Source organism: Vigna radiata, chromosome 7, assembly GCF_000741045.1.
Source record: "Vigna radiata var. radiata cultivar VC1973A chromosome 7, Vradiata_ver6, whole genome shotgun sequence".
NCBI classification, from domain to species: domain Eukaryota; kingdom Viridiplantae; phylum Streptophyta; class Magnoliopsida; order Fabales; family Fabaceae; genus Vigna; species Vigna radiata.
Genome location: NC_028357.1, coordinates 51236089 through 51378424, shown reverse-complemented (window position 1 = coordinate 51378424; position 142336 = coordinate 51236089). Strand labels below are relative to the sequence as shown.

Genomic DNA, 142336 nt, shown 5'->3' with positions numbered 1-142336 from the left:
TCAGAAAACTGTATTTGTTTATTGTTTAAAAACAAAACTAATACTCAGATAGGTTCCATAATAAGTGGACAGTGAAATTGACTAATCTTCGCAATATAAGCTATGCTACTACCATACTGTGTCGGTTTTCAAGAATTGGCTTCCAATAATAATGGCACTTTGATGTTAAACCTTCATTTATGGCACCTCGTCATTATTGGAGTTTAGGTTTCATAAATTTTATATGAGAAAACGTAGTCAAACTTGACAATTTATGTAAATTTGTTGAAGTATTGTAAATTTAAATTATAAACTCCAATACTAAAGACTTTACTTTTTAAGAAAAACTAAAATATTTATAAATAATACAACAATTTGTTGTTATATAATGTTTTAAATAACTTTTTATATTTTATTATTGAATATTATTATTGTTATTATTATATTTTATGATCAGATGTAAAATGATAATTTTCATTTTCATTAATTAAAATATTTATTTTAATTTATCAAACTCATCACATTACATAATAACTTTCAAAATCTTTCATTTAAAATTCTTTCTCAAGATCATTACTTACTCTAAACAACTCTACTTTCACCTCTCTTCTCAAATTCACTCAAATCTAACCCATCAAATTCATCTTAAAAAACAAACACATTAAAGAAAAAAACATGAACAAAATAAAGGACTAAAACAAAACTATATGTTACAACCGTAGTAAATATTCAACAAATATTTTGAGGATGTCAAAATCTATGTATAGATATACAATTTTCTTTTGGGTGTCAAATATATACAATATATATTTAAATTATATATATATATATATATATATATATATATATATATATATATATATATATATATATATATATATATATATATATATATATCGGTATATTCATAATACTCGATATAACCGATGGTTTTTATGCTTTAATTCAAACTACTCATGACTATTCTAGATTGATCCCAATCAAAGCAATCAACATCAAATACATAGAGCAGCAAATAACATTAACCAAATTCACATGAAAAACCCTTTTAAACAAAATATAGAAATCACAAGTTGTTGGATTTTAGAAATCTTTCCTTAAACAAAACAAAGGAAGAACACTTAAAGCAAGGACAATAATGATGATGTCTTACTTCGAAGGGAGGCATTGGCCATCTTAAGATTATCATGATAGCATGAATGACATTACGCTACACCTAGTCCATGTTTGAGCAACAATATTTTCGACAAACATTAGCTTTCCTAAAGCATAATATTCTTAACTTATTTTTCATCTTCATTGTTTGCTGTTATTTGTGTTTTGATGGTTGCAAAAGTTGAAGCCATTTGTAATTTATAAATAAACTTTATTTTAATATATTATGAAAATTTCTTTTATAAAAATCTTGAAAACGTTATGTAGGTTTGAAGTAATTAATAATTCATATGTGGTAATTATAGGACCATAACTATTCTAGTCCATTTTAGGTCAGAATATAGGAACTAATAAATGCATACTTTGCTGTTATCTCTTAGTCTTAATTGTCTTGTTTCATATGTTATAAAGTCATGTATTCACTATAAAATTGAGGTAAAATTATCACTTACGAATACCATTTCACTAAAATTATTAACTTAAAGTCTTTTAGAAAAAAAAATACACGAACCCTAATGTGTTTATTTTAACATTTTCTTAAAATTAATTTAAAGACATAAAACTTATAGTATCATTGTAGAATATACTATCAATTAAAACACTAAATTGAATCAATTTTTCTATATATAACAAAAATTCAAAGTCTAATAACGGTGTATTCTTTAATTTATTAATGAGTATTAATACATTCATTTTAGTCATAGCCATTTAACTCTGTCCTATTCGTATGGATTTTATCATCGTATGTCGCTTTGTTATTGTATAATTAATTTGGGGATTTTATAAACAAGAACATGTTGACATCCCATACAACTTCCTACTAATTGTTATAAGTGATAAATGGAAAATATATTTATATTTTTAAATATTATATAGATTATATTTCCACTTTACCTTTTTTTTTTATAAATAAATAAGAAAATAAACAATAGCATGTTGTCTACAGTTATAGCATTGCTAAGTAAATAACTTTGCTATATGATTTAGGAACGCGAACACCAAATGATTAAAGAATTTTTTCATTATAATTTAAGAATGACTTGATAAATCCTTTCGTCTAAGGATTTGTATCAATTGCTTAATGGTTTTCTTCAAAATTTTAGTTTGATTTAATGTGTTTTCATAAAATACAGAGTTTTTCTTTAAATGGATTGACTCCTACATCCAAGTGACAGTGTTTGTTTTGGCAACGTAAAACTTAAATTTTGAAAGAGATAAATGCAAAAAAGATTGAGATTATATATTCCAATATAATAAAGCAAAAAAAGATGTGAATGGAGTGTAAGAGTTTGATGGCATGATTGAATGGTTGATGAAGACGCAAATTAGAAGCAGAAAGGAGAGTGACAGGTGCAGAGAGGGTTAAGAAAATTGTTTGGCATATCTCTTTTGTGAGTTTTGGAGTTAACTGAGATGAAAAGACTATAAGCAAATCTGCTTCCAAAATCGGAATGAGACAAAAAAATCACCAACATCCCACGTACCTATTTAACCACAAAAACCATACATAAAAACAAAGCTTCACGAGACCAACTCACTGTTACTATAATTTATTCAAATAATTTTTATTTATATGTCTCCATGCGCAAAGATAGTAGCCTCACGGATGTTTACAACACTCCTAATCACTCTCCCCAATCATCTCTTATCTTCCTTTTTTTAATCATTACACTTTCATTTCATTATTCACTTCAGTGTTTATTGCATAATCATATCATGTTCTATTATTTGGAAATATAAAATTTTGTATATTAAATCTGTATGTGTACTAGAGACTACCGCTCGATCGTGAGAAATAGACCGGACGGTCTGTTGGTCAAGATAAACTAATCCACTAAAGACCTGAAGAAAGACATTGGTTATCTCGCAGGACGGCCGGTCTAACTAAATGAGGAGATCCGGACGGTAAAGGGCAAACGGTCTTCATGACTAAGGTAAGGTTAAGATAATTAGGATAATCACATGCTTAATGTGATTGGGCTGTAATTGGGCCTTGATTAGGATAACCTTAATACCAGGCCCATATCCAATACTATAAATACATGTCAGAGATACTAGGTAAGTAGGTTCATTTATTGCGCATTTACTTCTAAATCCAGAAATCCGATCGGACAATCTAACTAACTTAAGCATCAGAGTACCTTTGGCAGGTATCCTCCGGGCGCATTGGATACGGAAGAGGACTGGTGGAGGACACATTTCGGGAGAAGAAATTGTGTAGGTTTGGTAACTCGGCTTCGCACCGGAACAGTATGGAAATTAAATATTTTATACACAACTTTTTTTTTTATATATTTTGAACGAAATAATTAATATTAATAGTTTAAATTGAGAAAACGGAAGCAGTGATGTACCATTATAATGTTTGTATTATTTGCGGCGCACGTTTCTCATTTGTACAAGATTTGCATCCCTGATCCAAACACAATATAAATTTCAAGCAACAAATGATGGAAGATGTCCGCAATATTTTATTTTAGGGTTCACAATACCTCAATATATATATATATATATATATATATATATATATATATATATATATTCCGTTTTAGTAATTACTTAGTAGTTATTATTTTAATGTAATTTCATTTAATTAAATTAAATCACTATTTATCATTTGGACTATCACACGTAGCTTGCTGAGGTCATATTCCACTTACATATTCAACATATAAAAATAGGATGAAAGTAAGACCAGAATAGTAAAGATGGTATATTAAATCCACGAAAAGAAAGATAGTAAACAGAAATAATTATTTATGAAGGTAATTATAAAATTAAAACCAGACTGCAAAAAATATTTTTCTTGCATTCTAGAAGGTAGGCTCAAACACATTCCTCATCCTAAATAACTCCAAAATACCTATTAGGCCCGTCTTATTTGGGCCCTTGTGTATATATTAAGGGAAATTGCTTCTTGCACCCCACATTAACTTTACTTTTCAAGTCAATTTATCAACACGGCCAAGCAACAACACTGAAATAAATTTATACAAATTATATTTTAAGAATTAATAATTATCTAATTAAAATAGAAGATAATTAATAATTATTTAATTAAAATGGAAGAGAAGAACAAATTCAAATGAATGGGATGTAATGAATGAAATGGGGTGTAGGATAGGGTTTTGTAATAATATATTTTCAAGACAAATGGAAGGTTTTCAACACTATGCACAGAATTCCTCAACAAACAGAAATTAATGTATAATTACCTTCGTTAATTACAGGGCATTTCTGGAATTTAGAGGTGCAACATGAAAGGTTGGAGGTGCAGGCTGAAACACCCTCTTGATATTGGGTCATTTAGGTGAAAGAATATCTCATCTGTTATCTCCCTCTCCTGGCAGTCTGCTTTGCTCTATTGTGTTCTACCGTACTTCATCTTTCTTTTTTCCTCATCTTCTGGTAATGGACATACGACAGTTATTCTTTTTCCTCCATTCACAGTCTCCACCCATTATGTTCTGCGGGAGTAACTATTCCTCTTAGCTCAAATTTGAGTGTTTTTCTTTTTTACAAATTCTCAATTTTTTATTTTTATTTTCCAATCTGTTTCCTCTAAAAGTCTGAATCTTTTGTTTGAATTCTGAACTTTCAACGGGTTCTCAAGGAAAATTCGTTACTGGGTATCCGTTATCTAATTTTTATTTTATAAACACAAAATCAGCAACCATGTCCCTGTTCCTTAAAGCTCTGCCTTTGATGACCTCCCGCACTAGACCATCTTTAGTTTTTCTATGCAGAGTTTCCAACACAGTTCTATTGCCACTTTCCAGAACCAGAACAGTGTTTTCCGTTTCTGCCTCCACAACCCCTTCAATACAGCCACTTCCTTCTGCTTCTGAAATACTCACTTCCAATGCTAAACCACCTTTGGCCCTCACCGAATCCCTTGAGTGGATCAACAGGACTGCATTATGTGGTGAATTGTCTTCAAATGATGTGGGAAAAAGGGTCCAGCTTTGTGGTTGGGTTGCTCTTCACAGGGTCCATGGTGGCCTCACATTTTTTAATCTCAGAGACCATAGTGGAATTGTTCAGGTACTTGCCTGTTTTCGAATAGTTGGTTTTCTTTATCAAGTTTTCCTTGGAGTTTTATTGGCACCGGAATGTTTACTCAGCCTCATTCATTTCAAAAATGTTTTTGTATTACCTATGCTTCTTTTGTACTTTTCTGTTATGCATTTACTCCTTTACTTTTGTTTGTAATTGTACTTGGTGTGTATTCTAAATAAGCTTGAATTTCAGGTAACAACCCTTCCAGATGAATTTCCAGATGCCCATTCTGCTATCAATGACCTGAGGCTTGAGTACGTGGTTGCCATTGACGGTGTTGTCAGGTCTAGGCCAAGCGAGTCAATCAACAAGAAGATGAAAACAGGTTCCATCGAGGTACATATTATTAATAAGGTTAAATTTCATTTTGGTATTGAATTGGCAACAATTTGTTTCCTGAAGATTTTATTTTATATATGAAAGCTCTTTACTTATTAACTTATTTATTTTCTCCAACACTTCTCCATGTTCCTTGCTTGTTATTCTGTGAATAAATGCTTTGTACAGAAGTGATTGGTTTCTGGACTCTGAAGATCTGTTTTTTTCTTTTTTGTTTGGAATGTTCTATTTATTTATATCAACCACTTTTGATTTATATATATGTGTGTGTATCAGGTTGCTGCTCGTAGAGTTCAAGTGCTAAACTCTGTAAATTCAAAGTTACCATTCTTGGTTACTACGGCAGATGATGCAAAAGATTCTCTTAAAGAAGAAATCCGTTTGAGGTAACTAGCTGTCAAGTTACATGATACTCACAATTGCTTATTTTATTTATATGTTGGTTGGTTTCTTGTAGAGTTTGGTAATGATTAGAATCTTATTATTTTTACTCGTCAATCTGATGGAAAATAACTTTTATTCTTTAATTTTCTCGAGTCACATTGTTGGTGCATTTACTTTTATGGGGTTTAGGTCTTCAAGGAATTCTCCTGTTAGTTTTATGGTCTAAATTTGCACGCTAGAAAGTCATTTATTTAGTTATCAAATATTTGATTTATCTTTAGCTTTTGTAGAAAGAATTTTTTGGTTGAACCATCCAAGTTTTTTTCATTATACCTATTCATCATTGTTTCTTGTATGTCTGTATGGGAGATCTATTGCTTATAAATCATTTTGCAGATACCGGTGTCTTGACCTGAGGCGGCAACAAATGAATTTCAACATATTGCTGCGACATAAAGTGGTTAAACTCATTCGAAGATATTTAGAAGATGTTCATGGTTTTGTGGAGGTACTATCCTATGAGTTCATCACTTAAGTTATTTTCTCTCTTCATTTTGTAATTGTATTTCTCGCCCCTGCTGTTCTTTGTGGTTTGGTGTTTGATATCTTGTGTTGATCTTGCTTTTTTTGGTCATAAGATAGATTGAAACTCCAATACTGTCTAGATCCACTCCAGAAGGTGCCCGGGATTATTTAGTTCCATCAAGAATCCAGGTATTTGTATCTTTTCAACTCGTGCATAATACTATTAGTTTATCCTTTTGTTGCTCGAGATTATGATCATAAAATTTGTCCAATACATTTCAAACTATTGATTTATATGTAATATTTTAAATTAGTTGGGTTTCTCCTGGTCAGCAATAAGGGTGCTCAGTTTGGACAATCTAGTGTTAGATTTCTCTAAAAATATTGGCTATCTAGTGTTGGGAAGTCCCTGCTCATCAGGTTCAAGTTTTGGAGTGCGGCATATATGCATATTGGACAACTTCACTCAATACCAATTGGTTTTAAGTTGAAATCTAACATGGTATTAGAGCCTATAGCTCAGAGTAAGTGCCTGGTTTGCCAGTGCTGGGCAACTTCACTTTAATGGCAATTGGTTTAAAGCTGAAATCTAACACCAGTTTGGAACTTAAAAGTATTGGTCCTGTCCTGTCAGTAGAGTGAGGCAGTCTCAATTTAGCTTCTGTCAGACCAAATCCAACCCCCTGCGACTTTTATCCTAGTCATGTAGACATAGCCGGTTCACCTCTCCTTTCATCCACAAAAATACTCTTTGCATATGCTCCAGCAACCCCATGAAGTGCATCATAACTACAATGAAGTTAAAGAAATTTTACTATAAAGTTTGGAATTAAATAAACTAATAAAAGTTCTATATCAAAGTTTAAACATCATCCCCAAAATATACCAGAAAGTGAACTTAGGAGAGGACAGCAGTTTCTTGATAGATTCAAAATAAAAAATTGACCTGCAAAATTTCAAGCATGGAGTAAGAAAGGATTGAATCAGCAGAAGCAAGTACAGATATAGAACATTTAATGATCTTATTAAACTAAGAAAATAAAAGAATTGCTTGTTGTAAGAACAACTGCCTCATGTGATACCAAACTGGATACTCAAAAAGGAAAAGGCAGGAAACTCTATTAAAAGAAACCTATACAGCTTGACAAATTTAAACATTTTCTTCTTTCAATGTTCTCCAGTTTCGCAGCTCAATTGGCAATTGTCATCACGATATGACATGAAAAAAGAAATCCAACTGCATAAAAATTATTTGTATTCATGCAGAGTGTACAATGAAGTTGTAAAATCTTACTTCATCAATTTTATATAATCACTTGCTGAATCAAAAACCTCAACGTCAAATGGTCCTTCAGGGCCTGTAAAGTTTGTAACACCTGTTGTGGTGATATCCACCTGGGTAGACAATCAGAGAATGGGAAATATGGGTTAGATTGATACAAAAAAGTACAGTCTTAATTAAAAACAAGATGATATAAATAAAGAAAAGGGGGAAGATTTGTAGCCAGGTCTTGAGCAGTACGTCTGGAAGATCTACAGCAATCAGGTACTCCTTAATTGTTGTAGTGAATTCATATATCTTGTTAGTAATTCCCTCTGGTGCAGGTTCACCGTTTTCCATATTATATTTAATACCAAAATCCTACAACATGGAAAAAAATGACAGTTAGAATCATTTGGAGTTAATTTTACAACCAATTAGATATCAGTATAATACTACCCAATAAACTCCCATCCACTCCTACAGTTATCTATGAAAATATTCACCTTGTTAACTTAATTATGTCTCGTTGATATCTAAGAAAAACTATAATTTTATAACCACAAGATTATTTTGGGGAAGGGACACTCTGGAATAAGTTCATGGTCACATAAACGCAATATGTTAAGGTTCACATAGATCAAGCTTGTCTCTGAACTCTTCCCTGCATTTTAAAAATAATATGGTGGCATCACTTGACAGTGATACCATGACTGCAAGTCACTTTCCTGTTTGCCAAGACATGACGCATTATATTAATGTGCAGATGTGCTCTTGCAGTCTTTCTGGCTGTGATCTGTGTTGTTTGCTCTCTGAATGCAAACAGGAAAACACTCAGTTCGAAGCATTCCTTGCCCTTCATAATTTCTGATGTTGTTTTATTGACTTTTTTTTTTTTAAATGTCACATGTCCTTGCAATTAAGTTTTTATGTTATGGTAGTGAAAAACATGATTGAAAGTTCTCAAACAATAGCTGTATTGGCTATTTGTCTGCATTGTGCTACTGAATAATTTTATTCTACTGGAGTAACATCTTAGAGCAAAACATTGCAAAGAGTAATTGGAAAATCAATATAAGTCTTTTTATGTATTTTTTGTGAGCCACTTGATATAGTTTTGTTGATTCACGATCACATGAATTATGAAGCCAGGAACATTCTATGCTTTGCCACAAAGTCCTCAGCTATTTAAGCAAATGTTGATGGTAGCTGGTTTTGATAAATATTATCAGGTTGCAAGGTAATATATTTTTCTTATGTTTGGCTTCCTTTATGAGAATGTGTTATTATCCCACATGTAGTGCCTTTTCACTATAAAAATAAGCATTTCTTTAAGTGACTATATAAACTAAGAATATACAATGTTTATTTCTGTAAGCCATACCAGATGTAAAATTGAAGCAACTATCATGCATGTGACTTTTCTGTTTGGATCAAATGCAATTTATGTTTTGCAGATGTTTTCGTGATGAAGATTTAAGAGCTGACAGACAACCTGAGTTCACACAGCTAGATATGGAAATGGCCTTTACTCCTTACGAGGATATGTTGAAACTTAATGAAGAACTCATTAGAAAGGTTAGATTATATTCTATTTGTAATGAGACCTCTATAACAACGGCTTATAAAATATTTTGAAACTTGGGAGTTATCGTTATTTGAGGTAGAAGTTTCGAGCAGAGCAATAAGGTATATAAATAGAAGGGATTCCGTTACTGAAGACAAATTTTAGTGGAAAAACATCACAATGTTCGTTGATCTAAAAATCTCATTAAATAGCTTTTCTAGCAAAATGATACCTTGTTCTTCAATATATTTCTAAACTTCAACAGGAACATTATCAATGGAAATTACTTTGTCATTATCCATCTTATTAAGAGCTTCTTTTATTTCTCCAACTAAAGTTCTGCTTTAGTAAGCCGATTTTTTAAAGGCAAATTCTGTCGCAGTGGTTAAGTTGTGCCTCGATGATCAGTTGGTCATGGGTTTGAATCCAAGAACAACCTCTTTGATTATGTAAGGGTAAGGCTGTGTTGAATGACCCTTTGTTATACATTTGTATGGCAAGGAACCTTCTTGTCCTTGGGTACATTAGTTTTTTAAGCTAAACTTTTTGGATATAGATATTTTATGTATGTGGTTTTACATAAAGATGGCTAAATTTTGGATCATATTGCTAATTGGTGAGTAACCCAGGATGATTTCGTGGAAGAGTGTGCCAATTGGCAGATTGATTGGGGAGAAAACGTGTTGTCTGTTTTAAAGTTATTCATCTCCAATATTAGCATATATACTTAGTACTTATGTACTATTTGATTTAGAAGAAAACAAGAAAGAAAAATATGAGAAAACGAAAAGCTCATTTTAGCTTATTAGGTTTATCATAGAAAAGTGAAAGAAAAGAAAATCTTAGGGTGAGTCCCGCCTCCTAAATTAAACCAGCATCTTCTAGTTTACAGTGAGGTGCTGGATGACCCAAATGAACTTTAAGTGGTGCAGTGTGAGTCACATAGGTAAAGTCTTTGATTGACATTCATAATTTATTATATAACTAACCTCATAGTAACCCTTTTTGTTGGTGTACCCGATGCGATCAGAAGTCCTTTACATCCAAAATTTGGTTATATCAGTTGATATATTTATTTTTTGTTAGTTTGATATAGATGGTATGATGATGGATTTTTAAATTTAACAATTGATGAATTTTTTTAACCAGCAGTAGTAAAGTTGCTGGAAAAGTAGCACTGATGTCATTTGTCAAATTGTAGTTTTCATCATTCTCTTATTTCTCTTAGAACAAACAACAAAAATGACAATTCCCATTTTCTTTCTCCACTTTTTCTTGCAAGCCAAACAACCTGATGAATTTTAGTATTTTCTCTTTTCTTCATTTTCTTTCTTTCCATTTTCTCTCATTTTCTAATCAATGTGCTAAGTGTAAATAGGGCACATTTGTTGCAGGTTTTCTTTGAAATTAAGGGGGTTGAGTTACCAAATCCTTTTCCTAGGCTTACATATGCTGAAGCAATGAGTAGATACGGTTCAGACCGGCCAGATACCAGATTTGATCTTGAGTTAAAAGATGTAATGATCTATCTTTTACCTCCTCCATTGCACTTCTGTAGTGTCTTGTGTACGTTGTTTGTTGACAATCCTCTATTTTGTGTCCCCATTCTCTTTGATTTGATAATTGTTATATCTTTCTGTTGTCCTGTATTGCAGAAGATACCTATGTTTGCTTCTTAAGGAATCTTTGTGTAATATGGTTTTTCCGGACCTGCAGGTATCTGACATTTTCTCAGGTTCTTCGTTCAAGGTTTTCTCTGATTCCTTAGAAAGTGGGGGAGTTATCAAAGTATTTTGTGTACCTTCTGGTACAAAAAAGTACTCAAATTCAGCTCTTAAAAAGGGTGACATTTACAGTGAAGCACTCAAATCTGGTGCAAAGGGTTTACCCTTTCTTAAGGTCTTGGATGATGGTAAAAGATAATTTTGCTATTAATAATTTATTTTTGTTTTTGAGAGATATTTATTATATTCCATCTTCTGTGGTGTTAACCTTTGATTTTAGGGAACATGGAGGGAATTTCTGCTTTAGTATCAAGTATGGACCCTACAACTAGAGAGAATTTAATAAGGCGATGCTCTGCTGGACCAAGTGACCTCATTCTATTTGCAGTGGGTCATCATGCCTCTGTAAATAAAACTTTAGACCGTCTTAGAGTTTATGTGGCCCATGATCTAGGTTTGATTGACCATGTAAGTTAGTGTTTTTTTAGAGAAAAAAGGTGCTCTTTCTCAGCTATTTCTTTCTCTAACATTATTTTGTTTGAGTTTCTAGGACAGGCATTCAATTTTGTGGATAACTGATTTTCCAATGTTTGAGTGGAATGATCCAGAGCAGAGGCTGGAGGTCTGTTCTTTAAATAGCAACTGACAGTGTATTATTCAACATTAGTAATGTTTATTTCTGAAATTGTGTGATTGTTCTTTCTCAATATAATCTTTGCTGATCCTCTCTCTTTGAAATTATGTCAATGTGTGAATTGGCAATTTTCTTCTCATCAACAAAGAATTGAATAATTGAATGATAATTCAGCAGGAGGGCCTGTACTCTGTGCTTGATATTTTGATATTGGGGAAAATATGCTATGTCCAAGTAAAGTGTCTGGCGGTACATAACATCATTTCTGTTTTTTGTTATTATTCTTAAATATGCTTTAATGCAGGCTCTTCATCATCCTTTTACTGCACCAAATCCTGAAGACATGAATGACCTTGCATCTGCTCGTGCTTTAGCTTATGACATGGTTTACAATGGGGTGGAGGTATTTGAGATTCATTTCTGTACTTTCCTCTCTATAAGCTGTGACAGTGATGGTTTGACCACTGAAATCTGTGTTAGTAACAGTATTATTAGTTTGAGCCTATTTTTTTTGTCAGATTGGTGGGGGAAGTCTGAGAATTTATAAACGTGACATACAACAAAAGGTTTTAGAAATTGTTGGCATCTCAATGGAGCAGGTTAGTGGACGTTAATCTGAAATAATAACTATGACTTTGTTATCTTCATTTATTTGGAAATTGTTGGCATCTCAATGCTATCTACAAATTTATGAGAACTGAAAGTATATTATTTCTCTGATAATTTGACAGCAGTACAACCATATAACTGGCATGTGATTTGTTTCAGGCTGAAGCAAAGTTTGGATATCTTCTGGAAGCACTTGACATGGGAGCTCCACCACATGGTATGGTAATTCTGAAATCAGTTTATAGAATGAGTTAATTAGTTAGTTAATTCATTAGTAATTGTTGTGTAGGTGGCATAGCTTATGGTTTGGACAGATTGGTTATGCTGTTGGCTGGTGCTAATTCCATCAGAGATGTCATTGCTTTTCCAAAAACAACCACTGCACAGTGTGCCCTAACCAGATCACCTTCTGAGGTCGATCCTCAACAGCTCAAAGATCTCTCAATTAAAACATAGTGTGTGTGTATATATATATGTATATATATACACACACACACACATTGAAGTTTTCTTTTATTTCACTGCACATCCATTTTTGTACTGCTATACGGAATAAATTATGTATATCATGGAAGACCAGATTTAGTTAAATCCTTTCTGTTACCCACTAACATACTGAGGGGGCTTCAGCACCACATACTCCTAAAACCCCACAAAACTTTGTATGAAAAGGGCAAATTTTGTAACAAATGCTCAGTGCTTAATCTAATGCTGTTGTTCCTGTCAGAATTATGTCACTGTATGATATTTGCTAAAACTATAAGGTATAATCAATAATTTGATTTGATATTTGAGTATTAAATTCATTTTATTGAATTTTCCATGTGATGGACTAGTTTCTTTAGTTGATTTTTCTTCCATGTTTAGTATTCATCAATTTTACAATGTTTATTGATGAATATTTTCTCACTTGAATTATTGTTCCCATGTTTATCCATATACATATAGAAGTTTAAAAAAAATTGATAAGAAAACATTAGGTTGAATTTTTGGGTCAAGTACATATGTCACCAAAAAACAAAACAAGAACTACATATGTCACCAAAAACACAATTACAACACTGAATCTAATATAAAAAGTACTACATAGATTTTATTTGATATTATCAATAAAAAAATATATCTTCTTTTTAAATAACACAATAAAACAAACTTAAGAGGCACAACATTCTCTCTCTCTCTCTCTCTCTCTCTCTCTCTCTCTCTCTTTTTGTTTTTTTCAAACCGAAGCAATAGAGAGAGGTTTGCATTTTCACATGAATTTCAAATAAGAGATTTAATTTTCATTTTGGAATATGTATACAAACTTAATAATTTATCCAACAACAGCAATAATCATAATTAATGAATTAGTTAGCATGAATTATGACTTATTATTGGATGGATGACAAACCGTTCAATATATTGTATAATTTATTTATTGCATAAAATATTGTATTTGGATGCAACTTGCGAGAAGGTACACAAATATTAATTTTTATTTTACAAAAAAAAAATGTTTTGGAAAGAAAATATAACATATTTTAAATTGATGAGTTGGATATCTATCTATAAAAAGAGGTTAATGAATGAGTTAGATGATCTTTCATGAAAGAGTCATAGAGTGATTACAATTTCTAATATATATTCTTTCTAAATCATAAATAGACCAATGAGTTATTTTTGGTTTATTAATTATAAATTTAGAATTGTATTAAAATGAAGGGACATGATTGGTGATTGCTTGGGCCCTCCCATTACCAAACACAAACTCTAATCCTTTTGCATGTCATTTTACAAAACTACTTTTCTTCAAATAAAAAGATTATCCATTTTGTCCGGGCTTTGAGGCCCAACAAAAATTGCATTACTTGTTATATATTATTCTTTTTCTGATTATTTAACTACTTATTGGATTGCCATTCATTTCTTATGGACTAAATGCAATAAATAAAAAATGAAAAAAAATACTGCCTGAATAAATACCAAGTAAAAAATAGACTATTTGTTCATTATTTAGAGAAATGAAAATGCATTAAATAAATTATTAAAAAATATTTATATTAATTACATTTTTTCAATTTTTATTAAATACTTTTTTTTCTTAATGTAAAATCATTTAGCATTTTATATAAGACTTTTTTTACAACACGACACATCTTCCTTTAATGTCAAAGAAATGGAAATATATATATATATATATATATATATATATATATATATATATATATATATATATATATATATATATATATATATTAAAAAAGTGTATTCCTTCTTGTTTTCATTTCAAATATTTGTGCTTATGATCTCTATTTTTTTGGGGGCTAAAACAGTTTAAAGCTCATTAAAATTTGATGAAGGAAATTTGAAGCTTTACACTGTAGTTTTTTAGAACAAAAAGGAATATGTAAGTGAAAAAAAATGATAAAATAGAGATTGGTGGATAAAAACAAATAAAACAGTGAAAAATATTTTTTATATTATGTGATTTGAAGAAGAAAGATATATTATTTATTTTCAATTTATATAAGCTAATATTAATTTATTGAGAAAGGATTTTTCCTAGAATTATTTTTTCTCAATAAATATTTATGGAGAAGTTCTACCATCTCATTATTCGTGCATTTGAGTGATATTTTTTTCTTTCGTAAAATTTGGTTATATGTGTTTGAAAGAATGAAAAAGGAATCTATATAGTTGGATTTTGGATCTTCACTTATTCCAGTTCTATCATTACCATTAATTCTAAGAGGCAGACATCAACAGAACCGTGTCATTTTCATCTGAAAAAAGGTCCACATAATGGCAACAATTTTCAATGTATCCATCTTCTCCACATAGTATAGTAATTATTAAGATATAGTTAATGGATTTGCAACTTTCTATATGGTCTGGCACCACCATCATGGCAAAGACCCCAAATTTTCATTCATACCATAAAACTGCTACTAAAGCTAAAAGAGAATCATTCGATTCATAAAAGAATACACAAGTTATGCCAAAACTATATGATTTTGATAATTTACAATATAAAGTCAATGCAGAGGCTTTGTTATCAAGCAATGATCTTCTTCACCACCCTCTTTTCCTACTTTTCTTCTTAAATAATTAAACGGATTGTTGTTTAGTGTAAACTTTGCTTGCTTATGAACGGCAATTATTTGATTTGATGGGTTGCATTAGAATAAGTTTATGAAAATAATTGACATTTATACATAATTGAATGGCTGAGAGTATTAAGAAATTCGTTTTCCACTTTATAAAAGTGCATGCAGTGTCTGTCAGTGGAAGACTTACTTATCACTGTTAGTTCAGATAAGCTTAATCCTAAGCTAAGTCCAGCAGAATATATAACATGCAGAAGAACACGACCATGAATTCTAATATATAGATGAATTGCGAAGTGTTGAATACGCTGTTGTTTTGGAACATGTTATACCCGTATGGTATCAAATCTGATAGATGTCAGAATTTTTTATTACATATTTAATAACTTAGCTTCAAAAGTCAAAAGTCTAAGATATTTATCTGTTGCTGATAAAAAACAGAAGTGCAAGATAAATATCTGAATTAAATGCTTTCACTGTGCTTTAGTTCTTGTGGACATCTTTTCATACTTACCATCACACAAATATCCTTCAAATCACTGTAAATATCTATTAGAGGCACTGAAAAACCTCCAAAAAAAAAAGGTTATATATAAGACGTTTCAATAGCTACTAAATATCAGTACTTTGACAATTTCCGCGTATATACAAAACTATCACTAAGCAAATATTAAAGCTATGAGCATGCTTGTTTAAATTATTAACAAATATACCCGATTTTATTTTTCATAAATTAAAATTAATTAATGCTTAGTAAATTTATTTTAAAGGAGATATTTCTTTTATAAATTTCTCGAAAAAAAAAATTCTTCAAACTAGATTTACAAATTAATCCATCAACCAAAAGAGTTTAGGAAGTATAGAGATTTAATGTTTTTTCGAATTAGAGAAGTCCACACATTCACCTCTAATCCCTTATAACAGTAAGCCAATATTTTTAAAGCAGAATTGTTCATTTAATTGGTGAAGGTGACGGTTTAAGGTTGATAATCTAACTATGGTTAAACCTTGATCTCACAACTATAGTTTAGACATATATATGGTTATATTCGTGAAATAAATATGGAAATAAACGAAAAATAATAAATAAATAAAATTAATTATTAAAAACTGATATTTAAATTTTCTTGGGGGCAAAAACTATGATATTAATAATAATTTTTATTTTAAAAATTCTTAAAATAGTGAATTTAATACTTTCTACGTAATGGGTGTCTCGTGATTATTATTATTATGCGGTGGATATACACATCGTTCAAAAAATTCACATGCACAGCATTAGATATAACTATAACTAATTATAGTATCAAATTAAATATAAGACATTAAAGAATTAAGAAAAAAAAACAATATTTGTAAACGAAAAATCTATTTCACCTAATTTTGAAACTTGATTTAAAGAAAATTGTTTTTTGATAAAATTTGTGGCCAATGTTAATCCAAAATTGGTTGACGAGCATGTCTTGGTATGGATCACTACTTTTGATTTTTGCATGCCTTGGTGGTTGGAGTAGTCTTTGTCCTAATGAAAGAGATTATGAAAAGGACTATATATTATTACTTGGAACTAATTACGTATTAAAGAACGACGTAGAAGCAAAACAAGGAGAAATTATCCAAACCGAATATGAAGAAAGTGAGGCCAGTAAGTTGACACGTGGACAATGCATTGTAAGTTTTATAAAGAAGGAAAATGATATTTTAACACAATTTTTTTGACATCATTTTGACACTGTACACGTGTCAAAATATGGTTTGACGATTTCAAATTAAAAAAAACTTTAATTTTTTCCTTCTAAATATGTCCTTGTCTCATTTTTTTTTTATTTGAAATCGTCCAACCACATTTTGACACGTGTACAGTGTCAAAATGATGTCAAAAATTAGTGTTGAAATATCATTTTCCTATAAAGAAAGTTTGGGGGGCCACGTGGTGCGACAAAAGTGTACAGTACGTATACACGAAAAATGTAGACGACTCACCAACAACCCTATCAATCTGCAATTTCCCTGTTGGGCTATGGGGGAGAGAGAACACTGTTTGACGGTCACCTAATTAATTACTCTGCTTTAGATAAGAATGAACAACCATAATAAACAAAACCCTAAAACCTAACCTTCACGTGTAATTTCATGTCTTAGGAAACTGCTTTCTTCTGTTCTCTTGTCTTACCATAGGACTCAAACTAATTAATGAAACCTTCTTTCTTCTTCCCCCTCTCTACTCTGGTTGGGTCTGAATGCAAAATAAATATAGGAAAGATATGGTATTACTTCTTTCAGTGATAGATTGAAAGGTTAATCTTTGAGTGAGTCTAGTAAAATGAATAAAATTTTGTAAAATTGAGTTAAACTTAAAGTCTACTTTTTAATATGATATGAAAATTGTATTTATAATCTATTTTAATAATATTTATTTTTTGTTGAATACGTTGTTTCCTCCTCTCTATTAAATGATCTAATAATACTTAGTATCATGTTCGAAAATGATATTTATATCCTGACATAAAAAAAAAAAAATTGTATTGGAAATAGTATGTCAGTTAAAAATAAGACTGATATATAATAAGCGAGTACAAATGTTATTTTATAAATAAGTTTTGTAAAATTAAATTAATATTAAAATTGAGTTGTAATTGTAAACTTTGAAATATTAACTTTGTAAAAAGCATTTCTTTCCCAAGACAACAACACGTCTTTTTCGTTAATCTTATATGTTTGTTTATTTACGAAAATAATTCATAATGATGAAAAGTCACCTAATATTATTGGAAGATGATGTGACAAAATGGAGGGAAGAATCATGAATATTATTAAGTCTGTATTGCCTTGTGTTTTACATATACGAACGATTTTATTAAATTTTATTAAATATATATATCCCTCTAGCTCTGGCACCTTCTAGTTTGTGCAAAGTCTACAGAAACACCTAACATGATTTCAAGTACGCTGAATATGTTATGATTACATTCCCATGTCTGATTGGTTGACAAATGGTAAATCATTGGTTTAAAGAAAAAAAAATGTTCTCCTTTACTGGTGGAGAAAAGAAAGAGTGATAAGAAACAGTTTATAATATAAAAAAAATACAAGAAAAATAAAAATAAAATGAGATGGGAGATAAAGTAGATGTTTGACAATAATTGAACAGAAAGGAATTGTTGTGAGGAAGTGATTTGGAAACAAACTTATTCGAAAAAGTTTCTCTGTAATTTTTATCAAAGTAAATTGAACGTAAAGAACTAAAGAGTTATAAATTTACTTTGTCCTTACCATACTTTCTTTCTAAAATCTTAACACAATCAATTAATAAGTTTTTTACTTTTATATAATATTTTACTTTCTTATTTTTATTTAATATAAAACTTAAAATTACACTTGTATTCCCAATACTAATATCATCTTATGAACCATTTATTTTTCAAAAGATATAAGAAAAAATTATACATTGCATGCTAACTTGTGCCTGAATTATTAAAGAACGTGACTCAAGATTAACTTTAAGGAACTACACCAAATTTAGTGGAAATAGTGTGATATCCCTGAGTTTGGTATTCATAAAGCTTGATGAAAAAGTCATAATAGGAAGATTCCAATAACTTAAATGTGAAAGAAGTTTCATCAATTTGCAAGAGAGGATACGTGGATATAATTACAGAGCCAAAACTAGTGGGATCCAATGGGGAAAGTGAAAGCTAAATGCTGCTATAGCTATTGTAGTTAGTTAGGCGACTAAACTCATACTATGAAATAGAAAAAGCATAACAATGCATGGACCATTATACAATTGTAATATTGCGTCTGTCACTTCCACTTTATGAAATCTACGTGGCAAAAAAGTTTCAAAAGTCCGAAAAAGTGAATTTACGTGGCAGAAAAATTGCATCACGCACTAAGTTGATTAAACTTGTGGCTTATCTTGGTCGCTTCAACTAATGTTATAGCACAGGTTTCTTTCCCTTAATTTAATTTGACTAATTTGTAACGCAATAACACTATCACGTAAACATCATGCATGCCCCCCCAAATGACATGTCCATGCACTTTTCAAATGGAAAACCCTAATGTGTGGGTTCCTCATGCACTTTTATACCCACATATATGTATACCAGCATGGCCTACCAATGCCAAGTTCGAGGCTATATATACCACCTTTCCCTTGCACTTTTCATTCACAAACATTTCTAAGAAAATCCTCTCTTTCCTAGAAACCTCACCGATTCAAAAGCCATTTTGATCATTGCATTTTCCATATGGAAAAGCTCTTTTTCAACTGTTTCATTGGATGCTGTCTTCTTTTTTCTCTCTTGCCTGTGCATGGCAAACCATTGTCATGCAATGAAACACCCTACCCACATGTGTGCAAACATTACGTTGACACTACCAACACATTATCAACCCTAGATGCTCCGTCCTCTTCCTTCCACGATGTGGCCCTTAAGGTCACCGTGGATCAAGCCATGGAGGTTTATAAACTTGTCTCAAACATGGACCTAAATAATTTCAAGGACAAGCGAGCCAAGTCGGCTTGGGAAGATTGTTTGGAGCTCTATGAGGACACACTTTATCAACTCAAACGCTCAGCGAACTCGAACAATCTAAATGACAGGTTGACTTGGCAAAGTGCATCCATTGCCAATCACCAAACATGCCAAAATGGTTTCACTGAACTCAACGTTCCCTCTCACCTAAACTACTTCCCCAACATGTTAAGCAATTTCTCCAAACTGCTTAGCAATTCCTTGTCCCTTAGCAAGGCTATGACTTTGACATCATTGTCATCGACTAAACAAAATGGTGGGCGAAAGTTGCTTTCCGATGGCTTCCCCTCTTGGATCTCACGTTCAGACAGAAGGCTTCTTCAGGAAACAACATCAAAAGCTGATGTTGTGGTGGCACAGGATGGCAGTGGGAACTATAAAACCATCTCAGAGGGTGTGGCTGCAGCTTCTAAGCTCAGTGGGAAAGGGCGTGTTGTGGTGCACGTCAAAGCTGGTGTTTACAAAGAGAATATTGATATCTCGAGAACTGTGAAAAACTTGATGATCGTCGGAGATGGCATGGGTGCTACTATTGTTACTGGTAGTAAAAACGCGCAAGATGGTTCCACTACTTTTCGTTCTGCTACTTTTGGTAAGTTCATCCTCGACTCTTGTATTCATATAAACCATGCATTCACATATATATGTTTGTGTATATATATATTAGAAAAACCTCGTGTATTTTATAAACCATGCATGGGTCTAGAACTACATATAAACAAAACCTAAATGAAAATTTTCCATCCAACCTAGCTCAAAAATTAAACAATGGCATTTGAATGACTAAAAGGCACCTACTCAGGATCATTGTTTAGTTTTTCTCTATTTTGATCAGAACATGTAAAATATGATAATACTGATAAAAAAATGTAAAAATAATAATTTAAATTTCTTTTCACTCTTATGAAAATTAAACCCTATTTCACCTGGGCCCGTCGGAACAGGGACATGAAAAGTACTCATTTCCGTACAACTTAGTGTTACGGACTATCATAATCAAAACTTCTTGTCATTTTACTTATGAAGAAATTTAAAGAAAAAACAATCTAAACTTTTCATTTTCCAAACAGTGAAAGTAACCTACAGGCTGGAATCAACCATAATAAACTCTGATATTATTATTATTATTTCAAAAGTGACACAAACAAAAATATTTTCACTTTAACTCGGTGAAAATATCTCTCCATGATAAAGACAAAAGAAAATAAAAAGCTTTTTTTTTATTTTATTTTGCATCTTTAACTTTTATGCGTACTCACTAGTAAAAAGTTAAAACCGTTGATGATTATTGCAGCGGTTTCTGGAGACGGCTTCATTGCTCGGGACATCACCTTCGAAAATACCGCCGGACCGCAAAAGCACCAAGCGGTGGCTCTCCGTTCCGGATCCGACCACTCGGTATTTTATCGGTGCAGCTTTAAGGGGTACCAAGACACCTTATACGTGTACGCCAACCGCCAATTCTACCGTGACTGTGACATATACGGAACCTTAGACTTCATTTTCGGTGACGCCGTGTCGGTGCTTCAAAACTGCAACATCTACGTGAGGAAGCCGATGAGCAACCAGCAGAACACGGTTACAGCACAAGGAAGAACCGACCCTAATGAGAACACAGGCATCATCATCCATAACTGTCTCATCACCGCAGCTGGGGACCTGAAAGCGGTGCAGGGCTCTTTTAAAACCTATCTGGGTCGCCCCTGGCAAAAGTACTCAAGGACTGTGATCATGAAGAGTGCCCTTGATGGCTTGATTAACCCCGCAGGTTCACCATTTTTCTTCATACTCTATAACTGCATCAATATTCCATAATACATAAGGGTTATATCTCAAGTAAAAATGAAGTTACAAAACTCTATATAACAATTTCCTTATCTTTTTAAAGATGGTTTACTCATATCATTTGATAGAGTTATTTAGGTTTATTTTTACTTTGATATAAGATAGAAAAATCTAAACAATAGAGAGAGACATGAGATAAGGGTTACTCGTTGGGTAAGGCCCACATCCCGTGTCCTTTATTACTTTCTTTTGCACAAATTAGATTAGACGGTCAAGTTAGAAACTTTCATATTCTCCGATGATAGACCGTACGATGAGAGAGAAAGACTAGGGTTAAAGTGGGACTCTTTATCTTTCTTCATCATGCAAGTACAATTGCTAGAAGGGAAAAAAAAAAAAAACTATAGTGGACACTAATAATTATGTTTTGACTCCTTGCTACCACTTGATAATTGGTAAGAGAGAATTTTTTTATGGTAAAAGTGTATGACAATAAGTTTTAAGTGAAAAGGAAGTTCTCTAAGTATTTTTAATTAAAAAAATGGAGTTATAAAATGATTTTAGGTGTACACAGCAAAGTAAGAGAACGTATATATAAAAATAATTTAGGTATGATACAATAGAATAAAAAGAGAGAAAAATAACAAGAATTAATAAAATATATAACTATTCACACTCTTCTTAGCAAGATGGGGATGTTCAAAAGGATATATAATAACTCTCTACAGGAGTCTGCGTGCCCTTTGGTGGTGTCTGGGGACAGAGAGAAAAAGAGAAAGAAATAATTAAAAGATAAGAAAAACTAAACTTACCCTAAAAATAACTTTTATCATATTGAACGGGTATAATTATTATTTATTTGACAACTTACACATTTTAGACCTGTTTAATTTTAAAATCAATTTTAAGATTTTAAAATAATATTTAATATTTAAATAAAAATAATAAAAATTTGTATAATTTTTTGTAATTAAAATAAATAAAAATAAAGATTTCTGAAACTAATATCTAAAAATAGAAAAAAAAATATAACATGAGTAACTGTTATAACTGGATTATATTTACGTACTTACGGTTGGAGTGAAACTGGTGTTGTTTCTACAGGTTGGTCTGAGTGGAGCGGAAACTTTGCACTGAGCACTCTATATTACGGTGAACATGCGAACACTGGAGCAGGTGCCGGCACCGGAGGGAGGGTGAAGTGGGGAGGGTTTCGTGTGCTCTCCAGCGCTGAGGCTGTGAAGTTCACCGTCGGAGAATTCTTGGCCGGGGGATCGTGGATTCCTGGGAGTGGCGTGCCCTTTGACGCGGGTTTATGAAAAAGGAAAACTGAAACGATGTGTTTTGTTGTGTTGTCCTGTGTTGTGCTGTGCTGTGTGGTCAGTGTGGTGGGTGAAGTGGGGAGGACTTGGGCGGTGTTGTTTCCAAATTGGGACATAACAACTTCCTTAAAGAAAGGAAAACTAAATTGTCATGTAGGTTCTGTGTTGGGCTCTTCCTTGTACAGAGGGTACACAAAATGCTGTACTTCAGGTTGTGGGTTTCGTCTTCCCTTGCCTTAAGGACACTCTGTTCCTTTTGTCGACAGAACTTCAAGGAAGCATCGATCCAACCATGATGATACTTGAAAGATAGATAGATACGAATATTCAATATTCTGTACTTCTTTTTTCTGACGTGAAGATAATCCTGTATATATTATATATATGTGAATAATTGTAGTGGAATGTCACCCATCTGTGTTCATTTGCATAAGTGTATAAAAGTTTCTGATTCAAGTTTTTCTATCTTGTACTATACCTTCATAAATATTGAACATCATTCTTCTTCAGGTCCACTTTATATTTTTATTTCTTTATTTCTCCCGATTAATTATATCATTATTTTTTTGGTTGTACAAAAAAAGTATATATAGGAAACATACAAAAATGATTTTTCCATCTTAAAATATTTGTTTCTCTTTTCCATAAACACCCTTTTAGTCTCTAAGTAGATTAAAATGGATTAAGAAGTCATTCTAAATGTATACTTTTCAAAACGAAAGTCATTTGTGCCAAATAACACCATTGATAATTATAATCCATGTTATATAGGACCCACAAACCAGTGGCGAGAAATTTAGGGCATGAAATTGAAAATTAGAAGAAAAAAATATCTAAACCGACATGGAGAAATTTAAAAGATAAAGACCCTGCCATTAATCCTTGCTTATTTCTGCTAATCTTAAATCGTAGAGACGTATATGATAACAAGGAAAAGTAAACTATAAAAGGAAATACAACTATATATACATACATGAAGCTCATAGCCGCAAATTATAATTGAATTTGTATTACCTTAAACGGTTGTAATTAATGTTTCATTATCCTGACCAGCTGTGTATTCAGGTAACTAAATACGTTCCTTGAGTTCTCTTATTTTCTGTTAAGCTATTTAATCATATGAACTAAAAGAAAGGGTGTTTGTATGTGTGTGATAAAATGCATACTGCATGAAATTAAACAAGCATTTATAATAGTATAAGCACATCGCAAATTAATGATACGTAATTGTAGTATAAGTTGTCGTTTTCTAGTTAAGATGATAATTGATTAAGGAAACTAGGTCACATGGAAAGTTAAACAACGTTAGGTTGTGGTCCTCTTTTGATGTTAACCTTCTAAGTATGGATTGTGATAGCTATCAAATAGAATTACAGAAAAACCAAATGGTTTTGCTCTGAAAATACAAGTCATGATATGTCTGGTCTTCTTCTTCTGCATTTTTTCCTGTTTAGCCGCCAGCAACAAGTTGTAATTAGCATATTCTTCTGTGAAAAATTAATACGATTATCGTGGAAAAGCAAAAGAAAATGAAGTATGATAAGATGTTTAAGACTTAAAAGGCTTGTGTATTACTGGTCCACCCATCATTTCTAATAGCTGTCTTTTGGTGCCTTTATCTTTAATAAACTACAGGGATTTAAAATTTCCAATGATGTTGAACAAAACCAGGGAAATGATTGGAGGAAAAAAAAAATACAGATTAAAAACTTAACTTAAAAATAAAACTATAAGTAAGTGTCGATATTGTTATATTAATTTCTGTACTGTCTTTTTCATATATAGTTACCGTCAATTTTGCAACACTTGTATGCGACAAAATATATAAAATGTAAAATAAACTAAACCATCACAAATTATTAAAATATTTATTACTCTGATTTTTCAAAACAAAAACTATTAATTTGAACTATTTTACGTTTTTATTTACATAAATAGTTATGATAAAAATTACTTTCAGATTTTCTTATATATTTCCATTTAACACTGTCATTTTCTTATATATTTCCATTTAACAACCATAAATAGTATTATTTTATTTTATAATTTTATTTATATTTATTTTGTTAGTAAAGGGCAAAATCATAAACAATCCCCAGAAAAGAAAAATTAATAAATCAAGATTGAAAATTTTCAGTGTGAAGAGTAGTGGGGGTCATAGCTTACGAAGGGCCCAGGCCTAGCCCAGGCCCAGGACCAAGACCATGCATTAAATCAAAACTATATGGATATTTTTTACACGAATGTATTGGTAAGTCAAATACGGAACCTGTCATGATGATCACATTCTGAAAGGTAACGACGGATAATGATACCTTGTCCATAGATAGATGATAGATAATTTATTAAAAAAAAATACTTTGTACAGTGCATTTTTCCATAAACCTTAGAATGTCCTGATTGAAAACTCTTGAAGAAAGCAGTGACCTTTTATATGGGTGGAATTATAGTCAACATATATATTCACAATTGTAATTATAAAATAGAACTTATTAATATTATTATAATGTCTCAATTTTATAATTTATTAGGATTAGACGTGCAACACTGCCTGTAAGGGCTAAGTGATTAAGAGATTTGAATCTCATTAATTGAAATAATTAAAAGATTGGTATGATTAACAAGAGTTTGAGAAGTAGATATACTAGAAATCTCTTCAAATAATAGTGTGTGAAACAAAGTTTGGATAGTAGGGCCAGATTGTCTCTACCAACCGATCATTGGTTTGAAAAACAACATTTATATATGTCATTAGTCACACTGTCAACTTAATAGCACAAATTCCAATCCTTCCACTAAGCTTAACATCATAAATTCAATCGTTGCCCCAACCATACTTCATTTTACCAATATTTTTTTATATAAGCCAACCAAAAAGTAAAAACACATTTTTCTTTTTCAAAGAAAACGTTATTTCTGGCAAAAAAAAAATGTGAGGGGATGTTTTGTTCTGCTATTATTATTAATATAAACACATTTGATAGCGAATAGCAGCAGTAAGAGAAAGGTATCAATTTTCGAAACCTGTTCCTAGAATAAAGGTATCTTGTCGATATAATTACAAGTAGATATAATTACAAGTAATACTACTATTACACGCCTATGTGACATAACAAAATATTAATAATTTTTTAAATTGTATAATTTGATTGATTGAAAAAGTTGATCAATAAAACTCACTTTGTGTCACTTGAATGTTAAAGTAAAAATGTATATCAAAGTATAATTATTTTAATTATAAATATATCTAGGGAATGAAAATATTGAAAATTCAACTCCTCTTTCTAAAGCATAATAAAAAGATGATCATCGTGCTGTTCCTTTTCAAATATTCTTACTTGTCTGTAAAATCTTCTCACAACAAATAATACATATATCAATGGATAGTTCTTTCTTTCAGATGGATGTTTTCAAGCTTTTCATATTATAATTATTTTTACCCATTTACTAAAAAATGTTGTACAGTTTCTCTTTTTGCCAAACTTTTATATATTTATCTTCAGTAGTCGGCAGGAGTTAAATTAAGCGTTATTTTAAAAATTATTAAGAGAACACTGAGGAAAATTCTGTGGTCATATCACTATTATTGGATTGTGCCTCTGCCTACATCTTATCTTAGAACTCAAATAATTTTAGAGAAGATATTGTTTCATTACACTATCATTTAACATAACTTATAAAATATTTTTGTTCTTTTTTTTTTCATCGTACATCCTTTTAGAAATTATCTTTATCATATTTTGTCATAGATTGATAAATATATATTTTTTTAGACTAATAATTAATAGAATGTAAAGACATATTTTGAAATCATTAACTTGTATGTATTTTTAGTTGTTATTTTACATACAATTAATTGAGTACATGTTACGGTATATAGTTTGATTCTTAAAATATAATATTTTTATTTTAAACTTTTAAAGAAATTAAGAGTAATTGACTTTTTTGTTAAAAGTTTCACCTCTATTAAATATAATCATTTTATAAGTCATTTATAAGTGATTGTAAACTTCATTTTAAAAGCTGATTCTGTGAGAGTTGATTTAAGTTTAAATCAATCTTTTAACATTTTATGAGAGTCATTGTTAAAGTATATACAGTGACAAGATTTATTGTTTGTTAAACATATTATTTCATCAGCTTATTATTGAATCATTCATTAATCTCAAGTCTCATACAAAATATATATATATATATATATATATATATATATATATATATATATATATATATATATATATTTATATATTTTTAGTATATATATTGAAAATCTGATATTGATTAAAGATAAAATTAATTTAACAAGTATAAATAAAAATCTCATCTTACAAATTAATTTTGCGAAATTAAACTAAATTTTAACTCAAATAAATTCAATCAGTATATATTAAATTTAGATTAGAAATGGTATACCAATGAAGTACCCAACACAACCTAAATCAAATATTATTCATCATCAAATCATTTTTTAGTAATTTCTATCTTATCTTTGCCCCTTCACCTTTTGAATGGTTAAATAAAAAAAATGTAATACAACAAAAAGTTGTCTTAAACAACCTTTAATGTAATACAACATGCATTGTTGATTAATGTTTTTCATCATATATATCATCATAATTTGATATTGTTCTGCTTACCAATCTCTTATTATATATTTGTAAAACTTTAGGGTTTCTAATATCTTTTCTCAATTCTTCAAACTCCTGTCTTTATATACACTGATGGAGAAGATAAAATCATAATAACTTGGTTGAGGACTTTTGTATATAAAATGGCCATGTAAGGATAATTAAAAACTAATGTGAGAGATATTAGGATACGAAAGTCTGATATAAAATAAAATAAGAGATAAATCTAAGTTTATATATATATAAATAAATAAATATTTCAATTGATAAGAAATTGAAGTGGTATGAAAAAAAAAATCCATAAACAAATAATATCTTTACCATAGAATATGAAGATTTATATATGTGTTGTCACTCTCTAACACAAACAACAAATGAAAGATCACTGTAATCTGACGACTTAATTATCCATCATAGCAATTTTAAAACTGTTATGGTTTTACGTTCGTTTTGTGACAATAGTGTTGCATCAAAGCTGTTAAGAGCCAGCTCTTGGTTTGCATATACAAGTCAATCATTCTTGAATTATAAGTGGTGAAAAGATATGCGTGCATATAAAGATAAAAATGTTTAAGGTTATTTAATGTAAGAAAACCTTGTTGGGAAGCATAGAAACATTACTAATGAATGTTGTTTGTCCTACATCATCAACTCATATATTACTCTTTCTTTCTCAATTTTCCATCAAATAATTGTTCTAATACTCTATGATTGGAAAACAATGTAGTTATTAATCATTTCTTCTCACCATTTTCACCTACAAAATTCAAATCCTAATACACCTACAGAAAAATACAAGATTCGAAAAAAAAAAAAAAGCTCATTATACCATTTTATAGATCAAGCAACACTTACATGACAATAATTCAAGAACCATTATTTAAAATAAATCACAATTTTTTAATTAGTTATATAAAATTTTATTTGCTTTTACCCCAATGTGCATGAAAAACTATGCTTATTTGTTTTAAGCAAAACAAGTTAAAAATGTAGATAACCATAAGTAAGTCATTAAAAAACTATGTTTTTTAAAATTATGATTAGTTTAGATAATGTATTTAAAAATATAAGATAACTTAAACCACATATCTAAAAGTGTCGTAGTTTATACACGTATTTAAAAATGTGAGTAATTTAATTTTAAATATTTCATATTACTATCACATGACACAATAATAATTAAATTGCTGTAGAGTGTATTAATTATACAATGACAGAGACCAAATAAATCAAATCATTTTTAAATTATGGCACTTAACTTACTATAATTTTAAACAAAAAAAGGTTGCATTCTAATTATCAATTATAATTCTTGACTTAGGTATAAACATTCCATCTCTATTGATTAATATCAAAGTTAAGTTTCGAGGTTCAATGCCATATGTCTTGTAATGATCACTTAGAAAAACATTTTCTGAACAAATAAATTAAAGTGCTGTTTAAACAGATAAGCTTGTATGTTTACTTGATGCTAATTAAATATCCCCGATGTAATCAATCAACTTCACTGTCTAAAACAATGTCATTTCCATATCAATAATGCATACCAAACTTTGAAATTTTAAGTTAAAGAATTTACTTTTATTTTTAAAAGATAAATCGAAAGAAGAATACAATAAGATAAGAAATTAATTGAGTTGCAAAACACATTCATCTAAGAATTCAAAGTAAACCACTATAAGGATTTGTCCCTTTAGCTGGCTAGGAAATTATCAGAATATATACATAAATACATACATATATATATATATATATATATATATATATATATATATATATATATATATATATAAAATTAAACCATGGTGCTTAAATGTTCTTTAATAGTAAAAGAATATCTACTCATCATCATTTAATTTTAGAGATTTGACGATAACGTATTAAGAAAATGGTTAAAATTGTGTCAGTTCTGTATAATTGACGACTTGGTTTCATTAGACAGAGACGACAAGTAGTACTAATTTTGTACAACTTAATGTTACGGACAATAATAATCAGAACTCCTTGTCATTTTCGTATGAAGGATAAAATAATCTAATAACTTCATACTTTCAAACAACATTAATAAAAACGAAAGCATATTAAAAAAATCACACGAAATTAGTTGTAGCTGTACACAAACTGAACTCCTTGTGACGAATTCATTTAGAATTACAAATTCCAATTCATTGATTTTTGTTTCTTAAGAAGAACTAACCTTTAAAAATATATGATTGGTCATTATCTATCTAATCTAATCATAGATAGCTAAAAAAAAAACTAATGTAATTCATGGTGGAAAAAAATGAGTTGACGCAAAAATATAACAACTTTATCCTTCTATGGAAATAATTTTTCATATTATGACCGATCATGATAATTATATGTGCCATAAACTCATGGGAAGTTGGCATGTAAGGTTAAGTGTCGAGTGAAAAGAGCAGAGCAGCTTTATGAAAGGAAAAAACTTTCTTTAATAATTTTTTTATGATAATTTTTTTTGATGGATATAGTTTATAATTGGTTCGTTTTAAATATTTTTTTAAAAAGAAATTTAAACAGACAAATGAAATGAAACGTATTATGTTATAAAAAAATTATTAAAATATGTTATAAAAATATTATAATCTTTATTAAAATAATTAAAAATATCAAAAAATTCAAAACTGAAACCTAATTATTTGTTTCTTTGTTTCCAAAAATCAAAGACGAATTTGAAATGAAGAACACAAAATAATGAAGTTTGTGTTGGATTTTTCCTTTTTGATGATAGGTTACACTAATAAAATCTTGTACTCTGCCTGTTTCTTCTCGTGTTCCCTATCTTGCACTCTAAGTAGTACTTCGAATAGGAGATCGTATAAACGCTGTTTGGATTTAAATTAAAATATTCAAACTAATTATTGGACGTTATGTCAAACTTTTTTTAAAAAAGAATTCAATTAAAATGTTAGCCGTCTTATAATTTATTAATTACATAATATAGGGAGTCTTTGTATATAAGTTTATGTTTTTCCATTTGTAATCTACTAATTGTATTCACAACCTAATTGTATTCAACCAAACCTTTACAAGTAAGTTAGTAAAAAAATATTAATGTATTTATATATACAAAAATTTATGTCCCAATTTGGTGGATTAAAATATGAATTAAAATTTAATTAATTTAATGATATTGATATTTTAAGTGAATTCAAAAATAAGCATGTTGTTACATAACCCAATTTATATTTTTTAAAGATTCCAAAAATACTTTAAACATTTAAGTCTTCAATTTCACATATATTTGTCCTATCCAAACACTTCAAATCTTTAATTTCATGAATATTCGTCTTCTCCTAGATAAAAATTGTATCTACTAAAAACAAATCTGATGTTCAAATTAACCAAATCTATCCGTTAATAATAAATGCGATAATTAATAAATATAATTAACATATTTCATAAAATACCTTATTTATACTATTGTTTATAGTCTTCACTTAGATAGATCCGAATAATGTAGTTCAATAACTTCTTCATCTTAAATTATTGTAGTTAATTATAAATTATATTGAATATTAGATAATTAACATAATGTAGTCCTAATCAAATAGAAAAAAGTCCAGTTTAGCAAGTCAACACTGTATTCAGTTAACAACAATAATTATGAACGTGAAAACATGTGTCATATTCAGTACATTAGCCTCCATACTTAACATTATGTTAAAGTCTTACAAAAAAAAAGTTTCATAATATCAATTGTCAGTAATTGAATTTTAGTGCTAGTGTTATTAATCTTAATTATAAAAATAAAAATTATATTTATTTGATTATGTAACTCTATAAAGCATAATTTAAATACATAAGAAAAGTTTATTCAGATTTATAGTACTGAAATACATATAAAAGAAATACATCGCCTGTTGTTTTAAAAAAAAAATAATCTTTACATATATTTAAATTAAACTTGAAAAGTTGGCCTTATCACACAGACATTGTGTGGTCATATCAACATTTGGGATTTGTGTGGTCATATCAACATATGGGATTGAACCAGCATCTTGTTAATCAAATAATTTAAGTAGCTCATCTTGTTAATTTCCATACATTAATTGTTGTCATACATTTCACCATTCACATTCGGCCTTGTAAATAATTAATAAAATAATTTAAATCATTGACCCTAATTATTATTTTTTTTTATAAAAGAATTGTTATCATACTTGAGTTTATGTTTGAAAAGTTTTTGGAAGTTAAAACATTACATCAAAACAGTTTAATTAAATACTCTGTTAAGGAGTGTATGTTTGAAAGTTTCTCAAAAAGCACATTCAGAATTTTCAAGAAGTTAAACAATTTATTTCCTTAAAACAAATCAAATGTATATGTATTACTTTTATATCAGTAATGAATTTAACATCTCAAATAAGGAACACAAACCATTCTATGTTAATGATAAAAGTAAGTTCAACCTATTTGTTATTGAGATGTCGGATTCGTTTAGAGGAAAATTATTCGTAGTCACATCTAAAACAGAAAAATATATTTTTTACACTGAATTTAGCTAATTTTATTTTCCTGACGTGCTTTTCATCTTCAAAATATTTAGGTGCAGGTTTATCTAGAAAAGTATGGAAAGATTGAAATCTAATTATATTTTAACCAACGGAGTTATAGGTTTGTGTGTTTGTTTCAGACAATTTTTTTTTAAAATTTAAATAAAAAAAAATATACAAGTTGGGCCCTTTTCAGGAACCAATAAGAGAGGCCATGTCCGTCCATTTGTCTATTCAAAAGGCCAATTCCATTCCTGATTGCCTACAAAATTTTGAAAGTTTCACGAATTGAAAAAGGTGAAGGAAGAGTAAGACTTAGATAAGACACTAAAATGCAGATTTAACAATTCAAACTTAATCATTAAGCATCTGTCCCTTAGTAGGCGATGAATGCTACGTAAAATTTAAAGATACTAATATATTTCAAATACCAGTCATTTATTTAACATGGGACAACTTTTTTCCGTTTTTGAATCTTTTAAAAAACATTTTTATTGTAAAGTTCAAAGATGATCGCTTTGGGAATTCAAAGTTAGGGGAAATTATAGATGTGGTAACAATGAGATTTTTCAGTGGCGAACATGTTGTTAGCAACCTTACTGAAAGAAACTATAATAAAAACTATGTGGAAAAGACAAGTATCATTTGTTAGTATTATTAATTGTAGGTTCAGAAATGACATTTTATTTTATTTTTTTCTAAAGCAAACTTTAACAAATTATTTATAGGAAAAAAAAACAAAGTGTATATGTGTACATATATAAAGCCAGATAAATAACTTTGAAGCAATTTTCTGACTACTTTTCATAATGTTAAGTACTTTTGGCGTTTGCCCATAAAGGTTAATTGTTCAGTATTAAGACTCTGTCAGTCTCATTATGCCTACCTTTTTTTATCATTTCTTTTTTCATTATGCCAGCTGCGAGTCCGAACTCCAATTTTGGCTCTCTTGTCCATCAGGTTAAGATTCATTTGGCCACCATTCTTTCATTCTACGGAATTTTTTTGGCAACACTTTTTCACCAGAAATTACTATACGTCAGTTGAAAAATCTCAACCCTTTTGACGTCCTCCTCAAATGACTGATTGCTGGGAGCGTATTTATTTTCTATAGAAATTCCTTCAGCAATTGTAACGCGTAATGATAGGAAATGGAAGTGGATTCACAAAGGAAATAATCTAAAATGGCCCATAAAACCGTACAAGACATTTGCAACGAAACAGCTAACCGTTGTTTGTTCTGCCAATATCCATCTATCTTCTTCCAAAGTTTACGAGAGAAATGAAATATCACGGCAGGAACCTAAAGAAGAAGGGAGTGCCCCCAAGAGGAACCATTATATTAAGACTATAATTAGCACTCAGCAGTTGCAAATTATTCAGCACATCAAAATTTAGATAAAGTAATTCAAACTCCACTCAAGTGCCCACAGCAAAGGCTGCAAACAACCAAAGGCAAAGGTCGGCTATCCGTAACACCGGATAGAAACTGGACAACGAAATGACATTCTGAGAGGCTTCAGATCTAACCACGTTCCATTTGTATGCGTTCATGTAATCACAGTTGGTGCAGATCGACCAGTGAATTCCTCCATTTTTGAAAGTTTCAATGCAACTTCCACCTGTAATTGGGATATTCAAATCAGTCAAGACTAGAGTTAAAAGCATCTTCAATTTGAAACATTTTAAGCATCTTACAAGAGGAGCAAGCGCCTCATTTGAAAGTCTCCCTATTTTTGATGGATCCTTTTCATATTGCTCAATGTATAGTCGAATAGTTGCACCTTCTGATCCAGTTCCAGAGAGACGGAAAATCTAGGGTAGCGTATTGAACATAAGAAAACAAGGTAGTTTAGTAGACCCCATGAAAAATGAAGAGAAAATGGAAAATTAAATATATCTCAAGGGAAAAAAAAATCCCACATCAACTTCAAGTTCCTAACAATGGAAAAAGATGAATATNGAAGATGCATTTTCAATTACGAATTTCCTCCCACTTCCATCAAGTTATTCGCAACAAATATTTCTCAATCAATAAACTCACCAATCGCGATCCATCCTCAAATAAATATCGGATTCCCTGATGTGAGGAGATGGAACCATCCACAGGATCTTTGTACTCAAATTCATCAGCGTGGGAAACCTTCGAAACATCTGACCTTACCCCGTTAATAATCCTAAAAGAAAGGGAATAAATTCATTAGATTTATCATAACACGCCATATTCAACCCCTTAACCGAGTAATCTTATTCCTAGGTCAAATACCGATTAACTAAACAGGTAACTGTAACATATTCATCAGTTCAAGTCCAACAGCTTATTTCTAAATTATTCTAAATAATTAGGAAATTCTATTGTGATGAGAAACAGATCAATAATTAGCACCCGAGGTGAACTAAAGCGGATCTACAATATCTATAATCAGCAGGGGAAGTGAACTGAAGCGGGAAGACATAAAAGGAAGTGGACCGATGCATACTTTTTCATGAATTTGTCAATATCTTACATGATAAACGTTTGGTTGTATTACCTAGGTTTTTTAATAATGGTAGAATTTTATGCTTTTGCTTTAGGTCAATGACTCCTGGATAAGTACACCAGAATGTCGTCAGTTTTTGGTTCTTTGGGGGATGCACTAGTTATTTGAGGTTTTTTTGTTGATAAATTGTGTAGGATACCCATGTAAGCAAGTATAGGACAGCTCTCACCCAAAGAATATCTTTATAAGAAGTATCAAGAAGATAGGGAAGAACTGTAAAATAACTATGGGGCTGCCATTATCCAGAAGTACAACGTACACATCAGTTTCTTGATATCAATTTAAATAATTTCATTCAATGATCAAATTGATTGCCAAAAGCTTTTAGTGCATGATAAGGGGGAAATATACTGTAAGGAAACTCTACTAAAATAATCTTGGTGTAATAAATTACGAATATTAACATACTCGTTGACTTCTGAAAGTGAGGACTGCAGCTTGACCAAATAAGCCATCAGTTCCTTAGCTGCACCTGCATCCACGTTCTTTAACGAAAAAAATTGAGGTCATTAACTGATTTTCAAAACGGGTTATAACAAAATGTGATAGTATCATACTTCGTAGTCATATCGAGTATAATAGTGGCGCCCATAAGTAGCCCAATGTTGGCGAACTATGTCTTCAACAGTGACAAGCTTGTCTTCAAGTTTATCTTTATTTTTATATGCAAGTATAGATAGCCAGGCCAGAACTGCCCAGATTCCATCTTTCTCACGAATATGGTCAGAACCTAACCACAAACATAAGGAATAATCACAAGATAAAACTAGGTTTTAAAAAAGTTTAAAGTTGAATTTTGCTCCTCTTAATGCATGGCAAAAACGTACCAGTCCCAAAACTTTCTTCACCACAGACTGAACATAATCCAGCATCCATTAAATTACCAAAGAACTTCCAACCTGTGGGGACCTGGTTTTGAATAATAAATAAATTAAATAATTGTGTGCCCGAAAGCCACTGCCAAATGTTTTCATAAGTAAAGGCATCGAAGAGAAGAGTACCTCAAAAAATTTCAAATTCAGATGTTTGGCTACAACATCCAGGGCAGCAGAGGTTGGCATGCTCCTACAAAATATTTACGGTTTAAAATTGGTAGACATTAAGCTCTAGATTAACAGCAGATCAACAACTTCTGTTTAATTCGATGCAAATTCTTCCTGTTTCATATTCCAACTAGAAACAAATTCAATCACACCTTTAACAGCAGCTAACTAGATAGTTACAAGACAGGACAATTACTAAACGTGTGCAAGTATAAGGTTGTCATAATAACTACATAAAATGGCTCAAGTGCACATTAGCACATGTGCTTCTGTATGCGCAAACACAGACTACTGACGAAATTGAGAGAGAGAAGAGCTTCAAACATATGAAAATGATGAAAACCTGGCAACACCCTTTAAACCAGAAGAGAAGTATGGTATAGCGTCAACAGCATTTGCAGCAATAATGGCCACGGAATCTGAAGGAGTGACAAAAAACCTAACAAACAAGGGATACACAAATATTACACTAAAAGGTAAGAAAATATTCAAATTCATCATAAATAAGGGTAACACTACCTTTTACCAAGTATCATGTTGCGATCTGCATCACCATCAGCAGCAGCACCAAACTCTGGGGGCTCATCTTGTGGTTCTGATTTGCCCAATCCCAATCGAGCAACCAACTCTTTCGCATAAGTCAAATTGGGGTCTGGGTGTCCTCCTCCAAAGTCTTCCTATATCCAATAAGTCATCCACAAATCAAAGACAAATCACCACCAGCAATCAGAATATTGAAAGCCATACTTGGAAATAATCAACAAGAGAATAAGACCTTAGGTGTACAGTTCAGTAAAGAGCTTTCTTGTGCTCCAAGTTCATCCACAAAAATACTCTTTGCATATGCTCCAGCAACCCCATGAAGCGCATCATAACTTCAATGAAGTTAAAGAAATTTACTATAAAGTTTGGAATTAAAAAAACTAAGAAAAGTTCTATATCAAAGTTTAAACATCATCCCCAAAATATACCAGAAAGTGAACTTNGGAGAGGACANCAGTTTCTTGATAGATTCAAAATNAAAAATTGACCTGCAAAATTTCAAGCATGGAGTAAGAAAGGATTGAATCAGTAGAAGCAAGTACAAATATAGAACATTTAATGATCTTATTAANATAAGAAAATAAAAGAATTGCTTGTTGTAAGAACAATTGCCTTATGTGATACCAAATTGGATACTCAAAAAGGAAAAGGCAGGAAAGTCTATTAAAAGAAACTTATGCAGCTTNACAAATTTAAACATTTTCTTCTTTCAATGTTCTCCAGTTTCGCAGCTCAATTGGCAGTTGTCATCACGATATGACATGACAAAAGAAATCCAAATGCATAAAAATTATTTGTATTCATGCAGAGTGTACAATGAAGTTGCAAACTCTTACTTCATCAATTTTATATAATCACTTGCCGAATCAAAAACCTCAACGTCAAATGGTCCTTCAGGGCCTGTAAAGTTTGTAACACCTGTTGTGGTGATATCCACCTGGGTAGACAATCAGAGAATGGGAAATATGGGTTAGATTGATACAAAAAGTACGGTCTTAATTAAAACAAGGTGATATAAATAAAGAAAAGGGAAAGATTTGTAGCCAGGTCTTGAGCAGTACATCTGGAAGATCTGCAGCAATCAGGTACTCCTTAATTGTTGTAGTGAATTCGTATATCTTGTTAGTAATTCCCTCTGGTGCAGGTCCACCGTTTTCCATGTTATATTTAATACCAAAATCCTACAACATGGAAAAAAATGACAGTTACAATCATTTGGAGTTAATGTTACAACCAATTAGATATCAGTATAATACTACCAAAGAAACTCCCATCCACTCCTACAGTTATCTATGAAAATATTCACCTTGTTAACTTAATTATGTCTCGTTGATATCTAAGAAAAACAATAATTTTATAACCACAAGATTATTTTGGGGAAGGGACACTCTGAAATATGTTCATGATCACATAAACGCAATATGTTAAGGTTCACATAGATCAACTTGTCACTGAACTCTTCCCTGCATTTTAAAAATAATATTGTGTAATTACATGTTTCCCTGATATTTCTTGCTCTTTGGTTTTTGACTACTTGCTACCTTTTTATCTTCTGTAAAGAAAAAATAGGTATTATCACTTATCGTTGGGTCATACAAGATAAAAAAAATGAATAGGGCACAATTTTTTTTCATGTCATTTGTAACTCCGTGAAACACAAATTATATTGATCGAAGCAATGTAAGTCAACCTCAAACAACTCAACTGGCCAAGCTATAGGCTAATTGTCAGCAAACCTAGTCCAGATTTCAGAAACAGAACGTGAGAGAGATCCACAGATTAAATTACTATACTGGATATAATCATACACGTTAATATCGTTTAACTCGTCTAGAAATAATTAAAGTAATTCACAGCAATTCTCACCTCATCAGGACCACCGGGATTGTGACTTGCTGTCAGTATAAATGCACCTGTTGCCTTGGATCCCTGTACAGATAACAATTTTTTTAATCACTATTTTTGCTTTAATTCAGCAGATAAATATATTACCTGATGTTCTTCCACTATAAAATCATGCACCATATTCGAAGAACAAAAAGCATTCTAAGCATAATAATGAGATAGCAAATAATGAGAACCAAACTGTAGAAAACATTACTCACATCAGCTCCAACTCTTTCACGTATGACAGCAGACACAGCAGGAGTTGAAAGCAATCCATTTTGACCAACCCAAACACGTCTTACACCATTTGCTGCTGACATTTTAGTTATAATCTGCAGATTCATTAAGATCATTAATGATGTGCAGAATAATATGACACTAAAAGAAAAACAAGTTATTGAGCATGAAAAGAATATCCACTGCGTGTCCTCCCACGTAAGAAAGTGTAAGTGAAGAGATATTTAACCAATGGTGTACTGAGTTAAAGAAACAAAACAAGCCTTTTCCAGAGTATAAAACATTGAAGCTGGAAAATAAAATTTTGGTTTCTACTCCTTGTTATCATAAGATCCAAACCTGTACATTTTCATTTGTTTAATTAAAAAATGTAGTATATTTCATGGACGAAATCATGAATTATATCTAAAAGAAAAGTGGTGAAGTCAGATTAGTCCAAATATCTGCCTTTGTTAGATGTAGAACAAATAAAATTAAACCTAAAGAAAAAGAAAAAAGCTCAATGTCAAAGTGACCGCATCGGAAAAAATAGTAAGGCAACAAAGCAATGCAAATGACAAATTTTCCAAAGTGTTACCATTTTGCCAGCACTTATAAAGTAATTCATAAACCAAATACTTCAGACACCACGAATACTACACTGAAAGCAACAAAAATTGGCAGTGGAAAAGTACCTGAATGGCTTCCTTTGAAAAATAACGACCATCACCAGATACAACGAGTGTTGCACCTACAAGAATGGAAGAAACAGTTCTCACAATCTTATTACAGTATAATGAAACCAGAAAAGGAAAACAGTTTCTGAAAAGATATGATGAATCCCTATCTTCTTTTGTCATCAGAAAAAGGCATATTCATTTCTGGCGCAGTACAGCTGATAACAAAATTTCACTACCGTGAGTTTGAAGCAAAGTAAGAAAATCGAAGGATTCCTACCTCTGACTTTTTCCTCGGTTAATGCATTGAACGTTGCCTGAACAAAGTTATGGAGGTAATGAGGTTGAACAAATACTTTCACCTGAAAAGATCCATCAAGCAAGGAACCATTACTATTAATAGAAGAAATAACAAGCAACGAAGAAGAAAGCACAGATGTGAAACAGATCTTACAACAGAAAAAATAATTCAAACTACATTGCAATTCCAAACAACTAAACAATTAAACTGATCCTAAACGGCGTATATCGAATTCGTTCTGATCCAATCGCGATTCATCTCAAACACAGCGCATAAACTCACATGCAGCTCAATCAAAACAACATGATCCGAAGGAGATCGGAATCAGAATAACTCGTTTCAAGACAAGATCCAGCACTGCAGCTCTGAGAAGAAGAAAACAAGAAAGAATCTACGGAGCGCGGAGAAATCAAAGGATGAAGTGATTTGGGAATGAATGAAATGGCGAGTGAGAATTGAGAAGAAGTAGAGAAGAAATGCAACCTTCTTGCGGAGACCAGAGGTTCCAGGCTTCTGGCCATCGAAGGGAGTAGTGTCTACGCGCGAAACGTTGAAGAGCACCATGGACGGTTACCTGAAGAAAGGAAAAGAAAATCCAGAAGGTTGAGATGAAAGAGAAAGTGTGCTGGTGAGAGAAAATCTGTTAGTGAGAGAAAGGTGCGACGTGTATTTATAGGTGGAAGGAAGAGGGTGGAAGAGGAAGGAGAAGAGGACCTTAATGAGTGGAGTTTGCAGTAGATGAACGCTTATTTAGATGACATTTGTGCGACGAGGAATTTTATGGGAGTCTCTTCCTGATTTTCCATTTTCTAAGACCTTCTTATTTTCTAACCATCAATAATTACTTTAGACTTAAATAAGACTTACTACAATATATTTCTCATTTTTATTTTTTTTTATAAACTTAATAAATCCTTTTTTAAATAAATTGTAAAACCTTTTATTAAAATGATATTTATTTATATTTTTTTACATATCATATTATTTTTTTAATTTATATTTAAATATTTAAAATTCTACCATCGTTATAAAATTCAATAACTTTGTTGTATGTGGCATTATTACTACACGATGATATAAAAAAGTTATACTGACATATATTTTAGTTAAAAAATAAAAACTATTTTAAATTGTAATTAATGTTTTTTATATTAATCAATACTTGTCATAAATATACTAAATAACCAATATTAACAGATATTATCATGTTTTCAAATTTTAAGGAGTGCTTAGCTACATTGACGTTGATTTAGAAAAACACGTCATCCATGATTCAACATAATTAGTTTAATGACCTTCGATAATGAAGCTAATTATTTATTTCTTAGAAACCTCATTTTGTCTTTGTGAAAAAGAGAATGAATTGTTTGATGAAAAACATAATCAAATCGTATATTTCAATTACCTTTTATTTTACAAACATATACGCCTAATCGAAAAAGATAGGCTATTTGTGTATTGGGACCATGGATTTAATTGCAGGTACTAACATATTTATTTTGAATTGCTTTGGTAATATTCCAACCTCAAAATGCTTTATTCCCTTTTATAATTTTAATCACCAGAATGGACATTAGGCAAATGAAAGTAACACAGCTATATATGAGTTTGGTCTACCCAATCATTTGTTGCTCTTTATTTTAAATAAAATTTCAACACAGCAAAATAAAATGAAAAAAAAAAAAAAAAACTCATGAAGAACAGTGACAAAGATGATAATAAAATTAAAATAAGAAACTTAGCGAAGAACCTTTACGCAACTTTTAGGTTCCATTAGTTATGCAATCCCCGTATATAGTTGGAAACCTGTCATTTCCTTACACGAGCGTACCAGAATGGATGCCTTTTCCTTCTCACATCACCATCATTATACATTGAATCCGAAATTAGGTTAGATTAACAAAATCTTATATAATTTTAAAATATATAAAAACCACTCTATTTTTTCTTAATTATAAAAAATATTTTTACAATAAAAAACAGCTACCTAATTGAATTTTAATCAAATGTCATGTTCTTTTAAGAAAATAATAAAAATGTTATTTAACCGAATTGTATAACATTTTATCCATGAATAGCAAATAAGTAACTATTATATATATGAAAGGCACAAACTGTTTCATATTGTTGCAGTTATTTCAGGGTTTAGGGTCTACATATGCATGCATGATGCCCATCACCCAAATAATAAAAAAAAGGACACTTAAATAACTATTGCATGAAAATGAAAGACATCAAACCTTAAACTTTGATCATGAATACCGAATGTTCGGTTTGAAAAAATTCTGACAGAAGAGATGCAACTATGAGCTGCATGAGAGACTATCAAATGATTGGGACATTGCAGTGGAAAAATCTTTTGATCTTGGAGGAGAAGAGAGGAAAGGTTTTGGTGGCATTTCCAAGGAATCCGCACTACCTAACAACATGTCAATCACTCTACTTATGGTAGGTCTGTGAGAAGGAATTGTCTGAATGCACCACAAAGCCACCATAGTCATTCTCTTTGCTATTTCATTCTCCTCACCAGACAATATCCCATCAAGTCCCAGATCATTGCCCTGCTCAAGCTTCTTGTAAATAACCAAGTGTGGGAAATATAGTTCGCTTGATCGACTAGCTTCAACGTTGATGTTCTTCTGTCCTCCAACCATTTCTAGTAGCATCATTCCATAGCTGTAAACATCAGACTTGTGTGAAACACCTCCAAAACTTTTATTGAACACTTCAGGAGCCACATACCCTACTGTCCCTCTAGCATTTGACATTGATATAATGCTTTCATCTATTGTGCTCAGCTTGGCAAGTCCAAAATCTGATATCTTTGGGCGATAAGTTTCGTCCAAAAGGATGTTATGTGGCTTGATGTCAAAATGCAGAATCCGAGTGTTGCATCCTTTATGCAAATACTCAAGTCCTCGAGCTATGCCTATTGCAATCTGGTTCAACCTGTCCCAACCCAAGGGTGGAGAAGTTGTTTTATTTTTGTCTGCTGATTTCTTGTGAATGTACTTCTCAAGTGAACCATTGGACATAAACTCATACACGAGGGCTTTTCTGCTTCCATCTAGGCAGAATCCAAGGAGAGAGACAATGTTAACATGAGATGTTTTGCTTATGCTAGCAACCTCATTGATAAACTCTTCGCCATTCTCCTTTGATTCGTTCAGTATCTTCACTGCCACCGAACAACCGTTGAGTAACTTTCCTTTGTACACAGATCCATAACCACCTTCCCCCAGTTTAATTTTGAAGGAGTCGGTCATTTTCTTAACATCAGAGAAACTGTATCTCTTTATACCCATAGAACCTTGGCTTTCAAGGAAGGCTTCTATAATTCGATCATTCTTTTTGATCTTGCCCAATTGTATTAATATAAATTTCCAAATTCTAGCTTTGTTGCGGCATATGATCACAGCGATTAGTGGTAGTGCAAATCCAGTACCGACGAAACCTGTTAGCAGAGTTTATGATCGATTAAGATTGTCTTACATGATATATGTCGAGAAAACACATGCACATAATATAAGAAGTGTTTGCAAAAAAAAAAAAAAAAAGCACCTAAAACCAGCTTCAACACTCTGCTATTCCTGCTACCTGCACGAAAAAACATACGTCACTATAATGATTGAGATCTTAATGGACAAAAATGTCACATGTGAATTCAAACTCCAATTATAACAGTGAGTATTATGTTTAAAAATGTTAAATCCTACCAATCCTAATAAGTTAAAGTGAGTGTTACAATTTTCAAACTTAACCCCGTGATTGATTCTTGAACTCCAACAAGTATCTACCTAAACCACACCAACACGTGGCCTACCATTACTCTGGAAGGCAGTGGTAACTGAAAAGTCAACCATTGCGGAAAACGAGCAGAAAGTGTTGCGTGTCTATTAGTCATGCCACGCTGGTGTACTTTTGTGACCTGTTTTTTCATCAATATGTAGTTTATTATTGTTATTATTTTATTATATTATACAGTAAATTAGTAATATGCAGATGCTGCACAAGGTATATTTGTTTAAACTAAATGGGGTTCCGATTAGCTGGAACGTCTCATCTGCAGCATCCAGGTCAAACTATGATGCTAAAACAAACAAAAAAAACTTGACTCTGTTTGCTATAATTCTAAGCATTTTCACTGCCAAACTAAAAATTATTGCCACGTAGATTCCCTATATTTTAACCATGTTTCTTTCACATGACGCACATTCCCAATTAATATATTTCCATCACTGTATCTACAGTCTAAAATGCCATTAATATCAAAAGGAGAAAACTAACACTAGGAAATTATGACTAGTATTAGAGGTTTTCCTTTTTAATACAATTTGTTAAGTTTTTCATTAACTACGTTTTACACTTAGATGAAACATAATCTCCTTCGTTATGTATTTTCTTCACCTTTATCATTTAGGATGAGTTAAGCTTGTGTGTGCATGAGACCAAAATGGTAGGACACTAAATAATAGAAACCTTTTTGGTCTATCAGTATTCAATTCAGAAAATGAAGAGATAAGAGAAAAGAGAACATACTTTCGTGAGTAGAGCACACTGAACCTCGAGTTCCACCCGAGCAATAACAAGAAAACTGATCGGAATCATTCTCATTCGTTCCACATGCTCCTCCAGAATCCCTGCATGCTGTGCACTGAGAACTCCACTCTGCATCAAACTTCACATCAAACCCTTGATCCAACGCTTTCTTCAGCGGCTCAATCCCGTTCCCAGAATCCCAAACAACACCCTCTGAAACTTGCACCAGAACGCTAACCCCGCAGTTCTGAAGGCCCGGGAACTGCCTCAGCTGAGTTCCATTGACCACATAGAAAGCGTGTTTATTAGTATCATTCTGACACGTAAAGGAGTTTCCCCCGACAGAATCCTGAGAGGGGCAATCGTAGAATACAGTGACATTCTGGACGGTGGGGAGGAAAGAGAAGGGACTGGAACTGAGAGAAGTGTTGGTGAAATTGGAAGAGCAGCGATCATAGACAAGGTCTGTTCGCACCATTCTCATGGTGGAAGCCGTTTGGTTGATGTGTAGTACATGGAAGTTCATGGAACCAACTTGAAGCGAAGTGTTTCGGTTATCCATGCAGGTGAGGTTGAAGCCATTGCGGCCACAAAACTGGGGTCGGTTCCCTCCCCAGAAAGGATAGGATATGTTTGTGAGAGTTCCACAACTGAAAGATTGGCTGCAAATGGAGTAGGTGTTGTTTTGTTGTTGAGAGTAGGATTGTGGCAAAGTTGCTAAGAAGAAAGCAAGGGCGAGTATGGATGCAAGGAAGGAGGAAGGGGTGGTCATAGTTGGATGGCTGGATGAAAAGGCCTGAGTGATCTTAATGGTGAAGCCTGGCATGCTTTCGTTGAAAACTTGGAGACAGAACAGAAAAGTGGGTAGTTTCTTTGATCTTTACGGAAAGAAAATTAAGGCAAAAGAACAAGATTTATCAAGTGGTGTATGGTTGTGTTTTGATTGTAGTATTATATACCATTTTCTGAAACGAGGATGGATAAAATATTTGAGTGGATAACAGAAGTTTCATTTGACTAACTAGAATAACAGAGGAATAGAACTTCTTTTGTGGAACTTTTTGCCCTTTCACACGGGGTAGCTTTTGGTGCTGTGGCAATATACCCGAGTGCATCACATGTGTCCGAGAAAAAGATTTTTACGAAAAATGAAACTTTCAAGTAACCTGATAAGTATCTTAAGATTTCTATATCAGTCTTTTTCATTCAATTTTTTTATATGGACAGACCCTTATTATTTTACCACGTACCTATAAAATGTGACAAAAGCTCTGAGCAGAATGCGGATATTTATACACAAGGAAAATGATACTTGTATATTATAACTTAGTCTTATTTATCGCGCAACAATTTCATTTCATGTGTAATATGTATATGTTCTTTTTTTATCTTAATTGAACTCCTCTGTTAAATCCTCCCATGCATTAGACTTGCTTCAAGTTAACTATCATTAACTAATCTTATAATTAACTCAATTAGCAAGTCCGCAGGTAAATTAACTCTTCAAGCTTCTTTATCTCGACTATTTACACAATCATTAACAGTATTGGAAAGTTGATTTTGGAAATGGAAACTTAATTATACAATAGTTCTTGGAAGTTCTGAAAATGTGAGAATCAATCGCTGCTACTAGTGGTGCAAATATCCACTTCAGTTTTCATAGGACTAAATATGAATGGCTCGGGTGGAATTTGCAATTGATCCGTGCTTCCTTCTAACATTTCAACCACCCGACTCATAGCAGGCCTGTCAGAAGGGATTGTCTGTATGCACCACAATCCCACAATAATCATTTTCTTACAAATTTCATTTTCCTCTGGGATCATACCTTCATGCCATGCCAAATTTTTTCCCACCTCAACGTGCTTGTATATCCAATGGGGAAAATATGTCTCACTTGAATGACTTGCTTCAATGCTGATATTTTGCCTTCCTCCAACCATTTCCAAAATCATCATTCCATAACTATAAACATCAGATTTATACGAAACCCCTCCAAAGCTTCTGTTCCACACCTCTGGAGCTATGTACCCAACTGTCCCTCTAGCACCATACATAGATATGATACTTTGTGTGTTTGAGCAGAGCTTGGCCATCCCAAAATCAGAGATTTTAGGACAGAAATTTTTGTCCAAAAGAATGTTGCTTGGTTTTATGTCAAAATGTAATATCCTAGTGTTGCAGCCTCTGTGCAAGTACTCCAATCCTTTGGCTATTCCTTCAGCAATGTGGTGTAGCCTTTGCCAACTCAAAGGTGGGTCAGTTTCCAAATTCTTGTTGTGAATATACTTTTCAAGTGATCCATTGGGCATAAAATCGTATATAATAGCCTTCTTCTTGCCTTCAAGACAGAAACCAAGGAGATTAACGATATTTACATGGGATGTTCTACTGATGCTTATAACCTCGTTGATAAATTCTTCCCCGTTTCCCTTGGAAGCATTCAGTAGCTTCACAGCCACGGGAGATTTGTTGCATAGATTTCCCTTATAAACTTGACCATAACCACCTTGTCCCAGTTTGGACTCAAAATAATTGGTCATTTTCTTGATATCTGAATATGAGTACCTTTTTATGGGAAGTGGCCCATTATTTCTGATGAAAGCCTCAATGTCTCGATCAATCTTTCTCGCCTGCCGAATGTCTGACAAAATTGGTGACAATTTTCTTCCAAAAATGTAAATTACGACGCATGTCAGCAGTGCACCAGTTCCTCCAGCTACAATAAAACCTGCAAGCAAAAGTAGAAGGTAATTCAGCTCTTCTAGTCCTTGAAATGAAGGTTCTGAAATTTCGATACATTCACAATGTGAGGAACGTATCAAGTATGTCATGGTTTAGTTTAACTTCTAAATTCGGTGACATAAATGATGACAGACCACATAAATCATTTGCTTTTCAATATAAACCAGAACTAGTAACAACAGATGAGTCATCTTTTCACAACGCAGGTTGTCTTGGTTTGGTACTTTGTTTCTTATATAGTTCATGCCACTTTCACCCCCCCTCTTAGTTACTTTTTAATGTTTCTGCTATCGAAAATTCTATCAAAGAGGTTGTAAAAACAGTTTATACAGTGAGTACACCTTTTTGCGAAACAAGAAAACGACAAGAAATATAATTAAAGACATAAATTATACCTATAATTAATCTTGACAAACCAGAACTGCTTCCCCCTGCTATTAAAACAGAACATGATCAGTTAAATAATAAAACTCATATGCAACCATATCAGTATAACTCAATTGTTTAATATGTGGAAATGGTCGGAACCATGATAGTGCAAAGTATTCTTATTTAGTTTATTACACCATTTGGCAACAAGCATACCATAACACGAAGTGTCTTTTGTACTTCCATCCTTGCAGAAACATAGGACCTTCTTCTCGGGGTTACTGTAGCCGCAGACTCCATCACTAGCCTCGCACTGAAGGCAATACGAAGCAGTGTGCCACTCAAGAACAAACCCTTTATCCATGGCACTCGGAAACTGGCTTATCAAGTCACCGTCACTTGTAATCGCATCCTTCATCACTGTGACCACAATCTTTTCCTCACAGTTCCCGGACCAGTCAAAACCTCTGGCCTCGTTCCCCGACACAAACACAAAAGACTGGTTTGCCCCAGAACGGAGACACTGGATAGAAGGCACACCAGAAGGGTAGTTAGTGCAGTTGTAGTAAAAGCTAAGGTTTAAGTTCAAGGGGGAGTGAGTAAGCGGTAGGTTGCCTAAGGGAACAGCGTGAAGTGCCTTTGGACAAGTTTGGTTGAAAGTGTCAGGATCCAGCAGCTTGAGGCTATGGTTCTCATAGTCTATATTTTGTACCGTATAGTATAATCCTATGTGAGAAAATATTGTGACGCCGCCACTACAGAGAAGGCCAAGTTCATGGTAACCGCAGAGTTGGTCAGTAAGGGAAAGCCAAAAAGGGTAGCTGATGTTAGGTCCAGATGAGCAGCGTTGAGTAAGGCATGTTGGTGAGAATGATGTGTTGTGGATGGCAGAGGTATTGGTGAAGAAGAGAAACAGGGTAGAAACAAAGCAAACAAGTGCAATTTTGATGAACATCAGGACCAATACAGCATAACCTATTCGGTATTGGGAAGAAGAGGGTCTGTTTCAACATATACTTGAGATTAATCAGACTTCCAAAGTCCAGAGCATGAAGGAAATTTCTGAGGAGATAGCAAAGTTGAATTTTCGTTACCCAAACACATCATAACTCGTTTCTGGTCAATGAGAGAAACAGATCATAGTAGCCAAGGAGAATCTGTTTCCCTTTTCTCACCTTCTACTTTTCACATTCATTAATTCTACTTTTCACATTCATACAATCAATGAAATGAAAATGTTTAGTAACCTGCAACTTAATTTTCATATCATTTCTATATTTCTTTTAATTCATATAAAATATAATTAAACTAAAAAAAAAATTATAACAAATATATATATATATATATATATATATATATATATATATATATATATCAAATATATTTTATCTAAATCTTCAATCCATCATGTACACATTAAATATTCTAAATATTCATAAATAATCTAACGATGATATGATAATTTTATCAAACAACAAACCAATTAATACCATTTTAATATATAAATTTTAAATCTAATTCAATTCTATAAAATTAATTTATAAAATATAGCTTTTATTCCCTTGTATATTATATCTATGTCTTATTTTTAGTTAATGTAAAATATAAATATTTCTAAAAAAACAAAATTATAGAACAAAATTCCAAATAACGTGTTGACGAGAGTATCATATTCACTTCTCAGGGTCTTACATGAGTAGGTGAGAAGGAAGAAAATTTGAACAATTATAAGTTCTTATATTTTCGATGAGATTAGATTTGCATTATTGAGCTCCAAATATGTAGGAATTGTTTTTTTATCTGTAATATTATTATTAATTTTTTGGTTTGCTTGTTCACTAAATCTAAACGTGTTTAAAACGAATAAGATAGTCCATTCATTTAAAACGAAAGAAAACTTAATTCAATTGGATAATTTTAGAATATATTCTATACAAGTTTTGGTCCATTCTTTTAATTTTGGAAATATATTCTAAAATATAAAAGTTAAACATTTTTATAGGACAGAGCAAGTTAAACCCTTAATTGGGTAAGCAAGAAAAAAATAAATGGCTCACAAAACACAAAAAACAAGACTGGGTCCAAAATTAGATCCAAAATAAAAACAACGATTTCCATATCTTTCTTTGTATTCCCCTTTCCTCATTTATTTTTCTGTACAATGACATTTGATGTCATTTATAGATTAAGAAATGTCTAAGATTTTTTTAAATACTCACAAAATTTATTTAGCCAGAAATAAATTATACAAAAATGGTAAAATATTGAAGTTTCCAGAGTGAGATAGTACAATCTTTACATGGATTGGATTGACTCATTGTTATTAGTTTAACTAAAAATAATTTATTTAAACACGATTCACTTTTATTTAAATCAAACATTTTGTAACTTCTCTTGATTCATTATATATTAATTATTTAAATGAATGGATTCCCTTAAATATGTTTTATTAAATAATTTCATTTTAAATATTTATCTTATTACAAAGTAGATTTGACTCAACTCATTTATACATAGTATTACAATCAAATTGTTCACTTAGTGAGCAATTTAAATACAAATGTGATAAAAAAATGATAAAGAATTATCGTTACTGGATTACGAAATGATAACTTTCAACTTCAAATTCGTTTAAATTATGATTAAGTGAATCAGTTTGACTTTGACTTCCATTTAAAAAAAAAAAAAATTTATTCTAACGCATCTCAAACTCATAGTGAGCCACATTGTTTCATGGAATTGAACCAACTTTGATATCTAAAATTTTGATTTACATAACGAGGGTCAAAAGGCCTATATTTGAAAATAACTCAAAGGTAAAAATGCCCACAAAAATCACATGGATAAGGATAAACCCATGAACTATTTTTTAAAAATAAAAAAATAATATTTAAAAGTGAAAATGAAAAAATAAAAATATTTACTTAAAAATTTGTGTACATATAAAAAATATTTACTTAATCTAAATCCAAACCTAAAATAGAATGAGAAGGGTTAGTTTAAACATCAGTTAAGTTAGACTAAGTTGGAACCATGTTAAGCTAATTGAGACAAGCCCTTGTTTACATGGTCCTAGGTTAGACTAAGTTAAAGTCAGGTCAATGTGGGTTATGTTTTGATCAAGCTAAAACAAACTGAGTTAAACTCAAGTAGAGTTGGGCTTCACCCAAGTTGTGTTAAGTCGGATTGAGTCCAATTGCAACCAAGTCATATTAGACTAAGACAAGCTCGACTTGTATCAAGACAAGTATTGTGTTGGGCTAAGTATAGGTCTGGGCGAGTCAAGCACGTGTCAATATTGTTGGGTGGGACATAACTTAAGTTAAGTTGAGTTGAAAACGTGTTAAGGTTGTTAGGTTGGACTCAAGTTCAATCAGTTTCAAGCCAAATCGAGTTGACTTATACACGAGTTAAGCCAAGTTGTGTTTGATCCGAGCAGGTTAAGTTGGTTCGAGCGCTCGTTATGCAAATTCGAGTTAGATCCACATTGGGCCAAGTAGAATAAGGCCATGTCAAGTCAAGATGAGATAGATTTGACTCAAGTCAGTCCTATGTTAAAAAATCTTGGATTGGATCCATGTTAGGTTGGGTTAAGCCTAGTCTAAACTGGGTTAGATTGGCCTAATCAAGGCAAGTTGGGTTAGACCAAAGTTAGGAAAGGTCTAGTTGAATTAGTTTCAAGTGATGTAAGGTCAAGATGGATCAAATAGAGTCTAGGTTGGATCCAGTCTAAGTTAAAAAAGGTATACTTGAGTTAAATTTAAGTTATATGAAATCAAATTAGGTTAAGTTTAGGTCAAAATAAGCTTAAACAAGTGCAGTTGGACCTAAACATTGTAATTAAAAAACAAATGATAAAAATTAGTTAAAGATGAATTTATAATTAATATAATATATATATATATATATATATAATTATTATTTAGAATATTATAAGGACTTGTATAATTTTATAAAATATTTAAAAGGTAATTGAAATCTTAAAAAGTAACTAAACTGAATCTAACATTAATTTATTTTATGTGTGAATTTAGAGAGTTGAATTCAACCACTCATTTAACGAACTAATAAAAGAAAATTATTTTAGAAATTTCTGAGTTAATTAAATTTACATACTTGCAAGAACATGTATTTAAATTTGTGTTAGTGTGTTAGCAAAAAAAGGAGAAAAAAAAATCATTCTAGATTTTATATTTTTTACTTTTCTTACAAGTGGCAAAACAAAAAACACTAATGGATAAAATTGATTTTGGAGAGAAATATATCAGAAAAGAAAAAGTTGGGAGAGACAAAGGAAGGTGACAAAAAGGAAATCACATACATTGCTTATTACCTAATACTCTGAGTTTGCAAAGTAAAAGACCATTTGTTTATTATATTTAAAGACTATACATAAACTCAATTAATCAGTGACTAACTAACATGTAACACAATAATAGTTGTTGGTTTTAGGTCACAATGAAAGTGATCTGGTGATGGGTGAAGTCGCATCAGCTATTTATTCATCCAAATCAGCTACCAAATGTATAGAAAGACTTAATTTGGAACAATTTTCCATTGCTGTGATTGGAGAAAAAACACATGAACGTAAAACCAAAGGATCAGATCATTTCTAACCATTCATAAAACGTACATTTTTTTTTTTCTGATTGCTGAAAAGATGGTAAAACATAGCAACACAGGCACATCGAAGGCAGGTTGCATTTTTTGCAGTGTGAGGCCTCATCTTTGCACTTATCCTTGAAATGGACCTGACAATTCACTGCAGCTAACAAAAAAACAGAGAAAAAGAAAGTGAAGCCAATATAAGCCAAGAGAGGCTGAACACTTGTCTCTAAGTCACTAAACCTAATTTGATTCTTCAACTGTTAACTCTTATTTACAGCTGAAAGTCAAGCACTAAAACTTTTCCTAGTTCCACCTTGTGGCACCATCACTGTCAGATTGTGAATCTGAGAAGCTGTAAGGTAAAGCTGGAAGAGCGTTATTCACAAATGATGTTGTGCCAAATGTTGCATTCACACCCCACTCACTGCCCCCAATCTGTGCATTATGTGTTGATGCATAGTACTCGTTCTGATCATATGCTACACCAAGATTGTTTGGAATTTGCTCCATGCTCTCACCTACATAAATTAATGTAACTGAATTTCAGGAACTGCAGAAAAATTCACATATTATACAACACATCGATTAAACAGAACTACTTTTATACCTTGGGTTAACAGAGCCTCGTCAATTTCCTCCAAGTCATTCCATCTAGTATATGCTTCTCTCACCAATTTTTCCATATAGCTCTGCATATGTGCAACCAATTGAAATGAATAATAAGATCAAATGAAAAAAGACCTAGAAAAGTGAGGGAAGAAGTTACTCTTACCTTTGTGAAGTTGCTTAACTCGCTTCCCGGAAAACCTTGGCCATTAATTTCAGCTTTAACCAATTGGCAAATGGAATTGAGAAAGATGGTAAAATTTTGCCCACGGAAGACATAGTATTTCTTCCCCTTCTCACAAGTCTTTGCATGCTTGATTGTCACATCCCACATTCTCTCTGACATCCCAGCGCCCAAAATCTGCTTCCAATAAATACAAATTATTATTTACCACATCACAGACAAAATCACAAACACTTAAAGTACGACAAAAGAACTTGTCGGTTTTTATAACCCTTTCTTCTTTAAAATTAGTATGATTTTTTTATCCTGTTTTTGCGTTTTCGTGCTTTTTAATTACTCAACACAAGGAATTGAGAAATGAAAATATGTACCTTTCTGAGCCTCTGGCCATCAACAACAGACAACTTGAGAAAGTCTTGCACACTGTTTATTCCCTCTCTGGACAGTTTTTTGTGGAAAGCTCCGTCTTTTCCGATCTTCTCTAGGCGCCACACTTCGTCATTCAGCATGGGTGGGTGATGTTTCTTGTACACTTCAAATCAATCAAAAAATACACATTCAGTATGGGACAACAACAGAATTATCATCACACCAATAATAAACCTAAGTTCTGTACCAAATTTTATGTCACAATCCAAAATAAATAAATAAATCAATGCATCAGAATTCTTTTAAAGGTCCACTTGATACGTGTTTTTTGACTGTGGTTTTGAAACCAGTGACCTGAGACTGTCAGATTGGCAAAACCGGAGTAGAAGTTGGTATGAATGATGTGTCAATGTATTATTAGTTTCTTACATTGGTGGGACCATGGTTGATGATGTCTAAGCAAAACCCTCACGATTACTTGTATGTTTGACCATCAATCACTTTCGAGACATCACAGATAAAGAAAGATGAAAACAAAAAAAATTAAAAGGATCAGTATTGCACTATTGCTTGCTGTAAAGGGTGAAAATGAAATGCCCTATATTGTAGGAGCTGTGGCCAATGTACTTTTCTATTGCTGTAAAGTACGATGTGGATACTAATTAATAAATTCCAAGTCACAATCTCTAAACAATTTTAATAAATGATCATGGCTTTACCTTCACACCAAGGTTCTAAATTCTAATGCAGTTTTTGACTATTTCAATCTTACACACATTTGAACAATTCTTTTCACAGAAAATCCATAACCTGAAAATTCTTATGCTTAAACAAGTGAGAAATTTTCACTGTTTTTGTTTAATTATATATCCAAACGCATCATAATTTTATCAAGGTGAAAACTGTGACCATAGTTGCTATCTTTTTTATTTATCCTCACCAACCATTCTTTTTTGTCTTCCAATTCTTCCAGATTCTCATAACAGGATTTGGAAGATCAGATTCAAAAAGCAATAATTGGACCAATTGGTAATATTATATTAAGTGTATATTCTGCAATGATTTACTGACGCAACTATATTAGACTAAATAGGTTGACTGAAGATACTTTTTCTTAGCAGACACAACCTTTGAAATAACTAGTTGTTCCATATCCACAGAAGAAATTATATATTTTAAGAGTGAGTTTGTGCCAGAATGTTAAAAGACATGCGAGATGAAAAGAGGAGGAAAAGAAATTCATGGTAAGATTGATATAAGAGAAAATGAAACAAAAGAACACTATAATTATATATCCTAAGCTAGTTTAGTTTAATGAGACATAAGTAACAGTTTGAGAAAAAACTATATATAGCAGTTAACAAGCATATATAACACAGTAGTTGTATGTTCTAAAACTGTCATGCTTGCTTGCAGATAGGTAAAAAAAACAAGATAAAACAAATGGCAGCCGTGAATAAATACAAACTATTTGGTATTGACAAAATTAAAAGTAAGGAAAAGAGAAAATACTCACATTCACCACGGTGATCCCTGACGATAAATGGTTCGGTCATGCCTTCACGAATTCCAACAGTTTGATTAGTCCCAGGAACAACTCGAACAGCAACTCTGAACTTTCTGCTTCTTATCCAACTGGAATTATCAGTGAATTCAATGTCTTCAATTGGTGCAATTCCATCTCTCATGGTCAGATTCAATTCTCCAGTGAGCAGCGGCCTCTTTCCCGTTCTCTCCTTCACTATGCGGTTGTTGAGTTCCTCACTCGTCCACGACTCGTTGTTATCACTGTTGGAAGGAAAATCTCCATCGAGCACCACGATTTCTAGCTTGATGGGGTGGGGGAGACTCGTGCGAACCGTCTGACCACCGCTTTTGTCAACAAGAACAACACGGAGGGGGTTCCCATCTGTATCAACTATTCTGCTTCCTGTGAATATAGTTGGCATTAGCTTCTTCTCGAACATGAGTTCGTAGCTCGTCGGTTGCTCCAATGCTTGGATCCTCAACGAAGGAGACCTGGTTATCGAACGCGGCACACAATGCCCCATCACTCGCTCCATCTCTTCGTTCACCTGGCAAAAATTAATGGAAGCCTGTTATGTATCACATGAACTAACGAAGAAAAACTTTCTAATCAGAGAATTCCGTGGTTGCAATGGTATGTTTGACTTTTTATGCCATAGGGTATATATATTGATGATCACTTACCACTCTCCTAAGCAAGGGTTCCAAGCCTGAGAAAAGGTTCTGCAAGTTCTTGACCATGACGACTTCTCCTATTACCCTGTTAAGAAGATTGGTTTAGTCGAATGGTAAGAAGTTTTACAACACAGAAAGTTGGTTAGACGGAACATACGAAGCAAAAGAAGGTCTTGAAGTAGGTCTCATCCGTTTATCACCATTGTTATCTTGATCAGAATCATCCAAAAACCGTTTGGCGGCCATTGTTTTTTGTTTTTTTTCTTGTGTTTGAAGAGATCTTGAGGGGCCAGGGAATGAGAGGTTGGTGTAACTGAGGTTGTTCCACAATTCGAAGGTTGGTTACAGTGAGGAGAAGGAGAAGAAGATTTGCATGTTATACGAGAAAAATGAAAGTGTGTGAAGTGTGGAATTGGGGAAGTTAAATTTATATTAGTACACAGAAAAGGAAAAAAGGGCGAAAGAAGGTTCTTGGAATGTCGGAGGAAGCATCGAAGCAATTAGGATGTTATAACCGAGAAAGCCTATCATATGATGTAAAGACTTGGACGTCAACAGCTCCAAAGTCAACCGTCCAAATCCTTATTATATATGCTTCTCTCTTCCGCGGCCACAAATACATACCAAACCCGAACCCGACGTAGGACCCAGAAACTTTCCAAGCCACGCTTGCTGTAGATTTTGGGGCACAAACCATCAATTCAACGTCCATTTCCTTCAACAATTCTTGCTTTTCCTTTCACAAAAAGCCTTCAACCAATTATATCAATAAATATCTGTGATTGTTTCAACAGACAGACATAAAATTTGGCCATTCCTGTAAGAATAATAATATTATAAAATATTTTTACATTAATTTGACACACAGGATACAAGATAAAATAGTCTAAAAAAAATTATAAAATTTTGTAATTTTTTAAAAAAGAAGAGGATAAAAACTAAATAAGAGTAATGTGAAATGAATATAAAAAATTTAGGTTTAATTTTTGAACAATAAATATAAAATCTTAATCATTATAATTGTAGATATATATTATATGAAAAATCTTATACTTACTTACAATATCTGAAAACTGATTTACATATGAAAGCTAGAAGATTAATACGGACAGTGAAAATACCATTAAATTTTATTATTTGTACCTGAATAGAGTCGTAAACTATTTTATAGTGATAGTGTATAGAAACGGAAATCTAAGGTATATCATATATGATTGTTTAATGAGTAATGTAGTGAATTTGATGTAACATATAGGATTGTACTCGTAAGATTTTGTCGTGGTGTAACAGTTTGGTCAAATTACGCGCTTCTCGGAAGGATCGAAGCCTTCATGTTCACCCAAACGGCCAAGCTGACTTGTAATAACTTGCGTATAGCACAAAACGATGATACTATGAGGGGTTTTTTTTTTTTTTAATATCTTAAACATTGTTTTCAAAGTCCAAGTGTTAGAATAGAACTACAAATTCAAGGTGACTCACTTTGCTTGTCAGCACCAAATCATTAATACCGCGATTTAATTGAACAAATTATGTAATTAGTAGAAAGAATTAAACACTTTTAAACTATATTGAAAATATTATTAATACTAGTAGATGATACTAAAAAAATCCAGAATAAAATCTGGGGTTACCACTCTGTTTTTGTTTTTTATGAAACAGTGTGTTGAGAAATTTGACGTGTAAACTTTGGTAGATGCTAACAAACATATCACTAACACAAGTATTTATGTATGAATTGTTTGTACTCGGTTAAGAAGAAGGGCCCACCTGGTTGAATTATAAGACATATAGAAAAGGAAAAGAGCATGAGCAGTGTCCCAAATGGAACAAAAAGGGCAAAAGGAAGTGACATTGTCGTTAGTCCAATTATGATGTTGCACTTCCACATCAACAATTTCACCAATGCGAAGTTTATAAGCTCCTTCCTAATTCCACACACATGTTAATTTTCGCTAAGTTTATTTCTTTAAATTTTAAAATAAAGATGAGTTTAATTATAAATAGATCAGTTTTTACACATTATGCCATTTCTTATTTCATATATAAGAAATTTTCTATCATTTAATAATAATAATAATTTTGAAAATATAATGTCAATTATTTTAAATTCTATTTATTTTAGTTCTTTGTATCCGTACTTCTTAAAACTAGGGTGAAAAATCAACGTTTTCCTTGTTTTACACATAAAGGAAACTGACGTGAAACTATGGCGAGGTTTCTCCGTAATGCTACGCTACAACGCAGTACTTTGCAAATACTTTTCTCTGTTGTTGTTTGGTCCACAGGACACGAACAATTATTTAAGTCACTGTCACTGATCCAACTTTTTCTCTTAAATCATACAACATTTTTGCACATCTTTTCCAAGAGAATATGCTACGGTGACCACTGTTCATTATTTTTTTATCCAAACATAGAGAACAAACAAGAAAAATGATATTTTTACACTAATTTTTGACACTGCGTACGTGTTAAAACGTGGTTGGATAATTTCAAATTTAAAAAAACTGAGATAAAGACATATTTGAAAGAAAAAACCAAAGTCTTTTTTTTTAATTTGAAATCGTCCAATCACATTTTGACATATGTACAGTGTCAAAATAATGTCAAAAAATTGATGTCAGAATATCATTTTCCAGCAAATAAATAACAAAAAAAAAACTAATGCCCAAAAAATTAATAAACTGAACTGCAGTGTTTATGTGCATAAACTGAATTTAAACTCTGATATGTATATATTTATGTTTATAAATACACCCATTTTCATGAGAAACATGCTATGAAATGAACTGTTTATAGTATACAATGGATTCTTTTGTTTAAATACTTGAATAATAGTACTGAAATTAATCTCTGGGGAGCAAAAACGAGCATGAGAAAAGAGAAATCAGTTGAAGTGCATTATCTTTGGAGCAAACCTGAGCAATCTATCTAAAGCCTGTGGAAGGAACTTTCTTGCAAAGAGGTGGCAAATATTGGTGGTGTTCCCATTGTAATGACATGTTGTTCCATGCCTTAGTCTCTTGAGAAAATCAATGGTTACATTCCTTCTCATAAACCTAGCTGGATGGGGTCCGCCCTGAGACCAATCAACCCATGTCAAAGTTCTGTCAGAGTTCCTCTGCGAAAACTTGATGCTGACAAAAGTTGGCAAGTAGTGCTCATCTCCATAACATCCATTCCTGCAATGTTTGTTGAACAGGGGAAAGTACAGTTGGTCAGACACTATTTCAGTTGCAAGGGGACGGTCTATTTGGAACCATTGGGACCCTTTTCTCCACTGAGAAAGCCGAACCAGTGGCCTCATTCTGGGACTGTACCTGCCTCTCCCCACTGGACCTGGGAGATCATAGGATTCTACGAAGGTTTTGGTCGAGTTTATGAGGTAGTTATAAATGGTTGAGAAGTTGAACAGAGGAATGCATGATTCTGATAGAAGAACAAAACGTTGGTTGGAGAAATCGAGCAGAGCATTGGCTAGCAGACGCCTCTCTGCTCCTACAATGTTGAAATCACCCCATCTTACTTCCTGCATCATCTTAACAATAACCCTCTTCAAATTTTACAAATTCTGATCTCTTTGAAATTTATTTAGTTTCTGAATAAACTAGGACAAAATGAATGGCACATAATTAAAATAATCATAAATAAGTTAAAGAAAGAAAAAAAAATATAAAGATGGTTTCAAATAAGAAAAATTATTATTTCATACTTCTAAATTTTTTACATTTATTTTACACTTCCTTTTAATTTAAAAAAATATATAAAAATTTACATTTTTATAATATTTTAGGTTTGTATTGTATATAAAATGAATGTAAAAATATATCGTGATACCATTATTATTTTCGTCTAACTAAATTGCTTGGACTCTCCTAAAAATTAGTCAACCTTAAAATAAATTGTAAATTGTTTAAAATTAAGTTAAGAAATAATCACCAAAAGACTGTGTGTAAATGGGTCAATGATTTTCCTGGGGTTCTGTATAAAGAATGAGGTTGAGCTTGCGTCCAATAATATAGTGCTTTATCTATCTGCACCCCATTATTACTAAGAATATGAAAAGACTAAAATATCCTTTTATATGAACTGCAAAAGGAGTCGAATAAAAGAAAAGTATTCAGCTTTGTTGAACTTGGGAAGCAAACCAACAAGAACAAGGACAAAACTTCAAACTCCTAATTATCTCATTTTGTCATTAAATAAATGTTCTTATATTATTTTCTATTTTATTCTTCAAAATTAAAAATTATTAAAAGTTTAAAGGGAATAATACCAGTCATAAAAAATGGGAATTCCCAAAAAAGAAAAACATTTGACTAATTGACCAATAACTGCACTGGGAATATGGAAAAAAATTTCTCGTTCCAAAGCGATGACTTGAAAATTAGCTGGTATTTCTGGTGCTGACCATGAATGACTTCTAAAATAAGGTATTCCATAAATCTCATAATAATGCATTCATCTATAATTGCTGGAAATTTCAAATACTAAGGACTATTTAGGTTCATACAGACAGGCATTACCCGAGTTAGAATTTTTAGGTCCAACAAAATTTAATAGTTTTTTAATATATCATACAATAATAATAATTGTAAGTTGATTCTTGATAAGAACTTCACTTCAGAAGTAGCTATCTGCCAATAATATACATCAACTATGTCTAGTGAAGAGAATAACCCTGTATTTTTTTTTTTTTTTTATAATATATATGTATATATATTTTAAAATATTAATTTTGTTGGTAAGTACTGGGAGAAGAAACTGTAGTTGGAAACAAAGTAAAAATCACATCAAATATTTGTAATTTCTTTTGTCTGGAAGACTTCAAAACAGAGAAACGAACACATGCTAATGAGTATACCGTTAAATAAGGAGTTTATTTAGGCGCACCTCATGTTTGACATAAAATGAAAAACTGTTTCTTTGCTCTGTCTCATTAAAGCCGTGGAATACCAAAAGGTTGCTGCCATTGGAAAATACAGAGTAAATCCAAAAACAGGGGAAATGATATTGGTTTTGTGACAGTCTATTATAAATTTTGTCATTTCAGTACTATCATATCGTACCCAATAGTCTCAAATTGTCTAAAATTAATACATTTAATAAACATTTATAAAAAAGAAAAACTTTATGCTGATTTGCTTATGACATGAAAAACTGGAATTTTGGATTTTTCAGAGTGAAAAGAAAAGACAGAACAGAACAGAACAGAGTTAATTGAAAAGTGGTTGATTTGATTAACTGGGAAGAATTCGGACACACTGACCTTGCTTGGGATTCTGCGGCCATGAAAGACAGAAGTTTGAGGCAGTGTTTGATTGAAAGAAGGATGGGAATGGACGTAGATAGAATAGAAGCCTTCATTTCCTTTGAAGAATCTCTCCCAGAGTGGACCCAAAAAGACTGGCCCTTTAGTAAGAAACATAAATGCGACCTTTGGGACGTGTTTGTAGGGCAGTTCCTTAATCCTAGGAACCATGGAAGCTCTCCACAGCAACTCTTCCTCTGTCATGTCATGCATAACCTTTGTTGACTCGTTTGGAGTGAAGATGGTGACTTTTGAAGCATTGTGCAAAGTTGAGATTGAAGCAGGCAGAGATTGAAGGGATTGAAAGTTTGGGGAAAAGCTTTTGAGAGAGAAAGTGATGATGGTGATTCCGATGAGCAAACCAGAGGCAAATGCAAGAACATGAGAGAAGAATTTGAACATGTGTGATTGAGCACTGAAGAAATTGACAGCAGCAAGAGAACGTTCTTGCTGCTTAGCCTTCATGATGGTGTTCTTTAGAAACCACAAAATAAGTTTTCTAGACAAACTTAAATTCATCACAGAGTCCTCTCTGTTCTCAATTTGACCTCAGCTGGTCAATATTCCTTTACAAAATCCTCACCCATTTTCTTTTATTTATTTTACCTTGCTGATTAAATAATAATTTTTTGTTGTCAACTGAAAAAGTAAAAATGGAAAAAAAATTATGAACATCTTATTTTCTTTCATCTATAGAAATTGAACACATTAAAGAGATTACAACAACTGAATTCATCAACAAAAAAGAGAATGGATTAATTAAAAAATTAATAATTTTTTATATAACCTAAAACATTAATTTTAATATTTACCCTTTCTGTCAAAATTTTAAATATAAAAAGAATTGAAGAAAAATATTTTAACAATATACTCTTTAACGTCTTTTCTTTTATACTATATTATATATTATATATACAGATATTGAAAATATAAAACATGTTTTAAAAAAGGAGAAGGAGATAGAAACATATTGAATTAGACATTATAACAGAGAAAAAATATTACTCTGTTGAAAAGTAGTTAGAAAAATAACATAAAAAATAGTTTTTAATTACACAATTAATCAATGATGTCAAGTGATATTATGAAAAAAATTTCTAAGAAATATAAAATGTTTTTTTTCTTTTTCATTTTAAGAATATACAACTATATTAATAATAAATATTGTTTTCATGACTTGAATATTTAAACCGATAAAATACATATTTTTTTTATTCAAGCTAATTGATAAGGCATTAAGTAATCTTGAAAAAACATTCTAACTTTTACATAAAATAAAAATTTCAATGGTGTCCTTAACACTATAATCATTGCTACTAAACTATTATCTCAAAGTCTAAATCAAAACCATATTGTATATTATTTAAATTTAAAATCAACAGTGTTATATATTTATTAATATCTGTTCTTGCAAAAGTTGAAGACTGATTAAGCTAGAAATATATTACATGTTGTCTTGATATAGAAGTACATTTATAGATTAAAAATAGCTATTATTCACTTTATTGTATGTATCCAACTTCGTCCTTTTTCACATAATTATATGTTTGGTTTTATCTGTTAGGGCCCTCATTAAGAATGGTTCCTTTTCATGTTCTTATGTCTGTAATATTTATTACACTAAAGATAGCCGCTCAACAAAAATAATTATATAATTAATTAATTTTTGTAGGATTTGTACTGTGCAACCCATAGCCTTGGCAACCAACAACATATTTCAGCATTTACTTAAAATAATTGCAATTGGAACAACAAGTATACATTTATACATAAAAGATTACCAAATAAATTAGATATAACTGCACTTCCATTTAAAATTAGATATTAATTTATAACCAGTAATAATAATTAATTAAAATCTTGATATTTAATATGAGAGATTAATTTAGACTTTAGTTCACACAAGTCAATAATAAATTTTTATTTACGATAAAAACTATTTTAAATATTAATAATTTTTAGATTATAAGATAACAGTTAACTTAGTTTGATTAATTAATTTGATTTTTAAAATTGATTGCTGTTTAATAATTTTCTTGCTCTCTAACTTGTAATAAAAATTCTAAAAGTATTAGAAATATTAAATAATAAATAATTATAATGATGTTGAACTCAATAATAGAAATACAAAGTAACAATGGAATAAGTTTTTGAATTTAAATATAAATTCCTTATACTTATTAATAACATTATTATACACATTTTAGCTTATGTGCATTATATTTAATATTATTGTATTAAATTAATATATTAAAAGTTATTAAAGTACAAATACAAATTAATTTAATTTACTGATATTAAATAAACCAATATGAATGTTATTATAATATATCTAATATTTTTTATGCATTAATATTTAATAATGGTATCATACATTAATCGATGTATATTAGTTTTTAATTTGTTTTCATTAGTTTATTAGAATTTCATATTTAATATTGTTAGTACATAATAAATAAGTAAATTTAAATCAAGGTAGGCATAGTATAAATAACTCATTAACTAGTAGTAAATGAGGTGTAATAAATTATAGATAGTTTTACATATGAAATTAGTAATTAGGCATAGCAGGGTTAAGCATAAACTCCAAGAGTGGCCTAAATCTGAGTACTTGGAATATCAGACATACCTGTTAAATGGAAATGTGATTGTTTAGAAGGAAAGAAGAAAGCAGTAGTAATTTCCAGGTAGTGGCGAATGGATTTTACAGCCTGGACTTAACAGCTTGTCAATTCTATCCAAAAATTGGCATAACTACGTAGAAATCACATCCACGATTTTTTCAGTTCAAGATTAGGATGTTGTTTTCTTGAAGGTGTAGCGAACTGCAAGAACTGAGCAAAATAGCCAGAGGTTTATTACTCAAAACATTGAATTAGAAGATACCAGGTTTCCTAGGTCGGGTCATTGTTGTCTTTCCTTTTAGAAATTAACCAGACATACCTGTTAAATGGAAATGAACTTGAGCCCCGTACAATAATAATATATATGATTACATGAAAGCTAAATAAAATGAAAGAAATCAACTGTGAGAATTGCTTCATCCATAATTTTCCAACTAAATCCACTATCTTTCTCATGTCTCCTCTTCTCTTTTTGTATTTAAGGAAGCTTTAATTTCCACGTAAGATTTCTGTACTTGTTTTATGTGCAAAATATGAGTAGGGTCCTAGCATATCATAAATAACCAAAAAAACGATAAACAATCAAACTACAACCACAGGCTCAATCATTTCCAGTACTACCACCACAGAAAGAATAAAAAAACACCCAGCGGAAAATAATTAAAATATCAAGATGATCTCCTATAATAGAAATCAATAAAATCGTAGGATTCCATGATTAAAACCTACATAAGTAGTTTGCAAAACCATGAGATTGAGAAGATAAGGAAAACCAAATCCACAGGAGAAAATGAGACGCAGGCAGCTCAAATTAGGGAGGCAACAATTAAGAAAGCAGGGGTATTCGAATTCCTCTGTTTTTTATGGAATTTTGAACACTTGAGAAGTTCCTTTTCTTTTGGATTGCTAAATGCCCAGAGTGCTTTTCATAGAAAGGATTTTAAATGCTCTTCAAGTTAACATTTCTCCCTTAAAATACCTTATCCAAACACAGCATGAACGTTTCTAAACTAGCATTTTGATCTTAATATTACAAAATAGTAAATTGAATCACTTGTCCACCAGTTCTCAAGCAGTTTATGCTGAGAGAAGAATTTCCACAAGCTATGTTATAATTTTGTGGCAAAAGATTCAGCAATAATTACTTCATGTATCTAGAAATGGGCTGCCAAACAACATCCAACTTGAATATTTACTTCTTGAACATGCTCATTCTGTGACATGTATGGCAAAAAACATGATGACAAGGAATATAGTATTAAGAAATCATAACAAATGACCAAAACAAAAAGTAAAATCTACAGAACTAACTCAAGAACTCTGCACAAAGAATACAATATGTAAACAGCCTCAGTCAATAAAGACAGGTGATGAGAAATCAAACCAATCCTTAAATCCTACAAAAGAAAATCAGGAATGACTGGAGTTTGGGAAGCCACACTTAAGGGTGACTTCGCTCTGTGATGAGTTTTTCTCCTACCATGGCGGTGGCCACTCTTTTTCTTTCCCTCCTGATCATGCTCTTCACCCTCAACAATCTTTTCTTTTCCTCTGTGTTTTCTCTCTTTACTATGACCATGATTTTTGCTACTAGAATTTGCACTTTCAGGGTCAGGCTTTTCTGAATCAACTGCATTTTCCTTCATTTCAGATCGACCATTCGTGCTTAGTTTCTTTTTCTCTTTCTGCTTCCTTGATGACTTATTAGAAGGGTAACTTCGAGACACACTTGGTCCACTTTCACTTCCTAGAAGAACATCTTGTATGGCACCAGAAAGAGAATCGTCCCTAGGCTCTGGCCTTTTGACTGAAATAGGTGCCAGATCTCCATCATCCAATTTCACTACTACCGGCCTGGGCTTTGTTTGGTTTGTCCTTTTCTTCATAAGAAGTGATTGCTCTGTCAGCTTGACTAGTTCGGCAGCTTCACCATTTATATTACTGTTTGACTTCGGATCATTTGCACGAGGATACTCGTCTGGAACAATCTCACTCTTCTCCGAAGGAAGATAATATAACCCATGTCTCTTACGATGTTCAATCAAGGATGTGGATTCATTCAAAGGCCCTAACTCTTCATTTTGCAGAAGATTAGATGAAGAAGCATCGGAAATAGGGGTACCGTGAGGGCCCCCTGTGGCAAACGAACTCGATAAAGATAGTTCGGTATCACCACATATTGCTTGTAATTCATCAAGATTTTCTTTAAGAACTAGTCCTTCCGGCACAGCAACTCTGCCCTGTGCACTTACTGAGATTGGACCAAGTTCCGTAGTAAAAGCATCACGCATCAAATTGATAATAGTTGAAACTCGAGTGTCTTTCTTTTCTACGGTGTCCGCACTCTGGACTGAATTATCAATTATTTCTTCTTTAATCAACTGAACAAGGGAAAGTATGTTTTGTGCTCTCTCCAGCACTTCAACATCCTGGTTTGTTATTAGCGGGCCAAAAATTAATTCAATTCTATTCAATAAGCTTACAATAGATTCGTGCATGAAATTCTTCCTTCCCACTCCAGTAGATGTAAATGTTTTACCATGAGTAGCAACTCTATCTATACCATTTTCAACAGAGAGATCTTCAGAAGAGTCAGCTGTATTCCTTGGGTTAAAACCAACATCCTGTTCATAATTTGAACCTCCACAAGTTGCCAATTTCGTAGCCTCAGTGTCATTTTTTGCACTAAACAACTCTGATTGTCCCCCTTCCAAATTACCAGAATATAAAGATCCAGAACCATCATTTTGCAAAAGGTAGCAGTCGAGACAAAAAATTAAAATTTTAAGAACAGAATTAATATAAACTGCTCTAATGGATGATGGCAAGAGACTGGTACGAGGCTGTAGGAGTGCATCCATGAGTTCAACGGGATTGCTTGCAAACTCAACATACTCTCCAGCAACCCAAGCAGCAGCACACAATATCCTATGCAAGTGCACATTACCCAGTAATGCCGGGTCAATCAAAAGATCACGCCCCACTCGAACGAGCTCCATTCTAGCATCCTTAACTCTCATGCCAATGTCAACAAGCTGTGTTTCAATCTCTTCCCCCTTTTGGCAATTAGGAATCGTGGCCATTTCTCCAAGAAGAGACACGTACCAATCAAAGTCAACAACAATCTCATACAAATTTCTAGAACATGTCCTCAAAATGGAATCCAATATCTCGTTGCAAAATCCAGGGTCAGATTTCAACGCATAATTAAGCAACACCCTGGAGATATCTGCAACATGGCTCTCAGATACCATGGCCATCAACAATCGCAGAGACTCAATCTTGATATTCAAATCATCATCACTCAACGACTTTACCACCGCTTCCTTATTCTCCAAGACCGCCCACAAGTGCTTGGGTACAGCAACCGAAAGTGCTTGTAGCCCAAGATACCTAAGATTGGGATCCTGATCAACCACCAACTCCCTAACCTTCTCAACCGCGAGCTTAACAGCTGACTCATAATCACTCAAGCTAGTGAGCACAGTCCTAACACACTCAAACACCAAGGACTTGGCCCCAGACCTCCTCATGTGATCACAAACCGGCTCAACAATCCTTTTCCCTAATCTATGCTCCAAGGGAGCCAACTTAGCAAACACCTTGAGCACCTTGATCAAAACCCAATTGTTCTTAGAATCAACCAAAATCCTATAAAACTCCGGCGCCAAGGGAAGATATGACCTAGGATCCTTGGCAGCCAGCTCGCAGAAAACTCCAATCACGGCGGTCACAACCAGAGGATCGGAACTCTCGAGATTCTCAACCAAGCGCTTGAAGCAAACCCTAACGGCGTCGGGGTACTTATCGAAAACCCTCAAAACGACGGCGATGGCCTTCTTCCTGACGAAAACCTTAGTGGTGGAGAGCAATTTGAAAACCTCGGGCGTCAAATCGCGAGCGAGGTCGAGAGTGGCAATTCGGGACAACAAATTGAGAGCGAGGCTTACCTCGAATTCGTTGGTGGAGGAGAGGTCCTTGCGGAGCTGGTTGGTGATGAGTAGGAGCACCGGCGTGTCGTCGTTAAAGGATTGAGAAGCGGCGTGGTAACCGATCCTCTTGTGGGCGAACTTGGAGGAGGACATGACCTCGACGACGTGGAAGGACGCCCAGGACATGTCGACGCCGTGCACGGCAGAGAGGTAAGAGAGCTTCTGGAGCGCAGTGGATTTGGTTTGCTGGTCGGTAGATTTGATCTCCCGGCGGATCTCCTCCGTGGCCTTGGAGATGAAGGTAGTTTCGCCGATGAGTTGGAGGCGCATGGATTTGATCATATCCTCCAGCGAGCGTTGGAAGAGGTTCTCCATGATCGAAGAACCCGCCATTGGGGATTCCACTGTTACTGCGTCCAACAGAATCAATAATTCGATTCAACCGAGTACAAACCGATCTTGCTGCCGGAGGAAGGAGAGGGCTCCGAATGGGCTCAACTCTTAGGCCCAAAGCTAAACCATAGAGGCCCATATCAAAATCTGCCGAGACCTGGAAACTTGGCATAAAACACTTTTATAAAGGTTTTTCTTCATGCACTCTCATCATTACTATTTGCACTCAAATAAAAACTAAAATATGTGGGGGTTGCAGAAAGAAGTATACGGAAGTGCCGGAAGAAATGGTCGAAACTCAAAGGTTTTAAGATGTTATGTAAACACAGTCGTTTTGTTCTTTTTTAATTTCTTTATTGATGTAAAGTGGAAAGATGAAGTAACTTATTGAAGAAATGATTCGACCCCGTTAGGTTTGGCTGATAAGATATGTAAGCACTTGTGTTTGTTTTTTCTCACTTTCTAACTTTTTTTCACCAATGAAATGTCAATATATTAAAAGCATGACACACTACAATGGATATTTCAGTCCTCCCAACTTGATAACACCTACTTTACTTGGTGAAACAAAAAAGGGTGTGTGTGGCCACACTTTAGCTCACACAAGTGAGGTTAAATCACATACTAGCTATAGTATCCAACACTCATAAAATAAAACACCTTTTCATATATTTTTGCCATTCAATAAATAAGATTAATTTATGAAAGATACACTTTCTCTAAAGTTACCTTTCCTTTCCTTTCATATTATTTCAATTGCATAACTCTAAGCTTTTTATTTGAAGTTTTTGATAAAATATATTCAGTATCGACTAAAAAAATAATAAAACTAATTTATAATATATAAACATATATAAATTTATTATAGTTATGAGTAGAGATTATTGTAAAATATATTAGAGTTAAATTTGTTTTTAATTTTATAATTTTCAGTAAAAATTAGAATTAAATTTTTTTTTAATTTTTAATTAGTTTAATTCTTTGTCTTTATAACACCATGAATTTAGTCTTCTTTAAATAACTATTTTTAGTTGAAAATTCGAACACATTTTTTAATTAACATTATAAAATAGTGTCAAACGCAAGAAACGACAAAATTCATGTCCCTCGTTGATATTAATTATAAAAATATAAGTTTAAATTGAAACAACATAATCATTACCATTCCACTTGTGAACTCCAAAACATACACCTTATTTTGGATATTCCTAGAATAACAAATATTTTAATACTTTATCTGAATAACTCATCAATTTGATCTCATTCTAATCTAAATTTTCAAAACTCAATAAGATTGACCATTTGTTTTCATTCTTCAGATCATAATTGTCCGCAAGAATTTCCTATCCTGCTTTATTCAGTGGAGCCTTCAGGTTGTTGTTCAGGCCATAGAATTTGAATATTTTAAAGCACGAACTTATTATATGAGAGAAATGCAGGCTGGGAATTTCATTGCATTCAATATTTGTTGTTGAGTGGAGTGACCATTTATTTCCAAGCTGCTTCTAAAGATATTAAAACAAAAGGGCAGATATAATACTGAGATGGTGGTAGAAAGTTAAGAATGAAAATGACATGAACAATGTCTGCATTTATTATTACTATTTTATGTTAGTATATGCTGGTAAAGTTATTAGGGATTGATTATTGAAGAAATGGATAAGGAATCTCCAACTAAAGTGGGATTAAAACTTAACCTTAGTGGATTCATTTGTATAAAAGAACATGTCAATATTTTAATGTCTAGCACATGTATCAATAAAGATGACAGTTACGTTTATTTTTCCATTTCCTTGCATATATGAAAACTTGCCTTTTTTTTTTTCTTTTTTTGGTTTTGCTTACTTATACTTTACACAATCTGAGTAAAGAAAAATCAAGAAATTTAATTTTTTTTTTAGAATTAAAAGTGGGAAATAGATAAAGTATAGTTTTAACTATATTTATACCGTTTATTACTGAGATGATGTTGATCACCTGGAATGATATTAATTTGGAATCGGTTATATAAAGAAGATGTCGAAAAAGTTTATATATAGAAAGAACGTGTTACAATAATCTTGAACGATAGACAATACCAAAATCATGAAAAGAAATATCTTAATCATGACTTGGCGTGGGGCTGTAAAAATGCATATAACGATGAAATAAATCACGGGATGCGAGGAGGCTCAAGGTGGCTACTTATGTGCAACATTATATGTTTATTTATTCAAAAAACATGATGTTTTTCATTATTATTCTTGAAACTAATATGCTTAATATATCTATTTTGTTATTTATTTTCGTTAGTTTTATTTAAAATGGTGAACATTTGAACAAAACTAATGAAAATAAATATTAAGATAAAAGTAATATATAAACAAAGTTTTACCTATGCTAGTTACGAATTAATAAATTATTATTTTAAAATTGGATTGGAATTACGTTGAATAAATCTAGAAGAAGAAAAAAACTTTATATCAATGCTCTTTCTTCCACACCTTCATAATTTTTTTTTTACCTTTCTTGGATTAATCTAGAAGCCCAACTTTTCTCTTACAAAGATTTTTCAAATAATACTATCTAAAAGTCAAAATTCACTTTTAAATTATATAATATAATGCTAAATAATTTTCGGGTTACAATTGAAAAATTACGTTTTATTAATTTTTGAATTACGATCTAAAAATTACTTTTTAATTTTCAAATTATTTAGTCTAAAAACTATTTTGAAAAACAATAATATCCCAATTATACAATAAAAATTGACAAAACGAAAAAAAAAAGTAATGAAAGTGTAAGAAGAAAGTTATGGAAGTCTAAATTTTATCATCAACCACAAAACCAAATTTAAATTATAAGATAAATAAGACTACATATCTAAATATAATAACAAATATAGCATTTTGAAAGTAAACTATGGTCATATTTTATTAATTTTATATAATAATAGAAAGTGACTTTATTTATGATATTTCTAAAATTATAATATTTTTTAATGTAAAATAGAGTTACAAAACCGTTATGGAAAAAGTTTTTATCAAGTGTCATAATTTTTCTATTAATCGATGTAGTATTTTATATCTTATATTGTTATAATTTTTTATTATTTTGCTAGTTACAGCTTTACATAATATATTTAGATGTGAATTTAAATACTACTCGTATTGAACAATTTTTAATGATGGTTAAACTATAATTAACTGAAAACCAATATTACTAACTATTTTTAAAAAGAACGACTTAACTATGAGTAACTATGATGGAATTACAGTTATTTATTTATATGATAACAAAGTAACCACATTATAAAGCTTCTCCAATACTTTCTATAAGCATAAAGGATTACCAACACTTGTGCGATTGCTTTCCAATCTTAACGGTTGAAAATTAAAAGTAAACCAGTAAAGGCATTACGGGTCAAACAAGGAAAGTTGGAAGATTTGCACAAATAATGTCTTATCCAAAACAAACACTTTTATCTCTTAACAAGATATATCATAATCCAAAGTCAAAATTATTAAAAAAATTATTTTTAATATTAGTATATACACATTTACAAAATTTTAGTCAAAATTAAAAAAAATAATAATTGCAATTTTTTTAAAAAAAATTAAGAACTAAAATATATTTTATCCTTAAAATTTAATTCGGATCTTAAAAAACATATATATTTTTTAAAACAAAACTGAAATATAAATATAATTTGAGAAATCATGTTACCCCTGTTTTTACGGTTTTTCTCAAACTAACACCTTGATTATGACTTTCACTTACAAAAATAATAATTAACTCTGTTTTTGCTAAGATTTCTTTTCTTTTATTGTCATTTTCGGTGATATAAACAAATATTCTTGAATATTCATCCCTTTCTTTATACCTTATTTGGAACTCATGAGTCATCACGCTCCTTTTATTCTTTTGTGCCTACTTTGAATATATACGCATGGGAATATAAAAGGTGTTGACTATATTTGTTTAATCAAAGTCCAATTGAAAATGTATAAGTGAGTAATTACTGTTTAAATTTTATTAATAATAACATTTAAATGATTTAATCATTTAAACTTCCTGATAAGTACTTAATAATTTTAAAATTTATCATATAAAAACGCAATACACATATACTTCACTTATATTACATTTGTCAATGATTACATTATAGTTGGTTCGGTAGGTTGTGTGGGAGTTATCCTAAATCTTCTTACATAAGTTTGATTTTTCCAGATTAAAAAATATTACAGATACATAATTTAATAATTATTTATCACATTTTAACTGTTCCTACTCAGAATTATATATATGTATATATATGTATTATAATTAAAAAATCATTTAGCATAGTTTCATTTCTTCCGGTGTTTTGGGTCAAGACGGAAATACTTCTGATATGTCTCTCACGTTTTCTTTTTCAAATAACTATTTCAAACACTTTGAACGACGATAAAGAAAATGTAAAATCAATAAAATTATGTTTCGTTTATGAATTGGCCACTGCTAATATGTATGGTCCATTTTTTTATTTTGCAATTTTTTTTTCATAAATAACACCTAAAGTATTTCTATTGATTGTAACATGTGCCTTTATTTAAGCCACACTTTTATTTTCTACATCCTCTAAATCCAAAATTTCATAATATTTTCCCCTTCAGTTCAAAATATTAATTCCACACCCTAATGATATATGTGAAATAACTTAAGATTTTTGTTTTTGGATTTTGGCTATTTATGGTGACAATAAAATTAACTTAAAATTAAACATAGGTCATTCCTATATTTTATTTTACTTCCATGTTTTAATTGCACATTTGTCTTTTTAATAATGAAAGGAGAATCAAAGCTAGTTTTGTACACACGTGAAAAGTCAGATTACTATAAGCACTGTCCAACAGGTAACTTGAAAGGAGAATTTATTATTACCCACCAGTTATAGAAAAACTAATAGTATTTATAAATTTAAAGTATAAAAAATAAATTGTGTACTACAATTTAAAATGATTTTATCTTATTTTACTTATTTTTATGATATATACATTACCTTTAAAAGAAAAAGAAAAGACTATATTGTTAAAGAGAAAACATAAGAAAAGAAGAAACTATAATGAGTTACCAGAAATTGACATGGTCATCCAACGTGGCACAGGTAGCCACGTGGCATGGACCGAAACGGTGAATTGGTCCTTTCTGGCTCTGGCGCTCCTAAGTTCTCTTTCTTATGGGCGTAGTAGCGAAACCAATCTCCTCCTCCTTCGCTTCACAAGAACATATCGACAAAAGAGATTTAACACAGAAATTCTCTCTCTTTCTTCAACCATTTTTCTTTCTAGAACCGTCCATGCCACCGGATAACCAACGCACATCACTCACTGATTTTGTGCAAACAAACAATAAGCTGATAAAGTGCTCAACCACTTAGACACAATTTTAACTTTTTCGAAAGATAAGAAAGGAAGGAAAAACAGAAAAGAAAGTCCAAGAAAGTTGGGCTATAGAAACCGCATGGCAACGCCGTTGGACGGAGGAGGAGTGGCGGTGCTCTCGAATTCCGTCAACAAGGTAGACTCCGCCTCGCCTCTCAAGGACGACTTGAAGTGCTCGAAACCGGAGTCTCCGATTTTGATTTTCTTGTTTTTTCACAAAGCGATTCGGAATGAGCTTGAGGCTCTGCACCGGTTGGCCTTGGCATTCGCCACCGGCAACCGCTCCGACATTCAGCCGCTCTCCGAGCGCTACCATTTCCTCAGCTCCATGTACAGGCACCACTCCAATGCTGAAGACGAGGTGCTAATCTTTTGTTCATCTTTATGTTTTCGGAGTTCGTTCTTTGTTAGATTGTGTAACCTAATTTCTCGTGGCGAGAGAAATGGCCTCGTGACTGAAGATTTTATAGTTTGTTGCATTTTCAATGACAAACACAATGCGTGTCTTGTTTTTCAATTCCTTTGGTCATCTCCTCTTGGTTAATTTAGGTCAAACTTTCATATTTGGTTACTGGTTTGAGCATAGTCCAACCAGATCGATTCCGAGAATTTGCTTCTCTCCTTTCGATTATTTCTTTATGTACAGTATAATTTGATTTACTGGCTAAACATGTTTCTTCATCTTCTCTAGTATTCTGCTTATATCCAGGTGCCGTAGAAAATTTTTAGAATTGAAGCTGTGGATATGATATCATCAATGGCTGCGATGTTTTCTGAACTTTTTTTGTCATCATCTGTTTTTAAACCACATGATTGTGCATATGTCGTGGGTATACTGTGTAACGTGCATGGGAGACTAAGTAAAAACCTACTTATTTGTGCTATTGCAAGGTTGTTCACTTGTCTGTCACTAACTATCCGCAACAAAACTGATTGAATGCTATGTAGCAGAAAAAGAAAAACAATCAGATTGAATACTGATGCTGATGCTAATTTAGTTCATCACTAAATTAAGCTTTTATAAAGTAGTAAGTTAATGAGTTTAGCTTCTGCTTCATTAAAGTGTTTCATTTTCTCCTAGTAGGTATGAAGTAATATTTTCTGTCAGTTAGTCAATACATTTCTTATAACAAATTAGTAATGTATATTTAGATGGGAAGTTTTGTTTCAAATTTCAAAATATCAGAGCTCCCTACTGGTTTCTTGATAAATTTGACGACTGCCTTTTGTTTTATGATAGTTTGAGTTATGTCTGGGATGTGCATCTTTCTCACTCTCGTGAAATCATTATCTTATTAATTTGGTTTTATCACTCCTTATCTTTCGCTATGCTTCAAACTTTCTGAGGGAAATATATTGTGGAATGTAGGTGATATTTCCAGCTTTAGATATACGTGTGAAGAATGTAGCACAGACATATTCTCTCGAACACAAGGGTGAAAACAACCTTTTTGATCATTTATTTGAGCTTTTAAATTCTTCCATCAATAATGATGAAACTTTTCCAAGAGAGTTAGCGTCCTGCACAGGAGCTTTGCAGACGTCAGTTAGTCAACATATGGCAAAGGAAGAGGAGCAGGTATAAGTTTATTTAACATCTCTTACCTTGTATCCCGCTTGGACTCGTACAATGAGATAACTATAAAGAAATGGTATTTCCTCTCTACGAGATAGAATTACTATTATTATTATTGCTAAAGCAGAAATTTTCGAAGATGAAGAGAAGATAAATACTAAGAGTTTGGAGACTAGAGAATGCTCCTTCTGTAAAAGAGAACCGTTAAAATTTACTATTGGAAGTGCCAAAGGGGCTAATGAAGTGCAACTGTATGACTAAAAAAGTTATAATTGTGATGTTTATGAAGTCCTTCCCCTAGCTCACTTGATGGGTGAAGTATTCTTGTTGAGTACTTTTAGCACGATCATGTGGGCTTTGTCTAGCGATTCAAATAGAGCAGTCAAGTGTATGCTATGGAATGATGAATTAAGTCGATTAGGCTTTTAAATGTATGAAATTATCATTTTATCTAAATTATAAATTATTGCAGCAGGCAAAGTGTTTCTCTCTGAACTTTTGAAACAATTTTTTTTTTTTGGCTTTTTCCCCCTTAGTCAAAAGCCAAAGAAGGAATTTTGCCAATTAAGTTGTTCAGGACCAAAAGATTGCATCAGTTGTTGAGGATTTAATGAATGGATAGTAGATGTCATAAAATGTTGTTCAAAATAAACTGAAATGGAAGATTTTTTGTTTAATTTATTGAAAATAAACTTTATTATGAACAAGAATGGAGTATATAGATTTGTCTTGCACTCTAAGAACCAGTGCCTCATACATACTTGTTTTGGATGATACTGTCCAGGGTGATGAGTCAAGACAGAGTGAATAATAAATTTCGTTTAGATAGAAAGGCCTTGGAACTGGAGTTTTTCCTGGTAAGATAGGAGTAGACGGGGTTATGGTGATAAAAAAGAATGGAGTTATGTGCTGGAGGTTAAAATTTGGATCATTAGCATGTGTTGTGCTGGTTAGGTATCTTGGACCCTTCCTACTTAGTGATGAGGATATTGAATAGAATTGTTTGGTAAATCTTGGTGAATTTTCTTTTAATTTCAGTTTTAGTGGAAAAAGAAAAAGGTGGTGGGATTAAAGACTTCGATTTAAATAAAAACTGGTTAATTTGGAAATCAAGTTTTGGTAGGGTTTCTGTTAAACTCGTATTGACTTAAAAATAAAAAAACCTTCAATTAATAACGAGTTTGTTTCAATCGAGTACCAAGTAAACACTTAATATTTCTGATCTTGTATATGGTACCGAATTATCTGGTTTTAGGAGGTTGACAAACACCCCTTTTATTGAACTAAAAGAACAAACCAAAATGCAGCCCACAAACTTGTCCTGATGATCTCATTCTAATGGGGTACGAGACAGTTAGCTTACCATTATAAAGGTGCCTAGAAGACAAGTCAATCTTGTATATGCGGAAATTGATCTTTAGAAACGTGAGCATAATTATGTTTAAGAAATAACCAAAATGTGAAAAGAAAACTGTCCTTTTGCTTTTTGAGGAATTTATTTGTACATTATGCTAGTTATTTAGACTCTGGACACTAATTTTATAGCTAAAGAAGGGAGAAAGAGCTACCTAATCTTTTTCAGGATGGGGTGAGGGAGAGTAGTTATTATTGTTAACTTAATTGTTTAATGGGTGCTGAATAAGAAACCTTATTGTTTTATGTATAAATTTTAAAAATGCTGACGTATCAGCCTGGTAAATGTACTTTGTCTACAATTTGCTACTAAAATTGAACTAAAGAAAGCATTGCAGAAAAGTTTCACACAGTTCCAATTGCATGTAGAAATGACATGGAGGAAATTATTTATTTTTGTGATCAATTAATGGTTTAATGTGTACTTGCAAGCTTTTATTTTATGTGTTATTTCGTTTTATTTATTAATGGGATTCATATGTACTGAGAAACATTTTTTATTAATGGGTTGATATACTAGCTAGATAATATATGACCAAGTTCCACTGCTAGTTCCCTTCAACGAAGTTTTCACAATACAGAAATCTGTTTATTAGCTGGTGTCCAAAAGGAGATTAGTAAAATTTTGTCATAGCCATGTAGTTTAAGTTGCCAAATAATCTTCTTTACTTGGGATGTGTATGACATTTTTTTTTTGGTTTGTGGTGCGATATCAGGTATTTCCTCTGCTTATCGAGAAGTTTTCTCTGGAGGAACAGGCATCCTTAGTTTGGCAGTTCCTGTGCAGTATTCCTGTGAATATGATGGTCGATTTTCTACCATGGCTTTCAACATCTATATCACCTGATGAATCTCAGGATTTGCGAAATTGCTTAATCAAGATAGTGCCACAGGAGAAGCTTCTTCAGAAGGTATGGTTTTCAAATGCTAATAGAGCATTGTTATTTCCTTTTATTTGCCAGTGATTTTTTATGCATTGATGATGATGATGCCATTCAATTACTGACGGTCAATAAGGAGCTTCTACACTAAGAATAAGAGAGGGATTTAAGGGAAATAGTGGTTTAATATGATATTTATCAAAATAGCAGAAGCTATCATTTATAGAAATAATGGAATATTTGTTGTAACTCTTTGGTTGGTTACAGTACAGAGAGAAGCTATAAGGCAGTTAGGGAGAGGAATGGAGGTGCATGAATTGTTTCTGAGAAAAAGAGAGAAGAGACCAGGTCTCTCAAATCTTTATTTCACAAATAATTGTGTTGTCCATCTCTGTTCTGTTCCACATTGACACTATTGCAGAGATTGTTTGTTTGGAATAAACATTATTCGTTTCTCATATTCTGGTCCAGTTCTATTATTTAAGTTCATTTGACATGTAACTGTATTATATCTTATCATATTCTTGCTTATTGAAGGTTGTTTTCACCTGGATGGAAGGGAGAGGTAGGGCTAACTCAGTTGAAAGTTGTGTAGATCATTCTCAAGTTTTATGCAGTTCTAGGTCATTACCCAATCAGGTTGACAAAGTAAATTGTGCCTGTGAATCTACAACATGTGGAAAAAGGAAATATTCTGGATCTATGATTGACGTTTCTGATGCCACTGGAGCACATCCTATAGATGAAATATTACTTTGGCATAATGCAATAAAAAAAGAGTTAAGTGAGATAGCAGTGGAGGCCAGAAAGATACAACAATCTGGAGATTTTACTAATCTGTCTGCTTTTAATGAAAGATTTCAATTCATAGCCGATGTTTGCATATTTCACAGGTATCAGATTGATTTAGTCTGATGGATGTTTGTCTTTTGCGAATACCATGCCTTTTTTTTCTGTAAGCAGTTTGATAATTTATCTNAAGGGAAACTCTATTATCTGAAATATTGACTATTTACTTTTTTTTTATTTTTTATAAATGTAGTATTGCTGAGGACAAGGTTATTTTCCCAGCGGTAGATGGAGAGTTTTCTTTCTTTCAGGAGCATGCTGAAGAAGAAAGCCAATTTAATGACTTCCGAAGTTTGATTGAAAATATTCAAAGTGAAGGAGCATCATCCAATTCAGATGTTGAATTTTACTCCAAGNTATGCACACATGCTGATCATATAATGGAAACCATACAGAGGCATTTCCACAATGAAGAAGTTCAGGTGATTCACCATTGGTCATACCACTGTGAGATAAGAGCGTGAGATGCAAATGCATTGTTAATTGCAATGAGAGTAATTAATCTATTGCTGGGATTTCATTGCCATATATGTAGAAGTTGATAAATCAAAGTTCTTTATGAGGAATTTTTTGTTAAGCTCTCTGTTAATCTGTTAATCTATTAAAGTGTTCTTCATCCCTCTCATCTATAGGTTCTTCCTCTGGCAAGAAAGCACTTTAGCTTTAGAAGGCAATGTGAACTTTTGTATCAAAGCTTATGTATGATGCCTTTGAAATTAATTGAGCGTGTCCTGCCATNGTTGGTAGGATCTTTTACTGAAGATGAAGCAAAGTTGTTTCAGAGAAATATGCAGTTGGCAGGTAGGTCCTATGTCTCTTCAAAGTTCCTTGCGACCTTAAAATAATTATATCTCTGATAATTTTATTAGTTTAATCTATATTTGACAACTTCTTAATCTGTTTCAGCTCCAGCAACAGATTCTGCTCTAGTTACTCTATTCTGTGGATGGGGTTGCAAGGCTCGTAGTGAAGGTCAGTGTTTGTCTTCAGGTGCATCAGGTTGCTGTCCTGCACATAAACTCTCTGACATTGAAGAATACATTGATCCATTATCCTGTGCTTGTTCGTCTGCATTATCTAATAGACATTGCTCAGTATTAGCTGAATCAGGAGAGAACAAAAGAGCAGTCAAACGAAACATATTGGAGTTGCACAAAAATGAAGATTCACCAGAAACTTCGGAGACTGAAAGCATTCAGAATCAATGTTGTAGTCCACGGTCCTGTTGTGTGCCAGGTTTGGGAGTAAATAGTAATAATTTAGGGTTGAGCTCTCTCTCTACAGCCAAGTCCTTACGCTCCTTGTCTTTCAGCTCTTCTGCCCCATCTATTAATTCCAGTCTGTTCGTATGGGAAACAGAGAGAGGGTCATGCAATGTGGGAAGTACACAAAGACCAATTGATACAATCTTTAAATTCCATAAAGCCATACGCAAAGACTTGGAGTATCTTGATGTTGAATCAGGAAAGCTGCGAGATGGTGATGAGACAATTATTCGGCAATTTAATGGAAGATTTCGACTCTTGTGGGGTTTATATAGAGCTCATAGTAATGCTGAAGATGATATAGTATTTCCAGCTTTGGAATCAAAAGAGGCGCTTCATAATGTGAGTCATTCATACATGCTAGACCATAAGCAGGAAGAAAAATTGTTTGAAGACATTTCCTGTGTTCTTTCAGAGTTTTCTGTCATTCATGAATCTTTACAGATGACACACATGACTGAGAGTTCAAGTGAAAGTAATTTTGAAACCTCTGATGGCAATGGTAGTGATGTCATAAAAAAATATGATGAACTTGCTACTAAGCTTCAGGGGATGTGCAAATCCATAAGAGTGACCCTTGATCAGCATCTCTTCAGAGAAGAATGTGAACTGTGGCCATTGTTTGGGAGACATTTTACTGTGGAAGAACAAGACAAGATAGTGGGTCGGATAATTGGAACAACGGGTGCTGAAGTTCTCCAATCAATGTTACCATGGGTAACATCTGCACTTACTCAGGATGAACAGAACAGAATGATGGATACATGGAAACAAGCAACAAAGAACACTATGTTCAATGAATGGCTTAGTGAATGTTGGAAAGAGAGTCCAGTGTCTATAGGACAGGAAGAAGCATCAGATCATAGCACTTCTCGGAGAGGTATTTAATGTGATTTTTGTTTCTTTCATCTTTTTGTGGAAATTGCGGATTCTGATATTTAATATCATAATGTGTTATTAACTTGTTTTTTCCCAAGGTGCTGAAGGTCAAGAAAGCTTGGGCCACAATGATCCGATGTTCAAGCCAGGTTGGAAAGATATATTCCGGATGAATCAGAATGAACTTGAGTCAGAGATCCGGAAGGTATATCGAGACTCAACACTTGATCCAAGGAGAAAGGCATATCTTGTGCAGAATCTATTGACAAGGTTGGTTCCAATGATCATACCTTCAGTCTACTTTTACAGGACCAACATTTTCTGTATATTTGTCCGATAGTGCTTTAGCCTTCATTGACATCAAACTCCAACCTTTGATTGGGTTTTTGCCTTTGACTAGTCGATGGATAGCTGCCCAGCAGCAATCACCTAAAGCAATTTCGGAAGGATCATCTAACAGTGTAGAAATAGTAGGACTCTCACCATCATTTCGAGACCCAGAGAAACCTGTATTTGGGTGTGATCACTATAAGAGAAATTGCAAGCTTCGGGCTGAATGTTGTGGCAAGTTATTTACTTGCAGATTTTGTCATGACAATGTCAGTGATCACTCGATGGATAGGTAAATTTCTCATGGGATTTCTTGTGTTTTATACTTTATAGTAGTGTATAATTCTAATCATCTGCTTGATCATTACAGAAAAGCAACATTGGAAATGATGTGTATGCGCTGCCTGAATATACAGCCTATAGGGCCTATGTGCATGACACCTTCATGTAATGGATTTTCAATGGCGAAGTACTATTGCAATATATGCAAATTTTTTGATGATGAAAGGTATCTTTTTGTTCGTTGGAATCCTAAGCTTATGGTATTAAAACTGTTATTATCAATAAATATGTCTCATAGAGGGGGAGCAAGGTCTATTGTGGGTTTACTGGAGTTGGGCTACAGTGGTCAGGGTTTGACGTTGGTGAAAGAACATTGGGAAGGCTGCCAAACATTGGCAGAGAGAGGAGCAGAACTGTTTACGCATGATTCCAGGAAAAAGATGAAAAATTTGTCGAGGGAATCAAACACTGATCTTCTAAAACCATATAAAAGGTTTCCAGGGATTCTGTGTTATGATCAAACTCATGATTCTTTATATATAAGGAATAGCAAAAGTAATGATCCAATTCCAAATAAGGAAACGAAAGAAAAATAACGTTATCCTAAAGTGAAGCTATACAATATTTTCGTATTTATACACCATCGTATCTTTAACAATTATAATTTAGTCTTTCAACTTATTTAGTTAATTTTATTTTTCCTTACACCTTTTACTATTTTCAGGAACGTATATCATTGCCCATTTTGCAATTTATGCCGTGTTGGACAAGGGCTTGGGATCGATTATTTTCATTGCATGAAATGCAATTGTTGCTTGGGGATTAAGTCAGCATCTCATAAATGTCTCGAGAAAGGTTTAGAAATGAACTGCCCAATTTGTTGCGATGACTTGTTCACTTCAAGTGCTACGGTCAGAGCTCTACCTTGCGGCCACTATATGCATTCTGCTTGCTTCCAGGTCTATTTCACAGCTGTTTTCGGTTTTAGGTTTCAATGCTTATCCCCAAACCAGGGGGTGGTAACATATTCTCAAGGGTTGTGGATTTAATCTAATATTTTGGTATATTACGTTAGGCATACACGTGCAGTCACTACACATGTCCAATCTGCAGCAAGTCATTGGGAGATATGGCGGTAAGATCATTTTCTTCCATTAATCTTTTCTTTTACACTCAACTAAGCCTTATTCTCCACCTTTATTATTCCCCATAAAAAAAGAAAATATTTATAGATGCAAGGAAAACTAAACAGGGCCATCAGTTTAATAATGCTCTAGTATCTTTCGAACATGTACTTGTGAGTTCTCAAGTTGAGTCTTTCATATATTTCAGTTAAATGTAAAAGTTTGGAAAAATTAAAACTTGAATGGTAAATGTTTATCTTTAACTAATTTTTGCATACATTGTTCCTGCTAATAGATTAGGAATTTAAGATAAGTAAAGAGTGTAAGCTTCCTTTTGATAATAAAAAATCATTGAAAAAATGAGTAAAATAATTAGAAAATTTGTGTCTAATCAGTTGAAGTTCTTAAAGAGGTACTCGGTATACTTATTTTTTCTTTACCTACCTAGGTTTACTTTGGTATGCTTGATGCCCTATTGGCTGCTGAGGAGCTTCCTGAAGAGTACAGGGAACGCTGTCAGGTGAATATTTTTGTGTCTTGGCATTTTACTCTTCACGCAGTTCCTTTCGAAAGCTAATGCGGATTTTATGGAAAAAGAAAAAGAATTTTGGCGTTTTAGTTGATGAGCAAAGAATTTGTAAGATGATTGTCTGTTAAGCCTGTTATGTAATAACAAAATGCAGGACATACTCTGCCATGACTGCGATCGGAAGGGCTCTTCACGCTTCCACTGGTTGTACCACAAATGTGGATTTTGTGGCTCTTACAATACCCGGGTTATCAAGTGTGAGACGTCAAACTCCAGCTGCTCTTAGTGTGCTTCTTTTGATGGGAGGTATATAGTTTGTAAATACTTTATAGCAAAATAGGAATTCAAATTTTGCCACAACTAGGAGCCCTCTTATTTTTTTTCGTCGTATACATAATGCAAACGCATGACGAATTTAGTGACCTCTGTATTATGATAATCAGAAGCCTCTAATCAGTTCTATAGCAATTGTGTACAGATCAAGTTTATTCCTAACTTTTTGTTTCTGCCCATATTCTTTTCTTTATTCTTATCTTTACCTTCGTTTAAGTGCACCTTGACTTCACCGCGATCACGCTGAGTAATTTATCTCCAATTTCCCAGCTACTGGCTAGAGGTGGCTTCTGACTGACGTGAGTTCATCGTATGCAAGTTCAAATGATATTCTCACCAGAGTAATCAGTTATAAAATCAGATAAATCAACTTATAGGCAGTCAACTTTTCCTTGTATTTTTTAAGCTTAAACTTTTACTTTTATGAAAATTTTTAGCTCAACAAATTAATTTTACTTATTTTATCCCCAATTTTTTAAAATCCCTAAAATCTTTGGGCGGGTTTGTCTCAACTTTTTGTTCTAGAGAAACACTTATATTAATTATTAATTCATTGGTTTTAAGCTAATGATAAAAAATATTAAATAAAATAACTTATTGATAATTTTTTAAAAGCTAATTTAATAGTGATGTCCTGATTTTAGTTGATATCTTCTGGCTAGGACTGTAAGTAATGGATTTTTACATCACAATATTTGAATTCGTCTCTGCCACTAGAAGTAAAAAAGAAGTTAAGAGTACAAATTGATCTTGTTTTTTCTTCGTAGTTGAATGCATATTTTTAACCTGAAAATATCTTTAAAGGAAAATAAAAACATTAGTTATATATAGACAACTACGCATGAAGACGCAATGAAATGCATTATATCCTCTTTAATTTGGTTGTCTCCGTAGCTATACAAATGAAATGCATTAAATCCTTTACTTTTCCTAATTTTTTAACATGTTGAAAAACATTAAAATGTTATGTTGGGAAGAACGGGACAATGGGTCGGGTACAATAGTATTTATTTACTATTTGATCTATAACAAAAAAACTCACTCATTATCTATTTTGTTATCTTGAGACCGACTTGTCGAATTCAGTTTTGATCAAAATTGATTTAGTTGAATTTCACTTGAGACCGTTTCGGACGACCTTTAACATGTGGCGTCCTGACTCAACTATTGACTTGGACTAGTTTGTCTTAACTAGAGATGACAACGGGTCGGGTCGAGTACGAATAGTGTCTACCCGCAATCCGACCTACCGGATAAAAATGTACCCGCTTAAAAAATACCTGCAAGTACCCGCGGATATCCGCAAAAAATAAAATAAAAAATTATATTTTTTAAAATAAAATTTAAATAAAATTACAAAAAAAAAAAATATATATATATATAATATAATATAAATTAAAATTTAATTTTAATTAATATTAATCTAATAAAATATAATTTTATTTTATTTTTAATTAAATTTAATTAATAAAATATATAAATTAACTTTTTTATTTATTTTTTGCGAGTAGCGGGTACCTGTGGATCGGATAGTATACTATCCGTACTCGACCCGTTTAGAAGCGGCTATTAAAATATTCGCTACCCGTTACCCGCGGGTACCAACTATCCGCCGCGAATTTTACCCGCGGATACCCGTACCGGTGGATTTTTTTGCCATCCCTAGTTTTAACCTTTCATCGGTGCTGGCCAAGCTCGACCATTAGTATGAGTTGACGAGTCTTGACCTTCAGGCCACATCGATTCCTTTAGACTTTTGACTTAGACAAATTTGAGTTGACTCTTTGTTCTTTTGGCTTGTTTCTACTTTTGAATAGAGTTGAATTATGTTGACCTTCGATCTGAGTAGGACAATCTCGACTTTCGACCTAACTTAATCCATTTTAACTTTTAGTTCAAATTAGTCCGATTCGACTTTTTCCTAAACTTAAACCTTTGATCTAAGTTAACCTAGTTTAACCTTGCATCGTCTCGACTTTTAATTCGGATTGATTCATCTCAATGTCTCTTTTGAATTAGCTTATTTTGATCTTAATAGCAATCCAACTAAAAATATAGATTAGATATTTGAATTTTTCATATTAAAATATTTGGATTCAAAGAATGAATATTCGATTTAAAAAGGTTATAAAATAGAGATCAGTGTAAGATCCAAATTGAATAAAATGGATTTTAAATGAAATGCATCTTTAATAAAATGGATTTTAAATAACTTGGATGGGAATAAAAGTGGATTTTTTTGTCCACCCCTGTAATACTTTGAACAGGGAAGAAAAATTTTTCTAGAAATTCAACAACAATAACTTCTTTTATTCAAATAATTTCGTCACATTATATGGTCTGTATTTTATCGATCAATAATTCTTTTTAATGTAAATTGTGCTTGAATTATTAAAAAAACTTAAAATTATACAGAAGGCCCTTCGAAAGTGGAGTTTGACACTTATGGATAAGTTTCCATTTGATTAAAAATTTTTTTATCAATATAATCTCATGGGACTTGAGTGTTGACATTTTAAAACAATAAAAATCAGTTAAATAAAAGAAATATTGCGACAATAAAAAGATTGTATTTTTTTTTATATATCAGTAAGTATAAATATATTAGTTTATTCAAGATGAGTACGTCTCCATAAATAATGTTAAGAAATTATAAAAAGAACAACGTTAGGAATAGAAAAATTGCAGTTTGGCAACTCCAACTCGAACGGAACGCCACCACCATCGTTTTATTTTGTTTTCGTTTCATATTAATTTGGCTTCTCTGCCTCCAATTTTCTGAGACAACAACTACTCGTTAAACAGAGTACGAGGTACAGGAGAAGGTGATCATCGAGCACCAAAACCACGATCATGGCTATGGGCCCGGAAAGATCCAAACCTCTCCACAACTTCCCTATGCCCTGTCTCAAATGGGGCAACCAGAGATTCCTCAGGTGCGTCAAAGTCGTCGACGATCATGACGATATCGCCGCCGTTCGCAGGAAGCTCATACTCGATCTCAGAGTCGCCGCCGACAACCTCAAAGTTTCCATCTTCCAAGAACCCAATTCCAAACCCTGGAATTTGCGAACACGAAGAGCCGCCTGCAAGGCACCGCATCACACCAACCAGCTCAATTCCCTCACCCAAGAGATGAAGAAAAAGAAGAAGACGAAGATTGAAGAAAAAACTAAGTTTTCCGTTTCACTCACGAAGGAGGAGGTGGAACACGATTTCTGGGCCCTGCTCGGAACCAAGCCTCCCAGGAGGCCCAAGAAGAGGCCCAGAATTGTCCAGAAGAATTTGGATGTAATAATAATAATACCATTAACCCCATCGATTATGAAACTATATTCATGCTTTCTTTCTCGTAATCTTGTTTGGTTTTGTTTCGTTTCTGCAGACACTTTTTCCTGGTTTGTGGCTCTCCGAGGTTACTGCAGAATCTTACGAAGTGGCCGAAGTTCCCGAATGAGAGCAATTAGGGGTGATTCCTAACTTGAAACTTTTTCATCTTGTGATATAAATGATGGTAATTGCGAAATCAAGCATGTTAGTAGAATACTAGTGAAGATTGTGGAATTCTGCATCCGTGTATCCGAGATGTAGCAGTTTGTACATTCTGTATGTTAATATTATCACTGCTTCACTTTTATTTTATGGATGCAGCAGTTTTAATTGTTCAATTGTTACTTTCTCATTTCAATATTAGAATTGTTGGAGAAAATGTTATGTAATTTAAAGCTAAGAACATAGCACAGGTCACAATCAGCACCATTAATGCATGTAAAAGATAATAGACACAATACCATCCAATTAATTGAAGTGATGTCCTTTCAATGTCTTTCTCTCCAATTTTATATTTTTTTTCATTTGGTGAAGAAGGCCACACATAGACACAACCCATTCTCTGGTCCTAAAAATTACACTAAAATAATCCAATTGTAATCATTTGTGGTCAGAAAATTATTTTTCATTCAAGTCCATCCGGATTCTAATTTCTAACCTAACCAAGATTTTTTTTTATTTATTTCAGTATATTATATCAAAAAAGACTCGTTATATATCATAAGACATAATTTTAAAATGCTTAATTAATTATTTATATCAACATAAGAAAAGCTTTTATAAGACTAATATTTATTAACGGTCTAATCAAGAAAACTAAATCTTAAAAAATATGTCTTTTATTTCAAAGGGAGATAAAAGTGATTTTTATGTATTGGAAAAAGTTATAATTATGGCTTAATCACATTAATATTTGATAAAAAAAAATTGCAATAATTTTTTACTTCTTTACGAGAGACTACATTACTTAAAAAGAGTATAAAAATAAATAGAATATGATTACGCACTTAAAGAAATTATGGAATACAAATATATAAAGTATGAGACCTGAATAAAATATTATTGAAATGTTCTAATTTTTAATTAATTACTTAATGTGAGTTAAGTATTATATTATAACATTTATAATCTATTTACTTAATGTGATAATCCGCATTGTAATATATTTATAATAAATGCTGACATGATAGCCAGCATTGTAGAGCTATCACAAATTTGATTTTTAATAAAAGGTATACAAATTAATATGATTCTTCGTCAATTATTATATTTTGTTGGTTATTTTAATGTCATTTTAAATGTAATAAAGTTATACATGTTCTATATGTCCAAATGAGAATGAAGTTCTTCGTAATGAAATTCAAACGTAATTGTATATAATGTTTATAAGAGATACACGTATAGATGTTACATATATATAAGACCAAACAATGATTACTATTATTAGTGTTTGTTGATGTTCGAGATTGTTGCATGAAACATCATCATAGAGGCTTTTTCATTTTTACTCATAACTTTTACATGATAATATAAATAATAATATTACTGATAATAGCAATAACAATAACATCATTATTAATTGTGAAATTAAAAATATTGAAAAATAATAATAACATTTGTGGATAATAACAATAATAATAAAAATAAAAAAATAATTATTATAATAATATCAATAACAATTACATTTTATTTTATATTAGTTTCAATCATAAAAGGTAAAACTGTAATATAATAATTTTATCTATTAATTTTTTTTTATTTATCACATAAATTAATTTCTTCACAATTTTTTTACAAATTTTATCTCTAAATCTCTTTACTTTTATATTTTTATCCTTGAAACAATCAATCAACTTTTTTATTTCTATTTCTTCAAATTAGGATGAGAAAAACAAAACCGTATCCAAATAAATCCAAATAAACTCAAAGTAAATTTGAACATACATCATATTAGATTAGATTGGATATTGAATAAATAAAATTGAATAAAATGAATAACTATCATCAAATTCAGATTACATATTAAAACTTTGTGAATACGAATTAAAATTTTATGAATATATGATTGAACCCAAATTTATGTTTTAATATTTATAAATCTATAAATATATTTTAAATTTTAAAATTTATTTTTAATATAATATTATCATGTTAAAATTTAATAATAATTTATATAAAATCAAATTTCAATATAATAATAATTATTAAAATTATACATATCATTTTTTTAAGTCAAAGATTCACTATATTTATCTTATTTATTTAAGATAAAATAACTTTTTATTAACAAATTTAATTTAGTATAAATTCATAATGCAAAAACCCAATCATATTAACATACAATCAGAACAATTCAAATTTGACTAATCCAATAGATTAAATAGTAAAACATAAATTTTATATTAAATTTAAATTATACTAAACTAATTAGATTAAATCCCAATTCGATTGATTTATAATTACCTCTATTTCAAATTTATTCATCCATTAGTTTTAAATCCATTCTTTAAAACAAACATGAATATTTCATCTTATTCTTAATAGATTCCATAATCATACTTAAAAAACATTTTATTTTGATAATATTTGAACATTATCTACGTGTCATTCTTTAATTAGTTCAAAATTATTTCACAATTAATAATAATAATAATCATATTATAGACCAATAACATAATAACACGTAGATAATGTTCAAATGTTATAAAAAAATATAATTTAATTATCATTATCAAATAAGATTTTATCATTATGATAAGAGTTAGTTGTCCAGTAAATTACACATAATTTGAAAAATTCAATACATTTCCAAATTAAATTCATCAAGCCTAAACATGCCACTGAATAAATCAAAGGAAGGATTCCATGATCAGCTGAGTTAGTAGCTGATGAATACCTGACAACAAAACTTTCCAAAAAGTAAAAGTTTCATCAAGCGAAAGTTCCAAAGTTGCAAAACATATGAGCATGTCATGTCATATGTTTTGCAATTGGATAAAGATACTTAAACAACATTTTTTTAATAACATTTCAACATCATACATGTAATTGTGTAATTGGTCTATAGTGATGTCATTGTGTCATTTGGATCAATTCACAATGACATGTATATAATGTTCAAATATTGTGAAAAAAAATATTGCCTATATATCATTACTTTTGCGATTAAAGACAAAATGTTTGTTCAACAAAACAGCATTTCTGACAGATAAACAACTGGTAATCTAAGGAACCACTAACCACAAAAAGCTTCCATTTATTACGCACAGAAAACAATACAAGACCGACAGATTCCCGTTGTTCCGTAGTACCCTTTTAACTGCATCTTCATCATACATTGTTTCTTTCTCCCCAAATCATTAGCAAGGCATATATATTATAAACTTCATTAAGAACCATGCTAATTAGCTTAACTAATCACATCAGCTAATATGAACAAATTAAATTACTTCTTGCTTTTCTTTGCCCTCCCAACACGTAGAAAAGAACCCAACCCAAAGAGACTAGCACTTGCTTTAGAAATGCAAGGAGTTGGTAGGTTCAAAACAGGACTAATCCAAAGACCATTGGCATAAGATCCACCATAATAACTCTTACCAGAACGAGACCTTTGCACAGGATACAAATTTAAGGTTGAAGAACTTGAAGATGACAGTGGCTTGGCAGCTGAATGCTGCCTGGTCGAGCTAACTCTCTTTGGAAATGGCACCGAACCAGTTGAATTGCTCCTTGACAAAGGAGGTGAATAAGACATGAAGCTTTTCTTTCTATCACAGCTAAGACTTTTGCTTCTGCCGAACCCCCAGAAAGAGTTGGACTGTGTTTTCTTCTCACAACAACCACCATTCTCATCTACAACTTCTCTGATGCTCTCTTTCTTCATAATAGGGGAACATGGAAGTGGAGGAAGTCTGGTGTACGGAGCTTCCCCGTAAAGGGTGTGTTTCCGAGTTGTGTTTCTCTTGTGTTGCATCTGAAGGGGAAGCATCACCCCATTAGAGAAAAGTTCATCAGCAGAAGATGATTCAAACTCGATGCTTCTTCTCCCGGTGCTGAACTCAAAGTCATGATTTGACCCAAGAAGCATAGTGTCTTTGCGTGATACATCTTGTTTCTTTGGTAGCTCAGAAACATCATGGGAAAAAGAGAAACGAGGGGGAACTATTTCAGAACACATAATCACGCTGTTTTTTGTTGCCACCAAAGTTGAAGTGTGAAACAAGGTGGACTTTTTAAGGTTGGATGTGAAATATAGGAGAGAAAAGTGAGTAAAAGAATTCAAATTAAGCGTGAAAAGTGAAACAAGGGGAAAGAGATTTAAGGGGTGTTACTTTTGATTTACAAGTCAGTAGTAGATGGAAACAGAAGGCATCCAGATACAGTGTACAAAAGGAATCATTTTGTTTTCAAGGGATAGAGATATATATTGTGTGAAAAATGGAAGATCGAAGGAGATTCAATGCTCTTCTCTGAAAAGGAGGTACAAGGGATTTTTTTGTCTATGATTGTGGTTAATAGAAACAAAAGAGGATGGCAGAGAAAATGACTAAAAAAAGGAGAAAATGTTGTGTGTGAGAATTTGGAAATTGCAAAAGAGGATGTAAGGTGCAAAGTGAGTGAAGGTTAAAGGTATGTGGCTGAAACAAAGATCCAATTGTGCTGAAATGAAGGAAAAATGTTTGGAGTTTTGGTCTGCAAAATAGGCAGCCAGCAACTCTTGTTCTATAAGATGTAAACTTTTCCTTGTTCTTATCTCAAACCATTGATCAACTTCCATATTCTTTTCCACCGTCATCTTTATATATAATTTTAATAACATTGTCTCTTCTATAACATAAAGTGTAAACAATCACAGTTTATTTTATATATCTTAAGAAAATCATTTGGATGATGAACCAGTCTCAGATGAACATTTATAAATTAGGTTTGCTCTAGCTGTGTAATTATCTCTTCTTCTTAATACTGATTTGAATAATCAAATTACACGTGGATGGACCATACTGCAGTCTTTATGGGTTAATCACCGCATACTTTGAAATGTATACTAAATACGCTTTCTTAATTTTTTAATTATGAAGAAAGAATCTTCACCCAACCACTAACTTAAGCCTCTATATTTTGTATCACAATTTCTTTTTCTTAGCAACGTTTAAATATTATGGATGCGTTTAAATAGTTAAACTTTCAATTTTCTATTTTCTTTTAATTAAATCAAGTACAGTACCCTTCTTCTTTCTTTCTTTTTTCTTTTCACAAGAAAATATTTTCAAAACATAGAGACTTGTTAAAATTTGAATGATTCGTATTCTAAAGAAATGGTTACGTATTGTAAATCGACTTACGCAACCATATCTGCTATAAAAACTTAGTCAAATTAACAAATGATACTGACTCAACGTTTCTTTACTACCCAACGTTACTTGTATGACACCACAATTGTTGCAAATAGAAATATTCAATCCTTCCTTCTAATGTCCTTTAGTCTTCATCTCTAATCAAAATCAAAATTTTACTCATCATTTTCACAATAAAGACTTCCATTAAATATGTTTATACCATAAAAACATTCTTTTTTTTTTAAGTAAAAAATAGAAACAATATGTTTGATTATTTATATATTATAAAACAAAAGAAAAATGAAGTTTTGATTACAATGATGGAACTTTTGACGATAATTTTTTAATAACATTTTAACATCATCTATGTGTTATTATGTGATTGGTTCAATCAATAATAATAATCATAAATATTATAATGTACCAATCATATAATGACATATATAAATGATGTTAAAATATTGTAAAAAAAAATTGTTAAAGTATCATTATCCGATTCCTTCTTAGAAGGGAGGATAGAAATGAATGATGTTCCATTTTGGTGAAAGATGGCATGTTAGTAATTTTTGAGTCCTTGTTTCCAATGCTGGGGTTGGCACAGCATGGAACCCACTTAGCAACTGTTCACACAGAGCATCTATGAACCCTAAATTAGTCACAACAGAAGCCATTGTTTGAGACAGGAAAAGATGTAACAAAAATCATAAATGACGTACACTTTGTTCATCCAAACAAATGATAACAATTATACAGTGCATGAGACTGTGACTGCTCTTCATTTGATTAATAAATGACTTGAATGCTTGAGTGGACCAAACAGAAAGTAAAATCTCATCACACCACCAATTATATATACTTCCTGCTCATGCTTAGTACCGTTTCATCTTATTAGTCAACTTTAATTATCACAAAAATAAATAAATCAATGTTTTTTTAGTCATGAATATTTTTCAATTTGAAATTTTACAATGTATTGATTGGAACTGGGGTAGCATAGGATGGAAGATGAAGAAGTTAAAAGATACTCAAGTAATAGAGACTTCTAAATAAGATTCCTGTTTTTTTTATGAATTTTCACATTTTTGTTATAGTGTTTTCGAAGTTTATTTAACATTTGTCATCGTATAAAATTTTATTATAAAAATAAAATAAAAGAGAACAAAGTATAAAAAACTATATGAATGTTAAAAATTACATTCTACGAAACATAAATATATTATGTTTATTATGAAAAATATCTAAACATTCCCAGATAGTTGAAAATAAATTTTGGATTTCACATTCTAGATTCTTTGTTCTATTTTATTTTTTCAGAATTTAATATATTCTAAGTTGTATTTTCTGGAAACTATACAGATTTTAAAAAAAGGCTAGTTTTGGTATTCTGTAATAATAGAAGTGTGAGAAGAAATTATAGAAGTGTGAAAAGAAATTAGGAAGGTGCAAGAATCAACTGTCTAAAAACCTGGGTTGAGTAAATTTCAAAGATTCTCAAATACTAGTCTCTTCTCTGAAAAATTATAAGCACACTACATTAATTCCATCAAATGACTACAATATTTCCCTAATTATAAAATTCCAATTCTAAGCCTCAATTAGATGCTTCAAATGATAAGTTTCTTTTTCATTTCCATGAAAAATATAATTGTTAACTAAATATCTTATTCAGTTAAGTTACAAAAGTTTAGTTCTTGGGATTTAATACAAATTTCAAAACAAATATTTTTAGTAAAACGGAGCAAAATTGTTTTTAAATTAAATTCAAAATAATTTTGGATCAAATTTTATAACAAAAAGGAATTTCAGATTTTTTGTAAATTTTGTCAATTATTATACAATCAAAATTTGAAAATCTATGAATTTTTTGATTGAATTGAAACTTTACATGAACTTGATTTGGAGTCATATTTTGTCAAAATTATAAAACAATAAAATAGTAATGAAAAGATTAATTTTTTAAAGAAAATTTGGAAATGTAGATAGCATATTAATTTTGATCTATTCCAATTAGTTATCGAATAATTTTGATCTACACAAATGGAAGATAAAATCTTCTAATTACTAGGGGAGTGTTAAAAACTTATTCAGTATAGTCTCTTTTCAGTTAAAATGATTTAATATGAGAAAATTAGTTTAATATCTGATATTGCTAAATAGTCATACCTACTACACACAAACACACGCAACACTTGGAAGCTGAGGATTTATATTGTAGCTACTTACTACTAGGTACATTTGATTGATGCCGATATAATACAGTATGAGAGGTAACAGTCACAAATATCCTAAATGCAAGATATAACAAAATAATGACCGTGCAGGCATCTATTGGTGAATAGTTCCAATCTTTTTACAGGCACATGCAGACATGAATGCATTATATAATGTCAACGGCTGGTGTTCTTATCTTGTGAAGTTATGGTAATATGAACAATTAGGTGACTATTGTAGTTCAGCCATCAAGAAAAACATACTCCTTGTCATCGAAGATCAATGACATCAAATTTTAAATCTGGGTTCATGTAAACATCTGTGCAAGTATCGTAAATGGGACCACCATCAGGAGGCTGATTGTGTGAATGAAAGCCACGTTGCTGGCATTGTCTTATGACCGACATTCCACCTGGGGTTGTCAACCGAAAAATGCCATGGCTTCTGTACATGTAAACAGACAACAGTCATTTCAAAATAGACAATCTTTCGGGCACCGAAGTTTAGTACCTTTTTTATGTAAATCTGAAAAGATTCCAGCTTATTCCTTATAGTTGGGCAAGAATAATAAACAGCTGACGTAGAAGAAGCACAGCCAAGGGGGAAACAATCATATTGCTGTTAAATATTTATCTTTTTATGTATTTTTCTTGACAGCTAAAGTGGAAAATGGCTTTAAGAATTATTTATCATCACAATGTACCTACCAAATTCAAAGGCTATGATAGTGAATGATGGACAAGAAAAATGTAGGAGTAGAAGAAATGAGGATGTTAAAACGGATGCCTGATTACACAAGACCTTATACAAATCGATTGTGGACATCAAGAGATTTGTAACATCAATGGAGGAAAATATGACAGAAAATCAATTAAGGTGGTTTGACCAGCAAGGATAGTAGGGTGGATTGTATGACTTTAAGTCTTCTGAAAGGAAACCAAGAAGAATCATCAAGTACATAACATCTTTGAAACTTTGGGCCGATCACTTAACAATAAGAGATACTAGGATTTGAAGCCAAGTCATGCAGTTATTATAAGTAAAAAAGATAACTTCCTAGTACAAATAGGATTACTCTTAACTAGGCAGTGTTATGCTTGGTAGTTATATATTAAATTCGTCTCAAAATTTTTAATTGGATTCCTTCCTTGCCCTTTTCCCACATGAAGACAGACATTTTGAGACACGATGTTACCTTGAACTGTCTGTTGGTGCCATGACTATTGCAACAGCTTCTGGCAGCATAATCTATAGAGACAAGGATTTGCATAAGATGCAAAGAAAGAATATAAAGAAAACAACACAAAAATAAAATGTACTCAGCTTGATTAGTAATTGAAAAAACAACAAATATGTGTGAGAGACACAGGCCTCTGGAGCACTACAAATAGTTCCGTGTTTAACAGAAAACATTTCTAGAATAAATTTTAGCAAAATCACCAAATTTCTCTGAGATCGATATCAAAGCAAGATGCGCTAGAAACAGATTTGTCAGGTATATTGTAAATTATACACTGTATATGAAATTATATAGGTTTACACTCAAATATATGTTAGATAATGTAAAACTGAATCTAGAATGAGTAGTTGCAAGTCTTCATGTATAAATTTCTACAGGAAATTTAGTCTGGGTAGCGTATAAACCATTTCCTCATTTGCAAATAGCAGAAATATATTTCAAAGACTAAGGAAAACATATCTCAACTAAAATTTAAGAAACCTCTCTTGAACTCACCTGATACGAGTAATGGGTATGTACATCAATTGATGACATGAAACAAGATTGTGTGGGATGTGTCTGGCAATGCAAAATTATATATCAGTGTTTGCAACATGGGAAAGGAGCAAATTAAGTTAAGCGATGAATATGTATAGAAAACTGAACTCACGTGGATCCATCCTAGGGGAAAAAGAGATTGCTTATCCTGTACTTCAAATATCTCCTCTTCATTTGTAGCTTGGCACTGCTCCAAATGTAACAAATTTAAAACAAATAATTGTAAAAAGATATTACTCAAAAGGCTTGAGATGAACATTTCTTACAGAACTAGATGTTGCCTCCTGCTTTGGAATTATTAGAGCTGTAATATAAAATTTCCTGTTTTTCTGCAGATCAGTTGTATTAGCAAAATATTAATCAATATCTCACAATTTCAGCTGGCAGACACATGGGTGAAAATTTTACAAAAACCTAGCATAGAAAAAAAATGTTGTGTAGTGTGGATTCCCAAACACGCATGACTAAAGACAAAGTCCACAAATTGTTGTTGCTATGGACTCAACACAAAATTATAACACAAGTTTAAGTTTCTTTTTGGTTGCTAGGAATCCAACAACAGGTTAACTTAATTTCTCAGATGAACTGCATTTAATACAAATGGAAAATAATATGGAGTTGATAGGTGCCAAGCTAATATTGGATCTATCCTTGCTTGTTGCTTCAAGTTCCAAAAAATATGTGAAATCACTTACAAGCAAACCTGCAAGAATGCCACAAGTCTCTAAATTTTTGTCAGTATTCGATTTGGCAAGCTTCATAAAACTCTTCATCATAGAAGTTGACTGCATATAGAAACAATTGTCAGGAAAATAGGGAATGTACTACAACCGAGAATAGTTATTCCTCCCCAGAAATTCATCCAAAAAAGTGTTGAGAGAGAAAATGGCATGTGCTGAATTCTGTGTTAAATTACATCAAAGCATATATTTAAATTAAGGGTTATAGATACAAGAACATATAATTTCTCTCAACAAAATTACGTAACATGTAATCCACCCTATTAACAATATTATTTATAATAACATTTTTCTAACACTCCCCTTTATGTTGAAGAATATAATCCTATGTATGAAGATTGCTACACATAAAACTGGCTAATTGACCTTTCAATGACTAGGTAAACATTCACCAGATGAAAATTTGAATAGACAAAGCTAGTAGTGATTCTCCCAACAGAATCTTCTCTTTAATAAGATGATATCTCTTATGATGTATAATATATCCTGAGGATTTTGTAGTCAATAATGGACGAAAACATCCCAATCATGAGATAAAATGTCGTAAGAATAGCATAACTACAGGAAGATAGTTAGTAGTAGCATAATTATACGATATGTACCTTCCATATCACAATTAAATTAGAAAATAAGAAGAAAGCATCAAGGAATGTTATTAGTTCTTACAATGTGTAGTTGCAGAGGAGACTCGGCACGAACAATACTATCTGATGATGGAATTTCTTTTATACATCCTTCCTCAATAACATGAGGTGACACTGCTGGAATCAAATCCTGTACTTCAGCAAGTACAGGTGGAGGAGAAGGCTGTCTGATAACTTCTATTTGAGTAGGGATTTCTGTTGCTTCAAAAGAGATAAGAGAAGGAGCTTCATCAGCAAGCTTTTCCTGGATGTTGTCACTCGGGGTAAGAAATGACTCTACATCTGATCTTTGTTGTTCTGAAACGGTATTATCTTTTTCACTCAGAGATCCATCTTCCAAGGGTTGTTGAAGGCTGTTTGTTCAGGAAGACAATCCAACGGGATGGATTTAGTTTATATAAAAAGTAAATAGATAAACAAGCTCAAGGTGCATCATGGGCAAAAACATTTCTCTTATGATCCAAAGTGGGGCTCAAAGTAGGCCTTACAAGATCAAGAGGGAGGGGATATGGGAACAGGAAAAAGGGTGATGTCCCATTGCTTGAACAACTGAACTAACTCAAGGGACATCAAGGATGGTAACTTGAGAAGCATTTCACCAATCATCAAATCAAACCCCTTTTTTGAATAAATTATCTAAATAAAGTACCATTATTTAGAAAGACCAACGACATCAAAAAAAAAATTGCAGAAACTTAAAATAGGCCATAACCTTGGAATTTCAACTGGAGACAAATCTATGATGGTTGGATACCTGACCTACATCCAGATGGAACATTCAGAATGATCTTTGAACAGAACTGGAAAACAACTAAATTCTAAGCATACCCCTTGATCACTTGCAGGTGGTCGCCACTGCCCTTTCAGGCCATTGGGACCTAAAATAGAATGTCTGGAGAGAGTTTCCTCCTTTGGACGTAGGAGATTTAGAGATCTGTAGAAAGCAAGCATGATCACAGGGTTGGTTGTCAAACAAAAAAAAATCATCTAGCACTATCCACTTTTATATGCAAAGTATAGTATGACAATTGCAGTAACTAAACAGATTATAAAACTCCCACACAACTTCATGCGTGCAGAGAAAGTGGGTATAATTTTATGCAGCGCTGATCACCGTCAGAAGGCAAAACATACACGTAGGAAAAGTCCAAATGTTGAATACTTACAGTCTTCTCATATTTTCTTCTACAGGCCTTACACTAGAAAACTGCTGGCCCCTTGATCCTTGGTAAACAAACTCTCCTGTAGTTGGCACGATTGCCTGCTCACATACAAAAGCACATGGATACAGAAAAGTCTTTGAAAAGGGAGTTGGAGAGCGAACAAATAGATAAAAAGCATTCACCCAAAAGAATAGATGTAATTGTGAGGAATGATTGCCATTGATAAGCTACAACCTTCAAAGCAAATTCACAGGCAAAAGAATGAAAAAAATTTCAGGAAAATTTTACCTTTGTTCGATCATAACTAGCCAAAGATTGCTTTTTCACTGGAGAAACCATCAAATTATTTGAATAACAATTTTTCAGCCCATTCTGATGATGGTATGCTCGCCTGCTGTTATTAAACTCATTGATCTTCTGTTGCACCTTTGGTTTCAATTTCTCCAGCTCATTCAAAGAATTTAACAATTTCTATAACAAGAACCTCAAAATTAAATTACATCCAAGAATGTGCAACACTTTATAGATCGAAGACAAGATGAAAGCCAACCTTTCTCAAAATTTCTTTCTTGATTTGTGGAGATGATCTATAATCTCGGTGACGTGGTATCGTCTCAGAGACCAAACTAATACCAACCAAGGGCAAAAACCTCAATTCAGTTTGATGACAAATATAAAAAAATAGAAGTCAACTACTCTAAACCAAATGATCTCAAAAGACAGTACAAGTCACTTATGAGTCAAATAATATACCGGGGGCATCAATATTACCTAGAAAATCTTAGGAGCATGACATATAGATCGACGATATTGTTCTCTGCACGAAAGATATCAGCCTGCAATATCAAAACAAAAAGAGCTGAGAGGTCATGCAAAGCAAGTATTGAAAAAATTATCATAAAAATAAGAACAGTACTATATTATTGTTCCCAGATATTGAAAGGTATTAAAGCAAAACAATTAATTCGGAAGGGGAGAATAAAATCCAAAATGTCAGTACAAGCAATTAGCACTAAAAGAAAAAATATGTATAGTCAAACACTGAAATTATTAGTTGCAATGCTGCATATATGACTCGAAATGAGTGGAAGTAAAAACCGAACACAATAGCATAATAGTTGAATAGTGAAATCCATACATGCAATTTGTTCATGTCACTCTTAATTAAGATCTTAACTTACTATCTAACACTTCTATATTAAAAAATGTATAAAAAAGGGTAAATACAGATATTTTTATTTGTCCATTTTTATGCAAAGGAGAGCACTTGCACAACATTATAGTTGTCCTTTGTTTGTGAGCAGTTGGTGCTGGGTTTGAATCCGAAAACAATAATATGAAGGGGGAGGAGATAGTGTATAGTGTTACTCTCAGTTATCTTCGTTCAAAAATGAGCCTTTGAGCACTGGGGTATGTTAGCTTCTCCAACAAACAGTTTATCAGCTTAGCTATGCACACATGTAACATCACAATGCATATTGGGTAATTAGTTGTAACTGTAGGCACAGACTAGGAAGAATGTAGGCTTAAATCTATTAGTTCTATGCTTCTCTTGTAACTTTCTATCTTCCCCTATCTCTCTCTATCTTATTATGCAAGTTGAACCTCTTGTATAAAAAATATTTTCAGTCAATTAAATCAATAATAACAATGAGCTTCTACTATGAAACCCCTATCCACTAATCTGGGCTCTATGATTTGTGGCCACATCAAGTTAGTTTTACTTTCATCACCTCTCTATAAATAAATAACTGCAAAAACATGATGTTAAGTGTCAAGAATATAACCTAACATTCTTATAAATTTAAATGTAATAATATATCATAAATGAAAATTCAAAAATGGCTGCAAAATTGCAATATCTCAGTGAACCCTATCTGCCTCGTCTTCCTCCCGTATATTCTTAAAAAAGCAAATAAAATACTAGCAAATTCGTTGGTGTTCACATCATACCGTGTAAAGGAGAAATACCTGTTTGAGGATATTATCGGCGATTCTATAGTAGAATCGCAGAGCAAGTCGATTGTCAACATCGAGTTTCTGCGTACTTGCAGCGATATTGATGGTCTCCGAAGACGACATCTTCCTTTTTCTTCAGCAGAATAAGTATTGAATATGTTGTTTCTGTGCTATGCGTTTCACTGCAGATGCAGTTCCACTCTCGGTTTAGCTTCGCCGAGTCGTCGCCAATGGCGGCTTCGGAACACAATAACAGATCAGCGGATGCCATGTCATTTTGGTTTCTCGCGAGGGCAAAAATGATAATTTCAGTTATTATTCTGTTTTTTTGTTAGTTTGTTTGATTTGACTACTTGGCACCAACCTCGTTTTTAATTTGATAAAGCCCAACCACGTTAATAAATACAAGTTTTAAAGTTCTTTTCACATTTGTAAAGTATTGTAGCGAGTAACAATTAAAAAAAAAATCAAATTATGTTAAATAAGTGAATTCGTATATTAACATAATATTTTAAAAATTATAATAAATGTTAAGTAAATAATTTAAGTTAACCATATCTACAAAATAATTAACAAAGATAAGTAATAGATGGGTATAGTTAACTTACTTATAATAAAATGTGTATTATCATATTACTTTATATTAAAATAACTTGATATTTTAAAAAAATTAAAGAAAAAACTTCTTTTAATAACACTTTTTTAATAATTTTTTGACAACGCATACGTGGCAGTTTGTGATGGGTCTGTTTTAAATACTTTTTAAACATAAATTCAAATAGACCAATAAAATGATGACACGTGTCTCGTTGTCAAAAAATATTGTCAAAATATCATTGTCCAAAATTAAAATATTTTATATTTCAGTACATTTAATTGAGTAAATCGTCTTATGATTTTAATCATATTCTACTTTTCATATCTCTTTCTCTTCGGTATATTAACCAGAGTTCAATTTTCTTTCAAAATAAAATTTTGAACATTAATCACATGTGCATTTATTAGTTTTGATGTGATAAAAAGAACACAATAACTTATATGACAGTAACGGATTGTAGATGGTAATAACTTCTTATACAACAATATTAATATTCTTAATAACTATTTTTTTTCAACTTTTTAATTGATAAAAAATTTAATTTTTTATAATAATCACATAAGTTTTAGATATACATCTTTGAGAATTATAATCTAACTTCTAAAGTTGAAGCTATAATCATTTTAATCATCTTTCAAGAAGAAACTGGTTCTGCAAGTGCTTTAGTGGTTGAGCTTATAAGTTTGCATTTAATTTTTCTTTTTAATATCATTTGATTTCTTCTAAAAATTTAAAATTAAAAACAGCCACTGAGAACAGTAAAAAAAAATTCAAAAGGATAAAAGAAAATGAAAAATTGGATCTATGCCCAATGGATCACAATTATGGAAAAAAAGTATTTTGTTTTGGTTCGACCGGTAATTTTATATGAAATAGCAGATAGGATCAATTTAATTCACAAGAAAGAGATAATCTAGAACTTCAAGTTATTAAATTAAGAAAGAATGGAAAATTAATTCGGGAAATTTCGAATTCTAATACAAGTATTCAATTAGTTCGGATTTGTTTAGTCTTAAATTGGGATGAAGACAAAAAATTGTCGGACATGTTTCTTTTGTTGAACTAAGTATAAAAGGTTTATGCAATAAAAAATCTTATTATCTTTTATATTTTATTCGTCATTTTTATTCGACATTCCACTTCTTTTTTTTATTCAGACATTTCATTTTGTGTTGTTTTTTACACAAAATAATGTTTAATTATTAATAAATATAAAAATAAATAAGTAATTACATATATTATTTAAGAAGTTACTAATTATTAATATAAAATTTATGCGATATTATAAAATAAATTGTTTTAATCCATCAAAAATTTCTTTCATATATATTCAAATAAAAAATATATTTATTCATTCACTTTTTTTAAATCTAAAATGTCATGATTTAGACATATTTAATAAGATAAAATATCATAAAATAATAATTTTTTATAATTCTTCAAAAAGAAAAATAGTAAAAACTTAAAAAAAAAGATAATATTAAATAAATATAAAAAATTGTGTATATAAAATATTCTTTCTCTTAAATAAAATATGAATATGTGATAGGTAAGATGAAGGATAGAAAGGAAAGATGAGCAGAAAATAACCAAAGAAAACAAAAGAGAGTAAAAACTTAAAAAAGAAAAAAGAGATACTATTAAATAAATATAAAAAAAGTTATGTATATAAAATATTATTTCTCATACATAAAATATGAATTCGTGGTAGGTAAGATGGAGGAAATGAAGAAGAGATGAAAGAGAAAATATCCAAAGAAAAAATTAAAAAAAAGAAGAAGATAATATTAAATAAATATAAAAAAAATTATGTATATAAAATATTATTTCTCATAAATAAAATATGAATATGTGGTAGGTAAGATAAAGGAAAAGAAGAAAAGATCTCTTACTCCCATTTTACAAATATTCAAGTGCTTAAATTTTGACAGTTACTATTTTGACCTTTGTACTTTACCTCATTCCGTCTTTGAAAGAACAGTCAACCTCTATAATCACTTGTGAACTGTTCAATTGAGTAAACATTCTGAAATATTATAAAACAAACTAATAAAGATAACAGTTCTACTCCAATAATGCCAAAATCAACTTGCATGAATGACAAAGCTATAATTTTTCCACAGGTAGGCCCTTTAATTTTTAGATCACTATCTACAAAATAAAGTAAAAAAAATGATAAATAACACTGCAATGTGCCATGCAAAAGGAAAAAATATATATATGAAATAAAAAAATAACGTGCTGGCTCGGCCTACTACTTCTTGCAAACAACTGGGATACACTTCACCAGCACACCAATTGGCCAAGACAAAGCTCCAATGCTAACACATACACCCCATTGCTCCCAAGTCAGTCTCTCAGTGTTGGCAAACTTTTTCAGAAACTCGACCATCACTAGCTGAAGACCAACCGTTAGGCTCACAATTACAATGAACAACCTATTCTTACCAAGTCCCTTAAATATGTTCTTCTTCTCCATCTCCCTTGCATTGAACTCATTGAACACTTGGCAGAGGACAAAAGAATTGAAGATAATCGTGTTCTTCACCTTCTCACTGACATCAAAGATTGATCTTCCCCTGAATTCTAAAACCAGCAACACCATAACCTGGTACATTGCCTGTGAAATCAGGTTCCTCCACATAACTCTAGTTATCAGTGGCTCAACTCTACCTACAGGTGCCATCTTCATGAGATCATCGGTAGGTTCCTCGGTGGCTAAAGCCAAAGCTCCAAGGGTATCCATTATCAGGTTTACCCACAAAAGCTGGACTGCTGTAAGAGGCACTTTACCAGAAGAAACTGCAGCTACGAAGTTTATGACCAGTGCAGCAACATTAACTGTCAGCTGAAACTGAATGAACTTCTGAATGTTTCTGTACACACATCTTCCCCACCTGATTACTGTAACCACAGAAGAGAAATTGTCATCAAGGATAACAATATCCGAGCTCTCCTTTGCCACTTCAGTGCCTTCTATTCCCATGGAAAGTCCAATATCTGCTTCTTTTAGAGCAGGTGCGTCATTTGTGCCATCACCTGTGACTGCCACCACATTACCCTTCTGCTTTAAACATTGTACCATCAGAAGCTTGTCAAATGGAGATGATCTGGCCATCACCCTGATTCTGTCAATCTTTTCCATTCTTTCCTCATGCGAGTAATTTCTGAATTGAAACCCTTCAACCACAGCATCTTCGTCCAATTCTTCAGTAGGATCAAGAATCCCGCATTCAGAGGCTATGGCCTTCGCTGTGTGCACATTATCTCCGGTGATCATCTTGATCTTCACTCCAGCATTCCTACATGATTCAACTGCTGCTTCAACTCCTGGCCTACAAGGGTCTTTCAATCCAAGTATTCCCAACAGTGTTAGTTCTGTCTCTTCAAGCTTTTCACAGACCTGCCCATTGGAGCTCTTTTGGGCAAAGGCAATGCATCGCAAACTTTTGGTAGCCATGCCCTTCACAATGTTCTCAATCTGAACCCTTTCTTCATCATTAAAGATCATGATTTCCCCTGTCCGGCCATAATAACTTGAACACATAGCCAATATCATCTCAGCAGCACCCTTCCAATGTGTAACGATCCTGTTGCTCCCTCTCTTCTCCCTCATCAAAATCCCACTTCTCTTTTTCTCAGAGTTAAACGTCTCCACATGAATGATTTCACAATGCTGCTTCACAACATCAATGTCCATCCCCAAATCCACAACAGCCCAAGAAAGCAATGCTTTCTCAGTTGGACTACCTGAAATTTCTGGCGGAGAGGTTTGTTGGGTCTGGTAAACGCTTCCTGCGGTATTCAATCCAATTCCTTCTTTCAATAATTGTACTAAACTCGGTGCCAAATACGCACCTTCTGCTATTTCGTCTTTTCCCACCCAAACCTCAGTCACCTGCATCTCATTCATCGTAAGAGTACCAGTTTTATCAGTGCAGATTGTTGTTGCTGACCCCATTGTCTCACAAGCAGAGATTCTCCTAACCATAGCATTATCCCGCATCATTTTCTTCATGGAATAAGCCAAAGTCAAAGTAACAGCCAGAGGCAACCCTTCTGGAATAGCCACCACCACAATTGTCACAGCCGCAGCAACAATCCCCACAACTGCATTCATAACATCATCAAACTTTGTCTTCCTCCCAACGAATTCTCGGTTACCAAAATCATCTCTGGTACTTCCTGTGAAGTAACGTATCATAGATACCACCAAAACAAGCGCAGCCACCAACAGTCCAACCTTGCCGATAGCAGAAGTCAATTTATTAAGACGCACTTGCAAAGGTGTCTCCTCATTAACCTCTCTCGCTACCGAACCCATCATTTCACCCCAGGCAGTGTTCACGCCCACAGAAGTGACAAGCATGTATGCAAAACCATCACTGATCTTTGTGCCAGATAACAAGAAAGGGTTTGTGTCAGCGTTCACGTGAACGTGATCACTCTCCCCCGTCATGCTAGATTCGTCCACCTTCAACGAATACCCTTCCAAAAGCACTCCATCAGCTGGAACCTGATCACCGATCTTCAGGTACGCAATGTCACCAACCACCACATCAAAGATTGACACGCTTTGGCGTCGACCACCTCGTACTACTTCGACTCCTATGTTCTCACTCTTGGCAGAAAGCTTCTGGAACTGTCTAGATTGATTGAAGTTACTCACGGAAGAGACAACAATGACGAGAATAACCGCCAATATGATGCTTCCTCCATCGTACCAGCCCTCCTTCCATCCATGCTGCTTGATCCCAAAGCCAAGAGAAAGCAAAGCACAAGCCAAAAGGATGATAATAGTGGTGTCCTTAAAAGATTCAAGAACAAAAGAAAAAAAGCCTTTAGATGGAGGTTTGGTGAAAATGTTGACACCAAAGACACGTTTTCGGTGATCAAGATCATCCTTGCTGTCGCTTACGCCACCCTTTACATCGGTTTCAAGAAGTGAAGCGAGTTCCTTGACGCCTCCAAATTGGGTGAGAGACTCGAGCGTCTTGTCCCTTACCATGTGACTGAGAAGATTGGTATCAACGTCGAAGGGTTTCTCGTGTGGGGTATGCAAGTGGTGTTGTTCAACATCAATGGCCAGATACGAGAACGAGCGCAAGAGCCTTGGAGTTTGAATTTTGAAAGCTTTGTTGGAGACATGAAGAAGAGCCTTGACGAAAGAGATGGCATTCAAAGCCATTCTCCACCTCTTCTTGCATGTTATGGAGGACGTGTAGGGTTGGACCATACTCATAAGACTCTGGTCAAACAAGAAAAAACCAGTACTATATCTGATGTGACAGGAAAAAAGTACTGAGATTATGTCAATACTCTCAGTGAGATTCAAGGATCTGAATACGAAGAACAATGTCACCGTCACGGGTAATTTATATGCGAATTACTATCATAAAAACTATGTTACTGGTTATAAATTACGCGTAATTCGTGTTATTTCTTTGAAGTTTCCCTTCATCATATTCACCGGATTCGATTAAGTTTCATAACGCGTTTTTACGTCGGTTAATTGCAGTGTTTTCCTTTCTTCACTCTGCACATATATTACGCATAAATAGCACGGTTTAAATATTTACTGCTTTGGTTTTCAATATTACTCATTTATAGTCATATATTGTGTTTAATTGGTTTTTATTTTTTCAGCAGCAACCTTATACCTATTCATTTTGTTTTTGTTTTTAGTCTTTTAATTGCTAATTCGAATAAAAATGGATTATTTTTCATTTGTTCTTTATTTTTATAACGTAAAATACTGTTTTGATGAGTTTTATTATAATTTTATTTTTATTTTCTAACCTATTATTATAATGTAATTTTATTGTCATAAATTTTTATATATTATTCTCACAATCTTTATTTTATTTACAATTGACGAGTAATTATAAAAAAAATGAATATATGAATCGATAAGAAATTTTTTAAGAATATCATATCATTATATTATTATTATAATAAGGTCATCAAAATATTATGACTCTTTTAGTTAAGATTAAAATTCCATGTGATAATATGCGCATAATACGTTGTTTTTTATTTTTGATTATAAATATTTTCAGTTATTTAATTTACTTTTTTTTTGGAAAAAGTCATTGCAAACATATACGAATTGTAATTAAAAATGAAATCTGAATGTAACCATAAATTTTTAAATAAATACAAATAAATATTAAATTGCAATCTGTTTCCTAAATAAAATAAAAATGTCCTTATTTTTAAAACTGAAAAATATATTATATCATAGCAGTACAAGTCGATGACAACTTATTTACTGTAGTGAAAATATGGTGTTAATAATAAATATAGGTTTGCAATTTGCTTATTTGAAATTTTATTTTATAATTAAATCATCAAACTTTTTAAATAAGTATTTTAAGTATATAATAACAATAGTATTAATTATAAACTTATAAGTTTATAAAGCAATTATAGTCCATTGACCAGTCAACACTATCAAGGTGCCCGTTGAAACTTGCTCAAGTTAAAGTTTTTATTTTTAATATTCAATGCTAATAACTAATTAATTAATTAATCTGGTATATGTGTGTGTGTATATATATATATATATATATATATATATATATATATATATTATAACGCGAACATATATATTATTAATTATTTTTATTAAATTAAAAATTTAAATATGTATTATATAAGTACTAGCTAAAAACTATAAGAAATGCTGATCTATTTAAGAAAGAAAAACAAACTTGTGCTGAAAAAAATGAAGTCTGACACAAAAGGTTTGACAGAGTCTGTTGTATACTGCTACCTATCTCTGTTATCCGCCAATACTTGAGCAGAGAAGAAGAGCAAAGATTGATTCAGAGTGTTAAAAATTTCTAATTTTGATCCAAATCCAGCCTCATTCAGCTGTCACCAACTTCATTGGGAAGATTGAAGCAAACAAATCAATCATCTCTTTTATGACTGCATTACTGTTTTGCAGATCCCAAGAAGCTTAAGAATCAACTTTCATTTATCATTTATTCATTCATTCTTTCTTACTTGCAATTTTATTTGATGAAACCGAACTGGGAGCTCAACAACTGCTGCAACCACGAACAGGTGGTGTTTCTGGTCACTGTCGGTGTCTGCACTGTCGTTATACTTGCGGTATGTACCCTTCTCCTCTCCCACCTTTCTTTTACTTTTTGCATTGAATCCACTAAACATACCCAACTCCTCGTAAGACCCAAGTTGGGAACTTTTTTCTTTTGGGTCAGATCTTTTGGGACATTGTGCTGCTTTGAAACAAAATGAAATACCATTTTGTAAATGGGTATATTCTGGTGCTGCTACCTTTCTAAATTTGAATTGCTATTTCCAAAGTCAACTATTCAAGTTTACCAAGAATGTTCTTTTTCCTTACTATCCTGATTTGCTTCAGTTAAGCATAATTAAGATCGATTATGGATAAACTCTCCTAACTCTGCATGTTTATAGCTATTGCAATGCCTGAATCTGAATGGTTTATGTGGTTTTATTAATTTAATGTTCACTCAAGTATTCTCCATTTCTTGGATGGATTTTGTAATTTTATCAAAACTCCTGGTATGTTAGTATTGTTATAAATGCGGTGTATAATAGTATGTTACCTATGTTTTCGTTGTAAACCCACCTTTTTTGTAATTCCTACATTTTTCAGCTATGGAGAACAGTGTTACTCAGACCCTTTAAGCTTGTTACCGTATTTCTTCACGAGGCAAGCCATGCAATTGCTTGTAAACTCACCTGCGGTCATGTAAGAGCTTAATATTGGTGCTTTTGTTTGTTCGATTAACATTTCTGTGTTGATTAAGTATTGAAAGAGAACATAATTTTTGTTTTGGTTTATCATTTGACCAGATTTTTAGTGTATATTTTGATCTATCTGTCTCAAATATCTCTTGTTTTTAAGATTTCTGTTTTCCCTCGTCTGATGTTACCACACTTTGCTTATACCACAGTGCCTAACTTGTATTCTTAATCTTTACTCTATCATTTAACTTGAAAATCACAAAACAAAAATGGGCGGGATAATTCTTCTTATTTATAGAAGGTGACTTAAATCTGAAATGTTTTTGTTTGAATGGCTAAACTCATATGCCTAGTGCCAAAAATATCAATTTCAGAGATAGGATTTTACGTCAGTTAAGGTTAACTGGTTGTTTTTACTCCTGCAGCTCATCTCTAACTAGTTTTTATTTTCATTTTCCAAGTGTATCTTTGGTTACAAATTCTTGTTTTTTTGAGCGATTGAAGACAGGTATATCCTGGTTCCGAGGTTCTTCCTCCCTTTCAATTTTCCTTATTTGCTAATCAAATGAGTATGCCATATTGCCATCACTTCGCAATTATTTATACTCACATTCTGTTGTAGTGTTTGGTATCAAAAATACTAATTATGGATATTCTATACCTGTGTAATCTTCTTTTGCTTCTGAAAATCAGAAAAGTATATCGCTTTCAGTAAAGAATAGCTAAGCACCCTTGACATGACATTTAATTGCAGGTAGAAGGAATACAGGTTCATGCAGATGAAGGTGGAACAACCCAAACACGAGGAGGCGTATATTGGTTGATCTTGCCAGCTGGATGTATTGTCAACAATTTTTCTTATACATTTTAGTTTTTTTGCCTTGACATGTTAATTTAATTTACAGCTCTCACGCAACAGATAAACATAGCATTCTAAATTATCTAATATATTCTGATAAATGTGATCATTTCTGTTCTTATTGCTTATCATATACAGCGTAGCAGTTAATGTGTATATCCAGCTTATAGCTTTCGTAGAATACTGTCATAATTGCTATTAGTTTCTGTAAATATTTGGTTTCATTTCATCTTATTTGTTTTTTATCCTTGTATTGTTGATTCAGATATTGGTTCATCTTTCTGGGGCATGGTATTGATACTTGCATCGACAAAACTTCTTACTGCCAGAATAGCTGCTGGTTGTTTTATTGCTGCTCTTCTTATTGTCCTCTTCGTTGCCAAAAACGTAGGTGATGGACACTGGCCACTTATTTTTAACATTAATCTTTCTCCTTTCGTGGTAGAATGTCTATTAAGAATATGAAAATTTAGAAACAGATTGAACAGTTTCAAGCATCCGTGTCACTATGAAGATTCAAACCTGTTGATAAATTGAATTATGATTTTCCATCATTGCTAAAATTCAGTAATAACATTTCTATGCCAGTGTGTGAAAGTGAAACTATTTTCTGAGATAATGAGAGATTTTGATCCATTATGCTATCTCTGCCTTATATTATGACTGACCCTTTATTCTTGATCTTCAATTCTACATGCAGTGGACTCTTCGGGGACTTTGTATTGGTGAGTTATGTGTTTTCATACTAAAGTTTTATGAGTTACAAATAATGAATGTATCATCTTTTTTTCAACATCTTTCATGTTTGGATATTGAGGTCTCAGGATTTATAGTGTTCCTTGGGGTGATATGGATTTTGCAAGAGACAACCAAAGTTCGAATATTGCGGTACATTATTTTGTTCATAGGTAAATACAGTAACAATCTTTTCTTTTGAACATTATTTGGTGTCTCTATTGAGATACTATAGTTTAGGTGGGAAAGGAGTTTGTCTTAAAAGAATCCCTATCCAATTCCTTAACCAGGTTAAAGATGAAGTTTACTTTGATCATTTTCATTGAAAACATAACTTATTTTCATTGCAATGCAGGAGTGATGAACAGCTTGTTTTCAGTATACGGTATGTTTTTTGGAAATAAAGAATTAAGGTGGTTGGTGTTACATATACTTTTTGTATGAAATATTAAGACCCCTTCAATATGAGATTGCAGATATTTACGATGATCTGATCTCCCGAAGAGTAAATTCTAGTGATGCAGAAAAATTTGCAGAAGTGTGCCCTTGTCCTTGTACTGGTGTTGGATGGGGTGTTATTTGGTGAGTATGTCTCATTACAGAGAGTTTACGGTGTTGTTTATGCTAAAGGTCATTGAACTCACTAGTTTATTTGACCAATTCTTAACTCTTTCTGCAGGGGTTTAATATCTTTTATCTTTCTTTGCGGAGCAGTGTATCTGGGTGCTGTCATCTTGTCATAATTCATAAAGTAGCTTTATCCAGCACTTGTCATTAGTTCATCAGTAATGCCAATTCCATTTTTGAACGTCTCATGTTATTAAGGAGCAATACTATATATATAATTGATTTCATTTATATCTATTATATATTTATTTTTTATTTCTATCTCTCTTCTTATTACATAATGACTCTTATAAATCTATCAATTTTATTAAGGTTAAATATATATATATATATATATATATATATATATATATATATATATATATATATATATATTGCACCAATTTTGATAAATTATTAGTATGAAAAAATTAACGATGGTATGGGTCCCATTTCCCAAAACAAATTCATAGCTTGGGTTAGAAACATGACATAAGAAAAAGATAATAATTCCTCGTTTAAATTAACAATTGACGATGCATAAGTATTTAATAAAATAATCTATGCATCACAACTTAACTAGAAATTTAACAATATTGAATATATATATATATATATATATATATATATAGATAAATTAACTGAAATTTGAGTGCCAGAAGTTTTGCCAAGTTTTTAACTTTAGGTGTTTCATCAACCTAATTCACTCCACGGGTAATGCTCTATGAATATAATGTATTATTGCAATATAATCAAAACGCATTTATTCAACCTACCTATTTATAAAAGTGAAAACCGAAACAAAAATTTACATAATTAAATTAATTAATTAACTATACAAATCATTTAAATAACAATGTATTAATACTACATAAACTAAAGTATCAAGAAATATAAGACTAAGAACAACAAATAATTATACTAAAAACTACTACAAAAAATTGCTTTTGGTATGTATTACACTTTAACTCACCTCCAATCGAATTTCATCTCATAAACTCTCGAATTAAATAAATTAAATCTAATTTTATCCAAATTCAAAAGTCATTTTTTGGCTCAATCTAACATATAAAGATTGACTAAAGATCACAGGATTCCTATTTTGACAACTCTAACTAATAAGCTATTGAGACTAACATCAAATTAGATTTTTTGTTGTTCTGAAAACTAAAATTAATCGTGACCATCAAGAAGCAAATGATTCATTTACCTTGTATATTTTGAGACAGTTTTCTAAAATAACTAAAGTAAAGTTATAAGGAGCACAACCCAGTACATTCATTTAATCATGTCAGGAAGCGTTAATTCAACGTAAACTTAAATTTTAAACTTGAATTTGTCAACTACAAATGCAACTAATGCAATCCGAAATAAAGACTTTGCAGGTAATTCAAATAGGCAAAACGTCACTTTAGCAAACATTTTCGGGCAAAAAGTATATGAAAATACGGCCAAGTACGACAAATCCCCTTCTCAAAAAATTAAATCAATTTTTCTGCCAATAAACTGGATGAAAAAGATTCACTTCCGGAGGAAACCGTAATTGAAGGTTTCGAAACAAATGAACTTCAGATTTATAATTATAATAAAGCTCAAAACTACATCGAAGAAGCCAGAAATAGTACTTCGAAAAATCCCAAAACGAAAGTCAAATTGTCACCAAAATTTTAACCAGCATACTCCATATGCAATTAATAAAACTAAGCCTCTGAGACAGGATAATCAAACACAACATCTTTGCCAGAAAGCTTCCTGTACACTGCAGCAAATGTCTCCAACTTGTACTCAGTGTTGTTTCTCTCCTTCGGGTCCAAGAAAACCTACAAAACCATTGAATCAGACAAATTAAGCAGGCAACAATAAAAATTAGAAAATGGGTACACAATCTCATCACTAACAAAACACTTCATAGAAACCTTTTACAATTCTATTCGAATAGACAGAGTAACTTGGAGAAGTGGCAATAAGAGCTATTTATACCTTCATGATCTTGGATCCATCAATTTTATACCTCACACGCTTCCCAACAATCTCAGCAGGCAATACAACATCCTCCAGCATTGCTTCATGAACAGCAGTAAGAGTTCGGCTGCGTGGTCGCTGAACAGCAGAACCCTTCTTTGGTGGCCTCAATATCCTCCGGGTGGCAACCAAGATAACATCCTTCAAGTTATAATCAAATTAAAGAGGATCAGTAAAAAATAAATAAAAAACATGATAAAAAATGAACATCTTCAATAAGCATTCCAAAAAGGAATATTTAAAACTATTACACCGAAAAAATTTTCCAAATTGCACTCAATTCTCAGTAATGATTAATTACTGAGGAGAAAATGTTAAACTCTACCACATGTTAATCAATCTCGTAATGTGGGACTGCAGCTTTTTTCTTATTTCATTAGCATGGGCAAAACAATTAGTCATCACAAGTTCTGAGACACATTTTAAAAAATTAATTCTCCCGTTGTAGTTGATGCTCTTGCACAATCAAGAGAATACAATGATTTAGTAAAGAAAGACAATAAGAAGTATACCAAACGTATTCTAAATCCAAAATACCAAAACTCATGTGAAAGCACAATTTTGCTATTTACCTTCCCACTAAACTTCTTCTCGAGCTCCCTAACAAGCCTAACATGAATCTTGCGGAAACCTTTCCTTAATCTGTATGGAACATGAATGACAACAGCCTTGCGGTTCCCAGAAACATCAATTTGGCTGCAGATATTTAAACGGCATTTACAAGTCAGAGGGAAAACCAATCAATCTTGCCAACAAACACAGGCATATATAGGCATGCTTACATGGCTGAATTAATGTATAGATCCTTAAGATCACTTTTAAGCTCCTGGTTGGTGTTTTCCAAATCAAACAGTGCCTGCAAAACAACAAGTTAACACAATTAGAAATAAGTGACATCAAACAGCAACATTGTATAACGATTAAAGTGTTACCTGCCCAACTGACTCTTCAAACTCGGTTGGCTCGGCATCCTTATCCTTGTGGATTTTCTTCCTTGATGTATACATCTTCAAAACTATACAAAAAAACAAAACTTTAATGTGGCTAAACAAAATTAAGGATCGTTTTCACATAAAGTAAAAATTGTTGTACATGACTTGAAATTTCATACAAAATATAAAAGTCCTAGGTAAAACATAATAGATGTAGAAACAAACCTAACACCAATCAGTAAAATTGAAAACAAACCAAACCCCAATCATAAAGATTTCAAGAAACAAACCTAACCCCAATTAGTAAAAATGTAAACAGCCATTTCCAACTCTTTAACAACAACTATGGAATAAACCATTACACTGAAATAAAAAAGAAAAATTTTGCTATACTTTTCAGTGACTCTGTTAATCGGTGTACAGAATACGTAAAGGAGGCAAATGGGTTTCAGAGACATACCTTACCAGGTGAAGATGCAAACCCTCAGAGATCTGCGGCTGAGAGTAAGAATGGTGCTGATTTCCCAGTGAACGAGAACCCTAGGGTTTGAGATGAAACTGTTTATAAGGACTGAATGAACGACTGCGATGGATTTTATGTACACATGGACGGTCCATATTGCCAACTGTTTTACTATTGGGCCTCATTCTTTTTGTTATTTTTAAAATATTTACTAATTACAACCTCGGTTTGTTATTAAAAGTCCTTTCACTAGAACTTTGTTTATTGACTAAAATATCCTTGATGCTTTAATCATTCATTCTAACAAACTATTTGTTTCTATTAAATATCTCAGCAAAATAATTTTAAAAAATACATAAAAAATAAGTTTTCAATCCTTATTATTTCTACCGGATTTTCTTACCATTTCTTAATATATATTATAAATAAATATTCATTTGATATTATTTTGTGTATCTTTATATATAAAATTTTATAGAATTTCTCTAATTTTTAAGGATGACAATCTATATTAAATTTTACTATTATTATTATATTATTATATGATGACATAATAATTAGATAATGTAGTAATTAATTTGTTTGATTAAAGATATTAATTAAATAATTAACATTTAATCATATTTATAACGTTTTTTTAATATATATATATATATATATATATATATATATATATATATATATATTATTTTTCAGTCCATTGAGGGACCAACCCACCTCATCTCATTTTAAACATGTCTGTTTTATTCTTATTGACTTTCAATTATTTTTTCTCAATTCAAAAAATCATCTCATTTTTCACATCTCACTTTTTATAAAAATATGATATTTTGACACACCTTAAATTTATATAGAATATTAAAAAAAATAAAACAATAAAAACTAAACAAATTATTGTATTTAAAAAAATAATTAAAAAAGAAATCAATAAATATAAAATTTTATTACGTATTAAAATATATTTACTCAAAATAAAATATTTTGACATATATTACATTCATTTAGTTTTCTCTTTTTAACTCTTCTACCTTCAAATTCAAACACATTTCATCTCTTAAATTTTTCCCTATGCTCAACATCTTTTTAGAAACAATTTCACTCTACGAAGTCAGTCACATTTTTCTATTCTTTTCATTTTTGCATATATTCCCATTCTAACAAACACACCCTTAATAAGGTGAAACTGGGAGAAAAGAAGCAACAGATACATAAACACAATAGAAAATGTGAAAACATGTTCCTGGTAGATTAAACAGTAACGAACTTAAATGTCTGAAATAGAAGAAAGACATTTAGGAATGGAATGGCATTCCTTGGATGAAGTCAGTTAAGGAGATGTTGCACCCATTGTTCCAACACCTGAGGCGAACCATACCATGGTCTGCTAGCATCATCTGCACCAACAGGTGAGTGATAAACTCCATCCAAGAAAATGTTAAGCGCACCCTCCAGATGAGCTGATACTTCCGGCACAACACCGTCACCCCATACATCTGCTTCTCCACAAACTTGCTTGTATCCCTGCCCGACAAACCGAGCACGCAATGTTGTTGCATTAGGTGCAGAGGCGCTGCCATTAACAGAACTTTCAGACACAATCTGACTACTGTCCACAGAGGAAACTGCAGGCTCAGTATCTGAATTGCCGAAAAATCGACAACCTTTGATGAACCTTCCTGCTACACACACATACTTCAGCTGAGGGGTGTAAACAGCTTTGGAGCAGTTGTCTTGAACATAGTAAAGGAGACCCCTTGTTTGATCGATAACCCCCTGCACGCCTTTTGGAGGTGGAAGATGAGGGGTTCCAAGAGTCAATAACAGGGATATGTCGGAACTTCCAAATTCTTCCATGTACACGCGAGCAAGCCATCCTCCTGCAGAGTGTCCGATCAGCGAAACATTTTCAGATCCATTTGCAGTTCCCTTTGCTTCTTCAACAGCTTCCTCTATTCTCTTCAAATACCAATCCAGGACTGGCCTTGGTTGAAGAGTGCCACGCCAGTAATTGGGGTCCACCAGACCGGCGGCGTTGCGGAGCCAATCCAGCCTGGACACTTTGGCGACCACGGCAGAAACGCCGTACTTGTCATTCAGCGTTTGCTTCAAGCTCTGGTAGTCACCGGAATTGTTCCCTAAGCCAGGCAGAATGACGGCGGGGCGATGGATGGAAACGGAGTTTGAGGAGGAAAGGAGTGGCGATGGATTGAAGCTCTGCAGAGAAGCCACATCCATTTCCTTCCACAAATTCAAATTCTCTGTCTTTTCTAATCAAACTTTTCAGTTTCCATTAAAATAAGCACACAGAATTATCTCCATGTACGATAATTTATTTGTGCATAATTATCTAACGCTGTTTATTACTATTAATGTTCTAAAAAGTACTGAATATTGTTATGGGAAATGCACCAAGTTGCAGCTTTCTCTCCACATAACAATTGCCAATGAAAAAAACATGAAGATTTTTTTTGTCCTCTGTGGCCCAGATTTTAAGATGTGTGATGCAGGAGCCTTTTAAATGCTAAATTATTGAAGGTTTGGTTGTAAAATATCTAAAGTAATTTGAACTTATATAAGAGTAATTATATTTAATTTAAAAATTATTTCACAGTAAATAATAATAATTATAAATATTTTTATAAATCAATCATAATATTAACATATAAATAATATTTAAATATTATTAAAAAGTTATTGTCTAAATATCATTATCGATATAACATTATATTATATGATATCAGTGATTTTTAGGTTAAATCATTCAATTTTTTTCTCATTTTATAGGAAAATCTTAAACTGATTCCTTTTTTTTATTCAATGCATCTCAGTTTTATTTTTATTTTGAAAATTATAATGCAATCATTTATGTTAATAATGTACTAACATGGTTAAAAAAAAGTCACATGGTAGTTTTTTTTTTATCTAATTAGTTTTTTTTAATTTTTAAATTAATATAAATTTATTACGTGTCATTATACCATGTGACATTATTATGCACCGTCTAAGACTAGTAACTTTTATAAATGCGGGCTTAAATACTTTAACCGGTTTAGAAAGTTGGATCAAATGACTTGGTCATTTCTTCCTGTTCTTCTATAATTTACAGTTGCATAAAAAAATAATTTTGTATTTTAGAATATACAACTTAAAATAATTTGTTTATAGTTTATATTGTAAGTTTAGAGAATAACAATTGTATTTAAAATTGTATAATTTGTCACACTCCATTAAATTCTCCACTGTAGTGGAGAACACATCTCACACCCTTCCGGTTTCTCCATAGTAATGGGAGACAAAGCTCTCAACTATTCTTTAATTCTTCATCCGTTAAAAACTATGCGGCAGCAGAGAAGGCGAGATGTGCGGGAAGTGGAATCTAAGTGGCAGCCCATGGAGTGCAGAGATTCGGGAAGTGGAAAACAGGAGGCCAACATGGAGTGCAGAGATTCAGGAAGTGGAAAACAAGAGGCCAACAGGGATTAGACCGTTCGGTTTTTGGAAGGCAGTATTTAAAGAAGGATTTAAGAAGCTGACGCCATTTTTCTTTTTCATGCAAACTCTTCATCTTCCATTTCCAGAAAACCCATCCTTTTTCTCCTCCTTCTCTCTAGAAACCTCAACCTTCTCTCTAAGATTCCGACCACTTCCTTTCCTCCGATCCTCAACTTTCGTTTAGAATAAATACTCTTGGTGTCAAGACCTTCAACTTGCACCGAACGAAATCTTATTTTGAACCGGTAAGTGTTTCTGACCCTAAAAACTTCTTGGTGTTCCTGCATGCACGCCCATCCTAAGCTTGCATGTGTTAGTTAAACCTTTTCTCTGAACCTGTATCTTGTAATTTGGCTTTATTAGATCTTTGGAAACCCTAGAAAGAGTAGTTGCTGTCAAGGAACCCTAAAAGTCTAGCTGGAAGTGAGGTAAGGGAAGCTTATAAATTTAATTATGATTATTTTGGTATGCATGATTTTGTGAGTTATGCTTGCTGAATGTATGATCTTGTTGTTGGGAAATGCATGTTTGATTTTTGGTACGAAATATGTCATAAAGTTATAAAACTTAGTGAAAATATGAATCTGTAATCGAAGGGTCATTAGGACCGCCCGGTTTCCTCTTAAAACAATTGATCTGGTACCTTTGTGTTGAAACTTAAATATCTGGCTTGGTTATCCATTCGAAATTAACCATTAAAGGACGTCCGGTCTTATACTGAACGTCCGATCTCTAAGTGCCTAGTCATAGACTGAGTATTCGGTCTCATATTAACTATTTAGAACGTTCAGTCATACACTGAGTGTTCGGTCTATATTGACGTTGTTTATTAAAAAGTGTTAGGTCTTATACCAGTATTTAAATTCTAAGAACGTCTGGTCATAAACGATACGTTCGGTCACACAAGTGTTTGGTATTAGACTGACACTTTATTTCTAAAGCATTCGGTTTCATATTATTATTACTCATTTTTAGAACGTTCGGTCATAGACCAAGCGTTCGGTTTTACACATATGATAATCTGTTTGAGCATTTGGTCATAAACTAAGTACTCGATTTGATATTAATTATCCTTCTTGGAAAAAACGTTCGGTTTATAATATTATTTATTCGAAAAGTGTTCGGTCTTATACTGACACTTGATTCCTCACAGAGTGTTTGGTTTTGCACTGACACTCGTTTTATTGAAGAGAACTTCTGCTAGTCATAAAGGCATTTGGCTAAAGTCATAAACTTTGTATTCGTTTCTTTCCAAGACTGACTTATGTTGTTTAGCGTTCATTCTTCTTCATGAATAAGTTTACCTGGATTGTCTTCAAAGAGTGTTCGGTTTTATCCTCTACCAGACCATCCGGTCAACTATTAAAATTCCTTGTTTTATTCAGTCTCTTGTTCTTTGACCGTTCAGTCACTTATTGAATCCCTTTGATACTCAGATTCCTTATCATAGTTGGTCATTTTGTATCCGTATTGTTTATAAGAAAAAGAAATAAATGATGAATGGATTTATTATGATTTAAGAGTATTCCAGGGAGGAATATCTCGTGATTGGAATTGGATTGTTAAAGTATGATCATGGCCAAGGCTTAGGTTCTGACTCTATCCTGATATTCCGTGATTATGCCTCCTCAGGTAGAGAAGGGATGCGTGAGAATGACAGGAGGTCCGCGGTCATAAGACTAGATGATCGTTGTAGGACTAACCTTGGGTGGCAGTTTGTTGAGTATCCCAGCCAGGTCCACTTGGGTGCAGAGAGCGGCGAGCATACATGGTCATACCGTCCGAACAATGTCTAGAGAAATTGGTTATAATGGTGTTACTGTTCGACTTTTAAATGGAAATACTTAACTTATGAATTATGATTGAGATATTGATGTATATGATTTATGTGTATGTTTAGAAAAATATATCGAAAATGATTAATTAAATTTTACATAAACTTACCCTTATCTGTTTCTGTCTTGTTTATGTTGTCGTTCGGTATTTGACCGTCCGGTTTGTTCTCTTCACTGCAATGATTATTCATTTGGGTGTGAGCAGAGGGTGCTCTAGAAGATACTTTGGAAGATGCCTTGCAAACAGAACAACCCTTGAATGTGATGTCGGAGACTTGTGCAGGATCGTCCGGTCCTTAGATTGGATTTTTCTTTTACTTAGTGTAATAGTAGTTCGGTTCGTGTTTTGTAAGAACTGTTCGGTCTAGTTATCCCTTTGATGTATCATAGAACTTGTTGTATGACTGTTCGGCCTTAAATTATTAATGCTATCAAACTTCGATGTTTTTGTACAACTTTAAATTCTATATGAAATCTCATATTCTCTTTACTCCTAAGTGTTTATCTCCTACTGTTCTTTATTATTGTTTATGTATACCCCTAAAATAAATTATAGTTTTCAAGCTATATTTATTTGGATGTTACATAATTTGACATATAAATATAATTTAGAATACAATTTTTTTTATTTATTTTAGATTTTAAAATATAAAATTATATTTTGAATTACACATGCTAAAATTTAAAATAAAAAATACATTTAAAATTGTATATTTTGAAATGTAAAACTTATATTTTAAATTATATAATTTTAAATAATTTTAAATACAAAAGTGAATAGGAGTGTAGGCTGAAATTATAGGGGTAGAGAAAGAAATTGTCAAATGGCTTTGGACTGCAGATTTGCATAGCAACTTAAGCCTGTTTATTTGTAAGCTCATGCAGATTGGATTATATTTTTTCATCTATAAATTTTATTTTCCTTCTCCTCTTCCTCAGTATGCTTTTCTGCTCCAAGCAAGTTCAAGGTTATAATAGTTGTTTTAATTTTTTTTATTTATTTCAAAGATAAGGAATAAAGGCTGTTTTAACAGTTTCTTATTCTTTTTTTTAAAGGTCTAACAAATAATTTAAAAGTATATGTGATTCTAATAACAACATTGATTATTTTATTCATAAAAAATTCTATAAAAAAGTTTAGTGTTATTTGAGTTTAATTTTATAGAAGCAATTATTTTTCTAAAGATTTTTTAACTGAGTTTGTTAACTCAATCAACACCAATACGTATAGTCATCTTAACTAAATTATGTTAATATTTTTTTATTTAATATTAAATACATTTTTAGAATCACGATTGTGGAAGAAAAAACGTAAAGATGATCTCTTTGAAAAATAAATCCATAATGATATATATTTTTTATACATAAAAGATAAAACAAGAATCATGTATACAATTTGCTATATAATTTACATATTATTCTGTTAAAATTATTAATTTAATTTTTTTCTTTTGAATGAATATTTCTGGCTGGAATTTGAATATATACATCTCCATCTTTATGGTTGGTGGAGTCAACAAAATCATATTTCAGAAATTTAGTCTAACTCAGTTAACTAGCCACTCGTGTTTTCACATTCTTCACAAATTTTGACAGTATTCACAATTGCATCATATTTAACACGAGTTCTCCCTATAAGCCAAGGAGTGTCAGTATTTATTAGTTGGAATGAGAACAACGTCTTTGACAAAAAGAGTAGTTATGGAAATGACATAATTCTAAGCTTTATTAGATAATGTATTTATATCTTGAAACAATCTTTATAAGCGATTACATGGATATGGCATAATTTAGTATTTATTTTTTATAAAGTTAAATCAAATTTATTTTAACAAGAAAAGAAGAAGAAAGGGAAACAATTATAGAGAAAGAGAGTCTAAATGTAAAAGACATATAAGAAAAATATGGAATGTAAAACAAAACTACATCGATGATAAAAAAAAAAAGTGTTCTCTTTTAATCGAAGTTTTATTATAAATTTTATATTTTTTGGTTCCTAAAATTTTATGGTTTCAATTTTATTTCATTTTATATGATTTTGATATTTTAATTTTCATTTTAGTTATCTATAGCCTTTATTATTCTAGACAAGATACATTAAAATAGATAAAAAAAAATTGTAATTTTTGTTTCACAGTCATGTCTAAAAAGCATGACCTAATATTATTTAGGTTGAAATAATATATATATATATATATATATATATATATATATATATATTATAATTAATTATAACAGTTTATTATTATGGTTATTATTTATATAAGATGTTATTATAAATAAGGTTTCAATCAAATAAGGTTTCATTATAAATTTTGAGACGTTGAATAAAATAATACAAATAAGGTTTCATTACCATAAATTTTATTTTTATTATATTTATTATGAAAAAAATCTAAATAAATATATGAAAATAAAATATTAAATCATTTATAATGTTATTAATAAAAAAATAAAATAACTTATTAGTAAAATGATTTCTTTCTCCAAAAACATAAAAAACTTTAAATTGTAAATGCGTAGAAAAGTATAATCATGTAACTTTTTCGAAGACTTTAAAAAATTATTTTTAGAAACTAAAAAGTTTAATTTTCCAACCAAAGTACCTGAAATCCAATCATGCTCCAAGTTACAAATGACTTTATAAATTTAGCATAATGTACTTTTAAAAAGTTGAAAAACATGTTAACTATTTCTCTAAAATTACATGAATGAAACTAAATCACAACAATTGATAAATTCATAAATGCATTATCAATATTCACCTTTGGTCAATTAAATAAACTTCTTTATCCCTTTTAGTATTATTTATATACGCTCTAGAATATATATTTTTTTCATCCATACTCACTAATTAAATAATAATTAATAAAATAGTTAATGATTTCTTTTAATGAGTATAGACTAACATACAATAACATTTACAAAACGTATTAGATAACATTCCCAAATATGAATTTGATTGTCATGAACTTACTTTTCCAAAATCAGTTTTCAAGAAAGAAAAAATCACATTCTTTGTCAAACAAAAAGAACTCCTACCACTATTTGTTTTAAAAACTAAGAGCTTTCTGTTTTCTTCTCTAATTAATCCTCACTATCATGGATCATCTATCATTTAAATGTAATAATGGTTTCCACTACAAATACACTAAAGTTCCTAAAAGTGGTTACTTCTATATATTCACGAATTCTTTGTTAGCATTAATTAACTATTGTGTTTTCACTAGCTAGTGACTATGACCTTTCTCAACTCAGGGATTCAATCTCAATCAATACAAATTAGAAAGCACAATCATCTAAACAGAGGAATACATGACAGATGTACAGAAAACAATCACCATCTCTGAATTGATTAATTTGGTAGCCAATCCACAATAACATCATCAAAGACAGTGTTTGGGTTATTCCAAAATTCAGAAACCCTAAAAATCTTATTTTTGTAACTTGCTAAACTGCCACAGTTCATCGATGTTCCACATGGTACATGCAAAATCGTTGCTTGGCCAATCGGTTCCTGCCGTTTGACAGTCAGCAATTGGGTATTGCACATCCTGAGCCACCTTTGCAGTTGCTGTTTTGAAGGTCTCCATCTCATAGGCATTGTCATTTACATGATAAGGATCATACGAGTAAGTGCCAAAGTCATTGTTGCTTAAGGAATTGAATTGGTCCATGGTGTTTCCAAAATGATGAGACACTTTTGGAATATTTGCTGACTCAGAAAAGGAGATGCATGAACCACTGTTGTGTTCAGAGTCTGAGTTCTGCTCATGTTGGTCCATATAAGTGGGACTACCTCCATTCATACTCACGCAAGCTCCCTGCCATGGTATGGTCCCAACAGTTGACTGTTGAGAAACACCATCATCATGAACCAAAGGAATTGCCTGATTCTCAATTGACATGGCCGAAGAACACAATGACTCTTTTACCTTCTGAAGCAATCTTGGCATCCAAAAACGCCTTACAAGTTCTTGAAATTCTCTGCTGTCAGTCTCAATTTTCAAATGTCTCGCCTGTTTCTGAATCCTTGTTCTCCAATAGTTCTTGATCTCATTGTCTGTTCTTCCGGGCAAATGCTGTGCAATTTTTGACCACCTACAGTCATTAAAGGAATAAAAATATATTTGCAGCAGACAAGCATCTGATAGTGGCAAATTTATGATTGTAATTTCGCAACTAGATTTTTTGTACCATGACACAAATTCAGGGGAGATTGCATTGATCACATTTGTGAACAGTTTTTCACAATAAAATAATGACCATAACCGCAATCATATAAGTTAGAGAATCAGACGCACAAGATAGATATATACCTGTTTCCCCACTTTGAGTGGAGTTCAAGAATTAAAAGTTGCTCTTGTGGGGTTAAATTTCCTCGTTTCACATCTGGTTTTAGATAATTTAGCCACCTTAATCTGCAACTTTTTCCAGTTCTCTTCAATCCTGTGTCATATAAAGAAAAGGAAACAAATCAGAAAATTGATAAGAAATAGTAGGGTGGTGTTTCTTTCATGCATTTAACTTCTTATGCTGTTATCAATTTACCTGAACGTTTAGCCAGCAAGTTCCATCGGCCTTCCCCGTGGTCAGAAATGTATTGGGAGAGCAAATTATCCTCTTCAAGAGTCCAGGGCCCTCTTCTAAGTTCATTGTCATCTTCGCTAGAACTGCTGACGCTCTTTGAAGTAGACATGGCTATTCTCACTCTCCAAAACTATAAACACTATGTGAGCATATATATGCAGAAGGATTTTAAAAGGGTCAAGGGAAAAACCAGAATTACAAAGCAAATTGTTATACGCAAGATGCATAGTGTATAATATACTATCACTATACACTGTATGTCTGTATCCCATTTTGGGGGTTGAATTCAGGTCAAAGTGAATTACTATACACTTTAATACTTTTCCAAAAGAAAGAGCGTGCTCATGCTCTAAATTCCTTACGACACCTTCCATTCACCTTCCATAGTCTTTGCCACAGGAAACATCGAAAGGTGGATAGGTTCATTGCTTGGCATCTTGCTTTTATTTCTTGACAAAACGACAGTTTATTTTTATTTTTATTTTCATTTTCAATTTGTGGTCTATAGCAATCACACTAGACATATAGCTACGAGATTAACGCTGCAAGCTTATGACTAACTACATTAAATTGTTCTCAGTCAAAGAACAGACTGAGATGAATCGTATTCCAAATTTACCACTCAACTTCCCATGTAAAAGTCCCCACAATTGTATAAAGGAATGGAAAATGAGTGTTACGTCGCATTCTTTGTTATTTAATTGCCAGTGGGATTGAGGTTGGTGTTGCAGCAGTGATTTCAACATTCACCTTTCACTTGTCAGTGATTTTCTGTGTTCTCAAGTTTCACCAATCAATCCTACTGAGTTCAAACATGATGTGGATATGACTAAACTTTGTATACCCTAAACGTGCTTCTTGTCTACTGATTAAAATAAAATTACTTACAATCCATGGCCGACTAAAGATCTAAGCTTGGAATAAACGAGAGAAATAAACACATTAAAGTTAGCTAATTTCTTTCTACCGTAGAGTTAGTACAAGAAAAACGTGTTAAGACTTCAGAAGAACTCAATGATTGAGTGCATGTCGGTTAAAAACTTCAAAATCCAACAAGTTTTCTGTTAGTAAAACACTGAAAAAAGGTAAAACTAATGAAAAAAAAGGTAATATTTTCTCACATAAAAGAGCTAAAAGCTGATTTTTTTTTTCTTTCTATGTTTCTTTTACATGTTCACGTAACTGTTGAGAATATAAATGAAAGATTTTTCCATCTATAGATTACAAACAGATTATATAAATAAACTTTAAGGACATCATATTTACATATAATGCTTAACTATTTCAGTTTAACATTGGATTTCACAGTTTAACAACAAGAATAATTATGGTTTTGACACGATTGATCTGCTTAATCAAACACAGACCGGCCAAGAGCCCAAACGTGAATAACATTACATGTATATGCAATACTGGTTCACTTCAAAATCGATATTTACAATGTGAGAAACACTTTCTGCAGCCTTATCTGAGGAAGCCATTATTGTGATGAGAGAAATGATATGAGATGAAAGGCATTGAAATGAGATGAAGTAATCGCTGATTGGTCGTAATAACAGTGACAGAAACGTGCTTGACTGAACATAAGAAAATTTAATAATAAACTTACTCAAAACGTGTGGTAATTGGTGTTGGCATCATAAGGGGCGGCATGGAAAGCCTGCTAGAGATCTTAGAACAGGACCACTTTCTACGTTTATTGGTTGTCACCTGTCGCATGATGTCGGCCTTCGCTTATAAGATTTGCCTTCAATACGTGGTTCCCGTTAGTCCTTAATTTTTCATTCCTCTTCTCCACAAAAATGATGAAAATTGCATGAGAAAATTGAAAAGTTTGCTACGATTTTTCACTGCTGCTATCTTTGACTTGTGCACATAATTTAGATTTCTGCATTTTCGGCAAATTCTAAAAATTGAATAGTTTATCCCGTAACTTATAAAAAATGGAATAAATGACTTTTTATTTATAGATTTAAGATAAATTATCATGAATATAAAGACTTTCTAAGTGAAAGTGTCATGGTTCTTATTATTTTTTTTATTTGAAATATTTGAAGTCGTCGTATACTTTTTTTAAAAATTTGCCTGTATTTTCTGTTGTTGATTATTCAGTTGAAAACAGCCACCGAGCGCGGTGCAGAAGGTCGATTGAGTGGCCAGCAGATATATCAGTTATTATAATTGAAAAAGAAAATGATATTTTAACACTGACACCATTTTGACACTGCACACGTGTCAAAATGTGGTTAGACAATTTCAAATTAAAAAAAATAAAATTTGGTTTTTCTCTTTCAAATATATCCTACCTCAACTTTTTTAATTTGAAATCGTCCAATCACATTTTGACACGTGTGCAGTGTCAAAAAATGATGTTAAAATTGGAAAATTGAGGATTGATGAGAATTCATGACAAAACCTTGGTCAAGAAAACTGTAGGAGAACTAATGTTAAATTGTCTCCTTCTATTAAAATTCAATGGGATATGTTTGTCAATCATGGGTTGTTTTCATATTTGAAAATAACGAAATCAGTTCAGCACATACGTGATGAATATCATCATCAGGAATTTGTTTAGTTGCATTAAATTAATCATTTGCCACTGGTAATGTCCTAATATACTGTTAATGTAAATATTTAGAAGAAATTACTAAATTTATGCACTTATATAAAACAAGAGTGATTGAGGTGGATGATTTAAGAAATTTAGGTCTTGCACTAAAACAGACCAAATGCATCGCATTTTTATTTAGATAATGATACTTAGATAATATTTTTTTTATAATATTTGAATATTATTTACGTATGGTTCAAAATTATTTTATAATCAATAATAATAATTATAAATATTATTATAGACCAATCACAAAATAACACGTAGATGATATTTAAATGTTACCAAACAAAGGTTGTTTAAATATTATTATCCTTTCATTTTGTAATTAATCTATTATTGTATTTATGATTATTATTATTGATTGTAAAATAATTTTAGACCAATCATCTAATAACACATAAATATTGTTAAAAAAATTATTGTATAAGTATCATTATCTTTTCATTCTGTGAACTTCGACGTCTTAGATTATGTTATAACGTTTTGGATTAGATTTGCCATTGTTGTAGATCTGGAAGAGACAACAGACAAGACAGGTTGAGTGACAAAGTTGTACAAGTATTTAGCAAGAAACACAACCAATGGAATGGACAAGAGAATTGAACTTTGATAACAGATATGGACCCATACACATTTAATAGCATGAATTATCAAAGCGTCTCCTACACCTCTATTCTCTCTTTCTCTTACATTCTTTAACCACGAATTACTCAAAGTGTAAAGTTTCTCTACTATAAAAACACACATGTTATTTCTCATCTTCAGACATCACTGGTATATTCATTTTAAGATTTAAATATTTTTAATTCATGTACATATATGATTTTTCTTTTCAGTGTTCCATTTTGGCAGATACTGATTAATTTTAAAAAAAAATATATTTTAACACTAATTTTTTGACACTGCATACGTATCAAAATGTGATTGGACGATTTTAAATTAAAAAAAAACTTTGATTTTTTTTCTAAATAATTTCAGCTTTTTTTAATTTAAAATCGTCCAATCACATTTTGACACGTATACAGTGTCAAAATGGTGTAAAAAATTGGTGTTAAAATATTATTTTTCTAACTTTAAATTCTTCTTGATATTGTTTAATTATTATACTTGTGTGAAATAAAAAAATATTTAAAAGTAAAATATATTTTATAACGTGTCTCACACAATTATCTATTCGCAATCACATCCATCTAAAAAATCTTTTATATAAAAAAATAAATTAAAGTGTATTCCACGTCTATATGAATAAAACACTAATACAAAAAAACAATAAAAAAATCAGCATGTCATTGACAATATCGAAGAGAATAAGTATCATCTTAAAATTATTAGAAGTATAGTTTATTTTTATTTTCATAATAATTCAAAAATCTACTACATCGAAGACATATACTAGATTTTAATCTTAGTCCTCTTTTCGCTTATCTTAGTATGATAGAAGGAAAAAAATTGAGAGATGCATTAGTACCTCAATCTTTCTTATACTTTACATAATTTATTTCTTATCGTGGTGGAAATCAACACCCTAATGAATTCCTAACTTTCTTTCGAAGGACAAAATCCAATCATAATAACTCAAAACTTTTTTTTTTTTTCTTTCTAATCTCATAACACTTAATTGCAATGCAACCATCACTATAATAATGTTCTTAATTACGTATAAAATATTATTAACAGGAAACAAATATAAACTCAAATTAAGAGATTTTTTTTTATGGTTTTTAATATTTAATTAATTTATGGTTTTTAATATTTAAATTATTAATAAATACGTTCATTTGTACGAAATTTATTTGTAAAATCTATCCTTAAATTACAATTAGAGTTATCAAATGATATTTTTAATTATAACTTATAAAAGTTTTAATAAATTAAAACTTTTATACAAATATTGTTCATTGATACCTTATTACTATTATGAAGACAAGGATGAAACACACGTGACAATGGTGGTTAAGAAGAGATGAGAAAAAAAATTAACTAATAAAGAAAAAGGAAGTGGAAGAAGGGGAAAAAGAAGGAGACCGGGTCAATTATTTTACTAATGACTAATAGTGTGAATCTATCAGTAATTATCAACAAATATTTATTTAAAGACAAATACAAATAAATTTGTGATGGTCGATAATTATCAATAAATTTTGTTTTCGTTAGTGAAATTCATCAATAATCATTGACAGATTTTTTGTCATCAACATAAATTTTTATTATTAATAATAGATTACACCCATTGATGTGCAATTTTCTCGGTGTGTAATAAAATAAATTAGCAAAAGTAAAACTCTTCGTATTTGATTTTATGATATATTTTTTCTACTAACATAATACTTAAATTTTCTACTTAAAATGAGTAACAGATTTGGAAAAGGAAAGAATGTACAGGTGAAAAAAGGAAAAAAAAAAAGAGATGATAAAATGAAAGACAAATGGAAAGATAAAAGTGATATATTGCTTGCAAAGTAGAAGAGATACTTCTTTATTTATTAAAGATACATATCCACACATTTATACCCATTTTTAAATTCATTACCATCATACCTAATCGGTTAATAGAATAAAATAAAATGCTCACAAGAAATTACATGGCCAAATAATTACATATAAAAACTTAAATCCCTACACTATATCCGAATACAAAATTATTAAAATATGTTTATTTTTAATAATTACTAATTAAATACATTAAAGTTATATGTAATATTAAAAATGTTTTTATATTTTTACATTACAAAATTTAAAACTAGTGTGTTAAAAAATATATAACGATTCAATAATATTGGAATTTTAAAATCAACGTATAAGCAATCTAGGAAAAAATAAAATTATTCTAAATAAAAATATATATTGGAAATCAGTCCGAAACTAAACTAACATGTACAATTATTTATGGTTTAGTCCTCGTTTTTTAAAATGTAAATTTTTGGTGCGTGATACATTTTTTATATCTTAGGAATCAAAGGTTTACATGTAAGTAACCAAAAAGAAGTTTAAACCATTATTTATTTATTAAACAATAAATATATTATTTGATTAATTATTTGTCTGAAAAGTAAAATTATCTTAGTTTAAAATATCAGTTAAAGTATTTTACATACCAAACAACCGCAAAACACATATATTCCTGAAAATATTGATATTTTGATTACCCTTATTTCATTTATAATTACTAGAAAAACATATTCTAATAATATAAAAATTGAAAATTTATTTCATTAATTTAAATCTATATTATTGTTATGATTATTTATATGAAATAAAAATTGTAAAAATATCATCGCTCTATTTTAAAATTACTTTAACTAAACAAGAACTTCACCTAGTCAGTTCTCTTTAAAAAAATGTTATGGACAGATTTTTTTTGTTCATGGATGAAAAATATTGTTTTTGGCATAAAATATTTTTTTTTGGTATTTTATAACAAAAGTATATTTTTAAAAACAGTATTTTGATAAAAAAAAAATTAAATTTAGAATATTTTTGTTCACTCAGCATAAGCCTAGTGAAAGTAGTAAAGCCCAGTTGGTCCAATAAAAGTTGAAATGGATCAAAGATAGATGACATCTTATAAGCCATCTCTTCTTCAACCTCCGCAATTTCAACTTGCACCCTCATAAATTTTTATATTATATTTAAAATAAAAAATAAAAAAATGCATTTTTAAATACAAAACATAAATTACCAATTCTGATATCACTGTTAAAAACTTTTTGTTAATTAAAAAGATTCACCACTTCTAAAATATGAGTTATTCATAAAAAAATCTGATATAACTTTTAACATAAAACCTCAAGTTTCAATGTTTATGAAATTTTATTTTTTTATATATGTCACTCAAACTTTATTTATTTATTTTAAATACGAAAATTTTCAACTCTTGGATTCTATCTATTAATACACAGAATTTTGAAGGTATAGACTATGGAGGTTGAGGAAGAAACTGCCCATCTTATAATACAAGGTCACTTATAAAACTCTCCTTGAAATTGAATGATGTGAAGTATTAAAAAAAAAAAGTATAAAAAGAAAAAAGAATGAATTTAAAGCAGCATAGCTCTACCTAAATCAGTGGGCACCATATATGAAATGATATTTTGGTCCAAAAGTTGATAGATTCATGCCCTGTTTTATCATTTTCCAACGTCATACCATACAAGTAATAAAGCGTGTATGATTGCATAAAGACTTTTATGATAAAGTTATATGCCAGTATTGTAAAAGAAGAGATAAATTGAATTAAAGACATATACATTTATTTTTTCTTATATCTTACAAATTTTTATTTAAGATGGGATAAAATTGAATTGAATTTTGACCTAAAAGAAGAGAAAGAAGGAGAATGGGGAGCAAGTAGAAAAGGTCAAATTCAGTTATGTGTTAGGTGAATCAAACCTAATTAGTAGCAATCCATAGGCCATGTTTGTAAATGGTAGCCTCATCTAAACTCCAACTTGTTTGGCTGTAGTACCTTATTATATGCTAAACATTAAATACAAGTGCATGGGCAACTTCTTCCCACGTTTATAACATGAGAAAATTTCTTCTCATCTGCTATAAGGTCTTACATTCAAGTTGTCAAATTAGGCAGTGCCTTTGAAAAGGGGCAGTGAGGCCTTACTTCTATAGGGAAGGTTGTCCCAAACTTAACACTTTGTCTTCAAAAACCATCTCCACTTTTGTAAGAGCTACAACCAGAATTGGGTGTATAGGCTAACCAACAACTATTACTATTTGGCTATATGGAGGCCTAGGAATCTACCTATTGTATCAGAATTCAACTCATTATTTTATTTTATTAATGAGAATTGAATCAAGTGTCATACGCCAGATATACACTCCACATGTCACAACCCCACTTCTGTTCTAAACTTTGCTTCATTCACTTCTCAAATGTCAGTCCAAATCGACTGCCTCGTTTCTTTCAATAGCTCAATAAAATAAATAAAACTTGCTTTCCAAGAAACCCTGCATCCTCTTTTTCTACAAACTGCATGCTCAGTTTTTAAATTCTGCATTCAACACAACCCTATGATAAAAAGAAAAAAAGCCAAAAATTATATCAACTTAATAAAGAGTAAAGAGTAATAGTACAATGAAAATTTAATCTCTCATCTTATAAGAATATGCGAGGAGTAATAAAGTAAATAGAGCAAAAGCATAATTCAAAACACAAAGAGATACTACCAATTTTAACATGAAAAATCTTTTAATACAAAGATAAAAATCACAAGTCGTGATGACCACATAAAAATCTATTATGATCAATGATAAGATACAAAAGAGTCTCCAATAAACCACCAAATGGTATTTTCAATCAGGTAAGTTAATTAAGTACAAAATGTTTACAAATGAGAATAAAGAAGATGAAAATTCTCCAAAACAAAATTGCTGATGCGAAATTGTTTTTTCTCAAACTAAACCTTCGATTGATGATCCGATAAGAATGAAAAATTATATATTTGAAACCCACTATCTAAAAATTAGTCTAATCCAACGGTGAACGACTTCACAACGACAAAAATATCATTATAAGACTTTATGCTATGGAGAAAAGACTTATTCTCTTTATTTCTCTCACACTTAGTTTTTCTCTTTTCAAATAACACTTATGCATCCTAATGTAACCCTTTTCCATTAAAGCAAAATGAGACATAATGATCTAAATTATTTGAATCTATTTTGCATATTGGAAGAGAATCTAATAACCCAACAAACTAATGCATCATGTTTTACAAAACTTCTTATAAGAACATTAAGAATTAGAAGCAGTGATTTGAAACTTTGACACTGAATATAATCTCTAGCTTACTCGAATGATGTGTAATCCATCTAGTTGACTTCACCCACAGGAAAAGGCTTTTATGAGCAATGTTAGTAGAGTAAGAATCTAGAAGTAAAAGTTTAGGAAATAGGGTATTGCTTTCGAAAATGTCTGTTGAAATAATTGCAAAAGGAAGGGAGTAAATCTTCCAGCACTAAAAGCAGGAAGATTAAGTTCCACTCTAGAAAAACATAACGTTGATATATGGGAAGAGTTTGAACCTAAACTATGTGCTCCTACAGAAAACTACCCTTTTCCCACTACAGTTAAAACTTTGCTGAAAGATCTGAAAGATAGCCATTCCAATTAAAGGTTTCTTTTTTTGTCATTAAATTAAAAGTTCCAAAAGCTCCAAAGAATAGACACTGCTTTCCTCACAAAGGCATTGACCCATATTACAGTGCTTGTCTCACAAAGCATGGGCCCATGTTGTAATTGGACATTTCTCCTGTATGTGGGGCCAACCTGCAGAACCTCGAGCTGCCACGTGGGTTAGTTAGACTAATCCTACATTATAAATACCAGTCTCAGGCACATTATCCAGATACCACTTAAAACCTTTCAAAACCTCTCTTATAAATCACATGGCAGAATTCACTGCAGATTTGCAAAGCTTTAGACCCTCCTTTCCTTTCTTGGATATCGATAACATGGAAATTCAAAACTTGGTGCCCTTTGACAGCTTATTGGGCTCTACAGAACCTGAATTTCCAGGAAACTTGGAAGACAATTTTCCGGGTCTTTTTCAATGCGTGGATCACAATGCAGTTCCAGCGTTAAATGAAGTTCATGAAGGTAAAAAGAGAGAAGCAACTGATATGGGTGATCCCAGTTCTGGTAACTCAACTCCTGATATTTCTGAGAGCGGAAGCAAGACAAAAAATGTAAACTTTCTTCGGCTTTGTTCATTTTATTGTTTACTCATATGCAAGATTATATATTCATGATTTATTTGTTGTCTTCAGATTTGTGGAAGAGGCAAGAGAGTGAAAAGGAATGCGGTAGAAGACAAGAAACCAAACCAAGTAGTTCATGTCAGAGCCAAAAGAGGTCAAGCTACAGATAGTCACAGTTTAGCAGAGAGGGTATAGTTTTTAAATTAATTATTATAAAATTAACAATTGACTGTTAAATTATGATGTTAAAAAATATTATGCTTTCTTTTCTTTGATTGAGATGTAAATATATTTTAAATTTATTGTTATTCAGGTTAGAAGAGGAAAAATCAATGAAAAACTTAGGTGCTTGCAGAACATTGTCCCAGGATGTTACAAGGTAAGGACATCTTTTTTACTATACCGAATTCCTTTCTGTCTTTCTTAAATAGTTAACCTCTGATTTTGCAGACCATGGGTATGGCAATAATGTTGGACGAGATCATAAACTACGTGCAGTCCTTGCAGCATCAAGTGGAGGTAATTGATTGAAAAAAAAATAGCATTGGATCATAAATTACGTTTGTATGTATTATAAATTAGTTTTATTTCTATTCGATATGAGATTTTTAAGGATTAATATCTACCGACGTTTGTCTGTTTTACATGTATACAGTTCCTGTCAATGAAGCTGAGTGCAGCAAGTAGCTATTACGACTTCAATTCAGAGTCAGATGCTTTAGAAACAATGCAGGTGCCTACTGCTAAATATTTCTTGATCAGCCTTATACGCTTGTTTTAGTGTTGTTCGTTGTGTTTGGTAAGGATAACATTATTAAGAGTAGCCTTCCACTTTATGAGATTCTGTACATCTCTACTATTGTCCCGACTCTATAAAATATTGTATGGACTAAATGAAATGAAATTTTGTCACATTTTGCAAATATAAGACTAATAAAGTAAGCAAAGTGAATAATTTATTATAATATTATAGGAAGCAACGTGAAGGGTTGAATGAATAGTTGATATATTGTGAAAAGTAGAAGAATTAAATTTTGTTTATTGAATTGTGGCAGAGAAGAAAGGCATCCGAGGCGAAAGAGATAGAGAAGTATGTGAGAGAAGGAAGTGAAGGAGTTTCTTGCTTTGAAGCAACATGGCCATGGTACCTGTAACTTGGGTTTTGGAAGTTTTAACTCAAAAACCACACATCACATATATCAATTCAAGAACATGCTTCTTCTTCTTACTTAGTTTCTACAGTTTTAAAGGATCAGTTTGTATAAGCACAAGTAGACATTAATTATTCTCGTTTGTACAATCCCATCAAACACATGAAAAAATGAAATGCGAGTTTTAAATAAACCTACGTTGCATATTTATTTTACGAAATAAGTCTCTTTAACAATGCATACGATTCAGTTTGTGATTAGTCCGTTTCAAATATTTGTTTAGAATAAATTCAAATAGATTAATTGAATTGTGACACGTATGTATCCTGTTGTCAAAAAGTTGTTAAAAAAGAATTGTTAAAATATCATTGTCCTTATTTTATAGTGGGTGTGAGTATTATGTAGGTCATTAATGATGACATAACATTAGATTTTGTGGACGTGAAAAATCACAATTGAAATATCATGGATTTGGAAAATGATTATTTGAAAAATAGAAAAATATAATCACGCTCCAAAAAAAGATAGAAACTTCTTTTATTCACCATTCATGGAATTGTGATTGATTTGATCAATAATTATAGTTTTTTTTTTTTTGTGATAGTTTAAAATTATCATTACGACAATGATTTTATACGGAACCATGTTATATAACGAATCTAACTAACAAGAAAGTAAAGAGAAAAAGAAAATAGGTTTCACACAAACGGTTCATGCATACAATAAATGATTGTGGACATAATGAAGCAAATCAAATAAAAAATATGAAGAACAAGATACGAAGATTGAACCAAATAGAAATAATCTTACCATGCATAAATCCCAGAAGAAATGAAGTTATAGTTATTATTTTCTGCATTATTGTTGGCGATTTAATGATTATTTGTCTTTCTGAGTTTACTTTATTGTTGGTGAGTATTAAATTTGAAGATGGAGTGGCATATATTTTGTAGTTGAGATTGAAAAATCTAGCATAAACCCTACATTATTTTTGCAATGATCTTGTTAAGAAATCTTGGGAAATATTTCACATAGAAATCTGTTCACGTGATTGCTTTGTTCTACTGAGTTCCACACATGGAGGCAGAGTCATTGGTTGCCGTCATGGACCAACTCGAAGGTCCATGTCTTGTGGGACCCACGCCAGCAACCACAATCTTCTCAACCTACTTTTCGCAACCCCCTTTGCCGCTAAGTGGGATAACTCATTATCCATCTCGACGGTGTAATTAATCTCTCTCATTCTTACATACACATCATCTCACACTTTCAACAAATCACTTCTAACTTTACTTTCTCACAATTTTATACTATCTTCTTGCTCCACTCTTCCCACCCCCGTTATTTCATTATATTTTAAAGTAAAATATTTTTTTATAACTTCTTCGCAACCGTTTAAGTGATAACTTGTGATTGATTCGTTTCAAATATACGGACCAATAAAACAATGATATAGTCTATTATAAAAAAGTTATTAACGTATCATAGTTCTATTTTAAAATTTATTACAAAACACTTATTTAAGTGCGAATCCAAATCTTATATTGAGTACAAATAAAAAAGTAGAACATTATATAAGGTTGAAGATCCATTAATCCATCATCTTGAAGTTTTGGATAAAGAACGGTGCAATCTCTTATGTGGGTGGACTTGGCGTTTGTATCTTCGTAGTTGAACTTCCTCTTCGATAAATCAAACAATGGTATTAGAATCGAATGGGAGTGTATCAACATAGAAGAAACTCACCTTTATTTTAAAAGATTTTAAGTAAAGGTAGTGTCAATTCATTGTGTGATTTGAGTTAGATATCATTGGTGTCTATATCTCCCAATGAACTCTTCCTCGATAAACTCGACAAATTAACACGGATAAAAAGAAGAGATGAGTGGGAGTGGATGCAAATTTCAAATAGAAGGCAACCTGAAGCAAAATCCAAGTGTAGAAAGGAGCCATGGGACGCACTTAAAGCAATAAAGTGGTAGAATCTTGGGAAATTGAGGAAGTTAATGATTGAGAAGATTAGAACATATTTGTTGTTGTTGTTTAATGGAAAGTGAAAGGGGTCGGATGCAATGCATAGATGAAATTAGGAGAAGAGGACAGTTTGAATGGGGCATGGCATGATGAAAAGAGGATGGGCAACGTGGGCTTGTAAGTTGTCGAAAATGATCAGACTCGAAGCTTTTAAACCCATTTTATTTGAATTTGACCACTTTTGACTCAGGTCTTCCTTTGTCAAATAGCATACATGAATAAGGAGAAAGAAAGAGCTTAAGGGTCCCAAAGTTAAGGTGATAGAGGGCATATCATACCTTCCAAATATTGATTTAGATTTTGAGACATATTTAGGGGGCAGTGGTTCAAGGGATGGTAATAATTATCTGGGCCAAGTTCAAGGACTATATATCAAGCTTTTCAAACAAACAATTCAGACACTGTCACCCCATTTTGTCAATATCTTTTCAAAAGCAACATCTTAACCTCCCACCACTACTTTGTTTAATGCTTTTCAAATTCATTCAACTATTTCTCTTTCTCTATCACAAACTCTTTTTTTAGTCTTTTAATCTATATTATTTTTAAATACAATAACTTTTTATTTTATTATATAATACAATGTTTTTAAAAATTTTCACATATAAAAATTTAGATAAGAAAGTTGGATTTTTTTTCCCTCTTCCAAGATGCAAACCTACTATTTTATGATTCTTCTTATTTTTTTCACTTTTAAATTAGTATTACTTTGTGTTCTAGTTTGGTTATAGGTTAGAATTTTTGTTTCGTTTAAGTTTGAAAACAAATCGAAAAAATAAAAGAGAAAAATTTACAAGTTGTTTTTATAATTCAATAATTTTCTTTCAGAATTTTTATTTCAAATGTTACAATACTTTATATGAAATATAGTATCGAAACATTCAAATTATAAAGTATCAAAACTATTCACTAAGATCTAATTTTCTTCCTATTCTCGTAACTTTAAAACTTATTTCTTTCTTTAATATTGCAATAAGGTGTTTCATAGTTTTTTAAAACAGTTGGGCCATGTGCGATAGTTTTTTTATAGACAAGTCCATTTCAAACATTTGGGCCAAGGCCCAAGTAAAGTAATTATCTGAATATATAGGTTCATTAACTCTTGTCTATTGAAGATGTAGAAGTTTATTGTGTTACAAATTCAATAACACACAATTTGAATTAAATTCTTCTATATCTACGTCTACTCATTATTTTTTAAATAACATATATATAAAATATTTAATTATTTAAAAAAAATTGTTAGTTTTTTAAGAATTAGCATTTATAATTTTTAATTTTTAATACTTTTTAACATTATATCTTTTTCACTAGAATTGTATTTATCAGAAAATGTTTAATTAAAATCTTATTACATAAACTAGTTTTAAATCATTAAATATAAAATGACATGTACAAGTATACATTTATTTTAGAAAATTATATTCAAATTACTATTGATTAAAATTTATTTTAGAAATATAGATAGAAACTGTGTATTATAATTGTTTTTAATATACGACCCAGAATTAAAGAGTTAATCTCAATTTTAATCGGGAAATTTATTTATATCAATTAATAAAAATTGGTGTTTACTATTTTTAATTTTAATTTTTTTAACAATTTTTAATAACAAAATTATGATTTTTTTTGGTGAATTTTCAAATTGAAAATTTGCTCATCAAACGTACCCATTGACTTTAATTTATTAAAATAATTATGCTAAATATTAGTTTTTATTTATTAAAAAAAATATTTATTTTCTAATTGAAGTTCAATTTTAGTGAAAGACATCAAAATAGATAAAAAAAAGTAATTATAAAAATATATGAAGATGAAATATGAAAAACAAATAAAAGTTTTATTTAGGTACACATATGGAACAATGTGAAATAATAGAAAGTTTATTTATTCTTACAGATATTGATAAATAATAAATATTGAAAGTAATAGAAAATTTATTTATTGTAAATTAGAGATGGATGAAAACAAGGGTTTAGTGGTCCTCTTGAAAATAATTTGCAGCAGCTTGTTGACTCCGACGTTATTTTTCTTTTCATGAAATAAACTCAAGAGCTGTAAAAGTAAAAAAATTACATAAATAAAGAAACTAATACAACAGCTAATATGTTCATGCATGATTTTATCACTGTTAAATCATACTTAAATATGTTTTCTTTATACGATGATAAAAATAATTAAATTATTATTATTTATGATATTAAATATAAATTTTTAATAATTTTATTGTAAATATATTGATTTTATAAGTATTAATTCAAAAAGTATTTAAATTGTTTAGAAAAAAATATGAATACAAAATATACTTTATATATAGGTATAAATACTTAAAAAATATATTTGCTTAAAAAAATTATTAAACTTATGCTTTAAGACTTTTAAAAAAATATTATTAAGTTTTAAAAAATTATTAAAGTTATGCTCAATACTTCACAAAAAATATTAAGCTTATAGTCAATACTTCAGAAAAGATATTAAGCTTATAGTCAATAGTTCACAAAAATGATTAAGCTTAAGCTTAGTACTTCACAAAAAAATATTAATCTTAACTATGCTCAATACTTCACAATAAATTATTAAGCTCATGCTTAATACCTCACAAAAATGGTTAATTTTATCTTTAACACTTCCCAGAAATTGTTAAACTTATCATTAATACTTCACAAGAATTATTGAGCTTATCCTTAATACTCACAAGAACTATTAAGCTTATACTTAACACTTCACAAGAATAAGTAAAGTCATACTTAACATTTCACAAGAATTATTAAGCTTATGCTTAATGTACTTCACAAGAATTACTGAGCTTATGCTTAACACTTCCTAAAATGATTATGTTTAATACTTCACAAAATGATTAAGCTTATGCTTAACACTACATAAAATGATTAAGCTTATGCTTAATACTTCACAAAACTTGTCAAGTTTATGTATAATATTTCACAAAATCATCAAGCTTATGCATAATACTTAGCAAAATTATTAAACAAATAATTATTAACTTGAGATAAGGTTATCCCAGCTTAATTCTAGACATGGAGAAGGTGAAAGATGAAATATGAAGGAGTAATGTATCTATTGGTAAAGATTTGAATTAATAGGTATCCCAAATTAAATTAAAAAAAAAATTCAAATAGGGATGTATGTAAGGTAATTCAAAGTTAATATAAAAAGCAAAAGTATGAATAAACAAATGTAGAATAATCATACAGAAAAATATATGTGATAAAAGAATAGATACAATATCCCGATAAGAAAAACAAAATCTATTAAATGAAGTAAAACCTTAGTTGCAGCAAATCTAAAATTTCAAAGGGATGGGAAAATCTCCAGTGAGCAGATTGACGTTCTCAAAAGCGGGAAATGGTAAAAATAAATATGATAAATGAGAAAAACTACTACACACTGATTTGGGTTTCTAGGAAAAAAAAATCCTAAAAATATATTAAAGAAAAAGAATAAATAGAATACAGGTATAGAATTTTACTATCATCTTCTTATGTGAAATTTTTATATTTATTAAAAGAAAATAAATACTCATTTTTTATATTTCGTATTTATTGTATTTTTCACCTGACTTTAGAAATGTTGTATAATTTATAAACACCACGGCAGAGAACGAAATATTTAAAATTAAAATGAGAAAAAAAAAGATTAAAAATCAAATAACAATGGAAATAAAAGCTCCTTCAGTCCCAAAAAAGATATTTATTTATTCTCGAGAAAGATATTTCTTGTTATCCTGCATCTGTAGAAAGAAAAAACTCCATGGTGTTATTCCGAAGTAATAATCTATACAACAAATCAATATACATCTTACTAAGTTACAAATCTATCAGTCATATGTGCTTATTAATAATTTCAACAAATAATAAAGTGATAAAGAAACTAACTTGTTCATAAGGATCCATACAAATCGGCGAAGTGCAACAATGGTGTATTGGAACTGTCATTCAAGAAATCAGATTCCAACATCGAAAAATTGTTGTAATTGGATTTCACCTCGCTCATGTTGCAGCCGTCTTCTTCGTCCGTGCTTACCGAAGCGGCCGGCTCGTTCTCCTCAGACTCTCCCTTTAACTCTCTCTTTAACGGTGGAGTAGCCGGTTTAAAGGCGTCGGCGTCGCCAATGGCAGTATCGTCGTCGAGATCGGAGCGATAGATTCCGGTGAGCTTCTGAACGAGCTCCTTGAAGTGACGCTTGTGCGTCTGAATGATCCTCGGTGATTGCGTGTATATGATCACTGGCTCCTTCTGCTGTACCCTACTCACTGATGATTTCTTTATCGTTTGAGATTGCTTGTTGATTTTCAAGGCACGTAGTACCTTCCCCGTCTTTGGATTCATGGATAGTTAAATTAATTTAGATGTACGATTGTGGTAATTATATATATCGTTGAAATTCTTATTAATTATTAAATTATTAAATCATTGAAGCTAAATTTTTGGAAAAAATTTAAAAAAATATGCACGTGTACATATACGTGGGAAATGTTAGTTGAGAAAAAGGAGAACAACCATGCCACGTGTGGCGTAGGTGTCTTTTTTACCGCAGCCAAAGGTTCCACGTGTCTGAGTGCCTGCGAGTTCAGCTCTAATCCTACCTAGCAACAATTTTCTTTTTCTATTTTTTTTCCTGTTTCCATAAATTGTTAATTGGTGACAGATATTCCTAACCAATCAGATCCCAGAACATTCTAAAGGTGATGTCGTTTTGTCTGTTTTGATCTGCTAACCTTCTACGGTTTGTAAGTTTAATTGATTTACAAAATTATTTCAAACTTTTAAATTCAGTTATAAGATCTAATATATATTAATAAATTATTTTACATTAATTTTAATATACTTTTTTCTCTATTAATATTGAGAAATTAAATTTTAAAATAAAATAATAGCACTAAAAATGAATACATTTTATCATTTTCAAAACATTGTACTTATCACCTCGCAAATACTCGGATAAATAGTCGATCATTGAAATTAAATCCAGTATGAACATCTCTATCAATTAAGTGACGCGAAAAAAGTATATAATAAACTGAATATTTTTTGTTAGTAAGCATCATTTAGGAATACTCAAAATATTTAGAGATATTAATTATGGTGTAAAATTGGTTCTAACTTATTTTTAAATAAGTTTTTTTATTTTGTTAATTCACTAAATGAAGAGTCTTAGAGAAACTTCAATATTTAAACTCTTTTCTTAATTAAAAACAAATCTAATTCCAATAATAAAAATCCATTACAATAATAATCTTTTTAATATTGAAAAGATGTATTGTTATTTTGTTATTAGGTTGTTGATTAAATAAATATATCTTAGTTATTATATGTAAATATCTCATTCTCAATATATACTTCGTATTTAATAGTATTTATTAGAGAGTTTTATAGGTGTATATTCCTCCGTTTTATTAGAGAAATTTGAAGGTGTATATTCCTCCGGTTCTACCCAGAAGCTCGGTCCAACGTCAATCAAGAATAACAACTTGATCCTTGAGATCAATTCACTTAAGACCGTTTGATCAAAATCTGGTAAGCACAATAGTGAATTAAGATCAGGATTAAGGGAGACTTAATGTAATTTGTTTTGTGTTCTTCAAATTAAAAAAAAAAAAAAACTTAGATATTTCAAATTAAGTAAAATATAATTTTAATCCCTGACAAATTAATTTTAAAACAGTTTTAAAACTCCTTTTAGTTTCTCAAAATCATAATATTTAATTTTAAGAAACTAAAAAAAAAATTTAAATCTTAAAACTAAAATCTGAATTATTCTAAATTTCAGAATACAAAAATATGATTAAATAATTTAAAAAACTAAGTTGATATTTTCTAACTGACAATGAATTTTTAAATTAAAAGTAAAGACATGCGCTTTTTATTAATTCAATAGAAGTATTTCAATAACGTTTATATTATTAATGAGGTTTACTCTAAATAAACATAGGGACAACTTTGATTTATTTAAAATATTAAATTAAATTAAAAAAATATGAAATACCAAATCAAATACAAAGAAATGAATAAAAGTTTAAAAGTATACTTTTTTTTTATAAAAATTAATTATTTGATATTAAAATAGAAAGAAAATAAAAACAAATATCCGTACGAATACCTATTATACCCTAAAGATGAGATAAAACATAAATTTTATAGCCATTAACTATAAGTATAAGTATGTGAAAAAAGAAATTTCTTTAAAAATAAATATGATATAATAAAACTCCGTTCCACATTCTTTTCCATCCCATGAATGAATCTCTTCTATACCTTTGTAATTTAATTCAATGCTTAGTTCAATTTTTTTCTATTTCAAACAGCTATTTTCTTGTCTTTATTAATTGAACTTTATTTTTCTTAACTTATTTACTTTATTTTTAATTAAATTTAACATATTTTAAAAATAGCAATAAATAAAATAATACACAACATAAGTGGTTTATTATAAACTTAACACATCTTATATATTAAAATATTCATTATAAATTTTAGTTATTCATATAAATGATCAATTAATTTGATTTTTTTTAAACTAAACTAAAATTTACTTTATTTGAAGAATTAAATCTGCAACACCTCACATGTTCACTGACTATATCAGTCATGTTCTCAATAAATATTAATTTCATTCAAACTAAAATTATAATTTCGAATTATTTTATATTAAATGGAACGGGCAAACAAAACACTCCCACATGTTATTTTCTTGCGA

At 31.5% G+C, this 142336-nt stretch overlaps 19 protein-coding genes and 1 long non-coding RNA gene across 23 annotated transcripts; 6 read left to right on the top strand and 14 right to left on the bottom strand.

Annotated features, from left to right (window-relative positions):
- The first annotated feature begins 4451 nt into the window (after positions 1-4451).
- LOC106766801 (aspartate--tRNA ligase, chloroplastic/mitochondrial) lies at positions 4452-12962 on the top strand. The gene is made up of 15 exons (XM_014651562.2): positions 4452-5178; positions 5386-5529; positions 5809-5918; positions 6313-6424; positions 6559-6630; positions 8851-8942; positions 9160-9280; positions 10664-10786; positions 10986-11181; positions 11274-11461; positions 11544-11615; positions 11932-12030; positions 12146-12226; positions 12396-12453; positions 12526-12962. Exons 1-15 carry the CDS (start codon positions 4810-4812, stop codon positions 12690-12692), a joined length of 2004 nt encoding a protein of 667 aa, XP_014507048.1. The 5' UTR covers positions 4452-4809; the 3' UTR covers positions 12693-12962.
- Positions 7173-8573, bottom strand: LOC106766806. The gene is made up of 3 exons (XR_001376116.2): positions 7736-8573; positions 7328-7387; positions 7173-7230 (listed from the first exon to the last, which is right to left on the bottom strand). It is a non-coding gene; the product is annotated as an uncharacterized LOC106766806 (long non-coding RNA).
- Positions 12963-19517: 6555 nt separating the features above from the next.
- On the top strand, positions 19518-23403 carry LOC106766803 (pectinesterase). The gene is made up of 3 exons (XM_014651565.2): positions 19518-20458; positions 21161-21634; positions 22756-23403. The coding sequence occupies exons 1-3, from the start codon at positions 19579-19581 to the stop codon at positions 22968-22970; spliced, it is 1569 nt and encodes a 522-aa protein (XP_014507051.1). The 5' UTR covers positions 19518-19578; the 3' UTR covers positions 22971-23403.
- A 9902-nt stretch (positions 23404-33305) lies between these two features.
- On the bottom strand, positions 33306-40081 carry LOC106766802 (phosphoglucomutase, cytoplasmic). 2 transcript variants are annotated; one of them, XM_014651564.2, is made up of 19 exons: positions 40040-40081; positions 39809-39899; positions 39305-39386; positions 39043-39098; positions 38350-38463; positions 38111-38173; positions 37306-37425; positions 37081-37181; positions 36673-36732; positions 36477-36576; positions 36221-36378; positions 36045-36140; positions 35660-35723; positions 35486-35567; positions 35216-35388; positions 35067-35143; positions 34163-34295; positions 33817-33933; positions 33306-33740 (listed from the first exon to the last, which is right to left on the bottom strand). In XM_014651564.2, exons 2-19 carry the CDS (start codon positions 39887-39889, stop codon positions 33669-33671), a joined length of 1749 nt encoding a protein of 582 aa, XP_014507050.1. In that variant the 5' UTR covers positions 39890-39899; positions 40040-40081; the 3' UTR covers positions 33306-33668. The 2 variants fall into 2 exon arrangements, with proteins under 2 accessions (XP_014507050.1, XP_014507049.1); XM_014651563.2 differs by lacking the exon at positions 40040-40081 and having other exon boundaries at positions 39809-40022.
- Positions 40082-41400: 1319 nt separating this feature from the next.
- LOC106766588 (LEAF RUST 10 DISEASE-RESISTANCE LOCUS RECEPTOR-LIKE PROTEIN KINASE-like 2.1) lies at positions 41401-44881 on the bottom strand. Its single transcript, XM_014651308.2, has 3 exons — positions 43865-44881; positions 42887-42922; positions 41401-42779 (listed from the first exon to the last, which is right to left on the bottom strand). Exons 1-3 carry the CDS (start codon positions 44688-44690, stop codon positions 41629-41631), a joined length of 2013 nt encoding a protein of 670 aa, XP_014506794.1. The 5' UTR covers positions 44691-44881; the 3' UTR covers positions 41401-41628.
- A 451-nt stretch (positions 44882-45332) lies between these two features.
- On the bottom strand, positions 45333-48116 carry LOC106767680 (LEAF RUST 10 DISEASE-RESISTANCE LOCUS RECEPTOR-LIKE PROTEIN KINASE-like 2.1). The gene is made up of 3 exons (XM_014652619.2): positions 47195-48116; positions 47005-47043; positions 45333-46595 (listed from the first exon to the last, which is right to left on the bottom strand). Exons 1-3 carry the CDS (start codon positions 47931-47933, stop codon positions 45481-45483), a joined length of 1893 nt encoding a protein of 630 aa, XP_014508105.1. The 5' UTR covers positions 47934-48116; the 3' UTR covers positions 45333-45480.
- Positions 48117-51518: 3402 nt separating this feature from the next.
- On the bottom strand, positions 51519-55471 carry LOC106766894 (protein SAR DEFICIENT 1). The gene is made up of 7 exons (XM_014651674.2): positions 55105-55471; positions 54957-55032; positions 54262-54820; positions 52748-52908; positions 52359-52553; positions 52194-52275; positions 51519-52104 (listed from the first exon to the last, which is right to left on the bottom strand). Exons 1-7 carry the CDS (start codon positions 55191-55193, stop codon positions 51890-51892), a joined length of 1377 nt encoding a protein of 458 aa, XP_014507160.1. The 5' UTR covers positions 55194-55471; the 3' UTR covers positions 51519-51889.
- A 2195-nt stretch (positions 55472-57666) lies between these two features.
- Positions 57667-60735, bottom strand: LOC106767615. Its single transcript, XM_014652539.1, has 2 exons — positions 60220-60735; positions 57667-58479 (listed from the first exon to the last, which is right to left on the bottom strand). The coding sequence occupies exons 1-2, from the start codon at positions 60724-60726 to the stop codon at positions 57838-57840; spliced, it is 1149 nt and encodes a 382-aa protein (XP_014508025.1). The 5' UTR covers positions 60727-60735; the 3' UTR covers positions 57667-57837.
- Positions 60736-64058: 3323 nt separating this feature from the next.
- Positions 64059-67370, bottom strand: LOC106768930 (AP-3 complex subunit delta). Its single transcript, XM_014654327.2, has one exon. It carries the CDS (start codon positions 67208-67210, stop codon positions 64283-64285), a length of 2928 nt encoding a protein of 975 aa, XP_014509813.1. The 5' UTR covers positions 67211-67370; the 3' UTR covers positions 64059-64282.
- A 4971-nt stretch (positions 67371-72341) lies between these two features.
- Positions 72342-82235, top strand: LOC106768755 (zinc finger protein BRUTUS). 2 transcript variants are annotated; one of them, XM_014654054.2, is made up of 14 exons: positions 72342-72973; positions 73982-74191; positions 76318-76512; positions 77020-77375; positions 77525-77753; positions 77964-78132; positions 78238-79476; positions 79583-79745; positions 79876-80097; positions 80176-80313; positions 80812-81046; positions 81163-81222; positions 81660-81731; positions 81895-82235. In XM_014654054.2, the coding sequence occupies exons 1-14, from the start codon at positions 72692-72694 to the stop codon at positions 82024-82026; spliced, it is 3702 nt and encodes a 1233-aa protein (XP_014509540.1). In that variant the 5' UTR covers positions 72342-72691; the 3' UTR covers positions 82027-82235. The 2 variants fall into 2 exon arrangements, with proteins under 2 accessions (XP_014509540.1, XP_014509539.1); XM_014654053.2 differs by having other exon boundaries at positions 72343-72973; positions 79574-79745.
- Positions 82236-84719: 2484 nt separating this feature from the next.
- On the top strand, positions 84720-85747 carry LOC106767669. Its single transcript, XM_014652608.2, has 2 exons — positions 84720-85364; positions 85459-85747. The coding sequence occupies exons 1-2, from the start codon at positions 84927-84929 to the stop codon at positions 85528-85530; spliced, it is 510 nt and encodes a 169-aa protein (XP_014508094.1). The 5' UTR covers positions 84720-84926; the 3' UTR covers positions 85531-85747.
- A 2814-nt stretch (positions 85748-88561) lies between these two features.
- Positions 88562-90124, bottom strand: LOC106767901. The gene has a single exon (XM_014652867.2). The coding sequence runs from the start codon at positions 89578-89580 to the stop codon at positions 88849-88851; it is 732 nt and encodes a 243-aa protein (XP_014508353.1). The 5' UTR covers positions 89581-90124; the 3' UTR covers positions 88562-88848.
- A 2804-nt stretch (positions 90125-92928) lies between these two features.
- LOC106769526 (AMSH-like ubiquitin thioesterase 1) lies at positions 92929-99556 on the bottom strand. The gene is made up of 14 exons (XM_014655179.2): positions 99246-99556; positions 98046-98110; positions 97825-97900; positions 97563-97745; positions 97278-97372; positions 96940-97045; positions 96824-96870; positions 96134-96464; positions 95423-95512; positions 94994-95056; positions 94840-94914; positions 94686-94748; positions 94146-94198; positions 92929-93394 (listed from the first exon to the last, which is right to left on the bottom strand). Exons 1-14 carry the CDS (start codon positions 99354-99356, stop codon positions 93220-93222), a joined length of 1533 nt encoding a protein of 510 aa, XP_014510665.1. The 5' UTR covers positions 99357-99556; the 3' UTR covers positions 92929-93219.
- Positions 99557-101963: 2407 nt separating this feature from the next.
- LOC106766587 (putative calcium-transporting ATPase 13, plasma membrane-type) lies at positions 101964-105044 on the bottom strand. Its single transcript, XM_014651306.2, has one exon. The coding sequence runs from the start codon at positions 105017-105019 to the stop codon at positions 102086-102088; it is 2934 nt and encodes a 977-aa protein (XP_014506792.1). The 5' UTR covers positions 105020-105044; the 3' UTR covers positions 101964-102085.
- A 1518-nt stretch (positions 105045-106562) lies between these two features.
- Positions 106563-110035, top strand: LOC106769502. The gene is made up of 9 exons (XM_014655143.2): positions 106563-106950; positions 107483-107578; positions 108329-108413; positions 108699-108820; positions 109134-109158; positions 109258-109341; positions 109524-109553; positions 109645-109750; positions 109848-110035. The coding sequence occupies exons 1-9, from the start codon at positions 106858-106860 to the stop codon at positions 109909-109911; spliced, it is 705 nt and encodes a 234-aa protein (XP_014510629.1). The 5' UTR covers positions 106563-106857; the 3' UTR covers positions 109912-110035.
- A 1264-nt stretch (positions 110036-111299) lies between these two features.
- On the bottom strand, positions 111300-113309 carry LOC106769503 (40S ribosomal protein S7). 2 transcript variants are annotated; one of them, XM_014655145.2, is made up of 6 exons: positions 113194-113309; positions 112729-112811; positions 112579-112652; positions 112369-112492; positions 111755-111937; positions 111300-111594 (listed from the first exon to the last, which is right to left on the bottom strand). In XM_014655145.2, the coding sequence occupies exons 2-6, from the start codon at positions 112801-112803 to the stop codon at positions 111475-111477; spliced, it is 576 nt and encodes a 191-aa protein (XP_014510631.1). In that variant the 5' UTR covers positions 112804-112811; positions 113194-113309; the 3' UTR covers positions 111300-111474. The 2 variants fall into 2 exon arrangements, with proteins under 2 accessions (XP_014510631.1, XP_014510630.1); XM_014655144.2 differs by having other exon boundaries at positions 113189-113289.
- A 981-nt stretch (positions 113310-114290) lies between these two features.
- LOC106767268 lies at positions 114291-115556 on the bottom strand. The gene has a single exon (XM_014652118.2). It carries the CDS (start codon positions 115424-115426, stop codon positions 114515-114517), a length of 912 nt encoding a protein of 303 aa, XP_014507604.1. The 5' UTR covers positions 115427-115556; the 3' UTR covers positions 114291-114514.
- A 6285-nt stretch (positions 115557-121841) lies between these two features.
- On the bottom strand, positions 121842-123336 carry LOC106769167 (transcription factor MYB24). The gene is made up of 3 exons (XM_014654670.2): positions 123070-123336; positions 122838-122967; positions 121842-122619 (listed from the first exon to the last, which is right to left on the bottom strand). The coding sequence occupies exons 1-3, from the start codon at positions 123215-123217 to the stop codon at positions 121953-121955; spliced, it is 945 nt and encodes a 314-aa protein (XP_014510156.1). The 5' UTR covers positions 123218-123336; the 3' UTR covers positions 121842-121952.
- An 8756-nt stretch (positions 123337-132092) lies between these two features.
- LOC106769168 (transcription factor BEE 3) lies at positions 132093-133780 on the top strand. The gene is made up of 6 exons (XM_014654671.2): positions 132093-132424; positions 132506-132625; positions 132750-132815; positions 132887-132955; positions 133092-133169; positions 133492-133780. Exons 1-6 carry the CDS (start codon positions 132125-132127, stop codon positions 133588-133590), a joined length of 732 nt encoding a protein of 243 aa, XP_014510157.1. The 5' UTR covers positions 132093-132124; the 3' UTR covers positions 133591-133780.
- Positions 133781-137501: 3721 nt separating this feature from the next.
- LOC106766586 lies at positions 137502-139968 on the bottom strand. The gene is made up of 2 exons (XM_014651305.2): positions 139515-139968; positions 137502-137676 (listed from the first exon to the last, which is right to left on the bottom strand). The coding sequence occupies exon 1, from the start codon at positions 139966-139968 to the stop codon at positions 139519-139521; it is 450 nt and encodes a 149-aa protein (XP_014506791.1). The 3' UTR covers positions 137502-137676; positions 139515-139518.
- Positions 139969-142336: the final 2368 nt, after the last annotated feature.

Bases quoted from the DNA above. Each gene is read 5' to 3' on its own strand.
- LOC106769168 (XM_014654671.2), top strand. From the start codon at position 132,125: ATGGCAGAATTCACTGCAGATTTGCAAAGCTTTAGACCCTCCTTTCCT. The intron at 132,816-132,886 runs GTAAGGACATCT...CTGATTTTGCAG, and splicing joins TTGTCCCAGGATGTTACAAG to ACCATGGGTATGGCAATAAT. The intron at 133,170-133,491 runs GTGCCTACTGCT...GAATTGTGGCAG, and splicing joins ATGCTTTAGAAACAATGCAG to AGAAGAAAGGCATCCGAGGC.
- LOC106766801 (XM_014651562.2), top strand. From the start codon at position 4,810: ATGTCCCTGTTCCTTAAAGCTCTGCCTTTGATGACCTCCCGCACTAGA. The intron at 5,530-5,808 runs GTACATATTATT...TGTGTGTATCAG, and splicing joins TGAAAACAGGTTCCATCGAG to GTTGCTGCTCGTAGAGTTCA. The intron at 11,616-11,931 runs GTCTGTTCTTTA...GCTTTAATGCAG, and splicing joins ATCCAGAGCAGAGGCTGGAG to GCTCTTCATCATCCTTTTAC.
- LOC106767680 (XM_014652619.2), bottom strand. From the start codon at position 47,933: ATGTTCATCAAAATTGCACTTGTTTGCTTTGTTTCTACCCTGTTTCTC. The intron at 47,044-47,194 runs GTATGCTTGTTG...CTGTTTTAATAG, and splicing joins AAAAGACACTTCGTGTTATG to CAGGGGGAAGCAGTTCTGGT. The intron at 46,596-47,004 runs GTATAATTTATG...TTTTGCTTGCAG, and splicing joins TTTGTCAAGATTAATTATAG to GTTTTATTGTAGCTGGAGGA.
- LOC106766587 (XM_014651306.2), bottom strand. From the start codon at position 105,019: ATGGCTTTGAATGCCATCTCTTTCGTCAAGGCTCTTCTTCATGTCTCC.
- LOC106767901 (XM_014652867.2), bottom strand. From the start codon at position 89,580: ATGTGTTCTGAAATAGTTCCCCCTCGTTTCTCTTTTTCCCATGATGTT.
- LOC106769167 (XM_014654670.2), bottom strand. From the start codon at position 123,217: ATGTCTACTTCAAAGAGCGTCAGCAGTTCTAGCGAAGATGACAATGAA. The intron at 122,968-123,069 runs GTAAATTGATAA...TATATGACACAG, and splicing joins CTTGCTGGCTAAACGTTCAG to GATTGAAGAGAACTGGAAAA. The intron at 122,620-122,837 runs GTATATATCTAT...TAATGACTGTAG, and splicing joins CACTCAAAGTGGGGAAACAG to GTGGTCAAAAATTGCACAGC.
- LOC106767268 (XM_014652118.2), bottom strand. From the start codon at position 115,426: ATGGATGTGGCTTCTCTGCAGAGCTTCAATCCATCGCCACTCCTTTCC.
- LOC106769503 (XM_014655145.2), bottom strand. From the start codon at position 112,803: ATGTATACATCAAGGAAGAAAATCCACAAGGATAAGGATGCCGAGCCA. The intron at 112,493-112,578 runs GTAAGCATGCCT...AAATATCTGCAG, and splicing joins CTATACATTAATTCAGCCAT to CCAAATTGATGTTTCTGGGA. The intron at 111,595-111,754 runs GTATAAATAGCT...ATGGTTTTGTAG, and splicing joins ATGGATCCAAGATCATGAAG to GTTTTCTTGGACCCGAAGGA.
- LOC106769502 (XM_014655143.2), top strand. From the start codon at position 106,858: ATGAAACCGAACTGGGAGCTCAACAACTGCTGCAACCACGAACAGGTG. The intron at 106,951-107,482 runs GTATGTACCCTT...TACATTTTTCAG, and splicing joins GCACTGTCGTTATACTTGCG to CTATGGAGAACAGTGTTACT. The intron at 109,751-109,847 runs GTGAGTATGTCT...CTCTTTCTGCAG, and splicing joins GTTGGATGGGGTGTTATTTG to GGGTTTAATATCTTTTATCT.
- LOC106767669 (XM_014652608.2), top strand. From the start codon at position 84,927: ATGGCTATGGGCCCGGAAAGATCCAAACCTCTCCACAACTTCCCTATG. The intron at 85,365-85,458 runs GTAATAATAATA...TCGTTTCTGCAG, and splicing joins TTGTCCAGAAGAATTTGGAT to ACACTTTTTCCTGGTTTGTG.
- LOC106766803 (XM_014651565.2), top strand. From the start codon at position 19,579: ATGGAAAAGCTCTTTTTCAACTGTTTCATTGGATGCTGTCTTCTTTTT. The intron at 20,459-21,160 runs GTAAGTTCATCC...TGATTATTGCAG, and splicing joins TTTTCGTTCTGCTACTTTTG to CGGTTTCTGGAGACGGCTTC. The intron at 21,635-22,755 runs GTTCACCATTTT...TTGTTTCTACAG, and splicing joins TGGCTTGATTAACCCCGCAG to GTTGGTCTGAGTGGAGCGGA.
- LOC106769526 (XM_014655179.2), bottom strand. From the start codon at position 99,356: ATGTCGTCTTCGGAGACCATCAATATCGCTGCAAGTACGCAGAAACTC. The intron at 97,746-97,824 runs GTTGGCTTTCAT...TTCTTGTTATAG, and splicing joins AGAAAGAAATTTTGAGAAAG to AAATTGTTAAATTCTTTGAA. The intron at 94,749-94,839 runs GTGAGTTCAGTT...TTGCATTGCCAG, and splicing joins TTCCCCTAGGATGGATCCAC to ACACATCCCACACAATCTTG.
- LOC106766588 (XM_014651308.2), bottom strand. From the start codon at position 44,690: ATGCCAGGCTTCACCATTAAGATCACTCAGGCCTTTTCATCCAGCCAT. The intron at 42,923-43,864 runs GTATGTTCTCTT...TTTTTCGTGCAG, and splicing joins AGTGTGCTCTACTCACGAAA to GTAGCAGGAATAGCAGAGTG. The intron at 42,780-42,886 runs GTGCTTTTTTTT...CTCTGCTAACAG, and splicing joins AGTGTTGAAGCTGGTTTTAG to GTTTCGTCGGTACTGGATTT.
- LOC106766586 (XM_014651305.2), bottom strand. From the start codon at position 139,968: ATGAATCCAAAGACGGGGAAGGTACTACGTGCCTTGAAAATCAACAAG.
- LOC106766894 (XM_014651674.2), bottom strand. From the start codon at position 55,193: ATGGCCGCCAAACGGTTTTTGGATGATTCTGATCAAGATAACAATGGT. The intron at 52,909-54,261 runs GTGAGTATTTTC...ATTGATTTGAAG, and splicing joins CAGGGATCACCGTGGTGAAT to TGTACAAGAAACATCACCCA. The intron at 52,105-52,193 runs GTATAAAAGTAG...TAATTTATGTAG, and splicing joins CGAGGCTCTGTTAACCCAAG to GTGAGAGCATGGAGCAAATT.
- LOC106767615 (XM_014652539.1), bottom strand. From the start codon at position 60,726: ATGAAGGCTAAGCAGCAAGAACGTTCTCTTGCTGCTGTCAATTTCTTC. The intron at 58,480-60,219 runs GTCAGTGTGTCC...AAGATGATGCAG, and splicing joins GCCGCAGAATCCCAAGCAAG to GAAGTAAGATGGGGTGATTT.
- LOC106768930 (XM_014654327.2), bottom strand. From the start codon at position 67,210: ATGGCGGGTTCTTCGATCATGGAGAACCTCTTCCAACGCTCGCTGGAG.